Source organism: Jaculus jaculus, chromosome 7 (assembly GCF_020740685.1).
Source record: "Jaculus jaculus isolate mJacJac1 chromosome 7, mJacJac1.mat.Y.cur, whole genome shotgun sequence".
Taxonomy (NCBI): Eukaryota; Metazoa; Chordata; class Mammalia; order Rodentia; family Dipodidae; genus Jaculus; species Jaculus jaculus.
The window spans coordinates 12,952,272-13,096,450 of NC_059108.1; the positions used below are offsets into that span (position 1 = coordinate 12,952,272).

A 144,179-nucleotide genomic window follows, 5' to 3' on the forward strand; every position below is an offset into this window, starting at 1 on the left:
TTCACAGAATTGAAAGATGAGAATTGTTTTAAGCTTTAAAAATTGATCAAGGTTCCATTTCCTTGCCCCCTGACCTGAGTGGGAAGCAGAGAGAAGTAAAGAAATGCATGTTGGATGTATTTTTGGATGCCAACTTTGGGAGATTCAGCTTTGAGTAGGGAAAGACTAAGAATTTTGGAGTCGGATCATGCAGGGTTCAACATCTTGCCTTAGACACTTCAGAGAAGCTTCTTAATATCTCAGAGATTCCGTTTTCTCATTGGAAGGCTGATAATATTTACCTGAGTGGGCCAGGCATGTAAGTAATAGAAGTTGTTATGTTGTCCTTTTTTATATAAGTAGACTAAATTTGGACTCATTAAAAAGGTGTTGTCACACTTATTCCCTGCTGTTATTAAAATAAAAAAGTTACCTCTTAGAATGTCGGTAGTGCAGAAAGTATAAAGGAAACAAGGAGTGCATGCTGTTTTTCAGAGAATCAAGATTTCTTTCCTTTATTAAAAAATTATTATTTTTTTGAGGTAGGGTCTCACTCTAACCCAGGCTGACTTGGAATTCACTATATGGTCTCAGGGTGGCTTCAAACTCATGGTTATACTCCTACCTCTGCCTTCCGAGTGCTGGGATCAAAGGCATGCACCACCACGCCCAGCTGAGAATCAAGATTTCTTATTATCACAAGTACAAAATAAGGATGGAAAACTGTCTTTTTGCATCTCAATGTGAGATTTACTGGTTTTCATCTGGAAAAACAAGGGAGGCTTAGGTCAGATCCTTGGATACGTTTCCAAGCAGCTCATGTTTCTGCTAATGTCTTTTAGGAAATTGAATGAAGTAACATTAAAAGAGATGAGTGACTGGACTTTCCACAGGTTCTTGGTATCCATTTGGAAATGTTCATGGTTTCTTAACTCTTCACTTATTAACTTGGTGCTGTGTCCTCCAGGTCCTCAGGATTTCTCTCATCGTTGAGGTTGAGTCTTTCCACAGGTCAGTGGAAGGAGTTGCTCACATTCTGGAGCAAGGCAGAGGTGAAAGTGGGAGGCTGTCAGCCGTGACCATCGTCCCTCTCTGGTCACTCTAACAGAGCCTTATAAATTCTGGTGCCAGGCTCATTTGTGGGTGTGGGTGTGGTTGTGTCTGAGTGGAGCCTAGGACATCTGGATAGAGTCCACCACTTAGGTCCTTTCTTTGAAAGAAAACAACAGGATAAAGATTTGCAAGTATTTTGCAATATAAGCAGCAGAGTTGTGTAATACTCATAAATCAGACAGGAAGTTTATGGAGAGTCAAAATAACTTAGGGAATGCAAAAGTTTTTAAAAATATCTAATAAATAGCCACTTACTTTAAAAAATATATCTGCAAGGACTGAGAGAGAGAGAAAATGGGTGCACCAAGGCCTCCAGCCACTGCAAACGAACTCCAGATGCATGCGCCACCTTGTGCATCTGGTTTACTTGGGTCTTGGGGAATTGAACCAAAGTCCTTTAGCTTTGCAGGAGATTGCTAAGCCATCTCTCCAGCCTGCACTTACTTTTTAAGTCATAACATTTTTGTTTCCTTTACTTTAATAGGATGAAAAGTCTCATCTGTCCTAGTGTGAAGGTGTAAAGACTCACTTACCTTACCTTTATCCTATACCAGCCTCCTCTGTACTTGAGCAGTAACCCTAGCGGTTTGATCAGTCCTCCAGCATCAGGAAAACTTCCAGCTGAGGATTCTTGATTGCCAAGTCTTGACAGAGATACTCATATCTTTCACATGTGTGTCTCGTTCTTTGCATAGCCTGATGTTATATTTATTGTGTTTTATTTTTCAAGGAAGGGTCTCACTCTAGCTCAGGATGACCTGGAATTCAACTGCTGTTAAATTTGGTCATAATTGCATGGACTGCTATACCAGATACTTTGCATGACATATTTACTCACAATATTTCAAAAAGGGGATTTTTTATTTTCATGGTTTTTTTTTTTTTTTTTTTTTTTTGGAAGTAGGGTTTTGCTCTAGCCCAGGTTGACATAGAATTCATTTTGTGTTTCAGGCTGGCCTTGAAGTCACAATAATCCTTCTGTTTTGGCCTCCCAAGTGCTGGGATTAAAGGTGTGCACCACCATGCTCAGCTATTTTCATTTTTTAGAGAAGATGATGGAGAAAATCAAAGAGACTGTTATATTTTGTTTCATAATCCATTACTGACAGATCATAATCAGTTTATGGGCTTACCAAGTCTAGAGGAGAAAGATTCATTTGCAAAATAAGTGAAATAAATTTCATTTTAAAGCATAAATATTAAGTTGCAAATAGGTGGGAAGAAAAAGAAGGAATATAATTGTGGGAGGTGGAGAAGAACTTTATAATGGACACACCCAGGGCAAAAGTCATAATGGAAAATATTACCTGAGAGTTCTGGGTAAGATGGTGGGCTGTTCCGTGTGACCCAGTGAAGGAAAGAGTCAGAATAAGACAAAAATAGACTCCATTCCAGAGAGAGAGAGGAAGACCTTTAGAAGTTCACAAACTAAATGATGGGAGATTTGAAAAATTCAGACATAAAGACAGATGGCACATAGATAAGAGGTAAGATGCACAGTTTCAGTTGCACAGTTCCCTGGTGGTGATGGGAAGTCATATCCAAAACAGGTTGCTTATTTATTTATTTGTTTTGAGTAGTACTGGAGAGTGAGTCTGAAAAGGGTTGACTGCTCAATGAGAGTGTCCACAAGTAAATCCAGAAGAAATATCCAAACCAGCAGGTGCATGAATTTCAATATAGAGACACAGAAATAGAATAAAAAAAAAGCATGCCAAAAATACCTAGGAAGCAATGTAACTGTGAAGGTGAAAGACCTCAACAATGAAAACTTTAAGATACCAAAGGAAGAAATTAAAGAATACACTGGAAGAAGATGGGGTGACTCTGGCTCATGGACTGCTGGAATAAATACTGTGAAAATGGTGACATTACCAAAAGCAATATACAGGGTCAATACAATTCCCATCAAAAAATAATGCCATTTCTTCACAGAACTTGAGAAAAGCAATTCTAAAATTCATATGTGATGTATGAATCTTATTTTTTCAACTGTATATCTTTTAAACTTGAGAGAGCAAACAAGGCATTGTGAGGGCGGGGTGGGGGGGAGAATGGGCACGCCTGGGTCTCTAGCCATTGCAAATGAACTCCAAACACATGCGTCACCTTGTGCATCTGGCTTTATGTAGGTACTGGGGAATCGAACCTGGGTTGTTAGGTTTTGCAGGCAAGTGTCTTAACCACCAAACTATCTCTCTAGCCCTGCTGTGTGAGTCTTTTCAGGAGAAAAGATGATGTGTGACTGCTCACCTCAGGCAGGGCACTCATGAAAGACTAACAGCTGATTCAACCAGAGTTCAATCTGGTGGACCAATGGGTTTGCTGGGCTTCCCTGTGGAGCAAGGGTGAGGGCTGTCGCATCGAAAGGGTTCACCCAAATATGGATGACAATAACCATCTCGTAGTTGCATTGAGTTCTCAACCCTTGATCTTCTACCTTCTGTATACTTCATCTCCTCCTGAGGCCATGCAATCTCAGGCATTGCTGTATACAGCTGGAGCAAGTGAAGCCCCAAGACCTCAGGTGAGGATCCGACAGTGCTATTTCCCTTCTTCTATGTGGGAATATCAACAGACCCAATTTCAAGAGTCTCTTATGGGTAATTATTCACAGTGAGCTGCTTCTGAAAAAGATGGCAATAGTTATTTTCTTCAGAGGACCATGTCACACAATAATATAGAAGCAGAACATATCTCAAACAATAAGACCAATCTTTAGCAGAAAGAACAATGCTGGACACATTGTAATTCCTGATCTCATGTTACAGAGCCATAGTACCAAAAACAGCACAAAAACTATACATGTTGACCAATGTAATCAAAGAAGGCCTGAAAATAAATCTCTACAGCTATGGCCATTTAATTTTTAACAGGGTGTCAAAAAACCTCCATTGGAAAAAAGACAGCCTCTTTAACAAATTGTACTGGGAAAACTGATTTTCCATATGTAGAAGAAAGAAAATAGATCCATATCTCTCACCTTACAAAAATCAACTCAGAGTGGCTCAAATACCTTAGTGTAAGACCTGAAAGTTAGAAACTGCTTAGAGGAAAACATAAGAAAAGCATTGCATGATACAGACATAGTTGAGGCATTTCTGGAAAAGATTCCAATAGAAGAGGAAATAATCCCATGAATTGATAAGTGGAATAGCATGAAATTTAAAAAGATCCCACACAGCAAAGAAAATAATCACCAGAGGGAAGAGACAGCTATACAATAGGAGAAGTATCTTTGCAAACACCTAGTCTTCAGGCAGGGAATTGATATCAAGAATACATAAAGAACATCAAGACTTACGTCAATAAAGGGTTTAAAGATTTGAATGCACAGTTCTGAAAAGGGAAGACAAAAATGGTCAATAAATACTTGAAAAAGTATTTAGAATTTGTGGTGGTTTGATTCAGGTGTCCCCCATAAACTTAGGTGTTCTGAATGCTAGGTTCCCAGCTCATGGAGATTTGGGAATTATTGCCTCCTGGAGGGAGTGTATTGTTGGGGTGGGCTTCTTGGTGTTATAGCCAGTTTCCCCATGCCAGTGTTTGGCACACTCCCCTGTTGCTGTTGTCCACCTTATGTTGGTCAGGGGTTGATGTCCACCTCTGCTCATGCCATTGTTCCCCCACACACAATCATGGAGCTTCCCCTCGAGTCTGTAAGCCAAAATAAACCTGTTTTTCCCAGAAGCTGCTCTTGGTTTGGTGATTTCTACCAGCAATGTGAACCTGATTGCAACAGCATTCTTTTTAAAAATTTTATCTATTTATTTATATTTGTAAGCAGAGAGAGATAGAAGAGAGACAGAGACAAAGTTTGCACCAGAGCTTCCAGCCACTGCAAACAAACAGCAACTGCATGCATATCTTTGTGCATCTGGCTTTATTGGTCACTGGAGGATTGAACCAGGGTCATTAGGCTTTGCAGGCAAGCAACTTTAACTGCTGAGCCATTTCCTCAGTGCAGTATTCAGCATCAGTGAAATGCAAAACTATTTTAAGATTTCTTCTCATCCAAGTCAGAATGGCTATCAAGACAAACAACAACAGATTCTGATGAGGATGTGGGAAAGAGGAACCCTTATACACTGCAGGTGGGGATGTAAACTGGCATAGGTACAATAGAAATCAGTGTGGAAGTTTCTTAAAACACTAAAAATACAGGCTAGAGAGATGGATTAGTGGTTAAGGTGCTTCCTTACAAGGCCAAAGGACCCCAGGTTCTATTCTCTAGGACCCACATAAGCCAGATGCACACAGGGACACATGCATCTGGAGTTCATTTACAATGGCTGGAGGCCCTGGTGCACCCACTCCCCCTCTCTTTCTGTCTCTGTCTCTGCCTTCCTGCCTATTTCTTTCTCTCTCTTTCTCAAATAAATAAAAGGTGAAAGAACTAAAAATACAACTACCATGTGACCCAGCTAGACCACTCTTTAACAATTAGCTAGACTTGGGAAGGACAGTCACTCCCCATCCAGAAAGTTCTTTGAAGATACCAAAGCATCATGACACACAAAAAAATTAAAAACACACACACACACATATTCTTCTCAAATGAGATTTCAAAAGCATCCAAACCCATTCAAATTTCTGGATTTGTCGATGGCTGTCTCATGTATGAACCAACACTTTAGTTATACAGACTTAAAACTTTCCTCTCTAACATCTTCACGGATCCACCCCTCATGTCCCATCCATCTTTCTTCCCCTCCTCCAGTAGTTCTTGATCACTTGTAGCTAGGGTGACTTCAAAATCCTCGGAGACAGAACAGATCTTACCCATCTTTGTATTTCCTCTGGGCCCTCTCCACGTGCCAGAATGCTGACAGCTACCGCAGCATGCTGACCTACATTGGCCTCAGTGCCCTGCAGTACTGAGTGTTCTACCGGCAATTAGAAACGATGTAACCAAAGTGCGAAAGAACCGATGTCACCAAGATCAGCCTCCTGGCCTGGGCAGACTTGCGCATGAACCCCAGAGGAGTGTTTATTTGGGCCGACAGGAAGCAGTGAACTCAGAGGACGGCAGCGCCAGGGCTGGGTGAGGTAAGCACCGAGGGAAGATGGAGAACTTTCCCTTCCCCTTCAGCCATGACTAAAGCTGTCAGCAATCACTTCAAGTAACTACGAATTTGAGCTTATTTGCATAAAATGTCTTTGCAAATCTGGGCCTTTATTTCTCCATATGTTCCTACTTTAGCTTTCACAAGACTCTGGCAGTTATAATTGCATAAAAATGATCTCAAGCATGTTCGGTATATTTTGTTCATTTATTTAACAAAACCTTCAATAGCTCTTACTTATGCCAGACACCGCTTTAAGGACTTTATACATAACCACGACACAATGCTGCTTAGCATTTATTTATTCACTCATTCAATAAACATAAATTGGATATCTCTTATGAAACCCCATTGTGTTTGGAATAAAAAAAAATGGCACACAATAGAGTTTTTCTCTTAGCAGTTCAGAGGGCAGTACAGAGAAGCAAGGGGCTAATACAAACCTTGTAATGATGGTATGATAAGGAGATGCAGAGCAGATGTTGTTTGTCCTGTAGGCGAAGGAAGGGTGACATCAACTTAACTTTGAGTATATGATGTCTAAATTGTGTTAAAAGGTGAATGCAGGCGTATAAAGGCAGGAGAGGGCCGCACCACATGAGCAGACTGAGGACAGGGTGTTGGAAAGGCAGACCACCGGAAAGCTAAGCCACGTTCTGCAAGCCTTGAGCCGATGGCCTTTGCGTGGGGATCAAGAGGAGTCTCTTCAGCCCCAGGGGCCATCACGCAGTGCCACAGACTGTACAGCTGAACCAACACAAATCCACTTTCCTATGGTTCTGAAGAGCTGGATGTCTGGGATGAAGGTGCCAACTGTCTTCCAGGCGAGGGCAGCCTTTGTGGTGTAAGTTGACTGCCTCTTGCTGAGTCCCCTTAAGACCTTTGCTCCTGCTTCCGGTCCCTCTTGCATCTCTTCTTCCATAGGACGCCGACCCTGTGGGATCAATATCCCACATGAATGATTTCATTCAACCTTTACTAGTTTCCTGAACTACTTCCAAATTCAGTCTCCTGTGGGGGGTGCGGGTGAGGGAGGGGCTTCAGGAGACAAGGCTGGGGAAACACAATTCAGCCATACCCCACGAGGAGGGTGCAAATGAGGGCTGCTGTGGAGGACACTGGAACAGTGAAGGTGAACAAAGACGTAAGGAAACAAGAGGCACCCCAGTCATCTATAGAGGAAAGACTCAGCTGGGGGGTGTGGGGGATGCATGATTGACCAGAGGGCTGGGCAGGACTGAGGTACAATGGCAGCAGGGGAGGGTGGGGACAGATCAGAAGTGAAAGGTCACAACATTGGGGATAGACAGATGGCTTAGTCGTTAAGGCGCTTGCCTGCGAAGCCTGAGGACACAGGTTCGACTCTCCAGATGCCACGTAAGCCAGATGCACAAAGGTGAGGCAAGGGCAAGGTCGCACATGTCCACTAGGTGGCGCAAGTGTCTGGAGTTCAATTGCAGTGGCTGAGGCCCTGGTGAACCACTTGTGTTTCTCTCTTGCAAGCGCTCTAGAAACAAAAAAAAAATAAAAGTAAAAAAGGGTCACAGCATTGGGTGCCTTTGAAGTTCTGGGAGAGGGATGGACACACCTCACAGGAGAATGAGAGCGCATCTGGGGAAGGGAGGCGGATTTCTTGGAGCCGACAGAGGAAATTCACAGGGAGGGAAAGACTGGGCAGACAGTTGAGTTGAAGGGCCAAGAATCTCACAAGAAGCCTGGACTGGACTATGGAAGTCTAGGAGTCGCCAGCCTCATGGCTAATGCTTTGGACAGAGTCATCCAGGAAGAGAGGAGAGCTGGCCACTGACCAACCCCTGGGACTCAGGAAAAAGGAATGGCCTGAGAAAAGGATAGAAAACAAACAAACAGAAAACCCAAGACAGAAGCCAGGAGCTAGGGCTCCTTTGTGAGGATTTGCCACGTGGTTCAGACCTTGCTGGATGCTGTATGTGGACCATCATCTCAGTGTGGGGCCCTTAGGGAGGCTTCTGATGTGGGCAGACGCTGGCATGACTCTCACGATGTGCCTGCTGCTACTCTGAGTGCTTTGAGTAAAACACTCACAGATCCCGCTGTCGACACAGGAGTGATGTGTTCAAGGTCACGGAGATAAGCTGGAGCTTGAGACCAGGTTATGAGTCACCGAAGCCTGAGCTCTTGATTGCATTTCTGTCTCGCCTATTTTATAGTCGGAGGATCAAGGTTTAAAAACTTTGTGAAGGTGCCATGGCTAACAAACATCAGAGCTGCGCCCTGAACCCCAATGCAGTTTCTCTACCGTGCAGCTTGTTCACAAGCTAAGGGAAGGGAGGGTTGCAGGGACGAGGGTGATCTCATGAGATCAAAACAGACAAACGTCTACCAGATTTGACAATATAGGGGTCACCAGCACTTTAAGACAAGTTTCAATGGTGCCACTGGACAGATCAGAATTTTAAAAATATTTTATTTATTTATTTTGCAATCAGAGATATATACAGGGAGAGAAAAAGAGAGAGAGAATGAATATGGGCATGCCAGAGACTCTAGCCGCTAGAAATGAACTCCAGATACATGCAGCATTTTGTGCCTGTGGCTTCCATGGGCACTAGGGAGTCAGACCTGGCTTGTTTTGTTCTGTAGGCAAGGGCCTTAACCACTGAGCAATCTCTCCAGCCTGAGATCAGAGACCTTTCTGGAGAAGGAATTACGACGGACAGCAAGTATTGTAGTCAGCTCCATGTTGCTGGGATGAGCTTCCAAACAGACACAGTTTATGGGGGGAGTAGAATTTATTTCAGGCTTGCAGATCCACCTCGAGTTCCATCAGGGTGGAAGAGGCTGGCCCCCTTTCACACATCCAAGCAGGGAGTAATACGGCCACCAGCCAGCACCACAAGCCAGCACACAGGGGCAGCAAGCAGTAGGGGCTCGGGCAGAGGTCCAAAACCTGTCTGCGTACCTTTAGGCTGCAATCAGATCCAACCCCCAGTGCCACCTCTTCCAGCCAGGCAGCTCGAAATCCAAATTTGAATAAAACACCCGAGTCTATTTGGGGACATACATTCAAACTACCACGACGATTTTAGAGAATCTATTGAGGAAGTTTGACTCTAGGAAAAGTAGCTTGAAAAGGAGATAGGATGGGAAATGGTTTAAAGAACTTTTATTTATTAATTTTTATAATAGAGAAGACTGTAGCTATCAGTGTTCTGACCCAACATCCAGAAATGAAGATAACTGTACTGTGAACTGGGCTTCAGCTTGTATGAATGTGATATATTTGAGCCAGGGTCTATGAAGCTGGCCCACTTTGAACTTTCCCAGCTAATAGGCTGAGTCTGTAACTTGGTGGTGTCACCAGGGCGCTGTCACCCCAGTGGGGGCACACCCCCAGTGGGGGACAGCAAGATCTTCCTGTTGTCCTCCTTTAACTATAAACATAACCACAGGAGCGCTGGTGGGTACTCTGCCATCAATAGAGCTTTCAGTAGCCACAGTTCAGATCCATTATTCGCCTCACTGTAATCCAAGAAACTCAAATGTAAGTACTTACGAGGTATCCTCCCAGCAGGACCAAACCATGAGATTTATTGCTGGCAAGAAGGAAATTTAGCAAAATTCTTTTGGGAAACAGTGGTTCATGTTTCCATAGCTGCGTATATCACCTATCACTTATCCCCAAAATTCCATTTCTGAGAGTTTAGGTACTGAAAATATTTAAGTGCAAAGGTGTTCATGGTGACATTGTTTTGTAGCATGAGTAAAGAAATGCCTAGACAAGCAAGAGTGCATTCACTTGATGGAAAAATAACATAGTGGTTTAAAATATAATTTACAAAGAGAATGCAATTTTGAAAACATGATGTATACTTAACATTACGTGAGAAAAACAATAGAAATTCCATGATATGAGAGCAGCTATGTAAACAAACCACCAATCAAAGAAAAGATTGCAATATCTTTACTAGCAGTGATTATGTTTACCTGGTGGGTAATTTGATAATGACAAGGAAACAAACATAAGGAGATCTCTATAGCTCACCACTGATGAGCAATAACTAACTTTTTATTTCTGTTCACTTACTCCGTGTCTTTCTCTGGCATAAATTATCCATAAAGAAATACAAGCATTTTACTGAAAACTCATCAAACAAAACCTCTGGGTAACACAACAACAAAGAATTTTTAAATAAAATGTCTTTGTTGGGCTGGGGATATAGTTCAATGGAAAAGTGTTTGCCTAATATATGTGAGGCCCTGTGGATTAATGCTTTCACTTGGAAAATGCAGAGAAATTGTACAAATAGTAAGATACAGAAAACAGGTGAATATCTCACTTAATCATGAGATAATAAACATTGATATTTCACTCTAAAAGAAACACATTTTTTTGTTTTTATTTATTTATTTATTTGAGAGCAACAGACAGAGAGAGAAAGAGGTAGCTAGAGGGAGAGAGAATGGGCATGCCAGGGTCACTGCAAAGGAACTCCAGACACATGCACCCCCTTGTGCATCTGGCTAACATGGGTCCTGGGAAATCAAGCCTCGAACCGGGACCCTTAGGCTACACAGGCAAATGCTTCACCACTAAGCCATTTCTCCAGCTCAGAAACACATTTTACGGGGGGAACTTCTATGTTAAATCTTAAATACTGCATATGCATCTGCCATAAACTTCTCATGAACGTTTTGCCCCTAACAATGCCAAGCTGTCTACAGACAGAGCACATTGAAGGGTAATCATCAGTTGTTGAGGTCAGCGTGTGCTGGGGCTTGAGGGGGTCTGTGGTGGGCCTGTTTTCATTGATCTTAACTCAGTTGGAAAACATTTTTTTCTCTTTCATTCATTTAATTTTTTAAAAACATTTTGTTGACAATGTCCGTACGTATAGACCATATATCATGATCATAGTTCCCTCCCACCACCTTCTCTTTCCCTCCTCCTGAGTCCTCCTTCCGCTGAATTCCTTCTTCTTTCCAAGTAGTCTCTATTCTATTTTGATGACATCATTCTTTTTCCTTTTCTCCTGTTATGCAAGGCATCAGCCACTGTGACGTCATGAGTAGCAAGGCCGCTTTGTGCGTGGAAGTGTTCATTGCTGCATTCATCCCCTTCCTTGGGCTCTTACATTCTTTCCACCACCTCTTCTGCACTGGACCCTGAGCCTTGGAAGGTGGGGTGGGGTATCTCAGTGCTGAACACGCCACTGTCACTTCTTCTCAGCCCCTCAGGGTGAGGTTTGAGTCACTCCCGTGGTAGGGGAAATAATTTTTGCGTCTGTTATTGCGAGTTCAGATCACCAGATCAGAGACATGTTAGAAGCAAACTCTGACTAGACTTTGACAATGTGCTTCGGCGTGGAGCCCGAAGACCGTGCTGATCCCTGTGTCCTTGTGTTGCCAAGGATAGGCCTACCTTCTATTCACTCTGTATCTCCAGCAGAGTCGGGGCCCTGGCACGTGGTAGATGCTCAATCAACATGTGGAGGTGAATTGAAGAACCCACCCTGCCATTTACTAGAAAGATGCTCCCTGAGACCCTAAATGTCCAACAAAGGCCATGTGGTCAAAAGCTTGGTCATCAGCCATGGCATTCAAATGGTGATGGAAGCTTTAGGAGGTAGGCCCTAGATGGAGGACGTTCCTTCATTAATGATATGCCTTTAAAGGAGGACATTCAGATCCTGTCTCTTTTCTCTCTCTCTTGCTTTCCTATTGCCATGGAGCAGGCAGGCCGCACCTTCCTCATGTTTCCACCATCACGTATGGTGCTACCAGAGGGCCAAAATAATGGGCCAACCGACTGCTCTGACGCCTCTGAAATCATAAGCCAAAGTCAACTTCTTCCCCCGCCCTTTAAGTAATTTCTCTCAGGTATTTGTTACAGCCATGGAAAGCTAACACTCCTACCCACTTTCTTGGTTTTAACTGCCATCTTTAAGTGAACTACAAATCTCAATCACAAACCATACTTCTCTCACAAAGTTCCCAAGCCAGCTAGCTAGCTCCCTGCTGATCAGTTTTGTTTTTTTTTTTTAACTTGGATGTTCCATAAATAGCTCAAAAACAGTATGACCTCACCTAACTCATCATCTTCTCTTCCCAGGCCTGCTCCATCCCAACTCCAAGCTTCATTAATGCAGACACTGTCTGTCCACAGACCCAAGAGGGAAAGACTAAACGAATTTCTTCTTCCCACTTATTTGCTTAGGAAGCCCTGCTGACTCTAGCTCAAGCATGGCCCAGATTTGTCATCTCCATTCCCACAGATTCTGGAGTTCACCCTCATCATATCTTTTCCGGATTATTGCGTCTGACTTCTAACTAGTCTCCCTTCCTTTGGGTTTTCCTGTTTTAAAAATACATACATGGGTAGCCGGGCGTGGTGGCACACGCCTTTAATCCCAGCACTTGGGAGGCAGAGGTAGGAGGATCGCCATGAGTTCAAGGCTACCCTGAGACTACAGAGTTAGTTCCAGGTCAGCCTGGACCAGAGTGAGACCCTACCTCAAAAAAACAAACAAAAAAAAAATACATACATGGGGGCTGAAGGGATGGCTTAGTGGTTGAGGTGCTTGCCTGTCAAGCCTAAGGACCTAGGTTTGACTCCCATGTACCCATGTAAGCCAGATGCACAAAGTGGTGCATGCTTCTGGAATTTGTTTGCAGTGGCTAGAGTCCCTGGCATGTCCATTCTCTCTGTCTGTCTCTCTTTCTCTCTCTGCTTGCAAATAAATCAATTGATATAAAAAATAAAATATGTACATGGGGGCTGGAGAAATATCTCAGTGACTAAGGCTCTTGCCTACAAAGCCTAAGGACCCAGGTTGGATTCTCCAGTACCCACGTTAGCCAGATGCACAAGAGGGCTCATGTATCTGGAGTTTGTTTGCAGTAGCTGGAGGTCTCAGCATGCCCATTCTCTCTTCTCTCTTTGTCTTTCTGTATTTCTCAAATACATAAAGAAATAGAATATTTAAAAAATATCTACATGACCATAAACAAAGGCATCTGTCTAAACTTGGACAGAATTATATTACTTTTCTCCTCATTGTCTTAACGACCTAGACCATTTTGAGTACCTGTCACAATCTGACCCCGATTTCCCTTCCTGATCTCATCTTATAAAATTCACTAGCCGGGCATGATGATGCACGCTTTTAGTCCTAGCACTTGGGAGGCAGAGATAGGAGGGTCACCAAGAGCTCGAGGCCACCCTGAGACTACATAGTGAATTCCAGGTCAGCCTGAACTAGAATGAGACCCTACCTTCAAAGACAAAACAAAAATAAATAAAGTAAAACAGAATAAAACTCACCCCTGAGTCCTACCTTCCTTCTGCTATTACAGATGGGGCCTTGGTCTACGTCAGCTGCTCAGAATTTCCCACAGGCCTCCAAATAGACCACACCTTCTCTCTTTTTGTACAGACTGGTCCAGCATCTTTCCCTCTCAAACTTCTTGTTGGTGCTATTCCTTCAGCTGGGAGCTCCTACTCCATCCAATACCACACTTTCCATCAGTGTCTGAGTGGCTTCCTGAGGCCTCCAGGGCAGAGCCATGGCTTCTTTGATGCTGCATTCATGGCACCCACTTCTCCATCTCCCGTGGGCCTTATCTCTATGGAGTCCTTGTTAGGGTTTGGTTACGAAATGTCCTCCATGGCTCAGATATCGAATGCTTGGTCCCCAGCTGGTGGTGCTGCTTTGGGAGGCTGCGGAAACTTTTAGGAGTTGGAGGAAGTAGATCCTGGAGCGGGTGTCTTTGAAGGTCTCCAATCCTTCCCTTGCTTCCTGTCAGCCATGTGCTGAGTCGCCTCCTCCTCTTTCGGCTCCCACCGCCATGAGGGCCCTGCTGTGGGCCTGGAGCCATGTGAAGTCTGAAATCCCTGAAATCATGAGTCATGATGAATTTTTTCCTCCCTTAAATTGTTTTTGGAGATGTTTGGTCACAGCAAGCCTAAAGTAGCCAATACAACTCTTATTTGAGTTGCTTTTTAAATTACTCTTAGGTGCGTGTGTGTGTGTGTGTGTGTATGTGTGTGTGTGTGTGTGTGTGTGTGTGATGACCATGCCTGGTAGAGCAGTGACTGTAAATGTTTGGATTGCGAATGGAATGAACTCCCACTTAGGGTGGGAGCTGTGTTAACTCCTGGCTCCACATCCCTTCCCTGGGAAAAGAGCCCAATTTGTGGGTCCGGCCTCCAGGCCCAGTCCAAGGTAGGCCCACCCTGTATGCACTGGGCACCACATTTGGCTTTGTAGAAGTGAGTGTGCTCATTTCACCGGCAGGCTTTACCTCTCTCACCCTGCGTTAAGGCTGGTTCAGCAGGGACCACGGCATCCCACTGGGTGGTGATCAAACACCTGGGCCAATGATGTACCTAGAGAGGCCCAGGGAGGGAGCCGGACCCTGGATAAAGGAGTCACATGTGGAGAAAAGCTAAGGATATGCCCTACTAGAACAGGGGCACTCATTTATATTTTAAAATTTAAACAAAATATGGCCAAAGTGTTCCCCCCCCACCATTGGACTTGATTAAACCAATACAAAGGTCCCCCTTGGAGGCACTCAAAGACAAATTTGATATTCTCCAAATTTTCTTTAAATTTTAAGTTCTACTTTCATGTCCTAAATCGCTGTACTTCAAGAAGTCCCAGACCTAGGCTGGCCTCTCCTCCCCTCTCACACAGGATTACCGGGGCTGAGATCTCTGCCTAGTTCTTGTCCCTCTAAGAGACTGCAAGTCAGGCTGGAGAAGGGGTTGCTTCTACATCCTAGTTTGCTCAGAATCTAGCTTATTCTCTATCTCCTATTAGATGTTCTGGAAATAGCCATTTAATTAAATTGCATGGAATAGGCCTTCTGCCCCTCAGGAGACTCATGAGCACATATTTATAGACTGAATAAATGAACAGATTCTGGGGCTCAGAGCTTCCCGGGGGGGTCAGGGATGCCGGGCTGCGGTTAGAAGCTTCCAGGCCCCATTCACACAGAGCAGAAACAAAAGAAGGAAGGAAGGCAGTGCTTGGGGTATTCAGAAAGACTCTATGGGGGCTGGAGAGGTGGCTTAGCCATTAAGGCACTTGTCTGTGAAGCCTAAGGACCCACCCAGGTTCAATTTCCCAGGACCCAAGTAAGCCAGATGCACATGGGGGTGGAGGGCACATGTCTGGAGCAATTTTTTTTTTTTTTTGCAGTGGCTGGAGGCCCTGGCGCACCCATTCTCTCTCCCTCTCTTTTGTCGATATGTTTTTCTTAATTTTTATCTTATTATTTCTTTGAGAGAGAATATGGGTGCGCCAGGGCCTCTAGCTAGTGCAAAGGAATGCCAGAGGCATGTGCCACCTTGTGTATCTGACTTATGTGGGTACTGGGGAATTGAGCCTGAGTTCTTCGGCTTTGCAAACACCTTGACTGCTATGCCATCTTTCCAGCCCACTCATTCTCTCCCTCCCTCCCTCCCTCCCTCCCTCCCTCCCTCCCTCTCTCTCTCTCTCTCTCCCCCTCTTTCAAATAAATAAGATGAAGTAAAAATAAATTAAAAAGAGAAAGGCCTTAGGGGAAGTGGCCTGGTGAACCTGGGACATTCACGTGGAAGGGAACACAGGGGGAGGAAACAGGGCCTGGAAAGGTCGAGAGAACCCAGTGCAGGCATGGTCTGGGCAGAGATGGAGGAAACTAAAGACTCCAGCCCAGCCTGGTCCTGAGGATGCAGACCGGGGTTGGGAGCTCCAGGGTTACCCCTCTTCCATTGCCAGGGCTCCAAACGCAGAGACGGTGAATGAGGGACCCTTCGTGGCACCCCAACGAGTGCGCAGAACAGGTGGAAGGAAGCCTCTGATCGCCCCCCCCCCACCGCCGTGCAAGCCTGGCAGCCTGGGGAGACCCCTCCTCACTCCCCAGCCAGTGGCTGGGCCGGGGCGGGGCCTGAGAAGCTGACCCGGAGAGTGATGACTAAGCCATCCCTGGGCTCGGGCAGACGCGGCTAGGTGGGAGCGCGCCAAGTTACGCAATGATGATCGCGGGGCCCCTGGAGCTTTCGGGGTCGTGCCTGCGGGCTTGGGAGGGGAGTGGATAAAAGGGGCTGCGCCGCGCGGGGACCGCTTCCTCCGCGCCCTGCCTGCAGCGCTCCTCTCCCGGGGTGGGCAGCAGGGTGACAGGCGGGCTTCGAAGTGACCTCTGCGTCCAGGAGGAGCCCAGGCGCGGACCAGGGCGCCCAGGCTTGATCTCGGGGGCTGGGGGCCAGGGAATCATCAGGTCTAAGTTGAGACGGGTGGAGGGGGTTGAGGGGGAGGGGAAAGGTCCGCGGATTCCCTGCCTGGGCGGGCATGGCGACAGCGACGTGCGAACCGGTGGCCAGGCCCAGCCTGACGTCCATCTCGTCGGGGGAGCTGCGCAGCCTGTGGACGTGTGACTGCGAGCTGGCCCTGCTGCCCCTGGCGCAGCTGCTGCGCCTGCAGCCCGGAGCCTTCCAGCTGCGCGGCGACCAGCTCGTGGTGCCCGGGCCCGGGGAGGCTGCTGCCACCTCCGGGGGGTTCAACGTCTTTGGCGATGGCCTCGTGCGCCTCGACGGGCAGCTCTACCGCCTCAGCAGCTACATCAAGAGGTGGGTCCACCGCCTCATAACTCTGGTCTCCACAGATCTTCCACCAGGTCGCTGTCCCCGGGAGAAATGGCCATCCTTCCCTGCCCTAGTCCTCCTGGGCTCTCTCCCTCTCCCCGTCCCCACCATGCTTCTAGATGTTTTCATTGCTCCTGTCACCTCCAGCCTGCGAGCGCTTCCTGCCCTGACTTTTCTCTGCCTTTTGCAAGCGAGTTGCTGCTGCTGCAGCTCAAAGCAAGGCAGAAAGGCACCACGCCCAGGCCAGCACGTGGGAAGGGCAGCTTAGAAGCCACCGGGGGGGCGTCCCCACCCATCAGGCCTGACTGGTGGCTGCTTTTTCCATCCTGCTCCTTAACTGGGTGGATGAGCTCAGTTGTGGGGTGGGCACACCCTTTAGGGATGTTTATCATGCACACACCCAAATCCTGGCTTTAGATTTTAGGGTGTGGGGATGGGGTGGGTGGGAGGATGCCCAGTGAGGAGACCCGTTGGAGAAGCGCTCACAAAGTTCAGATAAGTTCAGATTCCCAACCAACCACGGCGTAGAAGGACACAGCCGAGAAAGGCAAGCCCAGGCCCATGTGGGCTGTCTGGAGAGCAGATGACCTGAGGGAAAGTAAGTTCAGTAGTGTAGCTCTCTGGAGGAGTCCTGGGCAAAGCGTGGGTCAGATTTGCAGTCTTTATCGAATGGCTCTCAGGATGCTTAACTGTTGGAATTAGAATGATTCAATGACTTTTCTCTTCCCTTCCCTTCCTTTCCTTTCCATCGCTTTCCTTCCCCTCGCTCCCTTTCTTTGTTTCCCTTTCCTTCTCCGTGTGCGTTGTATGTGGTGTCCTTGTATGTGAATGCATGTGCAGGTGCACTCGTGTGGAGGCCAGAGGATGGTGCTGGGTGTTGTCTATTGATCTTCAGCTCTACTCCCTGAACCTCAAACTTGCCATTCCCACCCCCCTCCCCTCCACTTAGACAGGCTGACCTTCCAGGCCCAACAATCCTCCTGTCTCCTCTACTCTCTCAGCGCTGGGGTTACAGGAGAGACATGACTATACCCAGATTTTGTTTTTGTTTTATTTTTCCGAGGTAGGGTTTCACTGTAGCCCAGGCTGACCTGGAATTCACTATGTAGTCTCAGGGTGGCCTCGAACTCACAGCGATCCTCCTACTTCTGCCTTTCGCATGCTGGGGTTAAAGGCGTGCGCCACCACACCCGGACTATGCCCAGACTTTTTTGTGGGTGCAGGGGGTTGACCTCAGGTTCTCATGCTTGCACAGCAAGCGCTCTGACCCACGGAGCTATGTTTTGGCCCCTTGGGCGCTTCTTGGCCGACCCGAAGACGTCCATCCACCAGAAGCAGGCTTTAATATTGATCTTGATGTGGTAGAGGAGGGCAGTCCCTGTGGGATTGGGAATGGGCTTGCTTAGGTTTCCCAGGGTCACCCCAGGGAAAGGGGGCACACAGCTCTCTTATATGTGGGATGAAGGACTGAGCACCCCAGGGCCAAGTGGATCTGCCTGAGCAATGAGGGAGCCTGCCAACTATGAAGATATATTTTTTAATGCTTTTATTCATTTATTTGTGAACGGAGAGACAGAGCGAGAGACAATGGGTCCACCAGGGCCTCTAGCTGCTGCAAAAATCTCCAGATGCAAGCACCACTTTGTGCATCTGGCTTTATGTGGGTAATAGGGAATTGAACCCAGGTCATTAGGCTTTGCAAGCAAGTGCCTTAACTGCTGAGCCATTTCTCCAGCCCCTGAAGATATATTTTTAAATTTTTTATTTATTTCTACCGTGCCTTCTCGCAGCTCCTAGGAAAAAGCCCTTGCTTTCCAGCTCAAGAAAGGCATGGTTTTAAATGCCCCCCCCCAAACCATTCCCCAGCAATATTGCTCTTGTAGCGAAATGAAAGTGCCCATTCATAAGCAGGGAACAGTGAGAAGAGCTGAGTCGGAAATCAGATATTCAAAGATTTAAAGGCAACGTACCTGGTATATCTGAGAAGATGGTATGACAATGTAAATGTCCCCAGTGAACTGAAGCCAGAGGTGAGGCCATTTGACACAGTCAGCTTCCCCGACAAGGCAAACAGTGCTGCAAAGTTTAGGATAATTTTTGAAGTTTGTCATGCAGTCTTTGCTTCGAACTCCTCTGACAAAACGAATTAAGCAGCTGAGGCCTCTGGGCAGTTCATGTGTCACCATAGTGACCAGATGATATAAACTAGGGAGTAAGTGCAAACTACATGCAGCGGGTTCTCCTATGCAAATGTGCAAGGGTTCTAGGAAGACGTCTATGAAAACGACTGGAGGAGTGATGCGCCCCCTGTAGCGGATGTACCATGGGGGGGCATCCTGAGGGGTGGGTAGGATGTGGTCTGAATGGAGAGAACCTTCTAGACAGGGAGGACTGACTTCTGTGCAGCAGCCAGAGGGTTTGCGCTCATGGCCAGGATGTGGGCACATGCGGAACTCAGTATGTGACATTGCTATTGCTCTGATCTGCAAAATCCACCTAGATGGCTTTGACTTTGAGATAGCCTACCCGGCTTCCTCAAAATAGGTACCAGGCTTTGTCTCTCCCTCCTCCTTCCCTTCCCGCCCAGATACTTCAGGGTTGTCAAATAAGGCAGCTCCGCTGTGTGGTTAAGATGAGGCCCCTTCCCAAGCAATCCTCAAAAGGCTAAGGGCGTCCCCTTTGACATTTGCACACGTCACTCACACAGAGAGCGAGATGGTGCCTGGCCTCATGTCTCAGGTCTATTTCCTGGTACTTAAACATTTTTTTTAAAAACACATAACGCCTTCATCACCTATGGAAGCTGGGGGTGTGCTGACGATTTAGCGATGACCACCAAGGCCTTTACAACTTCTCTGAGAACCCGTTCGTAAAATATTTGTCCTATTTTGTGGAGTTTATGACAAAATCTTTGGCATGATTTTTATTTTTCCTTTTTTCAGGACATGATTCTTATCCATGTCACAGCTGAGACCTGCTCAGAACCCTAGATGCATGCAATGTTTGCCCAGTGACCTAAGAGTCCAAATCACCATTAATCATCTCCTACCACACACCATACCACACACACGCACACATACACACACACACACACACAAATACAGGCACACCATACCACACACCCACACACATAAGCACATCATAACACGCCATACCACACATACACACACATACACCATACCACACAGTAACACACACACATATCACTACACACTACACACATACACAGATACACATATACACAAATACAGACACACCATACCACACACACACACACGCACACGCACACACGCACACACTGTCTTTTCCCTAGAATGTAGCTCCTTAGTGACATGTCACGGCAATGTCTGGCAAAGAAGACTTTGAGTTCTTCCTTCGGTGAGTGGCCCCTGGCATGAACGGGGCAGCACGGTCACCGAATGAGGACAACTATAACAGTGGCTGGTAGCATTCACTCAGGTCCCCGGAAGGGTGCATGGCATCTCGGCATCTCACAAGAGCTTACAAAGTCAGCACTGCTGCCATTGCTCTTTTGTTTGTTTAGCAGATGGGAAGCCGAGGATGGTGTAGTTAACCTAAGGAAGGTGCTGGAAGCAGTTGAACGGTTGCTTCTGGCCAGCATTGTTTAACTGTGAGGCCAGTGCTTTCAGCAAACTGCCTTGAATGGGAAGTGTTTTTGCCTCTATATGGCCAGAAGCAGCTTTTTTAAAAAATATTTTATTCATTTTTACTTATTTATTTGAGAGCGACAGAGAGAGAGAAAGAGGCAGAGAGAGAGAGAGAGAGAGAGAGAGAGAGAGAGAGAGAGAGAGAGAATGGGTGCGCCAGGGCCTCCAGCCACTGCAAACGAACTCCAGACACGTGTACCCCCTTGTGCATCTGGCTCACGTGTGTCCTGGGGAGTCGAGCCTCGAACCGGGGTCCTGAGGCTTCACAGGCAAGCGCTCAACCACTAAGCCATCTCTCCAGCCCCAGAAGCAGCTTTTTGAACACGTCCAGAGCCCCCAAATAAATAGCTGGAGTACCACCAGCCTAACACAGAATCCTGAAAATTCAAGGAAGCCTTGAAAAGAACAGATAGAACCCACCCCTGTCCACAGATGTCCAGCTGGCAGATGGGTGACAGCCATGCCCTCCTCCAGGGCACCCCTCCAACCCAGGGCCGAGTGTGGAACTTGGGAGTCACGGATGAAGAAGAGGGGACAGGATGACAGCGGGGACACACTTAGGTCTGTGGTGTACGGGGCTCACCTGCAGCTCCCAGTGGGCTGTGTGCCAGGCCCAGGCCCCGATCATGGCTCCGGGGGCAGCTTGCTGTCCAGGCTTGGGCCCTGTCCTGTGACTTCCCCCTCTGCCCCTCATCTCAGATGTGGAAACTTACCCAGGCAGCAGCCCTTTCGCAAGGCACACCATGACACACATGACCTGACGCTCATAAACACACTGAACAGGGCCTTTTGGCGAGACCCAGAGTAGAGCAAGGGACCCTCTGAGGCATTTTTGTTTGGTGGTGGGGGAGAAGGGTTTATTTTGGTTTACAGTCTCAATGGAAGCTCCATGATGGCAGGGGAAAACGAAGGCATGAGCAGAGGGTGGACATTACCTCCTGGCCAACATAAAGTGGACCATAGCAACAGGAGAGTGTGCCAAACACTGGCATGGGGAAACTGGCTTTAACACCCATAAGCCCGCCCCCAACAATACACTCTCTTCAGAAGGTGCTAATTCCCAAATCTCCATGAGCTGTGAACCTAGCATTCAGGACACCTGAGTTTATGGGGGACACCTAAATCAAGCCCCCACAGTAGCAAATGCCCAAGTGTGTGTACAGTTGCATGCATGTGATACAGAGGCAAGAGAGGACTGTCGGGTGTTCTTTTATTCCTCGTCCTCATACTTCCTTTAGACAAAGTCTCTCCTCAACCTGGAGCTTCTGTCCATCAGCAAGCCCCAGAAATACTCTGATTTATGTGGGACTTTTTTTATAAAAAAAAAAATTGCTGTGTGACTCAGTTTCCTTGGCTGTTCAATGGGAATAATAACCACCCCAACATACAGGGTTGTTGTATAGAATTAAAATTGGTAAGATCCTGAAAGATAGTGATTGGCACATATTGGGAACCTGACAGATGGTAGCTTTAAAAAATTTATTTATTTGGGCTGTAGAGATGGCTTAGTGGTTAAGGTGCTTGCCTGCAAAGCCTAAGGGCCCAGGTTCGATTCCCCAGGACCCACATAAGTCAGACGTACAAGATAGCACATGTGTATGGAGTTCGCTTTCAGTGGCTAGAAGCCTTGGCACACCCATTTTCTCTCCCTCTCACCCTCAAATAAATAAATGAAAATAAAATGTTTAAAAAATGTTAATTTTTAAAAATTTATTTACAAGCAGACAGACAGAGAGAGAGAAAGAAAGAGGGAAAGAGAGAGATAGGATGGGTGTGCCAGGGACTCTAGCCACTGCAAACAAACTCCAGATGCATGAGCCACTTTGTACGTGTGGCCGTACGAGGTAACTGGGGAACTGAACTGCCGTTAGGCTTTTCAGGTAAGTGCCTTAACCGTTGAGCCATCTCTCCAGCCCCAGATGGCAGCTTTGATACTGCAAGTAGGTACCCCTGTAAGTCAGGTGCCTGTACCCCTTGTTTGATTGGTTCGCCATCTCATGGGAAGCGAGCTGGTGTTCCAGTTGGGGAACACAAGAACGAGCAAAGTTAAAGAGGTGTGGGGGTCAGAGTGTGAAATGATGTAAGCTCAGCCTTGCATTCTAAAGCTGCCGCCCCTCTGCCCCTGTCCTCTCCCTTCCTTCCTCGTCACTCTGACTGCCAGCCAAGCTCCGATCCACTCCCTAGCCTCGGCACACCCCTGCTGGGGTGCAGCCCTCAGGCTGGCCGCTGGCTCTTCCCGGGGTCCTTGTTTCCCCAGTGCTCTCTGCGAATCTCTCCGAAGTGTGTCTGGCCTGACAGAAGAATATCAAATCTGACTTGAATCACTTCAATACGTAACTGTAATTCCAGGCCCCTGCCCCCCTTTATTGACATAACCAAGACTTAAACCAATAGAGCTTTGACCTGTGGATGCAGAGAACATGGCATTGCTCTGGAATTTGCATGTTGGAATGAGAAACTAGCTTGCACCCTCCCTCCCTCCCTCCCTCCTTCCCTTCCCTCTTTCTTTCTTTTAAAAAATATTTTTGTTTATTCTTATTTATTTATTTGAGAGCGACAAACAGACAGAGAGAAAGAGGCAGATATATATAGAGACCCAGGTTCAATTCCCAGTACCCACATAAGGCAGATGTACAAGGTGGCCCACGTTTCTGGAGTCATTTGCAGTGGCTGGAGGTCCTGGCACACCCATTCTCATTCATTCTCTCTCTCAAATAAATAAATAGAATAAAGCTTGCTATTTTAACCATCTTTAAGTTCAGTGGTATTATATACTCTTATATAATACAACCATCACTGTCATCCATTTCTGACCTCTTCTATCACCCCAAATTGAATTTTTTTTTTTTTTTTTTTTTTTTTGCTTTTCAATGTAGGGTTTCACTCTAGCTCAGGCTGACCTGGAATTCCCTATGTAGTCTCAGGGTGGCCTCGAACTCATGGCGATCCTCCTACCTCTGCCTCCCGAGTGCTGGGATTAAAGGTGTGCACCACCACTCCCGATACTAAAATTATTTTTTTAAAAATATTTTTATTTATTTATTTGCTTGTGAATTAGATGATTCCAGGTAACTAATTCAAGTATAATACACTGAACTTGTCTTATTGTGACTGCCATATTTCACTCAGTGTAATGCCACCAAGGTCATTCATGTTGCATTCATGAGGTGTTAATATCTCTCCCTCCCTCCCTTCCTTTTTCTTTCCCTTATTCTTTTTTATTTTTTATTTTTTTTGAGATAGAGATTCCGTAGCTCAGACTGGCCTTGAACTTGCTACGTAACTGGGGATGACCTTGAACTGATGAACCTCATGCGTCAGACTTCTGAGTGCTGGGATCGGGAGCACGTGTCACAAAGGCCAGCCGTTTCCTTGCTTTCTAAGCGTGAGTGATGTCCCATTGTGTGTGCACACTGCGGTTTGCTTATCCGTCATCCGCTGATGGCCTTCAAATGGTTTTACCTTTGTCTGTTGTGAATGACGCTGCTGTGAGCACAGGTGTTTGGGTATCTGAGGCCCATTTCCACTTGTTTGTTTAGAATCTATATGTTTGTGAGACACAACGTGATCTTTTCATACATGTGTGTCCACATTTCTAGGGAAACAAAATAACACACACACATACAAACTCAGCCCTGGGGGTAGAGGCCTTGACTTTGAATTCCTATTTGTCTTTGAGCAGTGACTCATTAAAGCCAGGGAAGATGATGCCAGTGAGGACGAGAGACGTGAGAAAGCCTCTGAAGTGGGGCACCTGAGGGCGGCAGTTCTCTCTGCAAATCGTGAGTTGCTACAAGCAAACCATGGTGGACTTTCTTTTAAAAAGTATTTTACTTATTTTCAAGCAGAGAGGGGAAGAGAGAGAGGGCACTCCAGAGCCTCTAGCTGCTGCAAATGAATTCCACATGCATGCGCCACTTTGGGCATCTGGCTTTATGTGTGTACCCGGGATTTGAACCTGTGTCGTCAGGCTTTGTAAGTGAGTGCCATTACCCACTGAGCCATCTCTCCAGCCCCACGGTGCTCTTTCTTGAAGCCACTTTCCACTTGCCGCCTCTTTAAGCTGTTCCCTTTGGACTTTCAAAGTGCAACAGATGAGGAAAGAAGCCGGAACAAGGAAGGAGAAGTGTGCGCATGCGCTTTTAAATACCGTTCTCCTTCCCTGAATACAGCCCTGTTTGGGAGCCACCGAATTTTGCTCCACGGGCCAGCCGGGTTGACCAGCAGTCAAGCTACTCCTAAATGTCCTGAGCAGGTACTATGTGCAAGTTCACATGTAGATCCATGTCACATGTACCGCAGCCCATCATCATGTGAAACACATGCTAGTTAGTGACCGAGAGGAAGAAGCTTTGCAGGCCATGCGCACAGCCCTGAGCTAGGACAGGTCTTGAAATGCGCTCTCTCTGACAGTGTCCTGCCTTCTGATCTTCCAAGGAGGCCAGGCTGTGAAAGCTTCAGCCCAAAGTTATTTTGGGGCCAAGATAAAAGCAATAAAGATATGAGAGTTTAAAAGGAATTCTACGGATTTGTCCCTAATGATAACTTTAGCAAATATAATGAATATTCAGTACATTAAGGTGATATTTGCATTACTAATTCAGAAATAGCCATGATTAAACATCTAATAAGTAGTTCCTACTGTAGTCTACTGAAGACTGGCCTTAAAGTAAAACCAGTGATTAAATGTCAGATGCTCGAATAACTGTGGACCTTGACTACTAGACTAATCCTTTTGTGTTTTAGTGACTTTCATATTAAATTTTTTTAAACTTTATTTTTATTTATTTGAGAGAGGGGGGGGGGCAAAGAGAGAGAGAATGGGCACACCAGGGCCTATAGTCACTGCAAATGAACTCCAGACACATGCACCCCCTTGTGCATCTGGCTTACGTGGGTCCTGGGGAATCGAACCAAGGTTCTTTGGCTTTGCAGGCAAACACCTTCACTGCTAAGCCATCTCTCCAACCCTCATATTAAAATTTTATAATACTGAGTCAAATAAATATTAAAATTTACTTTTTTCACCAGAATTTTGAGGTATTTAACAATTGGACCATAACTAGGAGTTTGGTAATATAGGAATTAATGTGGTATAGTAGTGTTCACATTTTGGGTTTTTTTTAGTTTTGTTTTTTTTAGTTTTGTTTTTTTGAGATAGGGTCTTGCTTGGGCCCAAGCTAACCTGAAATTCACTATGTAGTCTCAGGGTGGCCTCGAACCCATGGTGATCCTCTTACCTCTTCCTCCTCAGTGCTGGGATTAAAGGCATGCACCACCATCCCTGGCTTACATTTTGCTGTTTTTGATTTCAGTTACTTTTGGTTAGTAGCAGTCCAAAATATTATTAAATGAAAAGTCCCCAAAATAAATAAATAAATCATGTGTTCTAAATTGTGCATCTTTCTTCCTTCTCTCTCTCTCTCTCTTTGTTTCTTTTATTTTTTTTTCGAGGTAGGGTCTCACTCTGGCCCAGGCTGACCTGGAATTCACTATGTAGTCTCAGGGTGGCCTTGAACTCACAGGAGTCCTCCTACCTCTGCCTCCCGAGTGCTGGGATTATAGGCGTGCGCCTCCATGCCTGGCACTTCCTTCTCTTTTTTATATTGAGTAGAAACACTGTAAGGACACATATGTTGGTACCATCATTTCCCTCCTTCCTGTCCCCCCCCCCTCCACTGAAGGCCCTCCTTAGTGGGATTGCTAGTATTCACCTTGAGGTTTTGGGTTATGATTTGTGGGAGCAGCAATCAGCCATTTTGTGTGGGGGCAATGTCTCTGGATTGCCTCACCCACCCTGTGGCTCTTACATTCTTTCCACCCCCTCTTCCTCAAAATTCCCTGAGCCTTGGTGCTTTAAGCCAGCTTTAGTGTTGAGCTCTCAACTGCTTCTGGATTTCTGCTTTGGTATGTGTTGAGTGTCCTCAGTGTCTGTCTGCGTCACCCTGGCGCTGGTTGTCAGGCAAGCCATGGGAGCAATATGGCTGCTCATCTTGCCAATTCCTCTGTGGTTTCACCTAGGCAGGAGGTGGGTCATCTCCTGCCAGGGAGTCAGCTATCTGCTCTTGTCTTGTTGATAGATTTTGGTTGCCCTCTGATCTTGCTACTTTAATGGCCCTTCTCCCAACCTCTTCTTCCCTTTCTTTTTTTCGAGGTAGGGTCAGTCTCACTCTAGCCCAGGCTGACCTGGAATTCACTATAGAATCTCAGGGTGGCCTCAAACTCACAGCGATCCTCTTTCCTCTGCCTCCCAAGTGCTCAGATTAAAGGCATGCACCACTACGCCCGGCATTTTTTAAAAAATGTTTTTATTTATTTGCAAACAGAGAGAGAAAAGAGGCATACAGAGAGAATGGGTGCACCAGGGCCTCCAGTGGCTGCAAACAAACTCCGGATGCATGCACCACTTTGTGCACCTGGCTTTACATGGCTACTGGCAAATTGAACATGGGTCATTAGGCTTTGCAGGCAAGCACTTTAACTACTGAGCCATCTCTCCACCCCCTTTCTCTCTTTCGAGTGTACGTGGCACACGTGTTTGGCGTGTGTGCGGTGCAGGCACTTGTATGTGCTGATTCGCTCACTGTCCCACATGCCCACCCACAGTGCCTTTTGTGCTCAAAGGAGAATGTCGATGTCCCCCAACCATCACTCACTCACTTGTTTTTCTTTGAGACAGAGTCACTCTCTCATTTCAGAGCCCGCCGTTCATAAGTCCTGATGAATCACTGGCCTCTGCTTCCCCCGGGGCTAAGGTTGCAGTCATACATGGCCATGCTCAGACATTTATTTAGATTCTGGAGATTTGAACACCAATGACCTCAGGTCCTCAGGCTTGTGCAGGAAGCATATTCACCCCTGGATACAATGTAGCCTCTTGCTGTTCCAACCTGGCATGAGCCTTGTCCCTTTATCACGAGGGTCCAGGCTCTATACACCCATGAGTCCCTTAAGAGCCAGCTGGCTTCCGAAATCCGCTATTGAGGAATCAGAGTGCTGTGTGGAGGGTGTGGCAAAATCCCATGGTTCTGGCCTCCCTGGGTGTCTTAGAACACATCCCAGAGGATAAGACGGAACTACCAGAGTTCATATTTGTGGCCTGGTTAGAGATAAGGGGCTTATTAAATAAAGATATTGCCTCAATCTCTTGCCTGTACATTCTGGTATCAGAACTTTCTTATAAGCTCTGTTTTCACACAGCAGGTTTTATAGCCTATTAAGGTCCTGCAAATACCTCTAAATTGTCACAGGAACATTAAGTTACACTACACCTACTTTTATCACTCAGTTGTTTTATTAAACTCAGATTCCAAAATGGGTAATCATGTCTAGTTTATGCATTGAGCTCAAGATGTGACTACCCATAGCCCTCACCTCTGATTGCACCAAACAACTACATTTTAAGCCTTACATAGCATTCAAAAAAGTCTTCCATGGAGCTGGAGTGATGGCTCAGTGGCTAAAGCCCTAACCCACAAAGCCTTGACCTGGGTTCAGTTTTCCAGTACCTACATAAAACCAGAGGCACAAAATGATGCATGCATCTGGAGTTCATTGGCAGTGGCTGGAGGCCCTGGCGCTGCCATTTGCTCTGTCTGTCTCTCTTCCATCTCTCTCTGCTTGCAAATAACGAATAAATAAAATCTTCCACAGAATCCTGGGGAACTGATTATTCTTCTAAGTCAAGATTATTTCTGAGTTTGTGTTTCTCTTTTTTCATTGGAAGAAAATCTAGTGATATCAAAATTCAATGGTGTCTAGCTGGATGTGGGTAGGGGGAAGTATTGTACTATTGCTGGGTCATTAAAAAACGTACTTGAAATGGCTACTTTTGGGGTCCATTGTACACAGATGACGTTCCTCTAGAGAACCACCATCAGACTATGGACATTGCGAGAATAAGGAACTACCTTGGGGAAGGTAGTGAGATGCTAAATGGGTGGGTGGGGGTGGATCACAGGTGTGTCACACTTTGCCTCGGTCACATACACCTATCTTGCTATTGACACACTCAATGAGCTCTGTTCTCTTCTTCCTCTGTGGCTACAAGGGTGTCCCTTCCTCTTCTGTTCTCTGCTTCCCTGCCCCACTTTGCCATCATAGCGCTCGGCTTCCTGTCTTCGATTTCATCACGGGTCTCTCATGGCTATCTCACGCCCATCAGCAATAGACAGATGGTTAGTGGGGTCGTGGAATAGTGCAGGAGGACCCCTGCCCTGCCCTCTGTAGGCCACACAATGAAATATGGCTGCTGTAATGTCCTACCTGGTTCCAAGCACATTAGCAAGGCTTACTGAAAATGAATGAATGCAGTAGATGATGTGGTTGGTCATTTCCTTTTCCTTGCTTCTTTCCCCTGTGCCTTTTAATTAGTGTGTGTGTGTGTGTATGTGAGAGAGAGAGAGAGAGAGAGAGAATATGTCATGCCAGGATCTCTAGCCACTGCAACTGAACTCAAGATGCATGTGCCACCATGGGCATCTGGCTTATGTGGGGTTCTGGGGAGTCGAATCTGAGTCCTTAGGCTTTGCAGGCAAGTGCCTTAATCACTAAGCCATCTCTCCAGCCTCCTTGCCCCCTGTGCCTTTTGAAAGTTGGGTATTTGGAACAAAGAAAGGCAGGAAGATTCTTTTCCAACACATTAGCAACACAGATGGCCCCGTAGTAACCAGCTTCTGGGTACTGGATGAGCACCCGAACCAGACACAGTTATGGAAGGAAGGGATTTATATCAAGCTTGAAGATCCAGGGGAAGTTCCATCTATGGCAGAGGAAATTGGGTCCCTTTCTGACGCAAGCAGAGAGAAACCCCACTGCCGTCCAGCAAAACCAAAAAGCAGTAAGAATGAGCCCACGGCCAGCAGAGCTCCGATTGGTCTTTTAGACCTTTGGGCTGGAATCAGATTCAGCCCCAAACCCACCTTTGGGTTGGATCCCAGGGTCTACCCCCGGCGACATCTCCTCCAGTTAGGTGGCTAGATACCCAAGCTACAAGTTGAATTTTCAAACCTGAGTCAACGAGGCACATACATTCAAACCACCACACAAGCACCACCACCCCCACCCTCGGTGATTTTTGTTTTTGTTTTCACTACTGGGGATGGAAACTGAGGGCTTGCACATTCTGGGCACGAACTCTACCTTGTGTATCTGGCTTATGTGGGTACTGGGGAACTGAGTCTGGGTCCTTAGGCTTTGCAGGCAAATGCCTTAACCACTAAAGCCATATACCCATCCCTAGGCAAGCACTGTACCGCTGAGCTACATATCCATCCTACCCTCGGTCACTTGGGTTGTCTTTCCCTCATTATCCCTTCCTCACATTCTGCCCAGACAAGGGGTGGCCATGGAACGAGAGAAGAACCATACATGTCTGAATTCTTTTACCCCATTCTGGGGATGCCCCAGGCCTCGCCCCTTGCTCCTCCCTTACTCCCACCATCTCCTCACCCATGCACTGAAACAGCAAGCTCCCACAGACCCTCTCCTGCTCTGGAACACCCCAGCTCCTTGTTCTCCCTAACCCAAGATTGGCCCCAGAACACCAGCGTGCAGAGGCGTTGGGAAGTAGAGACTGCTTTCCAAACCCAGTGAGACAGAAAGCAGGAAGCGGTTCAGAGGCTCCACTAGGGATCATGCTTTAACAGCTCCTCAGATCCTGCCTGCCACTCCAGTGGAAAGATAATGACACAGATTTCTAAGGAGACAAGCTGGGACACAGCCAAGCAGAAGCTGTGTTTTTCTGCCTTGGGGTAGCTGTCTCCCAGTGGACTCTTGACCCACATCTGGGTCACTGTCTCGTACACTGGCCCCTCGGAGGGACTTGTGGGAAGCGGACACTGGGTGGGGTACAGAGAAGAGTGTTCTGCCGCAACCCCCAGCCTGGTAGTGAGGGTGACTTGCCTGTCAGCCCCTGGTGGTATTACTGGAGACAAGAGCCACCTGGAGCTGTCTCCTCACCACTGGAATGAAGAACAGTCATGTGCAGCGTGGCAAACAGAAAGGCAGCTTGTGCTGGCTGCTCCATCCAGATGCCTGCGGATGTCTCAATGGGGAGCCAGCCCCGGCATTTAAGAGGGACTGTGGCTGAGGCATCTTCGTTCGCCACATGCCATTCAGCCTGCCCGCATCCATGGGCAGCACCAGCGCCCTTTTTAGCCAGGAAAGGAGCCATCCTCTTGAAGGAAGTCCATTTTCACTAGCATCATTTTTTTTTTTTCACTAGCAATGTAGATCTAGAAAGGGCAGTGGAAGAAAGCTAGCATGCTAGAGTACTTCACGACCCAGAAAAATCTTTCTAGGCTGGAGTGATGAACCAAAATCAAGGAAGCTAAATTTAATGAGGATGTGGGCGGAAGTCCAATAGCAATTTTCTGTATTTTTTAACTGCACCATCTGAGGATTAAGAAAGTATGAATTCATTCCTATGAATGATAGTATAATCTGTGTGTGTAGGGGGGGTTGTGTTGATTTTGGGATTAGAGAGGGGAAATGAGGAGGGGAAGGGAAAGAAAATTCCAGGTGAGTCAGACAAGATGAGCCCACTGCAACAGAGCAGCCAATTCCACTCTCTAAGTATACCTCATTCTCTACCCAGAGAGACCTGGAGCTCTTATGGCTACAGATGAGTCTCCTGAAGGTGGTGGGCGATAGTGGTCCCCATCTGATAAAGGGTTTCTTGAAAGCCAGGAATTGACAGCAAGCCACCCCAGGGGCAATGCCACCTTTGGGCTGTATGTAGAATCCTAAACTAAGCCAACCAACAATGACCAGAGGAAAGAGATATGTTTACATGGCACAAAATATGGTGACTTCTACTGGGATAGCTTTTGGGGAACTTCCTTAGACGCTGTGGCTGGGGCAGGCATGTGTCCCATAAGTACATCCCTGTTCCTGAGACGGGAAAAGTAGGTTAGGCCTGCCATTGTCTCTGCTTTTTCATAGGTATGTGGAATTGACCAACCACTGTGACTATAAAGACTACAGGGAAACTATACTGAGCAAGCCGATGCTGTTCTTCCTTAACGTGCACACCACAAAGGACCCCTCTAAAGGTAAGCACATGAGTGGTGTTCATTTGGTTCTTGCCTTGCTGAGTGCTGCACTAAGACGTGCTGATAAGGTAGCAGAGGGGCAAGAAAAAAAAAAGCAGCTTGAGACATGTCCAGCAGTGAGGACGCCCTCTGGGGTATATTCTAAAGCTGTCACAACAGACCTCCAAAGACCCCAGGGCAGAAGCCGCCATTCTCTGAGCTGCATACTTCCTGTTCTGGCCGTGTGTGACCTGACATTGTGAGTCATTCGGGGAGTCGACTTCCTGTCCAGACAGTGATGAGATGTCCTGAAACTTTTTCTTTTTTATATTTTATTTATTTATTTGAGAGCGACAGACACAGAGAGAAAGACAGAGGGAGAGAGAGAGAATGGGCACGCCAGGGCTTCCAGCCTCTGCAAACGAACTCCAGACGCGTGTGCCCCCTTGTGCATCTGGCTAACGTGGGTCCTGGGGAACCGAGCCTCGAACCGGGGTCGTTAGGCTTCACAGGCAAGCGCTTAGCCGCTAAGCCATCTCTCCAGCCCAATGTCCTGAAACTTTAAAGGTCCTACTTTATCTAGGCAGGAAGTGACCCGACACTGTGGTCCTTGCAGGGTTGCAGAGATACCAGAATTGATGAGGACGGTGTGTGATTGTATTGGGTAACTTCCCACTGCTGGGACAAAATGCCTGACAAAATCAGGTTGAGGGAGGAAGGGTTTATTTCAGCCTGAGGTTCCAGGCTACAGGCCAGATGTCAGGGAAGGCACAGCAGGAGGGGCCTGAGGCAGCTGGCCGCCTATGGTCTGCAGCAAGGAAGCAGAGAGAGATGAATGCGGCACAGCCAGCTTTCTGTTGTTTTTGTTGTTGTTTAAATTTAAGCCAGGTGTGGTGGTGCACGCCTTTAATACCAGCACTTGGGAGGCAGAGGTAGGAGGATTGAGGAGAGTTCAAGGCCAGCCTGAAACTACATAGTGAATTCCAGGTCCGCCTGAGCTAGTGTGAGACCCTACCTAGGAAAACCAATAATAAGAAATAAAAATTTTTAAAAATTAAATTAATTTATTAGTGACAGAGAAAGGGAGAGAGAATGGGTACACCAGGGTCTCCAGCCAGTGCAAATGAACTCCAGATGCATGCATCCCCTTGTGCATCTGTCTTATGTGGAACTTGGAGAATAGAAAAACCTGGGTCCCTTAGGCTTCACAGGCAAGTGCTTAACCACTAAGCCATCTTTCCAGGCCTTCTCTTTTTTTCATGTAATCCAGGATCCCAGCCCATGGAATGGTGCCAGTTTCACAGACCTGCACAGAGGCTAAAGTAATCTGCATAATTCCTCATAGGTCATTCTAGGTCCTGTCAAGCTGACTATTCATAATAAGCTCTCATGTGTCAAACACTGGGTCTGATGCATGCTTTACTGGAATTTGGGACTTACCTTCCAAATGGAGCAGTACCGAGCATGAATGTCATCATTTAATAGTGGGATAAAGGTATGGATTGGTATCGTGGTAGGATGTAAGGTTATCCTACCAATGAGGTACCTATACAACCCTCATTTTCCAGATGAGAAAACTAAAATAAAAGAAATTAAACAACAGCTGCGGATGCTTAGTGCTTGCATTTCTATGTTATAATTGCATATTTAACAACTTCTCTATGGGTTTTCTTTTTCCCCCAATGAATCAGATTTAAGTCAAATTCCATTCCTCCCCCCTTCCTGCTCAGTGATAATTGGGAAAGTCATGAGCATAAATGTCTATGATAAGGGTGGGATTTCTTTTTTATTTTTTAAAGTATTTTTAAAAATATTGTATTTATTTATTTCAGAGGGAGAGAGAATGGGCATACCAGGGCCTCCAGCCACTATAAACAAATTCCAAATGCATGCACTCCCTTGTGCACCTGGCTTATATGGGTCCTGGAGAATCAAACCGAGGTCCTTTGGCTTTGCAGGCAAAGGCCTTAACCACTAAACCATCTCTCCAGCCCAGGGATTTCTTAAACTTGCTTCTAAATAGCATTCTTAGACTGAGTCCAAACTAATCAGGCATGAGCTGCGCATTTTCGGGGGACTGCCTCAAGCTTTTATTCTCAGTGCATTGCAGGTGTACGGTCTTGCTGCCCATTTCTTAACTCAAGGTCAGGGTGCTGGGTCTGTAGAAGTGGCACGGGCAGAGTACAGTGTGAGCAGCTAACACTCATGGGTGCATCTGAGCCCCGTGTGTGCTTTGGCTTGATGGTGAGCAGGAGGCTACATACTCCCCAGGAATGTAACTCCCAGCCACACTGAGGACACCCTCTGCCTGGCCCTCTTGGGATGAATTTAAGGACAGACTAAGGGTTCAAGAGACATCTCAGCAGTTAAGGCACTTGCCTGCAAAGCCCAAGGACCCAGGGTTTGATTCCCCAGGACCTACATAAAGCCAAATGCACAAAGTGGCTCTTGCTTTTTCCTCAGGCTTTGGTAGTTTTCTATTTTGCTAAGGAAATGTTGGTGAGAACCAAGTCCAGAATTACATAATCCAGCAAGGCAAGGGAGGGTTGGGAAACCAACCCCGAGCCCCAAGGAATCTTCTCGATACATACTTTGGAAGCTAAGTTATCATCGGTGGGGCTTTTGGCATCCAAGGCAGCAGATCTCATAGCCTTCCATCACAGTAGTCAAGAGCTCCCTTCAAACCTGCGAAATGCTGGGGGACATTTCAGGAACGGTGGCTAAGCCCTGCAGTGAGTGTGAGGGAGCAGACAGGGCAGGGCCAGGTGGCTAACTTCTTTAAAGAAATGGAAACCGCCCTTTTGCCCATCTGAAGAAGCACATTCGTGTCACGCATGCCAACTTCTTTTCTGACGTCTGCTTGCTGCTTTCTAGAAAGAACATATGCGTTTCTTGTGAACACAAGGCACCCCAAGATAAGGCGGCAGATAGAGCAGGGGATGGATATGGTCATCTCGTCAGTGATCGGAGAAAGTTACCGGCTTAAGGTAAGCTGGCCCTGAGGGCTGCAGGCCCGCCTCACACGAGAGCTGAGTGTCCCAGGCTCAACCGCAGTGGGCCCCAGGATTTCTCACTACAGATGCCACTGAACCCTATGTCCACACTATGGCTTTTCCTGCACATGTGATGATGGAGTTGAATTGCTAAATCGGGCTAGTTAGACAGTAATAGCCACAGCCAATAATATAATAATGATACACAATAATGTAAGTTACTTAAAACTTATGAATCATTTCTTTCTAGAATTTTCCGTGGGTAACTGGAACTGCAGAATGTGAAACCACACATGACTTGGGGAACTTTTCATAGCCAGACATTTAGTTGTCTACTATGTCGTGAAATGTGGGTAACAAATAAATATAACTTTAGCCAAGCACTTCAAAATTTTGGATGAGATATGATATAAGAGTAGTGGTATATTTTTAGGAAAAGAAAGGCAGCACTTTTAAAAAAATATCTGTTAGGGGCTGGAGAGATGGCTTAGCTGTTAAGGTACTTCCTTGCAAAGTCTAGGGATACAGGTTCAATTCCCCAGTACCCACATAAGTCAGATGCACATGATGGCGCATGTGTCTCAAGTTCATTTGCAGTGGCTAGAGGCCTTGGCATGCCCATTCTCTCTCTAGCTGACTCTTTCTCTCTCTCAAATAAATAAATATTAACAATGTCTGCTAGCATGAGATAGAAAAAGATTGTAGATCTAGACTTTCAGGCTGTAACCCAAGCCACTTGGATGCTGAGAGAGAAGAAACACAAGTTTAAGGGCTGCTTGGGCTGCAGAGTACATTCAAGTACAGCCTGGGAAACTTAGTAAGATTTTGTCTGCAAATAAAAAAGTAAAAAGAGAAGCCAGGCGTGGTGGTGCACACCTTTAATTCCAGCAGTCAGGAGGCAGAGGTAGGAGGATCACCATGAGTTCAAGGCTACCCTGAGGCTACATAGTGAATTCCAGGTCAGTCTGGGCTAGAGTGAGACCCTATTTCAAAAACCAAAAAAAAAAAAAAAAGGAAAAGATTGCTCCTTGGTTAAAAGCTTGAAAGCCTGGATTTGATCCCCCAGTACCCACAAAAGCCAGGTACAGAAAGTGACGCATGTGTCTGGAGTTTGTTGGCAGCTCCGGAGTGCCCATTCTCTCTCTCACTCTCTCTTTCTTTATCTGCCTCTTTCTTTCTCTCTCTCTCTCTCTCTCTCTCTCTCTCAAGTAAATAAATAAATGAGCTCTTAAAAAAAAAAAAGAGGGGCTGGAGAGATGGCTTAGCAGTTAAGCGCTTGCCTGTGAAGCCTAAGGACCCTGGTTCGAGGCTCGGTTCCCCAGGTCCCACGTTAGCCAGATGCACAAGGGGGCGCACGTGTCTAGAGTTCATTTGCAGTGGCTGGAGACCCTGGCGCGCCCATTCTCTCTCTCTCCCTCTATCTGTCTTTCTCTCTGTGTCTGTCGCTCTCAAATAAATAAATAAATAATTAAAAAAAAAAAGAGGGCTGAGAATGTAGTTTGATGGTAGAATGCCTGCACACGGCTCTGGGTTGAATCCCGTTACTGCCCCTGCAGAGTATAGTGTTTGGGATATTTAGGGTATTGTTTATTCTATAATATTTACATGGTCGTCACATTCCTAAAGCCAATTAAACATTTCTCTGTCTTTCAGTTTGATTTCCAGGAGGTAGTGAAGAATTTTTTCCCTCCAGGAACCGAGGTGGTTGGTGGAGAAAATTTGAGCTTCTCATATGAGTTCAAGGCGGACGCCTTGTTTGATTTCTTCTATTGGTTTGGGCTCAGCAATTCCACCGTACCAGTGAAAGGAAAGGTTCTGAATTTGTCCAGTACAAGGCCAGAAAAGAAAGAGACAATCAAGTTATTTCTGGATAAAATGAGTGAACCCTTGATTCGAAGGAGCAGTTTCTCTGACCGGAAATTCAGTGTCACTTCCAGAGGTGTGTTGAAAATTCTCATGAGACATGGGAAAGGGAGTTCGACCAAAGGGTGAGAGGTGCAGAGTAGTGAGGAGATCAAGTAACTGAAAAGATGAGAGGCTTGCCTCCTGGTAAGAAAGAAGCAAGGTCTTCCACAATTCAAAGCATTGAGAAATGTTGGCTACCATAAAGAGAAGATGGCGCAGTGGCATGGACCAGCACCAACTGATTTTTCTCAGGCTGAGGCAGGAGGATCACTTTGAGTCCAGGAGTTTGAGGCTAACCTGGGCAACAGAAGGTGACTGTGTCTCAAAAAAGAAAAAGAAAGAAGGATAAAAAGAGGGAAAGAGAGAGAAGACACAGATAAGAGAAATGTAGTATTTTTTCTTGAAGCTGCCTTCCGTTTTCTGACATAACAATTATATTGTGCAACAAACCCAAAATATAATCTTAAAGATTATTGGGCTAAGGGCCAGAGAGATTGGACAGTGGTTAAGGCACTTGTCTGCAAAGCCTAAGGACCCAAATTTGATTCCCCAGTACCCATGTAGTGCTGGATGTACAAGGTAGCACATGGACCTGGAATTTGTTTGCAGTGGATAGTGGCCCTGGCATGCCCATTCTCTCTCTATTTGCTTCTTTCTCTCTCAAGTAAATAAAATAACAAAAATAATTGAACTGAAGAGATTGTTCAGTGGTTAACAGTACTTACGTGCAGGCTGGAGAGATGACTTAGCAGTTAAGGCATTTGCCTGCAAAGCCTAAGGACCCAGGTTCAATTCTCCAGTACCCAAGTAAGCCAGATGCACAAGGGGGCACATGCATCTGGAGTTTGTTTGCAGTGGCTACAGGTCCTAGCACACCCATTCCCTATCTGCCTCTTTCTCTCTCAAAATAAATAAATATTTTTTAAAAAGGTGTTTACTTGCAGAGCCTGGTGGCCGCAGTTCAGTTCCCCAGTACCCATGTAAAGCCAGATGCACAAAATGGTGCATGCATCTGGAGTTTGTTTTCAGTGGCTGGGGGCCCTGGCGTGCTTATTTCTTCTCTCTGTCTTTCTCTATCTGCTAACAAATAACATATTTGAAAAAATTATTAATTGAAATGAATATTAGTGCTCCCTTCAGCATATTGGCTTTTACATAATTTGAAAGAACGCCTCCTTCCCCGAGTCTACGTGTATGTTCCGGACCACACGATGTTTGCTGAAGCTCTGTGGGAGCGAAGTCACCATGGTCATGGTGGCTGTCGTTAACAGTGTGTGAGATGAAAGCTCTCAGGCTTTGTAAGGATAACTCCATGAAGGTTTCATTTAGCAAACTACACGTGGCATATGGCAGGTTCTTGGTTTTGATATCCACGTGGCTCAAGCAGATGGCACGGATCACGTGTCCTTTGCAGAGCCTTTCTCATTTTTTTTTTTTCTCTCTCTCTCTCTCTCCTTTCTCAGGCTAGCCTGGGCTGGAGAGCAGCTTAATAAATCAGTATTCTGGTGACCAATGGTAGATCCTGTCAGCCTAGGACCTGCAGTGTGTTACTGAGAGTGGCTTTCCTCCTGTGTGTGCAGCAAAAAACTGTGCTTAGCTGTTTCCGATTCAGAAAGTGGTCCCTCGCTCACTCTCCATTTCTTATCTGAATCTCCCTCCATTATCAGTCTCTTGTCTCTGTATCTCCATCTCTGTCCATTCCTTTCTCTCCCTTTCTTTTTTTTTTTTTCCTCTCTCTGTCCTTCCCCCTTGCCTCCTCTGTCAGTCAGTGTCTGTCTTCTCTCCATCTATTTTTTCTGGATCTCTCTCTCTCTCTTTGCTCCATCTCGGTCTCTTGTCTGTTTTACTCCATCTCTCCCTCCTTCTTCCTTCCTCTTCTCCACGGTGCCTTCACTTACTCTGTCTGGAGTTAGTCACAGAGCCACCGGTGCCCTCTCGGCTGCACAGGCCTGGATCAACTAACGCCCCCTGCTGGTAAGGGGGACCACCTCCCCCTGCTGCGGCAGAGTTACTTGCTCTATTTTACCCATGGACCAAGGAAGTTTCCTGCTTCACTGTGGCTCACTTTCTGTCCTTTACTCTGTTTAGGGTGTCCACTGTCAGCTGGAGTCCCTGGGGCATGAGTGAGGGTGGCCACACTTCCTGGAAAGTTTCCCTGAGCCAGGCCTGGGTATCTCCAGCTCTAGTGCAGTGGAGCAGGGCCGTTCCTGGGGTGGGGGTGGATGGGGGCAGAAGGCTCAGCCAAGGCATTCCTCTTGCTCTGGCTGGTGGACTGAGTGTGGCATCTGACCCATGGGCAGATCAGGGGCTCACTAACACCGATAACCCATCTCTGTCCCCTCCAGCATCTCACCTCTAGCTGGGAGTGTAGCTCAGTGGTAGAGTACTTGCCTAGCACGGGTGAGGGCCTGAGTTCAAACCTTGGTGCTGAAAACAAACAATCAGGCTTTGGCCTTGGAACATCTCTTTCCCCACATGTGGGACGTGAGGTGAGAAAGAGCCCAGGGCGCTCCCTGCACACCCCCAGCCTGCAGGAAAGCAAGGTCAGTCATGCCACACATGGATAAGCAAAGAGCAGCCCATTTCCATTTAGCCTTTTGGGTTTTCCTGTGGAAGCCAGGGTTCTCTATTAATTATTGAAATGGCTATGTTGCCTGAGTTTTAAAGGCACCTTTTCTTTCTGCAGTGATGGTAATAATGAACGCCTGGCTTACTGCTATTTATTTATTTATTTTAGGTTCAATTGATGACGTTTTTAACTGCAATCTGTCACCACGCTCATCACTGACAGAGCCTCTTTTGGCAGAATTACCATTTCCAAGTGTCGTGGAATCAGAAGAGTTACCCAGCCAATTCATCTGACGGGACGGAACCATTCTAGCTGTGACTCTTTCACATTGGGCCCGTGGCAGATGGCAGATGGCAGGTTGAGAGGGCATGAGGGGATGGGAGGCAGGCACTTCCACCCCCTTGGCAGCTCCGGCTCCTCCATGGTTCTACGGAAGGCTTCTGTCTTCTACTTCTCTGGGTCTGATGCCCTGGCAGGCCCAGTGTAGCTTCCAAGGTTATGATTACCGGGATGGAAGGGCCTTGGTCCTGCAGCATGACGGTGGAGTGCCCTGTATTTTGAATACTTCTCCAAGGAGATGGACGGAGTCCGGGGGGTGGGGAGGAATCCTGCTACCGTGAACTTGACTCAGTACCCTGGCACCAAGAGGTTTCCTGGTAGCATCTGTGGGAGACTCCTGCCTTAGATGTCAACCTCCTGGTGCTTCATGGGTCACAGTTGGACCCTCTCCTGACATGCTTTCTTGTCCCTAGCCCCAGTAAGCCTGGGATTGACAGCGCTCTTCCCTTGAAAGTGTGCCTGGCAAAGCCCACGCCATCTTCCACTGGGGGACAAGTACGGTTTTCATTCTGGCTGTGTGAAACCTTACAGGGTGCACTTAAGGTACTGTCTGCTATAGGATCCACCAGGCTGCTAGGACAGAGCCTCCTGCTTCCTGAAACGTGAGCCATCCCCCCACCCCCCCGGCTCATGCAGAATGAAGCCAGGTGGTGTGACATCCACTAGTGTTGGGGACAGTAACGTACAGGGCAGTGTGCTCTTCACTGCAGGCATGCGTGTGAGTTGGACATTTAACGTAAGCCTTTAGCAATCGGAACCTGAAATGAAAAACTGAAGGAAGCTGTGTTACTATTACAGTGACAGCTCCCTACGCTTTCCACTTCACAGCTGACTGGGGGAATTTTGCATGGATGTGTGGACGCGGTGCACATATAATCCCAGCATATAAGAGTGGAGACAGAAGAGTCAGGAGTTCAAGGTCATTCTTGCCTATGTGGCAAGTTCAAGGCCATGATGGGATACATGAGATTCCATCTCTAGTCTCTAACCCTCAAATTTGCACAAGTGAATCACTACATATGCCTGTAACAAGGAATATTTATAGAAGCTATCATTTTTCTATCTTTTTTTAAAAAAGTATTCCTGTATTGCACCGTTGGATGACGCTACTAATGGACCCAGGCATTTGTATTTGAAATGTCAGGTAATACATTTGCACAATTAAAACTTTTCTTAGTATGCAACCTAGTATTGAGTAAATTTGTGACCAAGGCTATGTGGGATCAGTCCCTTGTGGTTTGTGGGTGGAATTTGCCTTGTAACTTACTAAAATACAAGAACTGTGGTTTTCACAACCATTTCTTTTTATGGAGAGCCTTCAAAAGAGCCGAGCCATGGAATATTTGGAGAAAAGAAACAAAATTTGACACTGATTTCCCAGGATAAATGCTTCTTAATCATAAGAGGGTGAGCAGGTATTATTAAGTTCAGTAAAAATAATAATAAAGAATACTAACAATCTTTATAGCAGTGTAAACAAACCTTAGGTGGGTACCAAGAATTAAATTCATGGGCCAGAGAGATGGCTTAATGGTTAAGATGCATGCCTACAAAGCCTAAGGACCCAGGTTTGACTCCCCAGAACCCATGTAAGCCAGATGGATATGGTGATGCATGTGTCTGGAATTGAGCTGCCGTGGCTAGAGGCCCAGGAATGCCCATTCTCTTTCACTCTTAAATAAATTAATTAATTAAAATATTTTTAAATAATTAAATTCATCCCAACAAAAATAAAATTTTTATTCGCAAAATTGACAACTTAAAAAAATTATTTTATTTTTTGCAAGGAGAGAGAATATGAGTGCATTAGGGCCTCCAGCCACTGTGAATGAACTCCAGATGCATGCACCACTTTGTGTATCTGGCTTTATGTGGGTACCAGGGAATTGAAACCAGGTCATTTGGCTTTGCAGACATGTGCCTTAACTGCTGAGCCATCTCTTCAGTCCCAACAATTTATCAACTTACTTATTTTTGTAATTGATGTGAGAGCAGCCATCAGTAATTACCCCGGAGATGGGCTAAAGATCTGGGAGATTTCTTTCATCATTGAAACGTCTTTTATTAATAATTCTGAACCAGATGCATTCACTCCTTCAATAATCACAAACAATGCCTTGCCAGCTGCCCGCAGCGAAACAAACACTGTGTTGTAGTTATTTTATCAGCAAATATTTCAAAGAAGTGAGGTGGGAGCCTGTAAGTTGATGGCAAGCTTTAAGGCAGACCTTCCTGGATAGAGGAAGCCTCCACCTGACGTGCAGGCAGCAGCTTAGGAGTAACAGGAATGTGAGTGTGACCACATGATTGGGCTGTGGTTTGTTCCCATCAAAGCTCATGAAGACACTTGGTCCTTAAAAGTCATCTGTGTTTTATTTTCAATATTTTAATTTAATTTAATTCAATTTTATTTGCAAGCAGAGAGAGAGAGAGAGAGAATATGAATAAATGTGCTAGGGCCTCTAACCACTTCAAATGGCCTCCAGACACATGTACCATGTGCATCTGGCTTTATGTAGGTACTGGGGAATTGTTCCCAGGGTTTTAGGCTTTGCTGTCAAATGCCTTAACTGCTGAGCCCCCAAATTCATACGTTACTGGCATTTAGAGGTAGGCTTTTGGGAGTTAAAAAGGATTAGATGGGGTCTTGAGGACAGAAGGCATTGGTGGCTTTATAAGAGGAAGAAGGACACAAGATAGCAAGATAGCAACCTCTCTCTCTCTCTCTCTCTCTCTCTCTCTCTCTCTCTCTCTCTCTCAGTGCAATGCCCTTGTCAACTCAGTCTTCTGCATGACCCCAGCTAGCAGGAATCCCTCACTAGAGCCAAGAAGATGCCAGAACTGTGGTCTTGGACTTCAGTGCCAGTGTAGACCTCTGTCCTTTATGTGGATGGACTGTAAAAACATTTGAAGAGTAGCAAATTGGAAACAGACCTTGGAATTTTATCCTTTTTAAATTGAGATGTCCTAAAAGAGAATATAAAATTTTCTCTCTGAAAATTCCAATACGAGGAGAGCCATCATTCTGGGGCTACATATGGACCAGCCCTCTTTTAAAAAATATTTTTAAATTTTATTTATTTGAAAGAAAGAGAGAGAGAGAGAGAAGGAGAGAGAAAGAGGCAGATAGAGAATGGGCACATCAGGGCCTCCAGCCGTTGCAAACGAACTCCAGATGCATGCACCCCCTTGTGCATCTGGCTTATGTGGGTCCTGGGGAGTTGAACCTGGGTCCTTTGGCTTTGCAGGCAAATGCCTTAACCACTAAGCCATCCCTGCAGCCCTGTGCCAGCCCCCTTTGTGGCAGCTGTGATCTGGAAGTCTGTGATGGCCAGTTTCATGTGTCAGCACTGGCTGGCTAGAGCCCAGCTATTTGATCAAACGTCGTTCTGGATGTTTCTGTGAGGAGTGAGATGACCATTTAAATGAATGAGTTTAGAGAGGAGTCCCCTCTTTAACGTGGCTGGGCCTCAGCCAGTCAGCTGAGGGCTTGAACATCTTTGGTTTCCAGCTACAGCACAGGCTCCAATCCACTCTAAATTTTGGTCTTGCCAGTAACCACGATTGTATGTGATGTGATTCCTCAAAGTAAGGTTCTGGAGCTGGGTGTGGCGGCACATCTGTCCTCCCAACAGCTGGGCAGTAAAGGCAGGAGGAGCAGGAGTTCAAGGTCATCCTTGGCTGCATCCCAAGTTTGAGGCCAGGCTGCGACATTCTCTAGCAGTCATTTTCTCCTTAGAGTGTTTCTCCTTAGAATGTAGAGTGTTTGTTTTGTTTTGTTTTTGTTTTTGTTTTTCTAGACAGAGTCTCATGTAGCCAAGTGTGGTAATTTGAATGGATGGCCCCTAATATATTCAGGATTTTATTAAAGTTTATAATTTATATATGACTTGACTGGAGGAGGTATCACTGTGGGTGATTCCTAGGGTCCAGCCCTAAGGTGTGGGGGTAGATTTGTAACTCCAACCTAAAGATATGCAAAGTCTCCATGTAGACCAGCTGACAGAAAGCTGGAAGAAGCCATTCTACTTGTAGTTCAATGGGAGAAAGAGATACCACCAGTAAAGATACTCAACAGTGGACACTGCAAGCCTTATAATTGGCCAGCCAGCCCAAATGAGCCAACGGGTGCAATAGTGGCACATCTGTCATGGTGGAAACCAACTGCCCTCCAATTGGACTGGAGGCCCGCTCCATGGGGGGGGGGGGACACATCCCTGATATTGAAAACTTAAAACAGGGGTAGTCATGATCCCTAGGGGTGTAACATCTGCTGATGTCTGGAAAAATGTATATACTATGCTTATCAAACTGCCCAGTAAGCACTTCTCTTAATATTTATACCCTTATATTAACACTACTCTCACTTTGGGTAGAGAATCTTCTCTTTTCAGATGGCAGTGATCTTGGGATGACTCAGAAGGTATCATAGTGCTTGAAAGAAGTGACTGGAATACTGAGTAACATCTTGATCACACCTTCCAAGGCTCAGGGTCTAATGTGGAAGAGGTGGTGGAAAGAATGTAAGAGCCTAAGGAAGGGTAGGACTCCTTACAATATGCTCCCTCCAGACTTAAAATGGCCTAGATATCCATGACCTCACAGTGCCTGACACTACCTACACAAGGTCATCATAACAGGAGGAAAATATCATGACATCAAAATAAAAGACAGACTGATTGAGATGGGGAGGGGATATGATGGAGAATGGAGTTTCAAAGGGGAAAGTGGGGGGGGGGAGGGAGGGTATTACCATGGGATATTTTTTATAATCATGGAAAATGTTAATAAAAATTGAGAAAAAAATTAATAAATAAAATAAATTTTAAAAAAGATATGCAAAGTGCTTGAGCTTAGCTTGGACTTCCTGAGGTGTGCTTGTTTGTCTGTGTACCGCTGTTGGTGGCTGTGTGGCTTTTTCCCTCTCTGCTCAAATCTGTGAAGGCAGGCCAGCTCCTTAGGCCATTATGGAGCTTCCCCTGGTTCTGTGAAGCTTCAGTAAGAATCCCTTCCTCCATAGCTGTGTCTGGTCTGGAGGTTCATCCCCGTGACCTGCAGATGACTGCTAGAGAATGTCGCAGCCTGGCCTCAAACTTGGGATGCAGCCACGGATGACCTTGAACTCCTGCTCCACCCTGTGGACTCTTGCATATTTCATAGTCCAGCTCCTTGAAGACTGCCGTCAACTCTTTCCTCCTCCCAGTCAGAAGGCGACCATGCCTTCTGCATTACCAGATGTCATAGTCAGCTTCATGTTGCTTGGAGGCACAGCCCAACCAGACACAGTTTATAGAAGGAAGGGGTTTATTTCAAACATACAGACTCAAGGGAAAATTCCATCAGCAACCAAAGAAGGTGCTTCCAGACGTCCAAGCAGAGAGAGAAACTACAGAAAGCAAGGTACCAGCCCCAGCCCATGTGTGCGCACACACACACACACACACACACACGCACACACATGCACACACACACACACTCGCCAGAGCTCAGACCTCTCTGTATAACTTTGGACTGGAAATTAAATCTGCCCCTGAACACACTGTGGGGCTGGACTCCAGCATCTTCACCCAGGCAGCTGGCATCTCAAGTTACAAGCTTTAATGAAACATCTGAGTCTATGGGGGAACCTACATTCCAACTCCTACGCCAGAGCAGAGCTTGTCAAGTTTGCATGCACTGAGGGATCTTCTGGAGTCTTTCTTGAGGACACATGAAACTCCAGGTAGGGCCGGAGCCACCAAGACTCCCCAGTGAGGCCAAGGCTGCCCTTGCAAGGGTCTAAGTCCATCTGTTTCCATCTGTGTGGATTACATGGTGGAGGAGAAGACAGTTTAGAAACTCAACCCTGCCTGACTTGCTGACTGCAGCAGTTACCTTTTTGCTGCTGGGAGGAAACACCCGACCAGAACAGCTTATGGAAGGAAAGGGTTTATTTTAGGCTAATAATTTTGAGGAGAAATTTCATCATGGTGGAGAATGTATGCCAACTGGCTCACATCTTCATACACCAGCAGAGGAGAGAGACAGAGAGAGACAGAAAGCTAGAGAGGGAGGGAGGGAGGGGGGAGAGAGAGATGCAAGAGCCAGTTGGCAGCTAGATCTGAACATACTGTGGGCGGGACTAATCAACCTTAAGTCCCGCCCTCAGTGGCACCACCTTCACCAAGGCCTCCCAAAGGCTCTACCTGGTGGTGACTAAGTAGGAAGCAATCGAGAAACACTGGAGGGCTGAGGAAATGGTTTAGCAGTTAAGGCATTTGCCTGTGAAGCCTAAGGACCCCGGTTCGATTCCTCAGGACCCACGTAAGCCAGATGCACATGCATCTGGAGTTTATTTGCAGTGGCTGGAGGCCCTGGCGTGCCCATTCTCTCTTTCTATCTGTCTCTTCCCCCACTCAAATAAATAAATAAACAATAAAAATATTAAAAAGGGGGAGATTTCTCAGTGGTTAAAGATGCTTGCTGACAAATCCTGATGGCCTGGGTTCAATTCCAGATGTAAAAAGTGGTATATGTGTCTGAAGTTTATTTGCAGGGGCAGGAGGCCCTGGAACACCCATTCTCTCTATCTGTTTCTTTTCCTCTATAATAAATTAAAAAATTTAAAAAAATAGGGTGGGGGAGATGGCTTAGTGGTTAAGGTGCTTCCCTGAGAAGCCTAAGGACCCAGGTTTGATACCCAAGTACCTATGTAAGCAAGATGCACAAGGTGGCATATGCTTCTGGAGTTTGTTTGCAGTGGTTGGAGGCCCTGGCATTCTCTCTCTCTTAAATAAATAAATAAAATATTTAAAAAGAAAACACTTAAGGTGGGCCAGGGGAGATGGCTCAGTGATTAAAGGTTCTTGCTTGCAAAGCTTGATAGCCTAGGTTCAGATCTTCAGTACCTATATAGAGCCAGAAGCATGGCACATGGATATGGAGTTGATTTGCAGTGGCAGGAGGGAGGCCCTGGCATGTCCATTCCTTCCCTCTCTCTCTGCTTGCAAATGAATAAAAATATTAAAAAGTATATACAAAATGATGGGAGACATTTTTAGATTCAAACCACCACACGGACTCTGTACACATTCTCACCAGTGCCCAGGGGTGGGTGGGTGTTCCCTCAGGCTGGGAGGCAGCTGGCTCTCCAGCACAGCTGTCTGTTCCCACCTAGCCCCCTCTCCTCTTTCCTGCAGCACCCACTCTCCCCCTCCTCCTTACCCTTGACCTAGGAACCTGGCTCCTTTGTCTCTTTAAAATAATGCCGCTGTCTGTCACTACCATACTGTTCAGGAAACAGATGGGCACATTTATGTCTTCCTGTAACATTACTGAATAACAGCAAATTCATAAGCCATGTGGATTTTGTTGTTGTGATAGTCCAAGCAGTCCTCATTCCCCTTGATAGCTGGCCATCGGCAATCACAAGTTCTTTTATTCTGGTCTTATCAAGTCTCACATCACGTGGCAATGTGTATACATGTATATGTACATATTTAGGTTACAGAATGGTTACGAAAGGGTTAACGTGGTGACAGAGTTGCAAGAGGCCTCACTGGAGGCGGAGAGCCAAGGTGGATGCCAGAGACCCCTGCGGGTGATGAGATATTAATGAAGCCAGCTGGAGAGCTGTGGGGGTGGGGGTGCGACACAGAGCCAGAGCATTGTAGGTCCAAGAGAACCCGAGTCTAGCAGAACTGCAGAGGCATAGGAGTGACCAGGGGGGCACTGGGTGGACGATGGCCCTGTCACCCTATAGGGTCCCATGGTGAGCTGAAGTCAGGAGGAGGGCAGGCAGTGGGGAATCTCTGCCTGTAGGGCCTCGATGCACACCCTGAGGGGACAGATGACATTGGTGGGGCCGTGGTCACTGTACTGTTAGCATCCCTCTGTACATGAGCCCTGGTGAAGGTGCTGCATCTGTCATCGGCCTGGTGTATTTGATGAGTTCTCAGGCCTTGTTTCTTCCTGATTTAATGCAGTCAACTGCTCATACATTGTCAAGGTATAGTACCTTCTTGCTTTTAGAAATAAGCTTTATTGGGCTGGAGAGATGGCTTAGCCATTAAGCGCTTGCCTGAGAAGCCTAAGGACCCCAGCTCGAGGCTCGGTTCCCCAGGACCCACGTTAGCCAGGTGCACAAGCGGGCGCACGCGTCTGGAGTTCGTTTGCAGTGGCCGGAGGCCCTGGAGCGCCCATTCTCTCTCTCTCCCTATCTGCCTCTTTCTCTCCCTGTCTGTCGCTCTCAAATAAATAAATAAAAATAAGCAAAAAAAAATTAAAAAAAATAAGCTTTATCAGTCTGCGCTTCATGGTTCATTTGGATGGGTAGGTGGTGGTGTCTTTGTGCACACTTGAAGTGCAGAGTCATTTTTCTTCTGCATTTGCACTTAAACTTGAACAAAATGATACTGGGCACCATGGCGCACACCTTTAATCCCAGCACTTGGGAGGCAGAGGTAGGAGGATCGTTGTGAGTTCAAGGCCATGCTGAGGGGACATAGTGAATTCCAGGTCAGTCTGGGCTAGGGTGAGACCCTACCTGGAAAAAAACAAAAAAGAAAAAAAAATGAACCAAATGTTTGTAAAATGGAGTCTCCTGGGACAAGGCACAACCCAAAAGTCACATCTCGCAAAATAGGTCACAGCATTCATACCAGAACAATCTGGTCTCTACACTGATGCACTCCCTCTCCCATGGCTAGAAGTTTCTCCTCCTCCTCCTCTTCCTTCTCCTCCTTCTTTTTAAAAAAATATTTATTTATTCATTTGCAAACACAGAGAAGAGAAACATAGGGAGAGAATGGGTATACCAGGACCTCCAGCCCTTGCAAACATACTCCAGACACATGTGCCCCTTTGTGCATCTGGATTTACTCGAGTACTAGGGAATTGAGTCCTGGTCATCAGGCTTTGCAGGTAAATGCCTTAACTGCCAAGCCATCTCTCCAGATCTGGAAGTTTATTCTTTTTAAAAAAATATTTTAATTATTTATTTATTTGAAAGAGAGAGAGAGAGAGAAGAGGTAGATAGAAAGAGAGAATGGGCACGCCAGTATCTTCAGCCACTGCCAATTAACTCGAGGCATGCGCTGCCTTGTGCATCTGGCTTATGTGGGTCTTAGGGAATCGAACCAGGGTCCTTAGGCTTTGCAGGCAAATGCCTTAACCACTATGCCATCTCTCCAGATCTGGAAGTTTATTCTCAACAGCCGATATTTGAATGCTCCATTCCTGCTGTGTCTCTCGCTCTTACCACCCATCCATCTACACTGCTCCACACCATGCTCTGTCTGCATGTGCGCAGAGAGAAATTTCTCATAATCACGTTCATTGGAAACAACCAATTGACTTTTAACCCATTCGATATAATTCTCTATTGTTTTGGATCAATGCAAGGCTCTGCAAAAGGCACATTGGTGACACAGCTGCTTTTCCTGAGTGAACATTCTGGCATTATACAATTTTGCTTCTCCTCAGGGTTTAGAGCTCCACCCTGCTCCCCTCCTTACATAGTACAATTCACTCCAGGAACATTCCATGCTCAAGTAAAGCCAAAATAATCACCCCTGGACCACGGGGCTGTTCTTTCCAGCATTTGGACTCTGCTGCCTTCTGCACAAGCCAGGCGTGGTGGCGCACGCCTTTAATCCCAGCGCTTGGGAGGCAGAGGTAGGAGGATCAGTGTGAGTTCGAAGCCACCCTGAAACTACAGAGTGAATGCCAGCTCACAGCAGGGAAGCTCCAATCTCTTGTTCTTCTCATGTCACTTGCTCTTCTTCCTCTACCTCGTTGGCTCCATACATCTGAAGGACTCAGCCCAGGCCATGTCTGTCTTCCCCCAGGAAACTGTCCCCAAACTCCTGTCATACACCTTCACAGGGGCCTAGTCCTCAATATTACATGCACAAGCAGCGTGCATTGAAAGGAGAAAGAAAAACAACAACAATAATTGACAAACCAACCTAGATTTAGTCATTTAGAGAGGCTGCTTTTATCAACCTAACTTCAAAGGCAGGCATAGGGATACACCACTCACCAGCATGTGGACGGGCACTCTAAAAATGCATGCCCACACAGAAGCGTGAACATGTGCAAAAATGAAGCTCTAGACCACCAGTCAGACGACACAGGAATATCTTGGCTTTTTTCGGCTCAGTACTGGCACACAGTTGGGAGGTCTCTGCCTCCCCGTGACCCAGGGGACGGACAGTAGTGACTTATTTTACAGATAGGGAGCCTGGGGCCTCCCGAGGGAAGTAACCAAGGCCTCTTCTGGCTCGTTTGGTGCACACCCCACGTTTCAGCTTCTCTCAGATGAGGCAAACGCAAGACATTAGTAAGAATTCACTTTTAAAATTCTATACACTCGCTGCTCTGTTTTAAAAATATACTTCTTTTAAATTATGCTATGTTAATTAGCCTTACCATTTCCAGACAGTTAATCTGTTATTGGGTGTTACTTTCTTAATTTAGATGCCACTACTAAATCCGAATTTAGACTCATTCCTTTTAATAACACCGACAGAAGCCTGCGCCTCCTAATGTGTTCCGCCATTCATTGCTTTAAAATTTGAGTCTAAAACGTGTTATATTTCTCCACTGTGTGGTTGCAACTCTACCATCAGAAAGTTCTAGTTTCATGCTTCATTTTAAGAAATTGTTCACACACACAGAGAGACACACATGCACACACTCACTAAATTTTGTGTGTGATCATTAATGTTATGATCATTCAGTCTTCTTTGATAAACTCCACCTTGGCCACATACTTCACCATCCATGTAAGGCCCTATATTAGAATAACTCCTTTCTGAATAAGGGACAGTTGTAAATTACTTTCTTTTTGGTTTTTTGAGGCAGCGTTTCGCTCTAGCCCAGGCTGATCTGGAATTCACTATGAAGTCTCAGGGTGGCCTCGAACTCATGGCGATCCTCCTGCCTCTGCCTCCTGAGTGCTGGGATTAAAGACGTGTGCCACCATCCCCAGAGTAAATTACTTTTTAAACATGTGTATTTCCTGTTTCTGCAAGAGTGAGTGATAGCTATGTCTTAGTCTGGAGCCATTTAGTAGTCACTAAGCACCTGTTGTATAGTCCAGTGACTGCGTAGTTCCAAGAATATGAAGTCATTCACCCAGCAAGTACCCAAATAAACAGCTTTTTAAACTGTGGGGTCACAAAACTGAATGTGGGTTTAGAAAAATAATGTAACAGTACTAAGATGTTTCTGAATGTGAACAGTCATCAAAAATGAACTCAAAATCAAATGGATAGCTAATGAATCCAAGATGTTCCTGGCAATGCTCTTACCCATGTCTCACCGGATGACTTCATGGCAACTTGGTTTGGGGCACAACCACAGAATGCTCTGACTCAATGAAATGCCAGTGAACCTGCTGGAACTCCTCAACTCAGACTGGAGACGATTGTATGTCATTAAGTGCAGTGTCTTCACTGTGCACACAAAGGTTTCTGCTCTTATAGAAATGTGATTATGAAATTATGGAAAATAAACGCTCAATATTTTCCTGCCATCATTCATCAGCATGTATGTATCAAACCAGCATTTCTTTGGATTGTATTCTATTTAAGGGCTTGATTTTAAAAATTGGTATTAGCCAGGCATGGTGGCATGTGCCTTTAATCCCAGCACTTGGGAGGAAGTGGTAGTGGGATCATTGTGAGTTCGAGGCCAGCCTGAGACTATATATATTGAATTCCAGGTCAGCTTTGGCAAAGGGAGACCCTACCTCAAAATAAATAGATGAAAGTAAATAAAAATTGCTATTTGTGTTGGTGACTTGAGTTTCATAAAAAAAAATTGTTAAATGATTCTTTTGCTTGGGATTAGGGCTGAATTTCAAAAATGGCCCTAAACTTACTTGTATCATTTTGCATTATTTATTTATACATACATGAAGCAGGCTGTTATCATTGCCAGTTATAAAATAAAAATCAGCTCTGAAAAATATTTAAAATGTTCTGTTTTTCAGCATTAAATATTAAACCAAGATTTAATTATTGTTTAAAATATAATTTATTTGCAAGGAGAGAGGGAGAAAGAGAGAGAGAGAGAATGAGAATGGGTACATCAGGGCCTCTAGCTGTTGCAAACGAGCTCCAGACACATGCACCACCTTGTGCATCTGGCTTATAAGGGCACTTGGGAATCAAACCTGGGTCCTTAGGCTTTGCAGGCAAGCGTCTTAACCATTAAGCTATCTCTCCATCCCAAGATTTAATTATTTATGTACAAAAAGCATATCCATCTCATTAGTATGTGAATTTGCTTTCATCTGTAATGGGTGATAAAATTATATGTACACCAAAGAATGGCTTTAAGATAAAGTTCTTTGTGAGTTATTATTAGCAAATATTTGATCTGCATACCTGTCTTATATACCTATATGCCTGGGATTGCAGAGCTGCGGAAAACCTCTACAAAGCCCTGCTCTAACCGAGAAGGGAAGAGGACGGGCGTGGAAGAAGAATGGATCAAGGCCAGGGGAGGAGAACTGTCACACAGCTGACCTTCCCCTCCCCGTCTCTGTTGGCATTTTTCACTTCCCGGCTTCTTTAAGACTTGAGTTCAGCTCCATGGTTTGGATATGAGCAGGGCTGTCCAAACGCCCTCATGTAAAAGGCTTGGTACCTTTGACAGGATGATGCCATTGGTTCCTGGGTCACTGGAGGCATGCCCCGGAGCAGAGAATCCGGAGCTCTATCTGGTCTCTGCTTCTTGAGGACAAGAGGTCTGAGTATCGGCTGTGCCACCATTTCCTGCCAGGCAATACAGTGGCGTGGTCAGGTGGTGGCCCTCTCTGAGCCTGTCTTACACCCTGGACATTTTGTTTGCTTATTTATTTGTTATTTGAGAGAGAAGTAGAGAAAGAGGCAGGTAGAGAGAGAGAGAGAGTGGGTGCTCCAGGGCCTCCAGCCACTGCAAATAATCTCCAGATGCCTGTGCTGCCTTGTGCATCTGGCTTAAGTGGGTCCTAGAGAATCCAGTCAGGGTCCTTGGGCTTTGGGGGCAAGCGCCTTAACCACTGAGACATCTCTCCAGCCCTTGACATTTTTACTTTATTTTTGAGAGAGAGAGAGAGAGACAGAGAGGGAGAGAGAAAGAGAGAGACAGAAAGAGAGAGAATGGGTGCACCAGGGCCTTTCGGCCACTGTGGATGAACTCCATATGCGTGCACCCCTTGTGCACGTGCGTGACATTGCATGCTTTGGTCACTTTGGCATCTGGCTATGTGGGACCTGGAGAGTCGAACAACTTAAGGCAAGTGTCTGAACCATTGACCATCTCTCCAGCCCATCTTCCTTCCTTCCTTCTTTTCTCCCTCCCTTCCTGCCTTCTTTCCTTTCTTTAATTTTTTTTTCTTTTTTTTTTTGAGGTAGGGTCTCACTCTAGCCCAGGCTGACCTGGAATTCACTCTGGAGTCTCAGGGTGGCCTCGAACTCACAGTGATCCTCCTACCTCTGCCTCCCGAGTGCTGGGATTAAAGCGTGTGCTACCAGGCCCAGCCCCAGTTTTTTTTTTTTTTTAAAGATAAGGCCATCACATAGATCACCCAGGCTGGTCTCATCACATTGTATACTTAAGGATGACCTTGAATTCCTGATTCTCTCCCTTCTACTTCCCAAGTGCTGGGATTACAGGCCAGTACCACCATATACCTAGCCACACCTTTAGACTTGAATCTCCAAACTTGTGAGCCCAAATAAGCCTTTCTTCATTTCACAATAATCCAGCGTCGGGAACGTCCTTGTAGTAACTGAGAGCTGACCAATACCCAGGCTGGCCTGTCTGACGGAAGCATGGGGCTGTCCCGGAAGCCAGAAGCTGTGTCTCATTCACAGTTAGACTAACTCCCTAACACTTGTGATCTTTTTTCCCCAGTCCACAAGGACTTTGCTTGAACTGACAGCTATGAGCAGATGCAAATTTGCAGATGAAAGTCTTGTCTCTCTCTTTCTTTGTCAGGCCAGCCTCAAGAGCTCTCAGCAATCCTCCTGCCTGAGGCTCCGGAGTTCAGGAATCATAGGTGTGCACATTGAGCCCCATACTGTACGCTTTCACTTTCCTCCTGAGTCTGCTATTCAGCAGGACACCAAGGTCACACCTGGGCTCAGTTTTCCCATCTTCCTCCTAGGGCCCTGGTTAAAGCCACCTGCCTGGGGAGGGCGGAGACTTGGGCTTCAGAGAATGCGACCAGTGTCTCCATGGTGACGCGTGCATCACAAAGGAGCAACCCACAGCCCTCTGCACAGGCTACAGGAGTCCTGCTGGTCTCCCCTGGCTGGTGACTGCCTATTGGGATGGCCCAGGCTGGGCCCCAAGCCCCCCACCCCTGTGAGCCCAAGCTCTCATCAAGTAAGACTGTGGATAGACACGACGGGTCTCTGGGGCGTGATATGTGCGTGGGGAAGGGGGTCGGCTGGGGGATGAGAGAGAGAGGTGGGGGTCTTTCTATCTCCTTTGCGGAGCAGGGCACTGACCTGCCAGTGTAAGTATGTGTGTGGTCTCGCTGTCCTTAAGGATGGGTCCAACTGGAGCGGGCAGACAACGAGGGAGAAGGACGAGGTATTCCCAACCTTGCTCCTTGTCTCGCCCTTCACGCTTTCTGCCAAGCGCTCCCTCTCTAAAACTCTCTTTAACAACACTTTATGAGACGCCTGGTTATGTGGGAACGGGATAGAGGGACAGAAAGAAAGGATCTTTCCAAGGACAAAAGGTCCGAAGACAAATTGGGATGAGAGATGAGGAAGCTCGAATGAGAAGATGTTGGGGCTCGGGGTTCATGGTGCCCGGTCAGGGTGAGGAGGGGAGAGGATGCTGCTTACCCCCCCCCCAACACCTGGCTGGGGCAGAGGCTGAGCATCCTTCAGAGATTTCGTGTGTGTGTGACAGATGGGGAGCTTTGGCCCCCTCATTCTGCTTGCACAGGCAGCAGGATTACCAGCTCAGCGTTCTGTGTTTGGGGGGGACAGCCTCTCGTGCTGCCTCGCTGGTGGCACAATTACTGTGTAGTCAGCTGTCATGGCCTTCCTGGGCGATAATGGCCCTTGCTGCTGTCTGGCTGGGTAATTGTGGCTCCACGCTGGCGGCAGGGCTGTGAGGAGCTGTTCAAATGAAAATTCTCTGGAACTGTGCTCCCAGGAGAATGGTGTTTTCATCCCACTTTATTCCTTTGTAAATTAAGAATAGGAAGGGAAAATAATTAGTAGAAAAATATTCAACTTACTCCATTCCTACAGGGTATAGAGTTAGGCAGAGATGGAGGTGGTGGGGGGGGGAGGGTGTACCTCCCCAGGATTCCTGAGGGAACATCTTTTAGTTTTCTTTTCCTGGGCTGCAGAGATGGCTAAACAGTTAAGGAGCTTACTGACAAAGCCAAAGGACCCAGGTTCGGTTCCCCAGTACCCATGTAAGCCAGATACACAAGGTGGTGCACGTGACACCATGCTGGGCTTGTCAGTGCTCTTCACCTGTGGTTACACCATCCGGTCTCTGTCTCACAGGTCATGTGACCTCCCTCTTTCAAGGACACTTGTAATGACAATTATGGTCCATGAGAACAACATTTTATATTGATCAATGCCTTTAATTCCCCAAACAGTGTAAGGCTACAGTTATTAGATTACACCCACACATATACCTTATCAATCAGGTCATTGTGACAAAAAAGAATCATGTGTGTGGGGCTGAAGAGGTGGCTTAGTGGTTAAGGTACTTGCCTGTGAAGCCCAAGGACCCAGGTTTGATTCCCCAATTCTCTTGTAAGCCAGATTGCACAAGGTGGTGCATACTTCTGGAGTTCATCTGCAGTGGCTAGATGCCCTGGTGAACTGATGCTCTCTCTGTTTCTCCCTCTCTCTCTCTCTCTCTCTCTCTCTCTCTCTCTCTCTCTCTCTCACACACACACACACACACACACACACACACATACATATAAATAAGTAAATATACAAAATATTTTTAAAAAACATTTAAAGAAGAATAATGCATGTGGAATACTTTGCAAGGTATCACGCAATACAATGCATTTGTTACTATTTTATAATATTCTCGACACTTTATATTTTCATAGCCACTAACACCACATAGGCCACTAAGTTTACAAAGGTAAGTGAACAAATGAGGCCTTACTCACCCGTCATTAACCATTTCTCCTTTAGGCTTCACACACAGCAGGCCATTTACTGCGTCTCAGACTCCCTTACCTGCTTCACTTCCCATGGAAAAAATGATTTATTTCACATCCTCCTATGTCTCTCTGTCAAACTGCTGTCAAATTAAATCACAGCTGTGTTGATGAGCGCTCTTCTGGGTCTGCCCTTGCTACCCGCTCTTCTCACTGGAGCAGAACCACTTCCTCCTCAGAGTGCCAGGGTCATGAGGACGGATGTCAGCCCCACTGTTAAACCTGTGCTCTTCCACAACTGGCAGGGTGCTGTGCCCCAGTGCCCAGCATGGACTTTGCCCGTGGCAGAGGACCACAGGAACAGAGGATGAGAGAAGGAAGAAACAAGGAAGCAAGAATTTCATGTGAGATGGACAGGGGCTCCAGTGAAAGACCTGGGAGAAGGGATATTACCCACTGTGGTAGTTTGAGTGTATGGCCCCATAGACACAGGTGTTTGAGTAACATTTGGCCTCTAGGGCTGGAGGGATGGCTTAGTGGTTAAGGCGTTTGCCTGCAAAGCCAAAGGACCCAGGTTCTATTCCCCAGGACCCACGTAAGTCAGATGCACAAGGTGGCACAGTGTATGGAGTTTGTTTGCAGTGGCTTGGGGCGTGCCTATTCTCTCTCTCTCTTCCTCTGTCTCATTCTCTCTCTCAAATAAATAAAATAAAGTGAAATATTAAAAAATATTTAGCCCCTGGCAGCCAGATTCTTGCTACAGGGAGCATGACACGGGGATGGATCTTGGAGTCAAGCCTAAGGTGTGTTTGGGGGTGGATCGTAAGCCTATCCCTAAGGTGGGGAGAGCAGTTGGAGCTGCGGTGGTTCATGCTGGCTGGTGTTGGTGTTTTCTGCCTTTTCGATGGCGTTCTAGATCTATGGAAGTAAGCCAACTTCTTCCACCACTGATGGTGTTTCCCTGGAATTTGTAAGCCTGGAATAAACCCTTGCCTCCTATAAGCTGCTTTTGATTCTGTGTTTGTCCCAGTGACTAGAAGCTGACTACAACATCCACCAACAAAAACGGTAGAGAACCCAGTGGTTCACAAAGAACTCACTGGAAATAGGCTTTGAGGAGATTGTCACTGTGGATTTTTATATGAACATTCCTGCTAATGAAGAGGATTAATTCCAGTGCATTTTATTTTCAAGAGCTTTGTCAATGGAGGTCAAAAAGCATACAGAATAGAACTGGCAAAAAAAAGATTATAATAAAAAAATCGTAGGGGATGCTCATCAGTTGGGTTGCAGGTATTCCCCATGGGGTTGTGGTTTATGCATTGTGGGAGCAGTAGTCAGTTATTTTTGTTGTGTGTGTGAGGGGGAAATGTCTCTGGGCATGTTGTTTCAACCTATGGTTCATACAATCTTTCCACCCCCTCTTCTGCAAAATTCTCTGAGCTGTGGTGGGTGAGTTTCAAGTCTACTTCAGTGATGAGCTCTTAAGAGCCTCTGGATCTTGGCTTTGGTAGGTGTTGAGAACAGAATGGGGGCAGAGACGAGGGAAAAGAGGGTACCCACACATGATATATCCACATGAAATATGTTGTTAATAATGATAATAATTTAGAAAGAAAAAAGAAAATACATAAAAGAGATTAATCAGCATAGTATCAAAAGTACATATATATTATATTATATATAAAGGAAATATATACATATATATATAATATATAATGGGAAAAAAAGTCCTAAAAAGTATTTAATGTGAAGTTAAAGGGAGATATACTAGAAATGTGCATTTGAGTGATCTAGTAATAAAACAATAGACAGGAGCCCTTGATCTATGCTTGGGTGACACAGGAAGAGGGGTGCCTTTTAGCTTCAGGTCTTGGAGGCAGCCAAGCATGTTTCCCCTGTCCCTGCAGGCTCCCAGAATTGACATTCAGCAGCCCATGGCTGGCAACTATTCTTGGCAGAGGACAGATCCCTGAACAGGTAGCACAAGCAGTTCATGGTCGCCAGTGTGATTGACTGGGAGATGTGGCCTGGAGAACTTGATTTACTAAGGCATATCTGGGTCTAACAAAAGTGTTGAGCCAGGTGTAGTAGCGCACACCTTTAATCCCAGCACTCAAGAGGCCGAGGCAGGAGAACTGCTGTGAGTTTGAGGCCATCCTGGGACTGCATAGTGAATTCCAGGTCAGCCTGGGCTAGAGTGAGACCCTACCTCGAAAAAACAGCCACAACAAACCTGTTGGACTAGGTTACTTCTGTTTGCCTTGGGAGAAAGAGCGTGGAGAACCCTGGGCATGGTGGCTTGTGCCTGTATTCCCAGCCCTTGGCTACAGCAGGTGGGTCATGAGTTCAAAGCCAGTCTCTGGGCAGAAGATCCCTCCAAAGCCTGATTCAGAGGTTCCACTTGGGTTTAAAAAGGCTGACAGTTAATTAATTTGTTGGTTGATCTTTACTCCGTATGTGTGTTCATGGCTATGGGAGTGGCATGTGGGTCACGGCATGCTTGAGGAGGTCAGAGGACAACTTCCTGGATTGGTGGTCCTACCTTAGCTCCCACCACTGTCTGAAGCCTGGTCTTTCATTGCTACTCATTGCTTCCTGTGACATCTGGAAATTCTCCTGTCTTCACCACCTCCTTTCCTGAAGTAGGCACACTGGGATTACAGAAATGCAACCCAGCTTCCAGCATTTAATAGGGAGTCTGGGGATCTGAACCTGTGTATTCAGAGTTGTACAACAAGCACTTTTGCCATCTTCCCCAGCCCAAAGAAAGCTTTAAGAGCAACTGACCTCACAATGTATTCTCACAATGTCTTCCCACTTACCTGTCCACATTTGGAATTCTTTTCACAAAGAACATGTAATTTTGCTGTTGGAATCAACTGCTTTCAAGTCTGATAGGCATCCCACCAAGGCAGGACTTCAAAGAATGATGCTCTTCCCCTAGCAGAGTGAGATTTGAAAGGATCCATTAGCAGTAAGCAGGGAGCAGAGATTCCCAGTAGGACACACTTCAGTTTTCTGCCTTGGGAGGTTCCTGGGTGAACATGGAACCAGAACCAGTGTGAGGGTTATGAGGAATTGTCACAGACAGGTGGATCTGTCTGCCTGCCTTGACCTGAGGGCTTGTTAAATTAAAAACAGACCTGGCACAGAGAAGTGGGGAGATGAATGCTAAGAAGGTCACAGATGACAGAGACCAGAAATATTTGGTCAGGGCTTTAAGAATATTGAGAAATTGCAAAAGAAGATACTTTATGTTTTTTTTTTTTTTGGTTTTTTTTTTTTTGGTTTTTCAAGGTAGGATCTTGCTCTAGCCCGGGTTGATCTGGAATTCACTATGGAGTCTCAGGGTGGCCTGGAACTCACCACAATCCTCCTACCTCTGCCTCCCAAGTGCTGGGATTAAAGGCATGCACCACCATGCCTGGTTACTTTATGGTAATTTTTTAAAAAACTATTTTTTATTTATTTGAGAGAGAGAGAGGGAGAGAGAGGGAGAGAGCACCAGGGCCTCTAGCTGCTGTAAATGAATTCCAGATGCATCAGCTACCTTATGTACATCTGGCTTATGTGGGTCCTGGGGAATCAAACCTGGGTCCTTTGGCTTTGCAGGCAGGCACCTTCACCACTAAGCCATCTCTCCAGCCCACTTTATAATAATTTTAATGGGACACGTGAGTGTGAAAAGTTCAAGCAATGACATGACTACAGTATCCTAGGGATGAGGGGATAGAAACCAGACAGTACCATTTATTGAAACATTAGAGTCATTCATCCAGATTCTCAGAAAATGTAAAGCAACAAAGAGTAATTGCCCAAAGGTATACAATATGAGAGAATGACTGAAGTTTAACTTTAGAACATATACATATTCAGTAGTGTCCCACTACCTGAAACGGATATGTTCCCAAACCATGGCTAGAACTGACCCTACCCATAAGTTTCTATCATACTGCCAGACATCTACAAGGTGATGACTGAGTAGGTAGTGTATGCTGTGTGACCAAGTGATGGCTCACATCTCAAGCCAGAAGAAGGCACATGGCATGAGATTTTTATCATGGAATTTAAAGTGGCATGCAATTTGAAACTTACAAGTTGCTAATTTCCAGAACTTTTCATTTGATATCTTTTGACTATAGTTGAATATAGGCATATATTGTTGGGTTGAATTTTTATTTATGAAAGAGAGAGAGAGAGAGGGAGGAAGGAAGGGAGGGACAGAATGGGCATACTAGGACCTCTGGCCAATGCAAACAAACTCCAGACGCATGTGCCACCATGTGCATCTGGCTTACGTGGGTTCTGAGGTATCAAACCTGGGTCCTTAGGCTTTTCAGGCAAGCACTTTAACTGCTAAGCTATCTCTCCAGCCCTGGGTAGAACTTTTTATTACCTACACTGTACCAGCCTTGCTGGCAGGGTATTAATCCATAGCAGTAGATACACTTCACTAATCTTATATATGCTGTCTCCATACATCCTCTGCTGCTCTGTTTTTGTTTGAAGCTAACACGTAGGCATCCTTATGCCACATCCTCATGTGGGATCAGCACCTACAACTCTTAACTCCTCTCTGTTTTTTTGATTTTTGTTTTTCGAGGTAGGGTCTCACTTTAGCCCAGGCTGTCCTACAATTCATTATGTAGTCTCAGGATAACCTTTAATTCATGGCAATCATCCTACCTCTGCTTCCTGAGTGTTGGGATTAAAGGCGTGCACCACCGCACCCAGCTGTCTTTGCTCTTTTCTTATAGGGTAAGTTCAATACTCCTTTTCAACAGTAAACTTCTTTAATGATCACTCTTTATAAGCAATACCCATATGTGCTTTAAGTTCTTCAATTAGTTACCTACTACTGGAATTATTTTGACCTATAACCTTGACAGTAAACTTTCCCTGACGGAAGACAAGCTCTCCTTTCATCTGTGTGCATCTCCCGTCAGAGGTCTCCCTGTGAAGTCACTCAGTTACAAACTTTGTCCCAAGATTGTGTTTTTGTGTCCCTGTCCCTTAAGTTATGCCCAGGTAAATGCCAGGAGTTGCCCCTCTTCTTCTACAATCTATCATTGAAATTTCTGATAAGAGCGAGCCACTGTGTTCCTACGAAATCTGGAGGCACTTTGTTGACAATAGGGGATTGGGGCACATAATCATCGTGCGGCTGCTGACTCCCCAGGAGTGTGCCTCAGTGTCTTCCTAGAACCACTTAGCCCCGTTTGCCACAGGAAATTCGTGTCTCCTCTGGGGTCTTTCTTCCTCTGGCTTTCAGACTACCGCATGTTAGTTACTGCTTTTTAGCTCTTCTCTCTGGGTCCTTTTCTGACCTTCGAGCTTAAGCTTTAGCCTTGAGATTTCTGTAACTTCACCCCTCTAACCATCATACCTGCTTTCATAGTTTTCAGTAACATTTAGGCCAAGGATTTTTTTTTTTGCATTTATTACAAAGAATGAATTACTCTGGCCCCCATGTAAATCACCACAGCGTTTCCCCCTAATTTATTGTTAGTGACTGGCGTAAGAAAAGGCTCCTGGCTGGAGAGATGGCTCACCAGTTAAGAGCATTTCCTGTTTCACCATGATGGTCTGAGACTGCCTGAGTTCAAATCTCCAAATCCCGCATAAAACAGCTGGGCATGGCCACGTGTGCCTGTAACCCCAGTCTTGCAGGGGGGCAGAGGACCAAGAACGGATGGAGCCCTGAAAGCTTTGGATCTAGTGAATGGAGACTCCAGGTGAAATAGCAATGGGACGTTTTGCCCAATACTCAACTGCAGCCACAGCAGGCAAGTGACCCCCACTGCAGATGAGACTATGGGGCACTAAAAGGACACATATATGTGAAAATACCACACGCACCACAACATACGCACTACACACTACATACTACACACACACTTTCTCTCTGTCTCAAAGAAAGAAGAGGATAGTTTGTCTAATCGCCCATTTTTTGTAAAACAAAACAGATGAGAACTAAACCCCATGGTGTCTGTGTATTTGTACCTGAACATGTGAATCTGTATGTATACAGAAAAGACAAAAAGAACCAGGAAATGATGGTTAACATGGGATGGGAGGCAGGAGGACTGGGGAGGGTATGATGGTTGGTAGGAGCGGAAGAATCAAGGAATGACATGTCTGATTTGGCCCCTCGTGTGTAAAATCATTTCATGTGTGTGTGGCTGTATGTAATGTGATGCCAGTTGGTAGTTAAAGTATAACAGTGGGTATCTGAAGACAGTATTTCGAATCAAATAGTTTATGGTTTTTGTTGTTGTTGTTTTTAGTAGGGCTTGAGGTTGTTACGGTAGCACATATGAAGTGCTCATAAAAAAGCAAAGGGCCTATTTTTATGGTGAGGTAAACCTAATAATTCAGGTGAATTTCCTTTCCTTTTTCTTTTCCAGACCATAAATTGGCTTCTATGGCTCATTAGACTCTCAGGTAAAATTACTATCCAGAATGTTCTTTTAAATTGAGAACTTTAATATATGAAAATACGGTAATTTGATTGTGGTCCCATTCCTTTAGCTTTTTTTTTTTTTTTTTTTTTGTCTCTTCTACTCCCTCCTCATTCCCCGAGGACCTTCTTCTTTTAAGGTAGTCCTTCCTCTGTTTTGTTATCTTGTGTTTTTTTTAAATATTTTATATATTTATTTGAAAGAGAAAGAGAGAAGCTGAGAGAATGGGTACACCAAGGCCTCCAGCCACTGCAAATGAACTCCAGACACATACACCACCTTGTGCATCTGGCTTTACCTGGGTACTGGGGAATCAAATATGGGTCCTTTGGCTTTGCCAGCAAGCACCTTAACTGCTAAGCCACCTCTCCAGCCCCCTTTTTTTTTTTAAGTCCCCCATCCTTCATGGCAAGATGGGGATGGGCTTTGAACCTTACTGGTCTTGTGAAGATATTGGTGGCCACTGTGGGTCATCAATACACCATGTTTAGGATTACAGTGCCCCACAGTATGCCCACACACCCTATGGCTCTTACATTCTTTCTGCTCCATCTTCTGCAATGTTTCTAAATCTTGGAGAGGAATGTTAAAAGCCTTTCAACAGTCTCTTATTTTCTGCTTTGATGAGTTTTGAGTCTCCTCACTGTCTGTAACCATCTCCATAGAGATGGTTCTCTGGCTAGCTGTGAGAACCGCACTCTGTCCTCTGCACTGTTCTCTGAGCCTTGCTGGATGTGATAGAGATGACTTGTCCAATATTAAGCCCTGAGCCTTCTCTTTTTATAGTTTTGATGAGCCTTGGGTCTCCCTAGTATTTGCTGTCATCTGTAAAACGAAGGTTCTTTAGCCAAGAGTGGTAACTTAACTTAAACACGCACACTTAGAAGGCTGTTTGATGGGCATCTCTGTTTAGCCAAAGAACAGTGGAAACTTCCCTCTGGAGTCAATGTCCTTCCAAGCTAGTTTTTGATTCAATTCCAAGGCATGGATGCCCTCCCACTGAGCAGGGCCTTTTATCCAATCAGAGAGCCTTTGATTACCCCCATGACTTAGGTGCCACTATTGCACCATGGGATACATTCCACCAGGCTGGTTGCTGTGTAGCTTACAGGATCCACTGCTTGTTCAGACTATACATGACTGACTTTTCTTCCCAAGTACCAGAACTATAGAAGCTAGAGCTAGTAGAGTAAAGGCTTCCGTCTAGTTTCATCTTGATTTCTCAGTGTCCTGTGACCACCATCTGTGGTGTCTTTAGCAATAGCGTCTTGTGATCTCATTCTGTTGGTAACCAAGTGCTTTGCCAATGGCCTTCATTATTTTAGGTACTTTATGGGTCTCCCTGACCAACAGATCACTGTGCTTGTGGGGGGGGCAGGAGACCCATCTCTGGCCCTAGAATTCACCTGCAACAGCCCATGACTTCAGTGTAAAGCTTTTTCTACCCCAGAAGAAAACTTCTGTCCAAGTTATTTCTCTTCAACAAACACAGGGCTGGGGAGGTGGCTTAGCAGTTAAGGCACTTGTCTGCAAAGCCAAAGGACTCAGGTTTGATTCCCCAGGACCCACATAAACCAGATGCAGAAGATGGCATATACATCTGGAGTTTGTTTGAAGTGGCTGGAAGCCCTGGCATGCCCATTCTTTCTCTCTGTTTCTCAAATAAGTAAATAAAAATATTAAATTATTTTGAAAAATTTAAGACAACAAATTTTGTCTTTTAACTTAGTTAACAAGGAAGGTTTCTATGGTGCTTATTCATATCTTCTTTAGTTTGAGACTCCTTCCCTTACTCCTACCTCCTTTTCCCCTGCCCCCCACTTTAGACCTTTTCAAGCCCTGTATTCTGAACTAGGACCTGTCTATCAACTCTTCCTGCTTCTCCTCTCTCCAAGCCTCCTGCTGGCTTCCTGTCCTCTAGTTCTGATGTAATCACAACATACAGACATCTAACTAGTCCAGGCTACGACCCATAGATGTGAGAAAGCATCAGCACTTACCTTTCTGCACCTGAGTTGCCTCAGGATGAATTTTTATTTATTTATTTATTTATTTATTTATTTATTTATTTATATATTTATTTGAGAGAGACAGACACAGAGAGAAAGACAGATAGAAGGAGAGAGAGAATGGGCGCGCCAGGGCTTCCAGCCTCTGCAAACGAACTCCAGATGCGTGCGCCCCCTTGTGCATCTGGCTAACGTGGGTCCTGGGGAATCGAGCCTCAACCTGGGGTCCTTAGGCTTCACAGGCAAGCGCCTAACCGCTAAGCCATCTCTCCAGCCCAGGATGAATTTTTTTTGAGGTCCATCCATTTTTTTTTCCTGTAAATTTTATAATTTCATTTTCTCTTACTACTGAACTCTATTGTATATATATACCACAGCTTAGTGATCCAATCATCAGTAGATGAGCGTCTGGGATGGTTCCCTTGCCTAGCTACTATGAATAGAGGGGCAACAAACATGGCTGAGCAAGTGTCCCTGCGGTAAAATGCAGAGGCTTTAGGTATATGCCCAGGAGTGGTATAGCTGGGTCACAAGGCAGATCTAGTTTGAGGTTTCTGAGGGGTCTCCGTGCTGACTTTCATAGAGGCTGTATATTTACATGCAGTCTACGCTCCCACCGAAGTGAACAAGAGTTCCTCTTTCTCAAGCCCTTGTCAGCATTGTTGTCATTTGTTTTTTTTTTTCTTTTTTTAAATTTTTTTATTAATTAGTTTTGTACTGAGCGAATACAGTCCATTTGGTACTATTATTAGGCTCATCCATGACCTACCTCCTCCCCTGGGCCCCTCCTTGTTGAGGTATATGGGTCATCCATTCTGGATAAATGTCTCTGTATATCATGACCCAACAGGTGGCTCTGACATTCTTTCCGCCCCCTCTTCCGCAAAATTTCCCCGAGCCATGTTGGGTTCATTTTTGGTCTGCTTCAGTGATGAGGTGTTGGGGGCCTCTGGGTCTCTGGCTCTCTGATTTGGTAGGAGTTGATTTTTTTCTGTGTTGATCTCCTTCACCCTTGTGCTGGTACCCGGTTCACCAACAAAACAGTGCCCTTGCTTGTTTTGCCAACTGTTCTTAGTTTTAGCCGGGGTCCCTTTTGAGGTATGATGGGGTGGCTCTCCCCTTGGGATCTACATCTATCTGAAAAAGGGAAGCAGATTCTTCAACGGAGAGTAAGTTAGCACCAGACAAATGAGATAATCCTTACTTTTTTATAGAGAATTTAATAGGTGTAGGCCCTCTTGTAGCCCATGATTGGTGATAGCTTGACAATGGAGAACAGGCTTATGTTGGATATGGTTCTGACTTGTTTCCCAGCTCCAGCTGAGTCCCGTACCACTGAGGGGATCAGTTAGCCAAATAAAGAGTTATTATTTTTTTTAAATTTTGCTTGTGTGTTATATGTGCTTGTGTGCAATGTGGCATATGGTGTGTGTGTGTGTGTATGTGTGTGTGTGTGTGTACGCATGTCTATGGGTATGCAGTATATATGCCCTTGAGACATCCCATAAGCTCTCCTACAGTGGGGGTCACTTGGCTGCAGAGGCCAGAATCGAATGTGGGCTGTTCCATGCTGGCCTTCTTCCACCTGGTCTTGTTTGGGAGCCGGGGTCTTTTTTTTTTTTTTTTACTGATTCCATAGATTTCAGAGCTCCATTCATTCTTGGGTCTTTGCTCCCCAGTTGGAATGGAGTTACAGGCATACATGGCTGCTCCTAGCTGTTTTATGTGGGATCTAGAGGTTTAAACTTGGGTGCCCTCAGACTTTCAAACCTGTATAAGAAGTGTGCTTAACTGCTGAGCCATCTCTCCTGCCCTTGTTTGATTTTCTTTTTTCCTGAGGTAGGCTCTCGCTCCAGCCCAGGCTAACCTGGAATTCACTTTGCAGTGTTGGGGCTGGCATTGAGCTCACAGCAATCATCCTACCTCTGCCTGTCGAGTGCTGGAATTGATGTTGTTGATGATAGCCACAGGATTTTTTTTGCAACATTATTTTAATTACCAATAAAAATTATCTGGTAAAATAGTTTGCTCTGCCCTGTTGTCCTTTTCAGCAGGTGACACCAGCTGGGATTCCTACGCCACCACGATGAAGACGGCCTTCACAGCTAAAACAGGGGCGGTACCAGCGTTATTACGGTAAATTCTCGTTTGAGTCACATTGATAGACACACTGTAGTCTGCTCACCTGTCTTACTTCTCAGAGCCCAAAACAAATGAAAGTAACAACTGGAGACACACACATGGGGGGGGGGTTTGCTACCATGCACACTTCATCTCTCAAAGTATCGCCAGGGTGCATCTCTCAAACGTCAGCCAGGCTACATCAGCGCTCTGGTTCAAAGTCACTGTGGACAGTTGCCTATCATAGATCCAGCTTAGAGGTCAATGACCTGAGTCCATTTCCTCCTCGGTGGCAGGCAGACACTGCAATGACAGCTGATGAATGGCTGAGTGCAGAGATGCACGCTTATCAGCATTGCTTTCCCTTGCGCTCAGAGGCCCCAGTTCCCCCCCGAACCCCCCATCCTTACCCCACCCCACCAGTTATTGCAACGCTGGCTTGCAGCAGCTCCTCCAGGCTCACCTGAGCTGAAGGTGTGGGGATTTCTAGCCACTGCCTTTCTGAGCTCAGCAGTGGGTGAGTGATCAGGGGGTGGGGCAACCCTCTCTCTGCCATGGTACGGGGGTATATGTGATATCAGTGTGGCAAGCCTCCCTTTACGGCCCGTGTGTACTCTGAATTACTTCCAGTCAAGAGAATCTCTGGTCCTTAAAGCAGTCGGATGGATTCTTGGCAAGCCCATGGCTAACCCTTCTTACCACGGCTCCTCCAGGGAGAAACATGCCACTTGTGGCTCCGTTTTTGTGTTTGTTTGTGTTTTCGAGGTAGGGTCTCGCTCTAGCCCGGGCTGACCTGGAACTCTGCAGCGCCGGGCTGGCCTCGGTCTCGCAGCGATCCTCCTACCTGAAAGGAACGGTGATTCCTGCCAGATTGAGGAGGTTGGGAGTGTTCTGAGGACACGACGCACTAATAATAGAGTGATGAAGACAGGACGTGACTCAGTTGTTATCATTCATATTGTGAATGAAATATATAGTAGGTTCTCAAAAGGGAAAAGCTGGGCTGGAGAGATGGCTTAGTGGTTAAACGCTTGCCTGTGAAGCCTAAGGACCCCGGTTTGAGGCTCGGTTCCCCAGGTCCCACGTTAGCCAGATGCACAAGGGGGCGCACGCGTCTGGAGTTCGTTTGCAGAGGCTGGAAGCCCTGGCGCACCCATTCTCTCTCTCTCCCTCTATCTGTCTTTCTCTCTGTGTCTGTCGCTCTCAAATAAATAAATAAAAATTTTTTTTAAAAAAAGGGAAAAGCTGCCAACCCCCCTGACTTCTAGATTCTTAGACACCCACTAAGCTACACTGTCTCTTTTAACTGGGAAATTCATCACCACTCACCAATGATGAACAGGCCAGCTTCACAGACAGTAACGGTTGTCTGAAGAAGAAACATTTGGTTATGAAAGCCAAAAACCAGATACTTGAAGATGCTGAAGTCAGTGGTGTCCAAATTTACATACTTAAAAAGTTGCTCTAGAAGTTTTCAATGTAAGTTTAAATAGTTGTAAAAGGTAAAACTCCCAGCCCAGCCTAAACAGTGATATTTTAAGATAAACTTTGAAACTTCTCACGCCTTAGGAATAAACATCATGATCCTCTTCCTAGTCCATTACCTTAACTATCTGGCCACTACTATATGTGATCCTTAAAACTAAACAAATGTCTTTGTTGATTCTTTTCTTTCCATTACTGGGGATGAAACCTAGGGCCATATACATGCTAGGAAAGCACGCTACCATTGAGCTACACCCCCAGACCCTGGGCTTTTTGAGATTTTCTCACTAGGTAGCTTAGGCTGGCCTTGAACTATCTCTATATCCCAGTCTGGCCTTCTCTCTTGGGTTGTATCCTTTCCCCTCTTGAACTTTCATTCCTTCTTCACTTCCTCTACAAAATTTCCCCCCACTGTGGTATGTTTATGCTTGAAAGTAACTTATTGACCACTTTATTATACCTTTTTGCAGCAACTTGAGTAAGTGAAAATATTGTTAAACATGGTCCTGTGAGTTGAACTATCATGGTTTTAAAGAACACTTTTTCCTGATTTATTTTTATTTATTTATTCATTAGAGACAGAGTAGGAGAGAGAGTGGGGGGGGAGGAGAGAGAGAGGGAGAGAGAGAGAGAATGGGTGCACCAGGGCCTCTAGCCACTGTAAACGAACTCCAGACATATGTGCCACCTTGTGCATCTGGCTTACCTGGGTCCTGGAAAATCAAACCTGGGTTCTTAGGCTTCTCAGGCAAGCACCTTAACCTCTAAGCCATCTCTCCAGCCCAATCATGATTATTTTTAGTACAATATTCTCAAAGCAAGAACATATTACAAAGTTAATAATTATAACATTAAAAAGTAATTATGAAGGGGACTATATCTTTTTGCATGTGTGAGGGTGTGTGTGGAGGCCAGAGTCAATGTTGGATGTCTCTAGCTATCACTGTCTACTTTTTCTTTGAGACAGGGTCTTTTGCTGAACCTAGCACCCAGTGACTCTGATTTGGTTAGACAAACTATCTGTGAGCCCCAGGGTTTTCTTGTCTCTTCCTGCTCAGTGCCAGGGGGCATGTGCCTTCACATGTGGCTTTTGTTTGTTTGTTTGTTTTGAGGTAGGGCCTCACTCTAGCCCAGGCTGACCTGGAATTCACTCTGTAGTCTCAGGGTGGCCTCGAACTCACGGCGATCCTCCTACCTCTGCCCTCCCGAGTGCTGGGGTTAAAGGCATGCGCCACCACGCCTGGCACATGTGGCATTTTATTTATGTGGGTCCTGGAGATGCAAATTTAGGCCTTCATGCATGTACAGTCAGCACTTTACTCACTAAGGCATCTTTTCAGTCTGCGGTTGCTTTGTTTTCAATTAGTTTATATATCCATATTTCTGTTGTTTGTTTTTTTTGAATAAGAAAACATGAAGTGTCACTTTTTTCTCCCCTGCTGTGTTTCCCCAGTGTGTAGATTCTGGTGTGAGAAACGTGTCCATACACAAGACTAGGCTGTGAACGAAGGTCCTCAGGGCGCCAGTGCTCTTAGCACGTGGAGTAGATTTGGAGTTGTATGCCGGACCCCCCAAGATGATGATTAATTATGATTCCACAGACAACTGGGGGCAGCACTCCTTCAATTTCACTGAAAGTGTGTAGTGAGATGACTTCTCATCTGCTTATTGAGTTATCTCATCTCCATTTCTAAGAAAGATACCAAAAAGGCCCACCTAATCAAATGACTATTGAAGTCTACCACTTAACGCAAAATAGACTTGGAAAATAGAAACATTAATTTCAATAAATGCCTTCTGATATAATCTTTTTTTGATGAAAGGCTTTTATTATCTCATACTTAAAATATATAATCTTTATCAAAGTCTTGGTCATGAAGATTTAGTTCATGTAGTTGATGGCTTTTTTTTTTTTTTTTGAGGCAGGGTCTCACTCTAGCCCAGGCTGACCTGGAATTCACTATGTAGTCTCAGGGTAGCCTAGAACTCACAGTGATCCTCCTACCTCTGCCTCACGAGTGCTGGGATTAAAGGTGTGTGCCACCACGCCCAGCTAGTTGATGGCATCTTTGGTTGGTAAACTCAGCCCTTGCTTCTAAACAAATAGGCAAAATTATTTGTTTCCTGTCAACATAATATCTATCTATTCTTTCAGTCATATAAATGTTAATGATGTTTTAAAAAATACAGTGCAAATGACCAAAAAGTCACCTGTGGAATGCATATTTGAGGTGGGACTATTAAAAATAGACAAGGGAATTCTAAAGCAATTCAAGTCTGATATCATTAATTATATCCAAGTAACAAAAATAATGCAATAAAATGCATATGCTTTCCATAAACTGAGGATTATGATTGGGGAAAAAAGGTAATGTTCCCTAATTAAACATGTTCTCCTTATACATGGAACTTTGTTCTTGACTTTTGTAAATTAGTAAAAATCTTATTTATGGAAAGATAAGAACAGCCAAGTGCAAGCCTATAATCCCAGCACCAAGGAGGCTGGGGCAGGAAGATGGCCTGGGTGATATAGCAAGAGCCTGTCTCAAAAAATAAAAACTAAAGAAAGAGAGGAGAGAGAGAGAGAGAGAGAAACCATCTCATTGATTTACAATATGAAAGGATTGTCTGTGTTGGAGTAAATATTTCAGAACAGGATTGGATTAAAAATAAGTTTTAGAGAACTTGTTCTATGATGAAAATCAAAATCTGAAAAAAAAAGTCACACGATTTTTATCAACCAGTTTTATCCAGTAATCTTGAAAAATATGGTGACCCAGAAAAGTCTAGTTATATTTAAAGCAATCGTCACCAGCAGCTTGTATAGCTTCCTCTCCTCACACATGCTTCTCTCTCCAGCTAACGACATTTCCCAGGGATCTTTTTTTTAATCTCAAAAATGCATGTCTTTAAATATGTGAGGCAAAGAGCCATTTTTAAGCACTTTCCAGCCTCTCCTGTCTTCCCAGCGGCCTCCCCCTAAAGACAGATGAACATTTTGTAATTGCTGGGACAAGGAAAAGACAGACATCCCTCAGCCACGGTGTTCTGTGACATGGAAACCCACAACATGCTGGCAAGACCCTGGAGGAGACAGGCCCTAGGCAAAAGGGTGGCTTGAGTGACAAGGAGGTGTCCATGATGGCACTCTGACCAGTCGCCCCTTCACCTTCTGGCTTGAAGGCCTGTGACCCCAGAGAACACACTGGAGAAAGCCCACCGAGCAGAAGGGTGGCTTGGGCAAGGACTGTTGCTTCTTCTCAGTGTAGGTTCAGAAATCGAGATGTGGGAATGAATTCCTTTAAAGCTATTTGTGCTCTGGCCCCTGGGGAACATGTCTAGTCCGCATGGAATGACTGTCAGATAGTCAATCATCCAGACTTCCCAGATGTGTGTTTCTTTAGGTCCAACCTACCCAGACTTAAAGCAAGCCATTATGACCTGCCTTACTCATCCACAAAGGAATGTATAGCAATTCCCCGCTGTCACTCCATCTTCAACAACCGACACACAGGGGCAGTTTTTCTCTCCCTTCCAGCCACCAAATCCCACAGGATTATGTCATACAAATTCAAGGCGTTTCATCATTTTGATTCCAAATATTCTATATTTATTAAGATAAGAAGGCTGCTTAAAAATATAATAATACCATCATTCTGACTTTAAACATTAATTCCGTAGCTACAAAATAGCTCGTCAGAAATCTAATTTCCCATATACGTAACCTAGACTGACCTGGAACTTACTCTGTAGCCCAGTCTGGCCTCGAACTCATGATGAGCCTCCTACATCAGCCTCCTCAGTGCTGGGATTAAGGGCATATGCACTACTATACCCAGCCTGTCTTATAACTCTCAAAATTCGTTTGGAGTGGCATTCAAATGAAGAATACATCTTGTGCTTAATTATCATGGTTTTTTTCTCTATCTGATTTCTAGATTTGTCCTCTTTTTAAAAAAATTCTGGGGCTGGAGAGATGGCTTAGCGGTTAAGCGCTTGCCTGTGAAGCCTAAGGACCCTGGTTCAAGGCTTGTTTCCCCAGGTCCCACGTTAGCCAGATGCACAAGGGGGCGCATGCATCTGGAGTTTGTTTGCAGTGGCTGGAAGCCCTGGCGCGCCCATTCTCTCTCTCCCTCCCTCTATCTGTCTTTCTCTCTATGTCTGTCGCTCTCAAATAAATAAATAAAAAAATGAACAAAAATAAATAAATAAAATAAAAAAAATTCTGCCCTGAAGGATTATTGTTCTTGCTTTATATATATATATAAAATATATATAAACTTTATATATATTTATTATATATATTTATATATATATTATATATTTATATATTATATTATATATAAAAATATATGTTATATAAACTTTATATATATTTATTATATATATTTATATATATATTATATATTTATATATTATATTATATATAAAAATATATGTTATATATATTTTATATATATATATATAAATATATATATATAAACTTTTATTTATTTGAGAGAGAGACAGACAGACAGAAAGAATGGGTGTGCCAGGGCATCAAGCCACTGCAAACAAACTTCAGATGCATGTGCCACCTTGTGCATCTGGATTACATGGGTTCCAGGGAATCAAACTTGGGTTCTTTGGCTTTGAAGGCAAACACCTTAAGTGCTAAGCCATCTCTCCAGCCCCAGGATTTATTTTTAAGGGAATTGAGGGTATGTGAAAATTATATATGGCATCAAGTCTTAGACCTTCAAAAAATTTTCAAAACTCTACCTAACAGGTAACATTTGACCAGTGCAGCCTTGTGGGATTTGGAACTTCGCTCCTTACTCTAACTTCTACCGTTTTTGTTTTTTAGTCCAAAAGGAATCCGAAGATTAGGGTATGCATACTCGCTTGGCGACCCTATTCTGAACCAGACACATTACAATGATGAGTATTCTTGGAAATCCCATTCTAAAGAAAACCTCATCAGAAGTGGATCTTCAAGAGTCATAAAAGATCACCAGTTTCATCCCGATCAGGTCAGATAATAACGGCTTACTGCTGAATTTAACACTGTGTTACCGTCCCTAAGAGCCTCCCTCCATCTACAGTGCCGGGACTCAGGCTTCTTCTAGGAATGTTTCTTGACTACTTTCTTACAATTATTTGTAACAACTTCTACCCCCTTGGTTTTAAAGAGTTTACAGGTCCAAGTGAAATGCACGTGACATGTAATGAGTCATCTTAGGGAGATTAATTCAGCAGAGTTTGGGGGGCTCATGTTACGCCACCTCCATCACTATTTTGTTGGGAACATTTTCATTTTCTTGGAAGGCAGCCCCGTGCGTATAAAATACTTCCCACTCCCATATTTCCTTACCCTTGGCAACCACCCAGCTGCTTTCTACACTTAGGGATTATGTCTTCTGGGTATTTTCCATGGGGGATCATGTAATAGGTAACCTTTGTGCTCACCTATTTTGTAGCAAGTGACAGTGCTTCTCAAGTGTACCTGAAACAATTTCTCCCTGCACCCACTGGGAGGCCTCTAGCTCGGTACCCATTTTGGCTGCTGTGAGCAGTGCGGCTCTGAACAGGCATGCGCGAATATTCGTGGTTGGTATGAGGTTCTGTGTGCACTCAGTTTCCCCGCCTCTTATCACTGCCCTTGTCCCGCCCACCGGAGGTGCTCGCTCCTCATGGATCTCTCAGGGCTCAGCTCAGCAGAACCCTCTCCACATCCCTTCCCCCGTGGAGGGAAGTAACGGCCCGCTCTGTGTTTGAACACCAGACACTTTCACCACCTAGTGGGCATATGATCTTGTGCTTCCCTCACCTTTGTGTGTCTGGCTTACGAGGGATCTGGAGAGTAGAACATGGGTCCTTAGGCTTCACAGGCAAGGACCTTAACTGCTAAGCCACCTCTCCATCAAATATTTTATTTATTTATTTGCAAGCAGAGAGAGAGAGAGCTCAGAGGTTAAGACACTCTCCTGAAAAGTCTAGCAACTGGGGTTTGATTCCCCAGTAAAGCCAGATGCACAGTGACTCATGCATCTGGAGTTTGTTTGCAGTGGCTAGGGGCTGTGGTTCCCACCCACCTCTCTCTCTTTTCTCTTTCTCTTCTCTTTTTCTCTCTCTCTCTCTCTCTGCTTGCAAATAAATAAATAAAATATTTGATGGAGAGGTGGCTTAGCGGTTAAGGTCCTTGCCTGTGAAGCCTAAGGACCCATGTTCTACTCTCCAGATCCCTCGTAAGCCAGACACACAAAGGTGAGGGAAGCACAAGATCATATGCCCACTAGGTGGTGAAAGTGTCTGGTGTTCAATTGCAGTGGCTGAGTCCCTGGTGTGCCAATTCTCTCTCTCTCTCTGTCTTGCTCTCTCTAAAAAAGAATATACATATATATATATAATTGAATATATATATTGAATATATATTGAAATATATATATATATAATTTTTAAAACCAACCAACAAATGTCTGTGCCCCATGTAGTAAGGCTTTGCTTACCTGCCTGTCACCCGCGTTGGCCACCTGGAGGCGTTCAGTAGATGACAAGCTGGTAGAATGGATGAGCTCTGCTGACTAAAAGAGGTGAAAGATAAGGAAAAGGGAAGGAAGAAGGGCGCTGGCATCCCTGACCTGCATGTTCTGCCGGTGCTGGGCTCGGAGCTAGTGGAGGACCGGATCTGGCGGTCCTGGAAACAGGAGCTCAGCGGAAGTCACGCTGGCGGGAGGTTTGTTCCGCAGGCTGATGAATGTACGGTTCTGGAGCTTGTGTGAGGGCATGAGGTGGAGGCTTGGGAATCAGAAGCAGCACACACCCCATTTAACTCATGGTGCTCATTCATCATTTGCCTTTTTTTTGTTGTTTATTTTTATTTATTTATTTGAGAGGAACATACAGAGAGAGAAAGAGGGAGGGAGGAAGAGAGAGAGAATGGAGAGAGAGAGAATGGGCATGCCAGGGCCTCCAGCCACTGCAAATGAACTCCAGATGCATGTGCCACATTGTGCATCTGGCTAACGTGGGACCTGGGGAATCGAGCCTCGAACCAGGGTCCTTAGGCCTCACAGGCAAGCACTTGACCGCCAAGCCATCTCTCCAGCCCCATCATTTGCCTCTTAAACATTCTCCTTAAACATTTAAAATGAATGGAGAAGAGTAGATTTCAGTATTTACTCTATCTGGGGAGAGAATGAGAGAGAGAGGGCAAGAAAGAGAAAGAGAGAATTTTCCTTCCTCTATAGTGCTGACCATGAGGGTTATCATTGCAGACTTCTGTGAGCTCCAAACCAATAAGAGCTAGCACGTCAGATGCCTTGTGTTTTCTTAGCCAATAAGAGCCAGTGCAGCAGATTGTTCTTTGTGCTTTCAACCAATGAATGTCGGCCCCAGACTGCAGACACTATCATAATCATGAAGACTCCACAGCGGCTGCCACCATACAGAGAGAAAGAGCACGTTATCTGCCATTCGCCGTCTCGCTAAATACCATTCAAGTTCAAGAGCTCCACCTTAGGTCTCCATCCAGGAGACAGAGACTTGTTAAGCAGCACAATGAACGTGCCATCAATAAAATCTGCCCACGCAAAAGACACCTTCAACACATAATATTCATAATCGGTTTCCTCAGAAAATAAATTGTAAAGGACAAAAAATGGGGAAGGAGGGGTAACTGAAAATAGAACCTGAAGATTAAAAGAAACAATGCACATTTGGAACCACAAGTGTGTGTATTTTTGAGGAAGTCCAGTGCGAGGTGAAACCAAGAATCGTGTTCGTAATTAGAGGGAGACGGAGGATGGAGCCAGGGCTTACTTTGTGAGACTGGAGAGGTAAGGCGAGTTTGGATGTTGATGGCAACCAAGCCCCACGAGAGGGAGAAATTGAAGCTGCCAGACAGAGAAGTGGGAGCTGTCGGAGGGGTGTGCAGGAGCAGACTCCAGGGGACAGGTCTAGTGACCCCTGTGGTAGTTCAACTTCCCCCACACATAGCAAACTCCCACCTCAGCTGATGTGGATGCCAGTGTATGCTGTGGCCGTGGATTAGGGTTTAATGGTCACTTCTGTTTTCTTGGGGAGATGGGGGACATGACTTCTGTGTTGCTATGACAAAACACCTAGAAGAAACAACTTGAGTGAGGAAGGGTTGTGCACTTGGCTCACCATTTCAGAGGATTCGTTTGGTGTTCACTTGGCCACCCTGGCACACAACATCATGGTGGCAGGGAGGGTGCGGAGGAGAAAAGTTGGTTAAATCATGATGGACAGGAAACAGAGATAGATTCTGACAGAGTCTCCTGGCCTTGGGTCTTGGGGAAGTGTGTCACTGGGGTTGGGGCTGGGGCTGTTACAGCCTAGCTCCACTTGCTACAGTGAGTTCACTCTTGTTCCTCCCTGCTCCTGTGGAGATGAGATGCCCATATGTCTGCTCTGGCCATGCTTTCCCTGATCATGACGGAATCCCTTTGGTGTGTAAACTGAAATAAAACCTTTCCTTCCGTAAGCTGCTTCTGGTTGGGTGTTTTGTCCAGCCCAAAGAAGGTAACTGCTGCACTCCTTCAGTTAATTCTCCCTGGGAATACCCTTACAAACACATGGGAAGCATACCTTGCCAGCATCTTTGATCATGCTCAAGCCAGTCAAGTTGACAGTAAGATGAATCATCACACATTGTCATTGGAAGGGGAAGATAGAAAGATTGGGCAGCAGATTCAAGTTGTGTGATAATACCATCTCTTTAGTGAAGACGGACAAGGCTTACCTTCTGCGTTCTTTACAATGATTCTGAAGCCTTTGTCTGGAAGGAAGAGGAGGGCTTTACTATAAGACTCACAATAGGAAAGTAGCCACTCTTTCTGTTCCATGGGAAAATGTAAATCAGTTCACATGGGATTTCTCCTGTTTTGTTTGTTTGTTTGTTTGGCTGGTTTTTCGAGGTGGTGTCTCACTCTAGCTGAGGCTGACCTGGAATTCACTATGTAGTCTCAGGGTAGCCTCGAACTCTTGGCAATCCTCCTACCTCTGCCTCCTGAGTGTTAGGATTAAAGGCATGCATCATCATGCCCAGCTCCTCTGTTTTTAATTAATTAATTAATTAATTAATTAATGAGAAAGAAGCAGAGAGAGACAGAATGGCTTGCCAGGGCCTCTAGCCACTGGAAACGAGTTACACACACGTGCACCACCTTATGCATCTGGCTTATGTGGGTCATAGAAAATTGAACCTGGCTCCTTTGGCTTTGCAAGCAAGTGCCTTAACCACTAAGCCATCTCCCCCACCCCTCTGGTTTTGTCTGTACAAGAATTCTGGTCACAGACTTTGGAGTCTTGTAGAGGTTTAAATGTATGGTTTCCCTGGACTCAGGCTTGAATCTTGAGTCTCCAGTGGGCAGAACTCGACTGGGGGAAGAGGTGTGTCACTGGGGTTGGATCTTGGAGTCCAGCCCTAGGGTGTGTGGAGAGCAGGTTGGGCTGTGGCAGTCTTGCTGGTGTTTACTGGCTTGTTGGTAGCATCTCTCTCTCTGTTTGGATCTATGGAAGTGAGCCAGTTGCTTCCACCACTGATAATGGTCACCTGCACACAAGCCTGAAATAAGCCCTTCCCTCTGACACGCTGTGTCTGGTTAAATGTTTGTCCCCAGCAACTGGAAGCTGACTGCAACCAGTTTATAATCTTCTGTTGTGATCTTCAATATGTGAAAAGTCAAAGATACACGTGGGACCAATGATAATGATGGTTACTCTTCACTGTCAACATGACTGGATTTGAAGTCACCCAGGAAACACACCTCTAGGTGTGTCTAAGTGAATGTTTCCAGAGAAGTTTAACTGAGGAGGGACAGTCTACCCTGGATATAGATGATATCATCCTATGAGGTTGGGTCCAGGACTGAAATAAAGAGGGAAAGAGGAGGAAGCCAGCTAAGCAGAAGCAGTTCTCTCTCTGCTCCCCGATGGCAGATGCAAGGTGACCAGTCACCCACCACCCCATCCCCACTGTGGTGGCTTGAGTGGATGCCCCTCCCCGCCCACAGATCCAGAAGTTTATTAAAGCTTATAACTTGGATTTCTAGCCCTGGCTGGAGGAGTTGTCATTGTGGGCAGGTCCCAGGGTCCAGCCATAAGGTGTGCTTGGGGGTGGATCTGGAATTCCAACCTGAAGGTATGCAGAGTATTTGAGCCCTGCCTGGGGCTCCTGGAATGTGCTGGCTTATGGTGTTTTTCTTTGTGTGGACCTGTGAAAGGGCACAGCCCTTCCCGCCATTGTGGAATTTTCCTTGGATCAGTAACCTTCAAATAAATCCTGTTCCTCCCACAAACTGTGTCTGGTTTCATCCCAGCAATATGAAGCTGACTGTGACTCCCACCATGACAGATTCCGTCTTTCAAACCATGAGACACGGGCTGGGGAAATGGCTTAGCGGATAAGGAATTTGTCTGTGAAGCCTAAGGACCACGGTTCATATCCCCAGGACCCACGTAAGCTAGATGCACAAGGGGGCGTGTGGGTCTGGAGTTGTTCATTTGCAGTGGCTAAACACCCTGGAGTGCCCCCCCCCGCTCAAATAAGTAAATAAATAAATAAAAATACATTACAAAAACCATGAGACAAAATTAATTCTTCCTTAATTTGTTTCGGTTAGGCATTTTAGTTACAGTGATAAGAAAAGTAGATAATGCAGGATCAGTGTTTTATTTTTATTTTTTTATTTTTTGGTCTTTCGAGATAGGGTCTCTCTTTAGCCCAGACTGACTTGGAATGCACTCTGTAGTCTCAGGGTGGCCTCCAACTCATGGTGATCCTCCTATTTCTGCCTCCCAAGTGCTGGGACTAAAGGTGTGAGCCACCACATCCAGCTAGGACCCGGGTCACAGCTTGGTAATGGATGGCAAGCTCTCTGCAGACAGGCAGCTGCAATGTTGTAGCTAGATATAAAAGATTCCAAGGAACATGGACACACATGCACTTTTTATTTATTTATTTATTTATTTATTTATTTATTTATTTATTTATTTACTTGAGAGTGACAGACACAGAAAGACAGATAGAGAGAGAGAGAGAGAATGGGCGCGCCAGGGCTTTCAGCCTCTGCAAACGAACTCCAGACGCGTGCGCCCCCTTGTGCATCTGGCTAACGTGGGACCTGGGGAACCGAGCCTCGAACCGGGGTCCTTAGGCTTCACAGGCAAGCGCTTAACCGCTAAGCCATCTCTCCAGCCCCACACATGCACTTTTATGCATTACTGGTACCAGTAGGTGAACCCATATGAATTCTCTTGAAAATTGTGCTTGCATTGACAGGACTTCTTCCGATGGACACTCCCTAAAAGGCAAACAAGTCACCACCTCCCTTGGAAAATCCCTCTTTCCATGGAAAAAGTTAGGGAGGCAATAGCAAACCAGTTTGTTTCTCAGACAAAGAGAGATTTTGTGGACGTAGCCCAAGGTAAGAACGTTTGCTGCTTTCTCTGGGCACGTGGTGGCGCTGCGGTGGTAGTGGTCAGTAACACAGACGTGGTCTCTCCCCTCCAACAGCTCACATTCTTGTCGGGGAATAAAAAAATTTATGAACAAAGGCAATCAAGAAGGGGCTGGAGAGATGGCTTAGCGGTCAAGGCATTTGCTTGCATAGCCTGGTGGCTTGGGTTTTATTCCTCAGTACCCACGTAAGGCCAGACCCACAAAGTGGCACATGTGTCTGGACCTTGTTTGCAGTGCCAAGAGACCCTGGTGTGCCCTTCTCTTTCTCTCTCTCTGTCTCTCTTTCTCTCCTTGCAAATAAATAAATAAAAATATTAGAAATAACAATCAAAGTATAGAAGCTTATACACTGTAAAAAATTCAGGTGACTACGGCATGGCTTCGCTAGCAAGCACAAGACACCCAGTTTAATCCTCAGCATTGCTGAATAAATAAATATTGCCACGGACCCAGGATAAAACACCAAGCTTAATTGGGGGTGGGCGTAAACAGGAAAGGAGGTATGAAAAGGTTTTCCCTAGCTGGGCATAGTGGTACAGTACTTTGGAAATTGAGGCAGGAAGATCCTGTGGTCAAAGTTAGCCTGAGGTATACAACAAGAGGCAGACCTCAGAACATACATCAGGCAGCCTGGTGTGGTGGCGCATGCCTTTAATCCCAGCGCTCGGGAGGCAGAGGCAGGAGGATCACCATGAGTTCAAGGCCACACTGAGACTACATAGTGAATTCCAGGTCAGCCTGGACTAGAGTGAAACTATACCTTAAAAAACCAAAACCAAGTAGCAGATGCCAGTAAGTTAAAAAGGAGATATAAAGGGAAGATAAAGGAAGGGAGGAGGATACTTAATAGGTTGATATTGTATATATGTAAGTAGAATGATTGAGATGGGGAGGAGATATGATGGAGAATGGAATTTCAAAGGGGAAAGTCGGAGGGGGGGTATTACCATGGGATATTTTTTATAATCATGAAAAATGTTAATAAAAATTGAGAAAATAAATAAGTAAAAACCAAAACCAAACAACAACAACAACAAAATCAGGTGGCATACTTAAAAAAAAAAAAAAAAAACCTAATAAGGGAGTTTTTCCCCCCCAAGACAATGGAGAGCTTTGGTTTGCTGCTCCCAGCCTGTGACCACATGGCAATAGACTAGTAGTATCTCTCCAGCCCTTTGTCTGATATTTTAACAAATGGGCTCCTTTACCAGACCTGATGGAACATTTGATGTCTAAGGACGGGCCTTACTCGCTGGCACCTGACTTAAGTGAGCAGATTATGAGTGATTGTGTTTGAAGAAATCCCTCAATGGCAGTATTTTAAATCCAGAGAGCCAGGCAAATGACTGCTGCCATTATGAGAACAGGATAGGGAAAGAAACGGGCTGGGCTTTTCTTGTTGGTGTCCACGTGTTCAAGAAACATTCCTTTCCCAACCTGACATCTCAATCCTCCATCTTCTGCTATACGTGGTGCCCCTGAGTCCAGAGCTTCTACGATCCAGTTCTGCAGAGAAGAGAACTGTTAGTTAGGGATTGACGAGTTCTGCTTGCTGCTGCTGTAACAGGATACTTCAGGCTGGGATGTTTGGTTGAATATGAAATGTCTCCACTGGCTCACCTGTTGAAAGTTTGGTTTCCAGCTGCCGGCACTATTTTAGGAGCTGGTGGGAAGTTTTAGGAGGCAGGCACCTGTGTGGAAGAAGTAGGTCATGGAGAGGGGTGGCTGGTATTTGATGGGCATATCTTGTCTCTGACCCACTTCTCCCTGGTCACTGTAAGAAGTGTAGCTCTGCTCCACAACCCCTCCCCCCGCTGTGTTTCTCTGCTCCACTACGGTCCAGAAACAACAGAGCCAGCCAATTGTACTCTGAAACCTCTGAAGCCATGAGCCGAAATAGATACTTCTGTAGAGAATTTAGTCGCAGTTATGAAGACTGACTAACGCACTGGGTACTTTACGGACTGTGGTTTGACTCTTGGTGCTGTCAGCCTGCAGTGGGAGTATCAGATGTTGGTCGGGTTGTTTTGTATCAGCAACCACCCCCCGTAGAAATGCCTGAAGGAGCTCCATAATGTGCATCCAGACAACAAAGGCATCTGCTGAGAAAAACTGAGCCTACCTTATGAGACTTTAATTTGTTTATTTTTATTTATTGATTTGAGAGTGACAGACAGAGAGAAGGAGGGAGAGACAGAGAGAGGGAGAGAGAGAATGGGTGTGCCAGGGCTTCCAGCCACTGCCAATGAACTCCAGACGCGTGTGCTCCCCTTGTGTATCTGGCTAACATGGGTCCTGGGGAATCTAGCCTCGAACTGGGGTCCTTAGGCTTCACAGTTAAGCCTTTAACCGCTAAGCCATCTCTTCAGACCCTTATGAGACTTTTAGAGGAGATATTTCACAGAGTTGACCACATTATTATCCACTACTGACAACAATACTCCCTTGCCCTCCATCAGTAAGAAATAAACTTGAACAGTTCTTTCCCAGGTGGTGGAATGACATATGTACCCCATTTATGGTTTCCAGGTTAAACAAATAAAGGTGCAGGCTGCCTAGTCAAATTTGAACGCTGATGTATAAGTGTATAATTACTACTTATGCATACTTACGCTTAAAAATGTTCATTATTTATTTACAATTCAAAGTGGACACTCTGTGTTTCATAGATTTCCCTTGCAATATCCAACATTGCTCACTCTATTCCCTCTCGCAAGGACAAGGCAGACCCTAGTGGAGTCATCAGTGATGTGTGTGCCCATTGGCTCACTGCTAAGGACACTCCTAGTGGACACAAATATGTCATTAAAAGCTACTGATCATACACTTCCTGTCTCTGAGAAAACAGGAAACTATTTCTTGGTTTCAGCATAAGAAGTACCTTGACTATACTTCTAAATACAAAAAGACTGGGTTTAATGTCATCAGTTGCAAGCTTTTGATGGTTAATCTCTAGTTCTCAGCTTGACAGGATTTCAGATTGCCATGGAAATGAATCTCTGCTCACATGTGTGACAGATTTTTCTAGATTAGGGTAGTTGACTTGAGAGGACCCACCCTAACTGTGAGTGGCACCATCTCATGGGCTGGGTTCTGGACTACCTTAAAAGGAGAGGGCCTGGAGAGATGGCTCAGCAGTTAAGGCACTTGCCTGCAAAACCTAACAACCAGGGCTTGATTCCCCAGTACCCATGTTCATTCCAGATGCACAAAGTGGCACATGCATCTGGAGTTTGTTTTCAGCAGCAGGAGGCTCTAGAGCACCCATTCTGTCTGTCTGTCTGTCTCTCTCTCTGTCTCTCTGCTTGCAAATCAATAAATACCTTTTTTAAAAAAGGAGAAAGCTAGCTGAGCACTCAGCATTCATGGCTCCTCTCTGCTGATGGGATGATGTGACACCAGCTTCTTGCTCCTATCATGTTTTCCCCTGCTGTGAGCCTAAATAAACTCTCTCCTTCCCCGAGCATGTTCTGGTCAGGCATTTTGTTACAGCAATGAGAAAGTGACTGTTGAATGCAAAATGAAATTTTTAAAAAAAGCTACTCAGAAACAGCTTACAAGGGGAACTTCCTTCCCTTCCCACTCTAGCTGAAAAGATTAAGGAAAGTTCCCAAAAGTTTCCAGACTGGAAAGAATCTCTGCCCCGACCTCTGGACACAGAATTTCGGACCCATTACCAAGTTCCAGCCAAAATCCCTGAGCTTCAGGACTTCAGTTTCAAGTACGGATGCTATGCAAGCCTGCCAGTTGCCTCCCAGGGCTTAGGTAAGTACACCCGCGATTTTTTTTTAAATTTTTTATTTATTTATTTGAGAGCGACAGACACAGAGAGAAAGACAGATAGAGGGAGAGAGAGAGAATGGGCGCGCCAGGGCTTCCAGCCTCTGCAAACGAACTCCAGACGCGTGCGCCCCCTTGTGCATCTGGCTAACGTGAGACCAGGGGAGCCGAGCCTCGAACCGGGGTCCTTAGGCTTCACAGGCAAGTGCTTAACCACTAAGCCATCTCTCCAGCCCCACACCCGCGATTTTTAAGGCAATGTAGATATGCCTGTTGCTATGTAGCAAGGGGTCATGCTCATGGGCTGGCTTACAGAAGCCAATACTAAGGCACTGATTTTTTTTTTTTTTTTTTTTTGGCAAGGTAGGGTTTCACTCTAGCTCAGGCTGACCTGGAATTCACTATGTAGTCTCAGGGTGGTCTTGAACTCAAATCCTCCTACTTCTGCCTCCCAAGTGCTGGGATTAAAGGCGTGCACCACCATGCCCCACAGGCACTGATGACTTTTGCAAAAAGTAAGAACTTCATTGTAGCGCATGTGACAAGGCCAGGGCTCAGGTCTGACTCTGCCATTGGCTTCTTATACAGAAAACAAAGCACCCCGGTGAGGGAAACACAGAGGCTGAATGGTTCTGTGACCCTTGATGGGACAGTCTGCGTCCTGTGTGTGGGTCCAGCTATAATTTCCTGACTGGGAGTTTCCTGGGTGTTCATATGTTGACCCATCCTGTAGCAGCTGACCTCACCCTGGCTTCTAAGTGAGGTCTGTGAATGTCCGTTCTTCAGGTTCCACCCCTCCTTGCCCCACCCAAGGTCTGTGTGCTGGAACAAGAGTTTGCATAGCACGTTTAGAAGTGGCAGTTACTGGCTGGAGAGATGGATTAGTGGTTAAGGCATTTGCCTGTGAAGCCTAAGGACCCATGTTTGATTCTCCAGATCCCATGTATACCAGACCCACAAAGATGAGGCAAGCGCAAGGCCGCACATGCCCACTAGGTGGCGCAAGCATCTGGAGGTGGATTTTGGTGGCTGAGGCCCTGGTGCGCCAATTCTCAATTTCTCTCTCTCTCTCTCAAAAAAAAAAAAAAAAAAAAAAAAAAGACAGTTGCTACTATGGATTGATTTCATTATCCCTTTGCTTCAAGATTCTTTGTTGTTGAGGTCCCTAATAGCAACTCTGATCATGGCCTGCAGAAAGCCAGTGGGCCTGCCAGGCAGGTGAAACCTTGTGACTGGCTCCCAAGCTCAAGGCCAAGGGTCAGAGCATCTCAAAAGGCTGCCTACTTGAGTTATGAGGTGACCACACTTGGCTTGGCTGGGCCAGTAGCTGGGGTCGGAACGCTTTGTCCTCATAGAGTGAGAAGGAAGGCCGTGGTTGCTGTGGGATGTCAAAGAGATTAGGTGAGAATCCTGCTATACTGGTCAGTTATCTACGCAAAATGTTTTCTTATAGAATCCCCTTCAAACATTTTCACATGTATCATTCATTCTGTTCGAGTGAGCGTCCCTGGATTCCTATTGCTTCCAATAGCAACAGTTTTTTTTTAAAGTTCCATGACCAAGCCGCCTCTAAGCTACTTATTAAGAAGATAATTTGGTGTCAGTCTAAGATGATTCATTGCTAGCATAGAGCTGGAATCAAATAGTACTTGAGTCAGAACAAAAAAAAAAAAATCACAGAATAGAAGCTTAACTCTTTGGGGTGAGTAGGTTGTTCAGAAGTAGTCTAGCCTGGAGCCCCCGGCCATCTGTGAATTGCCTCCACCCCATCCTCCCTGAGAAGTGTCTGTGTCCCTGCGTGTACATTGCATGGCAATGTGCCATGCCCCATGGTCACACCTTCAGTGTTAGACATCCCAACTGTTGAAAGTCCTCAGAGCCAGAAGACTCACCTTTCTAGCCATTGACCCTGTTTCTTCCTGAGGTCAACTAGTAGACATGGTTTATTCTATGCAAACCTTATCTATGTTTCCTCAGCATTCCTTGTTCCTCCTCACCTGAACCATTTCCAGAGCCCACAGTCTTCTCCTGATGGAGCATAAAATCTCCTCCCAGCCGGGTCCTTCCATTTGGCCCCTTTAAAAGGGACTCTTGGAGCTGGAGGTTGTATTCAACGTATTTTTAAGGGTTACCGAGATTGGGTAAGTTGTAGAAACTAGGATTTTACATCATGTCTCCACTTGTAAAACTTTTCCATGAATGCCAGAATCCACATAAAATGAACGGTCATCATACCCAATGGTGACTTGGGGATGCCTGTGACTCCCACGTCACAAGTTTGAGGTGAAACTGAAAGCTGGCTCAAAATGTCATCCATCTTCCAAACTGCTGATCCTCAGGCTCTTGGGTCAGTGGACAAGGGTCCCTTCGTGTGGGAATCAAAGGGCACACAGGACATGTCCTGAAAGAAGAAGTTTACATAAAGTCTGTTAAAGAGGTGGCAAATGTTACCATCCTAACACTATGACCTGTCTCCAAGTGGAGTTCAGGGAGAGCTGGCTCTCTGAAAACCGATGAGCAGACTCAACCTTTTAGCTATGGTTTTCTGTCCCTCCCACTTTGAACAGCGTTAGTCCATGGCTCCCAACAGGTTGGCGTATGACTCCTGCGGCGTCAGTGAGGACGCTAAGCAGGCGTCGTGCTGGGTTCAGGGCTGCCAGGGGCACGGGCCAGCAAGGGAGGGCAGCCTTTCCTTGCAGCTTCTGCCCATGTGTCTCTGCAGTCCCCTCGGTACTGCGCAGCTATATGAAGAATCAGGAGCACACGAAGAAACAGAGCACATACCAACACGACTATGGGAAGGCCTACCTGGACATCCTGATGTTCCTGAACTCCTTCACCCCCTCTCAAATCAACAAGTACCTGCACAGTGTTTCCTACGAAGGTAAGACGAGGCCTTGAGTTATCTGTCATGTCAAATGTCTGCATGTCACAGTCCACTGCTTTATGCTTATTGGCGGTTGTTCCCACTTCTACCCAGCGGAGTTAAATGCCCACAAATGATGGCCAGAGCAGAGGGCGGACATCACCCCCTGGCCAACATAAGGCGGACAATAGCAACAGGAGAGTGTGCCAAACACTGGCCATCATTTTTCCCTGCTATCTATCATGGAGCTTCCCTTTGAGTCTGTAAGCCAAAATAAACCCTTTTCCCCAAAAGCTGCTCTTGGTTGGGTGATTTCTGCCAGCAATTCAAATCAGACTACAACCGTATAGTTGGTACCAAGGGGTGGTGTAATTTGCTGCTAGACACCTGACTCTGTGGCTTTGTCCTTTTGGACCTGATTTTTTTTTTTTTTTTTTTTTGAGGTAGGGTCTCACTCTAGCTCAGGCTGACTTGGAAATTACTCTGTAGTCTTAGGGTGGCCTCAAACTCATGGCGATCCTCCTACCTCTGCCTCCCGAGTGCTGGGATTAAAGGCGTGTGCCACCACGCCCAGCTGGAGCTGATTTTCAAGAGGAATGTGGAGGGATTTGAAATTTTGGCCTAAGAGACACCTCGCAGTGCTGCAAGTACCGCTTGATGGACTCTTCTGGTCAGAGTTGCAAGATATGAATGCAGTAAGAACTATGGACTGTGGGGTTTGGTTTATGAGGGTGAGAAAGAGCTTTGTCTGGATTGGGCTAGCAGTTTGTGTGAGAGGCTTGTTGTTATGCCCATGTCCTGAGAAGTTGTGCAGGGTTTCAGTGCATAGAAACAGACTGGTGTGTGCAGAGGGATATGGCACAGAAAGAAGTCTTTGGGCCCAAACTGCTGCCAATTCAGCTGCAATTATGTGAGAGATTACAACCTTTGAGATTGGGCCAGCTGACCTGCACTGGGGCAACAGGAAGAATGTAGACTGTTTTGCAGGGGCCTGAGTGTTCAAGGAGTGTCCTATTCTTCAAAGTCTGCTTTATTCCCCCCTGGATTAACAAATTCCACACTATCTGGTATGGTGGAATATAAGAAATGCAGGAAAGAGAGGATCATTGAGTTTGCAATGCAGTCTTGTGTTTTGGAAATGGCCATGGGCAGTGTGAAGCAGGTTTGCTGGATGTCTGCATGAAGACCCTATGGAGCCGTGAGGATGGACTGTGGGTTGCAGTGGAGATGCCAGGACCATGCGACGGCTGCTAAGGAGAGCTGCCAGCCCGGATGAAGTTTTTCAGGACTGTGAGTAGCCTAGCTGGAAGGGCGGAATTGGAACTCCAGAGACGTGTTGCTGGTTAGAATGATCAGACCTGGACATTTGTCACTGGCTAGACTTGGAGCTACAAGAGTGTGATGTTTGCCCTGTTTAAATCTTGTGTTGGCTGAATGTTTTTTTGCTATGCCCAATGCCATCTTTTGCAGTTTGAATGTTTATTCTGTGCCATTGTGGGGTTTTGGGGGGAGGATTTTTTGATATTATGGCTCAGTTAAAAGATCTTGGGCTATGGCAATGTTTGAACATATTTGGTATTGATAAAAACTATGGAGATATTTAAAGTTGGACTGAATGCATTGCATTTTACATCATGTATGGTTATCAGTTTATGGGGGCCAAGGGCAGAATGTGGTGGTTTGATTCCGGTGTCCCCCATAAACTCAGGTGTTCTGAATGCCAGGTTCCCAGCTTATGGAGGTCTGGGAATGAACACCTCCTATAGGTGCTGTATTGTTGGGGGCTTATGGGTGTTATAGCCAGTGTCCCCTTGCCAGTGTTTGGCACACTCTATGGTTGCTATTGTCCACCTTATGTTGGCCAGGAGGTGATGTCCACCCTCTGTTCATGCCATCATTTCCCCTACCCTCATGGAGCTTCCCATCAAGTCTGTAAGCCAAAATAAACCCCTTTTTCCCCCCAAAAGCTGCTCTTGGTCAGGTGATTTTTGCCAGCAATATGAACCTGACTGCGGCAGACACATAAGAGATCTTTCCGCACGTGTCTGGTTTCACCTTGCTCGTGGCTGCAGTGCAGGGCGGTGACTTCCCTTCTCACAGCTCACTGAGTCCTCCAGTCAGGAGCTACACCGCCTCACAGTCTTGTTTCTTCTTTAAGTCCTGCTTGGTTATCCTCACTTTATGACACTTGGCTTAAGGCCCATGAGAATCCTTCCCCTGACACCTCACACCTGAAAAGAGATCAAATGTCATTGTCATCATGAGTAATTTATCCCATATGACATGGACATATCCCATTAGGGCTGAGTGACTGGGAAGAATTTGGGGACATCTTGGGGATGCGTGGTTACTCTGGGTCTGAGTTAAATGTCAACTCAGGGAAGAGAAGAGTTTGAGGACTGGAAAGCCCTTTCTGCAGCTGCCACGCAGCACCCTCGGGGATGGATCCCACGCCCCATCACGCCGTAGCGTACCACGTACCGCAGCACAGGTGCATTCGTTCATGAGAAGTGAACTGCTCTTCCACCAAACTGACGAGCCGCGCCCGTCGGAACATGTACAAATTTAACAGAAACACAAAGAGATGGGAGTCAAGGTTCTAATCATCTCTCGTGCCCCTCACTTTCCCCGCTTTGTGCTCAAGACCTTATGGGCCCACCAATTATTTTATTTTATTTGTTTCTTTGAGAGAGAAAATGGGTGTGTCAGGGCCTCTAGCCACCACAAACGAACTCCAGACGCATGCTTCACCTTGTGCATCTGGCTAACATGGGTACTAGGGAATCAAATCTGAGTCCTTAGGCTTCATAGGTAAGCACCTTAATGGCTAAACCATCTCTCCAGCCCAATTTTAAATGTGTGTGTGTGTGTGTGTGTGTGTGTGTGTGTGTATTTGAAGTGGGGGGGGGTAAATGGGCACACTAGGGCCTCTAGCCCTGCAAACGAACTCCGGATACATGTGCCACCTTGTGCATCTGGCTTAAGTACATCCTGGGGAATAGAACCTGGGTCCTGAGGCTTTGTAGGCAAGTGTCCTAACCACTAAGCAATCTCCCCAGCCCTGACCCATCAATTATTTTGTGGCCTATGACCAGGCTAAAACTGAAGAGTTTCCCTGGCTGCTGAGCCATTCTTTGATTGCCCTCTCCTATCCCCAACCACTCCCCTGCATTTGTTTGTTTTTTCTCCTGGGGAATCTCCTGCTCCAAACAAGATGGAAGGGAGGGTATGTGTGTGTGTGTGTGAGAGAGAGAGAGGGGGGGGGCGGGGATTACTCAGCAGTTAAAGCACTTACTTGTATTACATTTCTCAGCACCATGTAAAGCTGGGTATAAAGTGGCACATGTTATCTATGATGGCAATGCACCTGGGACAGTGGGAGGCAGAGCCAGGAGAACTTGAAGCTCTCGGGCCAGGGAGCCTGATGATGGTGTCCCATCTGCCACTTCCTTCCAGAAGCAATAGACTCTGTCTCAGAAAGATAAGGCACAGCCAGGCGTGGTGACACACACCTTTAATTCCAGCCCTGGGAGGCAGAGGTAGGAGGATCACCATGAGATCAAGGCCACCCTGAGATTACATAGTGAATTCCAGGTGTGTGTGTGTGTGTGTGTATTTTCTCATCCTCAAAATTGTTTGAATTCTGGGTTCAGAGAAGTCCAAGGAGCACATGCTTTGCCGCATAGCGAAGCAGAAGGGCGTTGAAAGAGGGAGTCTCATTCCTTTCAACAGACAGGCATTTCTGTCTTTAAAAGGAGCTCTTGGTCCTGGTCCTCCTGAAGACAGAGAGCAGCTCAGCCGCAAGCCCCGGCTGCCTTCCTGCTGTGCCCTGAGTTTTGTTGCAAAATACATGAACTCATCCCCTGTGTTTTACAAAGAGCTCCCTTTACCTCGAGGAACCACATCTGTTGGACCCATAGAAAGAGAATCCCCGTCTCCCAGAACAGCTGCTGCCGTCTGCTCCGAGATGGGCCTTACTGGATGGAGCCACCACTCCGCCTGCTTAGAACTGTGCGGGGTGCCTTGTTTACACCATGGGCGCAATCTGAGCCTTAATGGTGCTCCCTGAGGGTGCTCTGGTAGCTGCTGCTGAACTTGGCGTTCCCATGATACCCTGCAGCAAGCTCGTTTTTTCCGGTCAGCCCAATTTGTCCATCCAGTTGGACTTGTCTTCCCAGAGTCCTAGACACAACCTATTAACAAAGGAGGTAAGTCTGGGGAGGGTCAGGCTTCTGTTTTTCTTTGATGCTTTCCTGTTTTCCTTAGGGCATAACAAGGGGACAAGTAGTGGAAGGTTTGTGTCCAGAGCTGTGCTGCTTTGTGTTGCCTCGGGCTGATGGATGAGCCGACTCTCTCCCAGCTGGAGAAAACCAGAGGTTCCCGTGGCATTAACATGCCCCAAACCTCTTGTCATTTTCTAGTGTTAGGGATGACACAAATGCTTGTCCCCTGTGAACATCTCAGCATCACTCCCAGAGTGGGGCTGAGCAAGCCCTCAGTGAAGAAAAGTCCTGGTGGATGTCTTGGGATGAATCATGATCAGCTCAGTTTAAATCATATGATCATATTATCTTGTGTAGGTAGTAAGGTACTAAGTAAGCCCAAAGAGAGAGGAGAGAGAATGGTGGGGGAGAAAGAGAAAGAAGAAGGAAGAGGAGGGAAGGAGGAAGAAGAAGAAAGAAGGAGCAGAGGATGAAGAAGAAGAAGCAGAAGGAGGAGGGGAAAGGAAAAGAGAGGAGAGAGGAGAGGGGAAGGGAAAGGAAGGGAAGGGAGGGAAAGACAAGGGAGAGGAAGAGAAGGGAAGGGAAAGGAAGAGAGAAGACGGGAAGGGAAAGAAATGAAAGAAAAGGGAAGGGAAGGGAAGGGAGAAAAAGGGAAGGGAAGGGAAGGGAGGGGAGGGGTAGGGAAGGGAGCAAAGGACAGCTTACTCTGTAAGTCATGGCCTGAGTGAGGGAGAAGAAATAGCTGGAAGACTAGCAGGATGAAGAGGGACAGAGAAAACTCCAGGAAGGGGGGCTGGAGAGGTGGCTTAGCAGTTAAGCGCTTGTCTATGAAGCCTAAGGACCCCAGTTCAAGGCTTGGTTCCCCAGGACCCACGTAAGCCAGATGCACAAGGTGGCACGTGCATCTGGAGTTCCTTTGCAGTGGCTGGAGGCCTTAGTGTGCCCATTCTCTCTCTCTCTCTCTCTCTCCCTCTCTCTCTCGCTGCTTCTTTCTCTCTGTCACTCTCAAATAAATAAATAATAATAAACAAAAAGAAAAGAAAGATGGATGGCATTCACAAGAAGCCACATCCAAGGTTGTCCTCAATATGCACATGCGCTTCCACACACATGCACACAAATACACATAGTAAGTGCATTAAACAAAAAATTCCAGGAAAACAAACATGAAGCTGAAGCAGTGGGAAAAACAGCTGAAGGCGATGCCTTGTGTTTTCATTAACCCTTCATCATACAAGTTGAACACCCCTAACCTGAGATCTGAAGCTTGGACACCTCAAGTAGAAAGCTCCACCCTTGACCTCACATGACGTGCCATAGTTAAAACACAAGTACATTAACTTATTGTGTATGATTATTTTCACGGGGCTGGGGTGATGACTCAATAAAATATCCAAGAATGAGGACCTGAGTTCAGATTCCCAGACCCACATAAGTGCTGGCCATCATGGAGACAGGAGGATCCCTCGGGCTTATTGACAAGCTAGTTTAGCCAAATTGGAAAGCTCTGAGTTCCACTAAGAAGACCTTGTATCAAAAAATAAGTTAAAGCCAGACGTGGTGGCGCACGCCTTCAATCTCAGAACTCTGGAGGCAAAGATAGGAGGATCATCGTGAGTTTGAGGCCACCCTGAGGCTACGGAGTGAATTCCAGGTTGGCCTGGCCTAGAGTGAGACCCTATCTCAAAAAGTTAAAATAATAATAATAATAATATGTTGAAAGCCTGGCATGATGGTGCACACCTTTAATCCCAGCACTCGGGAGGCAGAGAGGTAGGAGGATCATCGTGAGTTCGAGGTCACCCTGAGACTACATAGTGAATTACAGGTCAGCAGGAACTAGAGTGAGACCCTACCTCAACCCCCTCAAAAAAGTTGAAGGATGATTAAGACACAGAACATTAACCTCTGGCCTCCCGGGTGTGCATACCTGAACATACACATGCACACATGCATACAAATAGGCATGCAAAATACATGCACTCAAATATCTTCAGACTATACAAGGTATATGTGAAACATACATGAATGAATGATGTGTTCAGACTTGGGCACCACCCAAAAAGATTTCATTATATATATAGACATATTCCAAAATAAAAAAATTGAAATCTGAAATGCTTTTGATTACAAACATTTGGATAAGGGATCCTAATCCTTATTGAGTCTATTTATAACTCAAGAAGATTGAACGAGATGTCTTTAGTGGACAATCTATTTTCAAAATTGTTTTAATCTCTAGGTTTGATTCAGATTACTCAAAAGCTCACACTTTCTGCATCTGTTAGCTTTCGGTAAAGACTGTGTCATCTACCCACTTTCTTCCCACTTGAAGGATAAAATTATCTAAAATCTTGTTTCTTGCATTTTTTGAAGCTATGACTATTCACAAGCATTTCTTCCTAGCTTGTAAGTCAACGTTAAGAATACATGGAGCTGGAGCGCTGGCTCATCAGTTAAGGTGCTTGTCTGTAAAACCTAATGACCCAGGTTTAATTCCCTAGTACCCAAGTAAGACAGATGCACAAGATAGAACATATATCTGGAGCTTGTTTGTAGTGGCTAGAGGCCCTGGTATTCTCTCTCTCTCCTTGAAAATAAATATTTTTTTTAAAAAAATGCATGCATTCTCTCACTAATTGGTTGTCCATCTATAATGCTCACTTGATCCAAAGATAAATAAAAAGTAAATGCACCTTCTCAGGGAACTCCCTGTCCAGTGTGGAAGAAAATGCAATGTGATAATGTATAATTCAAGAAATCTTTGCTTGTCTCGAAGCCTGTGTGGGGTTCTGTTTCTTCAGGTCCACCAGGGATGTGGAAAGGCTCTCAGAGGAGATGTCCTTCCAAACAAAGTGTCACAAAAGAACTCTGCATGACAAGGTGAGCCAAGACCATTGTAGTAGATAGAAGAACATAAGTGCATCCCAGAGGACCTGTTTCTACCTTAGCATTGTATTCTTCAGGGATCTCTGCGGGCGCAGAACCTCTAGAGTGCACGTGCATGTATAATAAAAGGGGGTTGTTAGAGTGGTATTATTACACTGGTAAGCTGGAGGGCCCAACCATGGCTAAGTTGCAGGCATCTGCCCGGTTCAGGAAGCCCAGCAGACCCAACCGGGTGCTGAGTGCCTGCGAGTTCCCTGGAGGGTGGCTAGGGTCGAGTCCACCTTGGAAGGCAAAAGAAGCTGGACTCTGATGTCACCAGAGGATGTCACCAGTGGCTCGGGAGAAGTATCTGCTGGCACCTACTGGATGCCTTTTCCTCAGACTCCTTTTTCATCTGAGGCCTTATGAGGAAGGTGTCATGGAGGGCATGTCTCCTCACCCCAGTTCTGTCTCACACATCATTCCCTTTTGGAAGTGCTACAAACAGGTGCGTTCTGACAATCTTAGACATCTCTGTATCCAGTCAACTTGACAGCCAAGACCAGCCATCACGAATATAATAAGTATAGATAGAATCCAATTTACCACTGGTAGCCTTTCTGAAGAGTTAAGTGTGACATATTAATATTGCAGCAATAAAGGGAACAAATGACCGATGCATGCAGCAAAACATAAAACCGAGAGTGGTGACACGCACCTGTGATCCCGGAGCTCCGGAGATGGAGACAGGATGATCCAAAGTTCAAGCTCTGTGACATTATGAGTTTGAAGCCAACCTGAGCTACATAAGACCCTGTCTCAAAAACAAATATATCAACTTTAACATCATTATTTTTTTAAAAAAATTTATGGCACACACCTTTTTAAAACTTTTTTATTATTATTTTTTTTTATTAACAACTTCCATAATTGTAGACAATAACCTGTGGTCATTCCCTCCCTCCCTCCCTCACTTTCCCCTTTAAAATTCCATTCTCCATCATATCCCCTCTCAATCAGTCTCTCTTTTATTTCAATGTCATGTTCTTTTCCACCTATTATGATGGTCTTGTGTAGGTAGTGTCAGGCACTGTGAGGTCATGGATATCCAGGCCATTTTTGTGTCTGGAGGAGCACGTTGTAAGGAGTCCTACCCTTCCTTTGGCTCTTACATTCTTTCTGCCACCTCTTCTGCAATGGACCCTAGGTCTTGGAAGGTGTGACAGAGATATTTCAGTGCTGAACACTCTTCTATCATTTCTTCTCAGCACCATGGTGCCTTCTGAGTCATCCCAAGGTCACAGCCATCTGAAAAGAGAAGGTTCTCCAACCAAAAGTGAGAGTAGCATTAATATATGGGTATGAACATTAAGAGAAGTGTTCACTGGGTAGTTTGGTGAGCATAGCATATACATTTAGCCAGACACCAGCAGATATTACACCCCTAGGGCTCATGACTATTCATGTCATAGGCTTTTCAGTATCAGGGATGTATTCCCTCCCATTCAGCGGGCCCCCAATACAATTAGAGACCAGTTTGTTTCCCCCATAACAGACGTGCCACTATTACACCCGTTGGCTCATTTGGCCGTGGCTGGCCAAATTAAAGGCTTGTAGAGTCCACTGTTGAGTATCACTGGTGATTTCTCTTTCTCCCATGGAACCACATGCAGCATAGCTTTTCCCAGTTTTCTGTCAGCTGGTCTACATGGAGGAGGTTTTCAGCTCAGCTCCAGCAGGATTTCTCAGTGGCCTTGCAGCCCAAGTATGTGGAGTCTTCAGCAATAGGGTCTTACCATCTATTCCTAATGGGAAACCAAGAGCCTCGGCAATGGCCTGTAATGTTTTGGGAGTATCAGGGCTGGAGGTTCTGGTGTGCCCATTCTCTCTCTTTCTCCCTCCAATAAAACAATGACTGAGCAACAGCGGGAATGATCTCCTGGGGTGGTAGGAATGAGGTGTATCTCTAAGTAGGCACGGCTCACAGGCATGTAGGTGTCAAATGGGCGAACACTGTGGGTGATGTCAGGGCATTTTATTTAATGGGAAGTACATCTCAGTTTTACAATACTGGGGTCAAGACAGGTATGGAGTAGGGTGAGAGTACAAAGTCATATACATGCAAACATGATTACATGGTCATAGAGAAAACAGGCTACATATGCAAACATGTGCATACATGTGCACACACACGCTCTCTCATTCAATCTGACAAGCCTCACCTAACATTATGACATGGATCAAGAAGATAGTATGGACAATTCGTCACTTGTACTCTTCTTTTAAACATTTTTTTTAATTTGCGAGGAGGGACAGAGAGAGAAAATGGGTATGCAGGGCCTCCAGCCACTGCAAATGAATGCCAGATGCATTCACCACTTTGTGCATCTGGTTTTATATGGGTACTGGGGACTCAAAGGTGGATTTTTAGGCTTTGCAGGCAAGGGCCTTAATCACTGAGCCATCTTTCCAGCTGCCCACCCTGTTTAAACATTTTTTTTAATTTTTAAAATTTTAAAATTTTTTTAAAAATTAAATTTTTTTGTTGTTATTTTATTTATTTTAGAGCGACAGACAGAGAGAAAGAGGCAGAGATAGAGAGAGAGAATGGGTGTGCCAGGGCCTCCAGCCGCTGCAAATGAACTCCAGACGCGTGCATCCCCTTGTGCATCTGGCTAACGTGGTCCTGGGGAATCGAGCCTCGAACCAGGGTCCTTAGGCTTCACAGGCAAGCTCTTAACCACTCTCCAGCCATGTTGTTTAAACATTTTTATGGAGAGAGAGATTATGGGCATGCCAGGGCTTCCTGCCATGGCAAAAAAACTGCAGATGCATGCACCACTTTGTGCATCTGGTTTTAGGTGGGTACTGGGAATCAAATCTGGGCCATCAAGCTTTGCAAGCAAGTGCCTTCAACTGCTGAGCCACCTCTCCAGCCCTCCTTTCTTTTTACTCTTGACTATACAGATGTTAATTGCTGGGAGTGAACAAAGTTTTATAGCTCCACTATGTACACAATTTGAAATTAAGATCAAGGAATTAGCCAGACGTGGTGGTGCATGTCTTTAATCCCAGCACTTGGGAGGCAGAGGTAGGAGGATAGCTGTGAGTTCAAGGCCACCCTGAGTCTACATAGTGAATTCCAGGTCAGCCTGCATAAAGTGAAACCCTACCTCAAAAAACAAAACGAAACACAACAACAAAAGATTAAGGAATTATAGGTGTTCAGAGCCACATAGGGCGTCATTTCACAGATGAGGAACTGCAGGCCATGGAGTTGAAGGGCTTCCTTGGATCAAACACTTCTGGCTCATGGAGGACAAAGCCTGGCGGAGGTTTGAATAGTAGTCTTAGCTTCAATGGAGCATTTGGACCAGGTGTCCGTCCATTATCGTTACTGTCACCACTGTACACCAGGGACACACAGATACGGCTACTAGTCATTGGTGACTCTGATGGGCCAGGCACACCACACACAGGGCCCTCGGTCCACTCCACAGCGCACAGTCCCTACCAAGACCTGCATTCAGAGATGACAGACTGAAGAAGTGGAGAGGTCACAGCGGCTCATTCTTGCCGGAACCGAACTCTATGTGGGACTGTCTTGCTCTCAAACCTATATTCTTCCCGGAAAGCCTGCTGATTCCTTCGACACTACGCTCTGTTTAATGATTATCCAAGCAAGTGAGCCTCTTTCCATATCAAACATGACATCCCTGAATTCTTTCGATTTTGTATCAAATTTTTGGCTATTTTACACAATGTACCCTGTGGTGGTTTGAATCGGGTGTCCCCCATAAACTTAGGTGTTCTGAACACCAGGTTCCCAGCTGATGGAAATTTGGGAATTAACGCCTCTTGGAGGTAGCGTATTTTTTTTTGGGGGGGGGCGCTTATGGGTGTGATAGCCAATTTCCCCTTGCCAGTGTTTGGCACTCTCTCCTGTTGCTGCTGTCCACCTGATGTTGGCCAGGGGATGATGAATACCTCTGCTCATGCCATCGTTTTCCCTGCCATCATAGAGCTTCTCCCTTGAGCCTACAAGCCAAAATAAACCTTTTTTTCCCCCCCACAAGCTGCTCTTGGTTGGGAGATTTCTACCAGCAATGAGAACCTGACTGCAACATGCCCCTGCCTAGAATTTTGCTATTGCATATTAAAGAACATGTATATTGCATAGAAACTTACCTCCTGTTTTTTCCTTCATCTTTAGACAGAAGAATTCTGGATCGTTTCATTCGTTCTCATTGTGATATTGATGGGGAAAGAAGTGAAAATGGGAAAAGAGGTCAGATGAAGAGAATCTGAAATCAGTGGATCTACTGGGGTCTGCCTAATTGGTGATTTTCTTAATAATCAAGCCAAATAAGGCAGAAATTCTCTTCAAATAAATTGTAGTAGTCATAAGTTTGAATGTTTTGTTTTTGTTTTTCAGATCATTTCAGGCTACAAAGCCTTTCCTGCACATAGCATTAGCCATAGCTGATAGGTTTTGATGTAATGTATTTTCCTTTTTAGATGCCTAATTTTCATTTCCTCTGTAAACTAAGAATTTCTTGGAATTTAATTATTTTTTTTAAAAAAGCTTTTATTTATTATTCAAAAGGAGAGAGAGAGCGAGTAAGTAAGCATGGGTGCACCAGAGCCTCAGCCACTGCAAACAAACTCCAGACACACGCACCACTTTGTGCACCTGGCTTTATGTGGTTACTGGGGAGATCAAATCCAAGTCATCAGGTTTTGCAAGCAAGAGCCTTTAAATAAATGCTGAGACATCTCTCTAGCCCAAAAGATAATTCTTAATTTCCCAGTAATGAGAAAGTTTGAAAATAAATTTATTATTGACCTTTCTTGAGTGAAATAAAAACCTTGCCCCTCTGAGAAATTTATCCAATTTTTATTTGATGCTATGAGTCAAATACATAATTTCTTACACAAATGAGAGAAATTACCTTATTGCTAATTAATACAAATACTTTATCTCTATACCAAATGTATTCCGGAGCTGCTGTTTTGAAAGCAAAATATTAAAAACACCAGACAAAAAATAGGTTTTTGTCAGTTTCTCCGTGGGTTTCTGGATCCCCTTTTTGCTGTATTCTGTTAAGCTTTATGTCTTACACAAAGTTTCTCTGCTGATTAACTTTCCCCTCTACGTCTTTTTTTTTTTTTTTGACCCAGTGGGTGCCTTTAGTGTAACTGCATTTACACTGCTACTTATGATGCGTCTGTGTTATTTCTTCTTTGCATCTGCTTAGCCATTCCCCTGCGTGGGCATCCTGTCTCTTCCGAAGCGTTATCCCAGTGCTTTCCTAGACGGGCTTTATGCCATGCTTAGCAGAACTGTGACTTTTGATAGAATTTGTCAGTCCATGAGAGACTGGCGTTTGACAGACTTGGTTTTAGTTTTTCTATAATATTACTATTGCCACTTGTTGCTCTTTGTTCTTTTATTGTCCTGATTTTCTTTTTCCATCTCTAGTTTGTTTATGGGGCAGGGGGAAGGGTAGGATCAATCATTTTATTTGTGTATTTACTTATCAGGGTATATGGGCACACAAGGCCTCTTGCTGCTGCAAACGGACTGCAGAGGCATGCATCACTTTGTGTATCTGGCTTTGTATGGTATGAAGAACGGAACCCAGGCCGGGAGTGTATGCAAGCAAGTGCCTTTAGCTACTGTTCCATGCCCCTGGCCCTTCCTCTCTGGGTGTAACTCGGGTCCCTATGTTTGAGTAGCTGCATCTGTCCAGCCTTATCACTTGTTTTTTTTTTCCCCCCAAATGTTTTATTTATTTATTTATTTATTTGTGAGAAAGACAGAAAGGTGCAGGCAGAGAGCAAGAGATAGATAGGTAGATAGATAGATAGATAGATAGATAGATAGATAGATAGATAGATAGATAGATAGAGATAGAGAGAGAGACAGAGAGAGAGAGAGAGAGAGAAAGAGTGGGCCAGGGCTTCCTGTCACTGCAAACTAACCCCAGACACATGCATCGCTTTGTGCATCGGGTTTTATGTGGGTACCGGGGAATCAATTCCTGGCCACCAGGCTTTGCAAGCAAGTGCTTTTAACTGCTGAGCCATCTCTCCAGCCCCTCCTGTGTTTCTATTCATACGTTTGCTGTATATGTTCCTATCTGTGTTATTTTCTCTCCTGAACTCTTACTTGCAGCGGGAGCTCTTAGAAGCTCTCTCCTCTTTGTTGACTGATCCCATGTGTGGATATTTTTGGTGTCCACTGAATGAGATCTGTTCCTCTCGCTCCCTCAGAACATAGTTTGGTCCTTGGCAGTGGTCATTCTGTTCACCGTATCTGTCAATTCAAGTATCATGTTGTCCTTTAGCTTAAGCTCCAGAAAGCTTTCTTTTGTTCTCAAAACAAAATCGAGGGTCATTTCTCGTTTTTGAAAAGACACTCTTCACTTTCTCCTTGGACTCAGCCTTCCTCAGCGCCACTTTTTACAGTAGAGGATTCTTGCCTCCTCCCTCACCTCATGGAGTGGCCGAAATGGGCCACACAGGCTGCTTTTCGAGTCTGCTGCAATGTCTTTGATCAGAGAAAAGGAATCCCTCGGAGAGCACGCCTGGACTGTGCTTGGTGGCTGAGCACGGAGCAGCAGAGCGACAGGAGCTCACTTACTCTCTGACATTGGCGTCAGCGTTCCATCCGCCTCTGGCCTCTTCCAAGTTCCCCACAGACTGCTGCTGCTCAGCTGTGCACCGGGAATGTTCCTTGCTCCCTTTCACAACCCCCATGCCAGGTTTTCCAGAATCACCGCTCATAGGCAGGTCTGCAAGAGCTCGGCAGTGGCCCTGCTGGGAGAGGTCTTCCCACGTAGGCCCATTAGATCATCAGGGGAACTTCAAGTCCGAGTTCATAGCCTAGGGCCTGGGGGAGACCCTGCTCCCAGCAGCACCTCAAGGCTCAAGGACGGCAGAGTTTTGTGTGTACTCTGGGTCTCTGGGGTCCTTGCAGCTTTAGATCCACCCCCGTAACCCGTCTTCATCTGCTTTCTGTTGCCATGAAGCAGACCTGAGACTAGGCAAAGCTCAGATCGAAGTGGATTTCTCATAGACCTGGAGGATGGGAAGTCCAAGGCCAAGGCTTTACCTGCCCTCTCGCTGTGCCCTGCCGTGGCCGAGAGTACCAGGGGAGAAAGCGAGGGGCATGATGTTTGGGTCCCTCCTACTTTTCAAAAATAGTTTTTCAAACATTTCATTTATTTTGTAGAAAGAGAGTGAGAGAGAATGGGTGCGCAAGCGCCTTAACTGCTAAGCCATGTCTCTAGCCCTGAAGACATGTTTAGACACACACAGTGTGAGAGAGGAGCTTGAAGCCCTTGGTGCTCCTAGGAAAGCTCCAGCAACAATTATCCTCCAACGCACCCCAGCTTCTAGGTTAAGATTAATTACCTCCCTAAGAGTCAGTAAGAGAAACAGCAGAAATGCTAAATAAAACTTTTTAGAATAAAAGTATATGATATCAGACAGAAACTCAGACTGACATGGAAATGGAGAAGACTAAAAATATAATAAAGTTGTTATAAAAATTTAATTATTCTAACAGGTAACTATATAAAATTCATAGAAATGTATGTTTATGGCACATGTAAAAATAAAAGATACATTGACAATAGCAAAAGGGCAAGTATATAGACACACTTAAAATACATGTAAAATGTTATTTGGTGAGAAATCTGATTTATTCAAAAATGTATAGTAGAAAAACTGGACACATAAAAAGTGGACAAGTAAGTCGACAGTGGTGATAAAAATGGCATAATAAAAAACACTGATTAACCAAAGAGAATGTAAAGAAGGAAATATCTCAAACATTTATTAAAATAAAAATATATCAAACTATATAACCACATATTAAATGTAAATAGACAAAGTATACCACTTAAAAGCCAGAGGTTGTTAAATGGTGGGAAACAAATCTAAATCTAAATATGGGTTATTGAAATCCACTTTGGGGGGCTGGAGAGATGGCTCAGCAGATAAAGGCCCTGGTGCCCCCATTCTCTCTCTCAATTTGTGTGTATATATACATATATATATATATATATATATATATATATATATATATATATATATATACCTCTGTCTCTCACTATGTGTGTGTGTTTATCTCTCTCTGCACCATGAAGGGTGTTTTCGCCCAAGGTTCACCAGTTCCTCTTGTGACCCTGCTTAGGACCACGGAGGAAGCCTGCAAGCAGCGGCCGACTCCACCCATACCTGCAGCCCCCCTGGGCTGTCCACACAGTCTTGGTAGCTGACAAACATATAGATCGGGAACAAGGTAGCCTTCTTCTGACCCACAGAGAAACATGGGTGACAGCTCTAACAAGACTGGAACTCATGCCTGACTCAGTCACACCCGAGCTGGTGACAACATCAACCCCGGCGCCAGCTCCCTGCTTCTTCCCTCACTTTTCACAGGCTTGGATTCTGCGGGGTGTGTTAGTCAGTGTTCCCCACCAACCAATCAGGTCCCCCTTTTCACACTTCAGCCTGATGATGAGGCTCATTCTAATTGGATGTCTGATTCATATGAACAGGCCATAAAGCATGGGTGTCAGCCCCTTACCTGCCTCGGCCTCTCCTTCCTTATACGAGAGGGTTTTCCTAGTCTCCCCTTCCCAGCCTGGCCAGGAAACACAAGCATTTCTTTTGGCTTGGGCTTTCCTCCTTGACTTTCCTTCTCTTTTTTAAAATTATTTGTTTATTTATGAGAGAGGCAGATATATATAGAGAGAAAGAGAATGAGAGTATGAATGGGCACACCAGAGCCTCTAACCACTGCAAATGAACTCCAGATGCATGCACCACTTTGTGCACCTGGCTGCTTCTCTTTCTGGTTCTTTTGAGGTAGGGTCTCTCTCACACTCTAGCCCAGACTGACCTGGAATTCACTACGAAGTCTCAGGGTGGCCTCGAACTCACAGCGTTCCTCCTACCTCTGCCTCCCAAGTGCTGGGATTAAAGGTGTGCACCACCACACCCGGCTTCACCTGACTTCTTTCTATAGGTACTGGGGAATCCTACCTGGGTCCTTTGGCTTCACAGACAATCATATCAGCTGCTAAGCCATCTCTCCAGCCCCTAACTGTCTTTCCTAATCCTAACTTAAAATTCCTGAAAATTTTGTCCCGCCTCTGACACTGTGTTCTCAATTCTTTGTTGATGTGGACAAGAACCGGAGACTTGAGAGTCTCTGGAGTGGTAGCTACGATCCCACAGACCTCTCATTCCTGAATGACTGCAAATGACTGTGTTCTTGTTACCCATAGTCTGCCTGGGTGACCAAGCAGAAAATCTACCCTTCCCTCAGCTTGTGTACGTTTGGCCCGAAGTCTCTCTCTCCAGGTAGGCAGAACAAAACTGGCTGGATGTCAGATGGTTTTCAGAGTAAACTCAGCTGCTGTGGTTACTTTTGGGTTGCTGGGACAAAACGCCTGGCCAAACACAGTTGATGAGAGGAAAGGGTTTATTCTGGTTTATAATCTCAGGGGGACACTTCATGATGGTAGGGAAAGCATGGCATAACCAAATAGCAGGAGAGTGAGCCAAGTTCTAGCAAGGGGGAGCTGGCTAGAACACCCCACATCTCACCCCCAGTAACACACACCTCCTTTCTCAAATTGTCACCAGCTGGGGACCAAGCCTTCGAAACACACAAGTTTATGGGAGACATCTGATTCAAACCTCCGCACCCGACAATCTCTAATCTCATTATAATCCTATTTCCTTGCTAAATGACACGCACCCCGGTGGCATGACAGTTGCCAGTTGCCATGGAAACAACCGGAAAGAACCATGCAAGGAACAAAAATATAAAGCAGCAACTGCATTCTCACAAACTCTCTTCCAGTTCCCAGAGCAGAGAGGGCCGTTTCTCCCCCCTGTTAGCCAATCCCTTCTCCTTACTCAGTCACTCCACATCTGTAAGCCCCTGGCCCCAAGGATTAAGAAGCTGCTCTTCAAATTTATCTCCCACTTCTATTCTTAGCCAAGAAGAAAAGTCTCTCTCCTTGCTCGGCTGATGCTCAATCTTGTTAGTGGTTCCACATTTCTGAGGCAGGAAAAGAACCCAGATTGGGGCCAAACGTAGTAACCTCCTTTCATGGTTCCCTCTGGTGTCCAGGAGTGCTGCAGCCAGCTTCTTTCTCACTGGCGGACAAACACTCAAACAGAAACAGCTGATGGAAGGAGAGGGCTTATTTCAGGGTTACAAATTCCAGGGGGACACTATCAATAAATAGGGAAGAAGCTGGCTCGCTCCCATGGATTCAAAGCAAACACAAACAGCCAGAGCTCAACTGCTTTCCACACAACTTAAGACTAGACTCAGGATCCACCTCCAGTGACACCCCGCCCCTCCCCGCCCCCTGACGCCTATAGCAGGGATCTGCCTGCTAGGAGCTGAAGTTGCAAGCTCAATTTTAATAAAACACCCAAGTCTATGGGGCCACACATTCAAACTGTCACCACGAGCTTCTCTCTCAGGTCAGCAAATGAGTGCACTATAGATGCCTTTTGTGTCTCCGTAGGTTGGGCTGCCCGGGGTCTTCAGCTCTTTGGGGGGGCTCCAAAGAGTAGTTTTGACACCTGTCCACTTTGTTGTGCTTGTAAATGTGGACATTGTATCCTTTCCAGCTTTCTAAATTCCTGAACAGGAACCGAAAGTCCCAAGACAGAGGATTTAAAGTAAGAAAGTGCCAACATAGGTCTTTACTTTAAATCCTCTGTCTTTAACAGCTTCCCAGCAACACATACCTTTTACAAGGTGTAATTCTAGGGCTGGAGAGATGGCTTAGAAGTTAAGCGCTTGCCTGTGACGCCTAAGGACCCCAGTTCGAGGCTTGAATTCCCCAGGACCCACGTTAGCCAGATGCACAAGGTGGCACATGCATCTGGAGTTCCTTTGCAGTGGCTGGAGGCCCTGGTGCACCCATTCTCTCTCTACCTATCTGCTTCTTTCCCTGTTTGTCATTCTCAAATAAATAAATAAAAATAAACAAAAAATTGTTTTAATGCGTAATTTTAAGCACATCTTGGAGATGAAATGGCCCATGGTTGTCCCTTTGTGACCTGTGTTCTCAGAGAGTTGCCGTGCATCTACAAGGGCCCACTGGGTCTTAGGTAATTCTATAGATGCATGGAGCCAAATTTCCAGCCTAGCTGTTGTGACAGGTGTGACTTTTCAAAATTGACAAAAATAATTGGTTTCTCAGCAGTCAATTATGAAGTGATTTTTATTATTTTTCAGTTTTTATTTAATTTCCACTATTTTCCTAGTAATTATATGCCCGCAATAAAATACTTCGGAAATGTATTGGGCCCACATAAGGAAAGATCCATGAAACTCACTAAGGGTCATGAAGCCACTTCAGTCTTACACAGGGAGATTGGATATGTGACACACCAGTTCTCTCTAAACTGTCCTAAAAAATAATGTCAATTTCAATTGAATTTCCAATAATAGTTTGTTCATGAGTGTTGCATGCAGGTGTATATGTAACTTGACAAAAACATTTTTTTTTCTTTTTTGGTTTTTCAAGGTAGGGTTTATCCCAGGCTGTCCTGGAATTCACTATGAACTCACAGCAATCCCTACTTCTGTCTCCTGAATGCTGGGATTAAAGGCATATGCCACCACACCTGGCTGACAAAAATAACTTTAAAACTCACTAGAAAAGAATAAATATCTGGAATACCCAGAAAATATTTGATGAAAATATGAATAGTGAGTGTTTCCATATAAATAATAAAATGTATTATAAAGTTATGCTGGACTACATTACAACTGCAAGAAGAGATGAGCAGATTAATGGAACCAAAAAGTGGGCCCCAGGGGGAAAACATATTTACACACATACATACTTATTCTTATGAAGTATTCTATACCAATAAAACCTGCAAAGCAATTGGCTTATTGAATAAATGTTACTGAAGTTTACCCCCTGGGAGAAGAAGATATATCTATATATTACTTTTCAATAAAAATAAATGTCAAATGAATTAGATAAATATAATTTAAAAATATTTTTATTTAGTTATTTGCAAGTTGAGAGAGATAGAAGATAGACAGAGAGAAAGAAAGAGAGATGAGAGATGTGTGCGCCACTGTATCTGGCTTTACATGGGTAGTGGAGAATTGAACTCGGGTTGTTAGGCTTTGAAGAAAAGCACCTTAACTGCTAATCCATCTCTCCAGCCAAACTAAGTATGATTTTTAAAGGAAAGAAAGAAAAAAATCATTTAACTGCTAGGAGAATTCCTGCCTTTTAAAAAATTCCGTGGCTAGATGTGTCATTTTTTTTTTAAGCATGTGGCAAAACCCAGAAGTTTATATAGATTGCTAAATTTGTCTACCTAAAAATTAAAAACTTTCACTATGGCCAAAACAATACCTCCTCTTTACCATAAGAATGTTTAGAAGAATAATAAACTACTTGCATCATATATAATAAAGTAATAGTCTAGCATATTCAAATATTTCCTAACCAAAAAAAAAAAAATAAGCAACACATTCATAGAAAAAAAAAAGTGCAAAGCTTTGTCATATTGGCAGAGACGAAGCAAACAGTGTGGGAAGGGCATCTTGGGCACGATTGGAGTTTGTCACCCAGGGCTGCTGTAACCAAGTACCACCAAGCAAGTGACTTAAAACAAAACAGAGAAGCATGTTGTCTCCTAGTTCTGAGGACTGGAAACTGGAGATCCAGGTGTTGGCCAGACATGACCCGCTGAAGTTTGTTGGACAGGATCTGTCCCTGCTTCATGTAGCTTCTGGTTATCTAGGGTCCATCCTTATAATCTCTACCTGCTTGTCACATGTGAACCCCTGTGTTCTGTGTCTCCCCATGGCCATCTTTCTGTTGTGTCTGTCTATATACTGCGATCCACATTGGATGAGGACCCACTAACCCAGGGTACAATCCCGAGTGACCTCATCTTTGTAGCACATCTACAAAGACTCTCTTTCCCCACGCATGAAGGACAGGAGCCAACTCATAACAGAGTGGTAAGTTGGGGACAGTCTTTCTACGAGACAGTTTGGCAAGATGTTCAGGGTAGTACTTTTACAAATTTATACAAAATTGAAACATTATATAACAAATGTATTGGCTTTGTTAATCCAGACACCACATGGAATCAAAGAAAGCTGTCAATAAGTTCTATGTGTATTGAATAGGGAGTGTTAGTAAATTCAGAATAAAAAAAGTTATGTGCATATTGGGTCTATATTGATATGGGAAAAGTCTACATATCTTGCTGAGTGGGGGGAAAAAGTAGGTTAGGAAATGGTGTGATCCCATTTATATAAAAAAATTTAGTTGACTAATTAAATGTGGTCCTGAGGACTATGGAGAAGAAAGAGGCAGAGTCATCACCACCACTGTTAATTAATTTGTCAAACATTCTTTACAAACGGGCTCTCACCATCTTCTAACCTACTTTCTTTTACTTAGCAGTTTGACAATATATTCAGGATGCCACTTTTACAAATTTATCTAATGAGCTCTTAAAACAAATGGAAAAACAATGCAACCCATTTGCTGCTGTTGTTCATCAAAGCACTCTATAAAACCACAGAAAAATGTCGATGAACATCATGTTCTATCTAACTGGAATGGAATAGGCTCTAGGCAGAGCAGTATTGCTACAAGCCAGAGGGGTCAAACCAAACCAAAGCTACACAGGTATTCACTGCAGTGAACTTTACCTTTACATCAGAGTTCTACACTGGATAATATCTCACGTGTAATATATAAGATTATAGCATCTCCACCCTTTTTTATTTTGAATGGGAGAGAGAGAATTGGTGTACCAGGGCCTTTAGCCACTGCAGTTGAACTCCAGCTGCATGCACCCCCTTGTGTGCATGTGTGACCCTAGGGGCTTGCATCACTGTGAGTCTGGCTTACATGGGACCTGGAGAGTGGAATGTGAGTTCTTTGGCTTTGCAGGCAAGTGCCTTAACCACTAAGCCAGCTCTACAACCCTCCACCAGTTTTATAGAAGTTTAGGAGAGGCCATAAGTGTCACACAGCTGAGGTGTAGGCAAGGGGGCCCATATTTAGGACAGAGCTGAGCTGCTCATGGGGACATAGAAACAGCCCTATCACCATGGACTGTGAAACTGAGAAGAGACACTCCCCATAGATGTCAGCTTCTTGCTTTCTCTGTAACCAGGATCACAACACTTCAGGATTAGTCTCAGGGCTTATCAGTAACTTGGATGGATTTTGCATCTGTGATGGGGCCAAGTTCACAGTGAGACGTGTAGCCCAGGGTTCAGTCCTGAATAGAGTGGGGAACCCCATGTAAATGATGTGTTTCAGTGACATGATGTGACTGATTTCACTAGCAGTTTCTTTCCTCGTTTTTCACCCCTTCACACTTCCTCCCTTCCCCCAACTTCACATGATCACTAGTAACTGTCACCTAGGAGGGGATTAAGGCACCTGGGGAGGAGGATGGGGAGAGGAGGAACCTACCCTGGTACTCCAGTTACAAATATTGGCACAGGCAGTGGAAGGCGAGCCTCTGCCGCGGGTAGACCTCTTCAATGCTGGCGGCTCCCAGCAAGAAAACATGCAGCCTTCTCCTTGAGACAGCGCTCTGATCTTTAGTACTTGTCCCAAGGGACTAAGTGGATACTATTTTAACCAGTCAAGGAGTTCCTGGGAAGTTTCGCTGCCTGCTACCCTGAACTACAGAGGGAGAAAAACAAGTTCTGCTTTGGGAAGGTTACAAACATCTCAGGTTAGCAGGTAAGAAAAAGTTGTCTTTATTTCAACAACAACAAAAACAAAAATTCTCCTGGAATTTCCTAGAATTCTCTTAGCTTCAGGTCTAGCATAGAGCAGTTATTGACTGTAAAAATGGATAGTAAGTGAGAGAGGAAAGCTGGAGGGAGGTTGGTGGCATTCACTATGGTTCCTGGCCACAAACCCCTCTAACCAGCAGAAAAACCAGGTAGAGCCATGCTTCTGCCTCCCTGAGCTTGACACTGTTGCTTTGAAAATTTTTTCTTGTAATCAGACCCTCTGCCTTGATAACTTAATTGCACTAAAAAAAGGAAAAGAAAAAAGAAAGCCTTGGATGTGAGTAAATCCTGAGCATATCATGAGGACTTTTGATAAATGTAAAATTACAGCTCTTTCAAAAGCATTAATTGAATAAAGGGAAGATAATCCTAAATTGTAAGGATGGCCCTGAGCCACTTGGAGACACAGACTATAAAGTCATTATCGCATCATCTAAGAATCTGATTAATTAAGGAACGGATGTCACTGTGAACATTTTGACTTGGAGCTTTCTGGGTCAGTCTCCAATCTTCTTGTCCTTACCATAAGGTGTCTAATCTTTTTTTCTATTACATCGTCTCTTCTTTTCCACAACCATGGCAAATAAGCTCAAGAATTTACAGCTCAGTCTTCTAGCCAATCCTTTCTTGCCAAGTGTGATGAAATGCGGATATCGTGGGTCTAATTAAGCACATCGAGTGATGGTACACATCCATGCCTGCAACACTCAGGAGGCTGAAACGGTAGATTCACAAATGAGGCAAAAAATAAATAAACAAAAGTGATGCATTTCTTCCAAGATGACATACATAGTGTAGAAAATATATATATATATTTGACTATTTTAAAGACACAAGTTGCAGGGGTTGGGGGGAGATGGTTCCGTGGGTAAGAGCACTTAGGATACAAGCATGAGGGCCTGAGTTTTGTCCCTAGTATTCACATAGAAAGACGGGGTGCCTGTAACCTAGAGCTGATGGGTGCGGTGATTGGAGGGTCACTGAGGATCCCTGGTCAGCCAGTCTAACAAAACAATGGAGCAAGCTCCAGGTTCAGTGAGAAACTCCGTCTCGGGAAAATACGGCGGCAGAATGATAGAGATGGACACCTGACCTTGTCCTCTGACTTCCACACACCTGTGCGTGGACTCATGCATCTGGACACACATGCGCACATACCGCACACACACACACACACACACCACCACCACCACTGCCACACAATGTTTACACAATTTCCTGAGAGGGATCGTGCCTTTCTCCTCCGACTCAAGCATACTCCCACCTGTTTTTTTTAATGCATGTGTCTGTGTATTCGCATGTTTATATGTACGCAGGTACATGAGTGTATGAGAGCGTGTGTATTCATATATTTATGCGAGACTGTGTGTTCATATATGTGTGTGTGTGTGTGTGTGTGTGTGTGTGTGTGTGTGTGTGTGCATGGATGCACGTGTGTGTGTGGAGGCCAGAGGTCAGTGTTTGGTGCTGTCCTCGGTCACCCTACTGCTTACTCTCTGAGACAGGGTTTCTTGCTGGACCTAGAGCTCACCGATTTGGCTCCACTAGCTTGCCAGTGAGTGCCAGGGATCTTCCTGCCCCCACCTCGCCAGCACTAAGATTACAGACCCACATCACCACTTCGGCATTTTACAGAGAAACTAGAGGTCCAAATTCCAGCAAGCACCTGGCTCACCCTGTGCCCTTCCTGTCTTTCCACGGAGCTCGAATGAGGCCAGAACTGAGTAGAATCGCAGAATTTGCTTTCGGATCTTCTCGGCTGCATGGCCTCCTCAGTGCTTTATAGGTGGCAATGCTGTGTCCCCTAGCCCAGGGCAAAGAGAACACCCAGTGTGAATTGAAAAGACAATGTCTGGGAAAGTTGGTTTGGCTCACAACAGTGTTCCAGGGTTCACATCCAAACAGCCTAGTTTAGGTTCACCAAGTCCCACCCTTTGGCCTCATCACGGCGGGATCTAAATGGCAGTTCAGGAATACATGCAGTACCCATCTCACCTCAAACCAGGAGCAGAGAGAGCAAGTGGGGACAGGCTTGGTCCTTTGTCAGCAGTGCTCCCTGGAGACCTCAGAAGGACACATGGGAGCGATCTCAGGTCTCTGATGATCTAAGGACCTTCACTCCCACACCCCTACGGTTCCATAGGACCTTCAATGTCAGTGGACTCAAGCCTTACCATTGACTGCCATGACATTGGACAGATGGAGAGCAGCTTGTCAGCTATTGCTGCCCAGCAAGCACCGTGAGTCCCAGGTAGCATGCAGCAGTGAACATTAACCCACATGGACCTGCGGCTGGCCTGGAGTGGCTGGGGTTCTCCAACTTGTCATCCAGCCGCTGAGTTTGGTGGGGATAACTGCCCGACAGCTATTCCTCTGGGCCTCCGCTGGAGAGGTAGCAAGTACTTAAGGCAGGCTCTTCTCACAGGATGACCGGAGTGCAGGAACACACATCTTGACACCTTCTAGCTTTATTTGTTTATGAGAAAGAGAATGGGCACACCAAGGCCTCCAGCCACTGCTAACGAACTCTAGGTGCATGCGTCACCATGTACATCTGGCTTACGTGGGTCCTGGGGAATCAAACCTGGATGCTTAGGCTTCACACACAAACCACTTAACCACAAAGCCATCTCTCCAGCCCCTCTTGAAGACTTTGAAACTTCAGGCTCAGAACTGGTACACTGCCACTTGATCAAATTAGCCAAAGCCAGCTGCAAGACCACGGCCAAGGGCAAGGGCAAGACAGCATGCCATTTGTGGGACGATCACCGAGTTATGGGGCAAAGGGCATATGGACAGAAGAAGGGCGAGGCCCTGGGGGAATACTTCAACCTGCCCAGGCTAGAAGATAAGGCCCAGGCTAGTGGTGAACCTAACACACGGAGGGCAGAGCTGGCTGACTCTCAGTGCAATTCAAACTACACCCTAAGGTCCCTTTGGAATAAATTATTGGATGCACGCTCCATCCCTCCCCAGTCCATTTGCTATTTATTCAGTAATGCTGGCCTGCTTTCTAGGCGGGTGCCTGGGGTGTTGATTCCTCTAGCGTGGTTGTTATGGGAAACATTTCATTTCACATCTGCTGACACAATTTGCCGTCTCTAAACTGAAAAAGAAAAAAAAAAAGAAGAACAAGAATAAAAAAAAAAAAAAGAGAGAGAACCAAGAGATTCATACACTGCCACCTAGAAAGAATAATGAGTAATTTATTCAGAGCTATACACAAATCAGACTATCGTCTTTCCGACAGAATCAATAATACAATTTGAAGCCCACACACATTTACAAATGCTAGCACTCAAACGCAGCTGGGTTGCCATGGGCAACCGGGGCATGCCAGCCCCTGATCTGAAGCCTGCCGCCGTCTCCCAGCCCCGTGAGCACGTTCTGCAGCGGGACTCCAGCGAGCCCAGGGCTCCAGCGTTGGCTCTGATCTGGCCGCCGTACAAATGCACCCCTGTGATGGTTTGGATTGGTTCTCCTCTGAACTGCTTAGCTTTCTTTAAACCCCTGCCTGCACAGGCTCTCTTCCATATCTCTTCTGTGTCTGTCTTTAAGCAGGCTGGGGATGCAGAGGGCATATGAAGGAAGGAGCTGAGGGAGGAGGGAGCCTGGCGGTCAGAGCCAAGGGCAGAGCTCAGCCAGGCAGCCTGGCCGGTAACCGGAAAGCTGGGCCCAGTGGGCTTTCCAATAAGTTGGCTTGACGGAGTGTTAGCTGCTGACATATGCTGGCTGGGCAAAACTAAAGGAAAACATGGGAAGGCGGGGGGAGGAAGAGGGGAGGGTGTCATGGGAGCAGAGGCAGGGGTAAGGGCAGGCAGGTCCTATTAAAGGCGTTGGGAAGAGCAGCGGGTGCACACGGATGAGCTGTGGTCATCCGGGTCAGATGTGTCAATACCAACTTAAATGCATTATCAAAGGAGCCTGAAGTGTGTCATTTCCTGGAGTGGGAACCACTGATGTGCACAAGAAAATATGCAATAAAGAACTACTGGATTTAAAAATATATATATTTTATTTATTCATTTGAGAAAGAGAGAGAAAGAGTGTGTGTTTGTGTGTGAGAGAGAGAGAGAGAGAGAATGGGCGTGCCAGGGCCTCCAGCCACTGCAAATGAACTCCCGATGCCTGTACCTGCTTGTGCATCTGGATTACATGGGTCCTGGAGAGTCGAACCAGGGTCCTTAGGCTTTGCAGGCAAACGCCTTGACTGTTAAGCCATCTCTCCAGCCCAAGTGGATTTCTTAAAAATGCTGTATTGTCGCTCTCAAATAAATAAATAAAAAATGAACAAAAAAAATATTAAAAAAAAATCGCGGGTGTGGGCTGGAGAGATGGCGTAGCGGTTAAACGCTTGCCTGTGAAGCCCAAGGACCCCGGTTCGAGGCTTGGTTCCCCAGGTCCCACGTTAGCCAGATGCACAAGGGGGTGCACACATCTGGAGTTCGTTTGCAGAGGCTGGAAGCCCTGGCACGCCCATTCTCTCTCTCTCCCTCTATCTGTCTTTCTCTCTGTGTCTGTCGCTCTCAAATAAATAAATAAATAAATAATTTTTTTTAAAAAATGCTGTATTGATGTGACCCCATGACCTGTCCCACTCACGCAGGACCTAACCCTGGCAAGGTGCAGAGGGGCGGACTAAGACGGAAACCCAGTCCCCACTGCCCACCTTGCCCCTTCAGCCCAGCCCCGTCCTCTAACTGAAGCCTTTATCTTGGTTCTCATAGCAGCTGTTCAGAGGAGGACCTCAGGTAGGATCTGTCTGAGGAGACAGCTCAGGTGAGAGGATGCTGGTATAGAGGCTGTGCGTGGCCACCAGGGACCTGTGAAGACAACCTTCAAAGCGGAGCAGGGAAATTGTAGAAGGACATCTCGAGATCGCCTGGTTCAACCACTTCGTTTTATAATCAAACTAATGAAGTTCACAGATGTTAAGTGTTATGCCCAGGGTCTGACAGCTAGTGGTGCGGGAAGAGCTGAGGACTGAATGACTTAGAGACTGACTGTGGCAATAAGGGGAACTGAGGATGAGCCCCTCGCGACCGCAGACGACAAGGCAGCAGGTCGAATGGCAGGTCACTTTTCAGGGGGATGAAAGGAGAAAGAGAAAAACAGTGACTGTGTTTGCAGGCCGAGCAGATCTTTGTGTGGAGGTGACTCAAGGCTAGCCAGCCAAGGGGAGAAACTTCCGCAGCCATGGAAACTCTCCTGGCTCTTCAGGACCCTGGACCCTCACGCTCACTACTGAAGCTAGGGTGAGCTCTGATGTCTCGCTTCAGGGTTGGCCCCTTACTTTTCTTAAAATTATTTATTTGCAAGCAGGGGGACAGGGAGAGAATGGGCATGCCAGGGCCCCTTGCCACAGCAAATAAGCTCCAGATATATGCACCACTCTGTGCGTCTGCCTTTGCTGGGCACTGGAGAAGCAGACCTGTCAGGCTTTGCAAGCACTCAGCACTGAGCTATCCCCCCAGGCTATCCTTGTGCTCTTAACGCCTCTGGCTTCATGGTTCCCGCGCTCTGCTCCCGAACTCAGGCCCTTGTCTTTCACCCGTGTGCATAGTCTCCTGTACAGTGGCAAGCGGACCATCACCGCCAGGTGCTTGAGTCCGTGGGCACATCACTCCAGTGACGCCACCGACGTGTGTGAGAACAACGTGGACCCTGGCAGGCCTGTCCTGGGGATCCTTAGAAAAACAACTGAAAGGAAGGAATCTCATGGCCTCCTCTGCATTGTTCCCTGAGCCCTGGCAGGGGTGATAGAGATGTCCCACCTCAGGTAGAGCTCTCAACCATCACTTCTTCTCGGCACCTTGACGACTCTTGCTTCTACCCAGTCATCACCTTTATCTACATAAAGAAGCTTCTAGGCAAAAGTCAGAGCAGCACCAATCTATGGGCACCCACATAAATATTTAAAGGGCATTTTGGTAGGCACAACAGATCCATTTAGTCAAACAACGGTAGTAGTTTTCCCCCAGGGCCTATGAGCTTCAGAACCATAGGCTTGGATTATGAGTCTACATTCTTCCTGTTTGCCCCAGTGCAGGTCAGCTGGCCCAATCTCAAAGGTTGTAATCTTTCAAACAATTTGCAGGTGAACGGGCAAGAGTTTAGGCCCAACAATTTCATTTTTTCTGTGCCATATCCCTCTGCTCACACCAGTCCATTTCTACACAATGCAACCCTGCACAGCTTCTCGGGACACGGCCATAACAGCAAGCCTCTCAAACTGCTTCTAGCCCAGTCCAAGCAAAGATCTTTCTCACCCTCATAAGCCAAACCTCACAGTCCATAGTTCTTACTGCATTCAGGTAATCAAGCTGTACTTACAGTACTGCAAGGCGTCTCTTAGGTTTCAAATCCTTCCACATTCCTCTTGAAAATCAGCTCCAAAAGGCCAAAGCCACACAGTCACGTGTCCAGTAGCAATCCCATTCCTCAGAACCACTTTACTATAGCATTCAGATTTGCATTGCTGGTAAAAATCACCAAGAGAAGCTTGTGGGAAAAAAAGAGGTTTATTTTGGCTTAAAGACTCAAGAGGGGAAACTCCACAATGGCAGGAAAAACGATGGCATGACCAGAGGAGGGACATCACCCCCTGGCCAACATAAGGGGGACCATAGCAACAGGAGAGTGTGCCAAACACTGCCAAGAGGAAGCTGGTTATAACATCCATAAGCCCCAACAATACAGAGCCTCCTTGATGTGTTAATTCCCAAATCTCCATCAGCTGGGAACCTAGCACTCAGAACACCCAAGGCTACAGGGGACACCTGAATCAAACCACCACACCGGTCTCGGTTCAGACCCTCTATGAGTGGTCTCTGCCCCATCCAGTCTCTCCACCATGCTACAGAGAGAATAGTCTGTTTACGATATTTTCCTGAGACAGTTCTTCATCTCCTTAAGGATGAAATCCAACCTCTTTAATGTGACACGCTCTCTCTTTTACATACTCTTCTATGAATTTGTTGGCTCATCTCTTTTCCTTCCCTGACTGGCACCAGAATTCACCCATGTGTGTTCCTGGCATCTCTGAGACTCAATCCCGAATCCAGCTCAACCTTGACTATGCACTGTTATGCTCACTGCATCTCTGCCCGGGAGCTAACGCTTACCTTCCCAAAGGCTTCTGGACCTTGCCGGAGTTGATACGGACCTGTCACAACACTCACCACAGTGCTCAGGCTACTGGCCCACTTGTCTCCCCTGCTTTGTGCTCATCACCTCGGCCATGAGTGCTGTGTCTCATACAGGCTATGCACTTAGTGGATGTTGGTCCAAAAGGATGAATGAATGAGCAGTAGGGGAAAGGTTTTGGCGATGTCTGTTGCTATGCCAACTTCTACTTATAGGGTCTGCTTCTAATGTAGAATGGAGTCTGGCTGGAGAGATGGCTTAGCAGTGAAGGTGCTTACCTGTGAAGCCTAAGGACCCATGTTGGACTCTCCAGATCCCACATAAGCCAGATGCACAAAGGTGAGGCAAGTGCAATGTCACATATGCCCACTAGGTGACACAAGCATCTGGAGTTTGACTGCAGTGGCTGAGGCCCTGGCATGCCAATTCTCTCTCTCTCTTTCTCGTTCTCTCTAATTTTTTTTGTTGTTGTTCATTTTTTATTTATTTATTTGAGAGCGACAGACACAGGGAGAAAGACAGATAGAGGGAGAGAGAGAGAATGGGTGCGCCAGGGCTTCCAGCCACTGCAAATGAACTCCAGACGCGTGCACCCCCTTGTGCATCTGACCAACATGGGACCTGGGGAACCAAGCTTCGAACCAGGGTCCTTAGGCTTCACAGGCAAGCGCTTAACCGCTAAGCCATCTCTCCAGCCCTTTTTCTTTTCTAATTTTTTTTTTGTTCATTTTTTATTTTCGTTCTCTCTAAAATAAAATAAAAAGTAAAAACCTGCAGGTAGGGCCGGGCATGGTGGCGCACACCTTTAATCCCAGCACTCTGGAGGCAGAGGTAGGAGGATCGCTGTGAGTTCGAGGCCACCTTGAGACTACAGAGTGAATTCCAGGTCAGCCTGAACTGGAGTGAAACCCTACCTCTCAAAAAACCAAAAAATTAAAAAAACAAAACAAAAAACAAATCTACATGTACTGGCTATAGGCTCAGCAGAATGATATCTGGGTTCAGAGCCAGGATGAGGGTTACAGATTCCTTAATCCACCTCTTCACTTGTGATCAAAGCTCAAGGGATGAGGCACTATGGTCAAGGTCACGTGCTAGCTAAGGAGAAATCCTGTAGAACTTAAATCTGACCTTGGGCACATTGGTTAAGATGCAAGTGGGTAGTTTTAGAGTATATAGCCATTATCTGGCTATAAAATAAGTAATCACAAAAAGAACTATAAACTACTGTCATTGCAGAAAATCCAGAATATGAGAGTCGAAGAGTAGAAAACAGGAACTATCCTTAGACTATTCCAAGAAAATTAGCTCCTTTAATTTGGCTTTCTGGGTTGCAAGGAAGAGAGGCCCCTGTGAGGTGCCTTAAGCCAAGGACTAGTGCAGGGGATTCAAGGATAGGGTAACGGAATCTTGTGATAATCTTAGAACAGGGTGCTGTCTTGGCCTTTAGTGAGCCTGGAGAGGTGACTGGCTTCGGAGTCAAAGGATGTCGAGGATAAGTAGCTGTGTTGGCCTTCCACCATGATGACAAAATGCCTGAGACAAGTGTGTGAAAGAAAGGAAGGTTTACTTTGGCTCACAGTTTCCGAGGGTCCAGTCCCTGGCCAGCTGGGCTCCGCGGTGTGCTTGTCTGTGATATGGGAGAACATTAAGGCAGGTGATGGGGCCAAGCTAATCACCCTGCGGTAGCCAAGAAACACAAAGAGGAATGGAAGGAGGGAGAGAAAGAGAGAGAGAGAACAGAAGAGGAAGAAGGAGCAAACTGAGATTTCGGAGTACACCTTCAATGGCCTAACTTCCTCCCACGAGGTCCCATTTCTCATAGTCTCCCTCTCTCAAGGACACATGGGCTAGTGAACAAATCTTCGCCTTCTGGGCCTTTGGGAAGAAGGACATTTCGAATCACAACCGTAACAACAGCTGACACTCACAGAGCACCTCCTGAGCGCCTCGTGCTGCTCTGAACATCGGACACACTGTGACAGCAGGTCACCATTTCACAGCCGGGAACACTAAACAGTGTCAGCCACAGAACTTTTCCTCCTCTGCTATACTGCCCAAGGGCAAAGGGAGGCACACTTCGAATCTTCTCGTTTCTATGCTCTGCCAGTCAGCTCCTTCCTGCAGGACCCGATTGCTCTCCTTTGGGGCTGTCCGAGGTGATCTCCATTTAAATGCTTCATCCTCTGAAACCGTCTCTCTCCCTCCTTTCCCCAACTCACCCAAATCCTGCTTTGCTGGACACATAACCCGCTCTCCATGTAACATTCAGGTGGGACCCAGAGACTGCCAACCTTCTCCCCATGCAGATGCTCTCAATCACCCAATAACTGTGACCCCTGAAGATGGTGGGGCTCCTCCCTGACTCACCAGAAACTACAGCCTTAGAGTTAAGCGTCTTCAGTTGAGCCCCACAGTGGAACAACTGCTGTATATCCGTTGCTTCATCCCCCCCACCCCCGAGCCAAATTTAAAGGCAAAGAGAAATGAGATGACAAGCTTCTTCTTGCGCCTTACTTGGCATCTGTTTTTCAAAAACTATCTAGCAAGCAATAGCTTTAAATCCAGGAATTTTAAGCAAGGGATTTTAGCAGGTGCCACTCTGGGCCCTGCTACTAAAGGGCTCTGCGCTGAAGAAAAGAAGATTAAAACCTTTGCTGCCTGTTTCCTAAACACTCACGTGAAGAGGCAGCATTTCAGCCACCACCTGAGACCTTCCCGGGTAGCCCCCATAACACTGAGGCGAAGTGAATAGCAATTAGGTTTATTGCTTAAACAACCTGCCATTTATATCTAATTACTGTGTACTACAATAAAAAAATTATCATGAAATACATGTCAGATTCTCTTTGTTGCAGACTCTAATTACAACCCTTCATGTCTATGAATTTTGCCTTGATACTTTAATGCTTACTGGTTACATTTTTCTGAAACCATTTAAGGGGACCCTGGTATAGAGGTCTGGTGCTCTCTCTCTCTCTCTCTCTCTCTCTCTCTCTCTCTCCTTCCCTTTCTCCCTTCTCCTACCTCCTCCTCCTTCTTGCTGTCTCTCTCTCTCTCTCTCTCCACACACACACACACACACACACACACACACACACCAGAATGAGAAGGGTTCAGCTTGATGTTTCTTATCCTGGTCAAATAGGGTGGAGTTTCTCCCTCCAAACTTTCAAAAGCCTTTCCTGCCCTCTGGAGCTTCAACCAAACAGACAGCTGTGCAGGCTAATCGGAGGGGATGAGCGTTACCAGCTGGGATAGTGTTCTTCCATTGACCCCCTAATGTGACTCTCTTTGGGTGGGGTCCATGCAGCCTCCTGAATCCAGAGGTGACCCTGGGAGATCATGTGATGCTCTGAGCTCAGACTTGCCGGGCCAGGCGCGGGCTCTCAGAGGAGCGGGGACTGTCAGTGCTGAGGCCCCGGGCTGGCTGCTGCGGACCTGCCTCAGCAGACAGAGGATGCGCAGTCACTCGGCCAGCACAGAGGAGCTGCCCTGTGGGACGACGCTGCGGCCGCACCATGCGGACCCGACGAGGAGCCTGCGGGCGGAAAAGGTAAGAGAGTAGATGGCACATTTGTGCCCAGGGCAGTCTCTCGTGCCCAGCCCTTGGGCTGGGCTGAGCTCTTCTAGGTGTCAAAGGGGGACAGCTGCTGCCAATGTCACTGGTCAAGTCCACAGCCAGGCCCCGCTGCCCATAACCACCTCCTCCATAACCACCCCTTACCACTGGCAGCCCTCCAGGGAATCCCTGGGCTCTACGCCTTCCTTCTCTGTCCATCAGATGCCCATCAGCAGTCCAGGTCTACTGACTTTGCAGTTCCATTCTTTTCTTCCCAAGGTGACAGTCACCTCTTGGGATAAATTACAGTCAGGCTGGTTGGTTGTAGGTAGAAGTAAATTCCACGGATCCATTTCGCCTGATGTCAATTCCATGAACGTTTATGAAGCAGTGCTGTCGCTGAGCCTGAGAATAATCAAACTTGACAGCGTCTGTCCCCTCAAGACTTCATCCTGCTACAAGAGCTCTTCCTCAAAGATGGCCTTAGGTGGTAGTCTGGTGAGATCTAAAAGAGGAGTGGAGTGTGGGATGTAGTTCAGAGGCAGAACACTTGTCTAGAGAGCACAGGCCCCAGGATTTTACCCAGCACTGAAAGGAAGTTTTTTAAGTGTATTTTTGTTAATGTCCACTTGGAATATAATACAATATCAAATGTAAAATTTCATGCTGCTTTAGAATAAGACTAAGGAAGGTAGCGTGTAAAACAAGCAAGGCTACTTAAAGAAAAAATTTGGAAATTAGAAATGGAAACATCAGTGCAGATGATGGGCTCCTGGCTGAGTTGTAGGAAGCAGGAAGCCATGTATTTTAAAGATACATGCTTGTGGGCTGGAGAGATGGCTTAGCGGTTAAGCGCTTGCCTGTGAAGCCTAAGGACCCCGGTTCGAGGCTCAGTTCCCCAGGTCCCACGTTAGCCAGATGCACAAGGGGGCGCACGCGTCTGGAGTTCGTTTGCAGAGGCTGGAAGCCCTGGCGCGCCCATTCTCTCTCTCTCCCTCTATCTGTCTTTCTCTCTGTGTCTGTCGCTTTCAAATAAATAAATAAAAAATGAACAAAAAATATTTATAAAAAAAAGACACATGCTTGTGAAGAGAGACAGGGAAGCAGCAGGAGTGACTGAAGTAAACAGGGTCTGAAGAGCAGAAGTGACACCTATGTGGAACAGTGAGGTTGGGAGGGGGACAAGGTAAAAATTAGGGTTTGTTCATTTTTCAAAAATATTTTGTTTATTTATTTGCAAGGAGAGAGAGAGAGAGAGAGAGAGAGAGAATGAGAATGGGTGCACCAGGGCCTCCAGCCACTGCAAACGAACTCCAGATGCATGTGTGGCTTTGTGCATCTGGCTTTACGTGAATACTGGGGAATCGAACCAGGATCATTAGGCTTTGCAAGCAAGCACGTTAATCCGAGCCATCTCTCCAGCCTGGGTTTGTTCATTTTGATCTAGTGATCTGGGCGGGTAATATGTCAAGAAAGGCTTTCTGGAGGGCCAGGAGGGTGGGTAGTCATCATACCATGGGTGAGATAAATAGATCAGGAAATTGATTTCCTGGGATATGATTGACATCAAAAGTTATTTCAGGGACTGGAGAGATGGCTTAGTGGTTAAGGTGATGGTTTGCAAAGGCAAAGGACCCAGGTTTGATTCCTCAGGACCCACATAAACCAGATGCACATGGTGGTGCATGCATCTGGAGTTCGTTTGTGTGCCCATTCCCTCTCTAAATCTCTCTCTCTGCCTTCCCCACCTCTTAAATAAATGAAATAAATAACTCATTTCAGACAACAGTTAACATTGAAACACATCTTCCAATGTGAATATAAGCAGCATTATCATGGTACACTTGCTTTCTTTCTTTCTTTCTTTCTTTCTTTTTTTTAGGTTTTTTGAGGTAGAGTCTCGCTCTAGCTCAGGCTGACCTGGAAATCACTATGTAGGCTCACTAAGTGGCCTTGAACTTATGGAAATCCTTCTACCTCTGCCTCCTGAGTGCTGGGATTAAAGGCGTGCCCCACCACGCCCGGCTGGCACATTTGCTTTCTGAGTGTTGAGTCATGTTGTGAAATGGTCACCAGGAAAAAAAAAAAAAAAGTGTGGGACCAGTTGTCTCATGATGAGACCTCCAGTAACTATCAGTTACTTTCTTGTTGCTTGGGATAAAATAACCAACCAGAAACAATTTGTGTGCGCGGGGGGGGGGGGGGTGCTTAATTCAGCTTACAGGTGCAGAGGGTAGAATTCTTCATGGCCAGGAAAGCCTGGGGGAGCAGAAGGCAAGAATCACAACCTCACAGGAGCAAGGAGGAAGCAAGCAGAGGAAGTGATCAGCAAGTGGGATCAGTCTGGAAAACCTCAAGGCCTGCCCCCAGTGACACATACTCTCCAGCCACGCCCCACCTCATGAGGGCTCCGCAGCCTTCCCAACCTGCACCACCAACTGGGGATGAAGCATTCAAGCACAAGTCTATGGGAGAAATTTTACATTCAAGCCACCGCATGGAGCCTATGGGAACCTACTCGTGCTCACCTCTCCAATCAGCATGCAGAGCTGTCATTCACGTGGGTTCAGCTCAATCCTTCCTTTGCCACTCAACTCACCCCATCATTTTCTAGGGTGATGCATTACTTGTCAGTGACCTGCAGTCCAAGCGTGCGGTGTCTTAAGCAATAAGGTCTTACCACCTAGTTCTTGCGGGCAACCAAGAGCCTTGGCACTAGCCTGTAAGGTTTCGGAAGCATCCAGGGTTTCTCTGACAACAACTCATTTGAAACTATCCCACCTCTGGCACTGAAACATATTTTTTCTTTTTCATTTTTAAACAATATTTATTTATTTGACAGAGAGAAAGAGGGATACAGAGAGGGAGAAAGAGAGAGAATGGGCATGACAGGGCTCCAGCCACAGCAAACGAACTCCAGACATGTGCATCCCCTTGTGCATTTGGCTTACGTGGGTCCTGAGGAATCAAACCTGGGTCCTTTGTCTTTGCAGATAAACACGCTTTAACTGCTAAGCCATCCCTCCAGCCCTGAAACATTTTTCTGACAGCAATTTTTCTGATAAAATTTATGGCTTTGAGGTACATCATTCACCACCACCAGATACTTCTGACCAAACTCTCTGTCTCTCTCTCTCTCTATTTTAACATATCTATCATTGAGCTAGCAAAGACACAGTTTTACTCATGGCTTACTCATAACATCTTTGCTTTTGATTGGCCCTCCCCCCACCCACTCTCTCCTCCATCCCCTCCCCTGACCCCAGTTAGACCATGTCACCCCCAGTTTTCTGTCATCTTCACGTCAGCATAACTGATACACCATCAGCTGCACACATCTAATACACACAATGCTATAATTTTTTAATTTAATGAATGTGCCTGAAATTATGAAACTATCACCTTATGTCCTACGTTTGTGTGGGGGGGGTTAAGAATACTTAGTAGCAGGTCCACATTATATGCTTTCTCTGGTATATGTATGCATGGTACGTGTGTATGTGAGTGTGTGTGTTCTTATGTGTGAATGAGGGCATGCATGCCATCATGCACATGTGAAAGTCAGAGGGCAACTTCAAGTGTTGGCCTTCACTTCCACCTTGAGAGAGGTCCTCTCATTGTTCACTGAAGAATTTGCCAAGCCATCTGGCTCAAGAGCTTCTGAGCAATTCCTCTGTCTCTGCCTCCCTTCTCATCACAAGCATGCTGGCATTACAGAGCCCAACACAACATCGGACCTTTAAGTGAGTTCTAGGCATCTGAACTCAGGTTCAACACTTAGATAGCGATCATTTTATTCACTGAGCCATCTCCTAGACCCCCTTTTAAAAACATTTCATTTATCTATTTTATTTATTTATTTGAGAGAGAGAGAATGGGCACACCAGGGCCTCCAGCCACTGCAAATGAACTCCAGATGCATGCACCACCATGTGCATCTGTCTTACGTGGGACCTAGAGAATTGAACCTGGGTCCTTAGGCTTTGCAAGCATGCGCCTTAACTGCTAAGCCATCTCTCCAGCCCTCCAGCCCACCCCCTCCTTTTTTGAGACAAGGTCTGATGTATCCCAGACAGACTTCAAAACTCACTGTGTAGCCAAAAATGATCCTGAACTCTTGATCCTCCTTCATGCTGAGATTACAGGCGTGTGCCACCATGCCCGTTTTATGGTGTGCTGGGGATGGAACCCAGGGCTTTGTGCATGCTAGGCAAGTGCTCTACCACCTGAGCCAGCTCCCCAGCTTGAGACTTACCTGAATGATGCATTTTTAAGTGCACGGTCCAGTATGGTTGACCCTAGGCATCATGCTTATTACACAGAAGATCTCTCTAGAACTAAATCATCTTGCGCAACTGAGGGTCTATGAAGGTTTCTCAAACAGCCAAACCTGGAACTACCATAGGATCCAACGATTCTTCTCCTAGATTTGCACCCAGAAGAGTTGGAGTCTAGATCTTGAAAAGGTAGCTGCATCCCTGTATTCACAGCACCGCATCACCACAGCCAAGAGATGAAAATGACCCAGCTTGCATCTTGAGCACCTGCTAGTTGGATTAACCAGTCTTGGGACCATACTTCCCAGGCCATATTGTTCATGACTGGGTTGGGTTTGGCAGTGTGCCTCTGAGGCTGGAGGCTCCTCCTGATGGCCATCTAAGAGCTACAATAAAATCCGAACCTCTTCCCAGCATGAGGGTGTGGGGACCAGCAGAGTCCAGGCTATGGGGAGGATGTGCCATGATGGCATTTCAAAGCAACAGAGATGGCCTAACGGCGGCATATATTTCAACTTGCTGAGGGGAAATATGCACACAGCAGCTATTTTCACTTGTGTTATAACATACAAAGGGCAGGATTGGGACTGGGAAGATTGCTCAGTGGTTAAGGTGTTGCCTGCCAAGCTTAACAACCCGGATTCAATTCCCCGGTACCCACATGAAGCCAGATGCACAGTGGTGTACACATCTGGAGTTTGTTTGAAGGCATTCTCCCTCTCTCTCTCTCTCTCCAAATAAAATAAGGCGGGCTTGCTCAGAGAGAAGAATCCTGGCTTTGAATGTCAGTCAGAGATGAAGACAGCCTCAGCTTAACCACTCACGTCTTTGCTGACAGATGGTGGGAAGAAGCCCACAGAAGGAAGTAGATTGACTGCATGACGGGGCCATGGACGAGCTGGTACAAGTTTACCGCCGGAAGTCTCTAGGTTTCTTTCGTCCCTGAGGACTCCAAACGTGTCCCCACCATCTTAGCATAGCTCCTTCATACAGTACAGGTCTATCCCACCAAGCCCTGTCCCTAAGAAACTTCTGGAAGTTTCTTTCTCAGTTCTTTGCAGGCACTGGCTTATTTCAACAAGGCTGAGTATCACATAAGGAACCAGGAGTCCAGCAGGAGCTGGCCCATCTGGCACAGTCAGTGCGGAAATCTATGAGCATGGAGTCATTCTTAGCACAGTTCAAAAATACAGCATATGGTAGGTGGCTAATCCACCGTTTTAGGCTGCTTGCATGGCTATAACAAAATTCCTGATGCTGGGGAAAAGATAACGAAAAAGAGGTTTATTTGGCTTATGGTTCTAGTGCCTGGAGAAACCCAAACACCATAACCCTGTATCTATGTGGTGAGGGCCCAGCTGGCTATCTCATAACGTGGTGGAGGGGCAGAGAGGGGCAGCGGTAAGGGGAAGAGGCTGGGAACTGTGCAGCCGGCCTGTGCTGTGACAATTCTCTGTCTCTCAGCCTCATCCAATCCCATGAGCCCCAATTCACTCTTACAACAAAGAATTGACTGGAGAGATGGCTTAGCGGTTAAGTGCTTGCCTGAGAAGCCTAAGGACCCCGGTTCAAGGCTCAATTCCCCAGGACCCACATTAGCCAGATGCACAAGAGGGCACATGCATCTGGAGTTCGTTTGCAGTGGCTAGAAGCCCTGGTGTGCCCACTCTCCTCTCTCTCTCTCTCTCTCTCTCTCTCTCTCTCTCTCTCTCTCTCTGCCTCTTTCTCTCTCTGTCTGTTGCTCTCAAATAAATAAATAAATAAAAATAAACAAAAAAATATTAAACAACAAGAAGGTGGAGTCCTCATAGCCTGTCTACTTTCCACTGCACCCCAGGTCCCCCCATCTTCCACTGCCACTGTGGGGACCAGAATTCCAGCACACGAACATGTGACACACAGATCATATCCAAATCATGGCAATTATGAATGTAGTCAGTTAGATTTGAGTGGTGATACTCAGAGGGTTTTTTTTTAAAAATATTTTTATTTATTTGCAAGCAGAGAAAGACAAACAGAGACAGAAAGAATGGGCACACCAGGGCCTCTAGCCACTATAATGAACTCCAGGTGTCTGAGCCCCTTTGTGCGTCTGGCCTTATGTGGGTACTGGGATATTGTACCCAGGTTGTTAACTTTTGCAGGCAAAGTGCCTTAACCATGGAGAAATCTCTCCAGCCCAATGCTTAGAGTTTTAAAGCCGGAAGGAATCTGATCAAATTTCCTTCCCAGAGAGATTAAAAGCCAGAAACATGAAGCCACTTCAGTCCGGTTCAGCCAATCTTTTTCTTTTTTATACTGCTTTGTACCCACAGCACAGCAGACCCCACGCCTGATGCAAGGGACAGTGTGAATGCCGTCGGGCCAGGCCTCCTTCCGGTCATCTTGCGTGGCCAGACTGGACAGATTCAGAACATTCTTGTTTCTGAGGGTCTGGTCTGTAGCCCAGTGTGGGCAGACATCCCCTTGTGTTTACAAAAAATTCGTCCATTAGTTGAAACCCTGAACAGTGGCTCCTTAATCGCTCCCTGAAGGATACATTCATTGTCGTGTCCCTAAAATCTTGGTAGATGAGGTCAGATCCCAGAGGTGAACTCAGGAAGCTTGTTGCAGATGCAAGCTTCTCGTCACTTCAGCTAAAATCAACAAACATTTGTAGAGTGTCAGTTAATACCCATTACTTGAGTGCCAAGAGCTCAAGAACAGATGTGTCCCAGCTGCCAATATAAGTCTTCTGACAGAGCAGGCTGGGATTTTCAACTGCAGGTCCTGGCCCACCAGTGACTTATGAAATCAGTGTACTCAGCAGTTAAGGCATTTGCCTACAAAGTCTAAGCACCTGAGTTCAGTTCCCCAGTACCCATGTAAGGCCAAAAGCACAAAGTTGCGCATCCATCTGGAGTTTGTTTGCAGTGGCTAGTAGCTCTGGTGCACCTATTCTCTCTCTCTCTGTCTGTCTAGTAAATAAATAAAATAAAATATATTGGGCTGGAGAGATGGTTTAGCGGTTAAGCGCTTGCCTGTGAAGCCTAAGGACCCTGGTTCAAGGCTCGATTCCCCAGGACCCACGTTAGCCAGATGCACAAGGGGACGCACACATCTGGAGTTCATTAGCAGTGGCTGGAGGCCCTGGTGCACCCATTCTCTCTCTCTCTCTATCTCTCTCTGTCTCTTTCTCTCTCTGTCACACTCAAATAAATAAATAAAAATGAACAAAAAAATTTTAAAAAAATACATTTTAAAAATCAGTTTGGTAGATAAACCCATTTTAGTGGAAAGGAAAAAACAAAGGGCAGAGTAGAATTGAATAGAATGGGTAAAAATATCACAGTATCTTGCACACATAAAAGGTAAATAGTGTTACCCAAAATGTGTCAAATGTGTATGTGCATATGTATATATAAAATCTGTAACATACATAAATATACAGGTATATTTATATACTCCATACCATGTATTTGTGCATATATGTCTATAAAACGGTCTCTTACTGAAAACTGTGGTATAAACAGGAAGTTTCAATGTATATATCCTTGGAAAAGGCTCATGTGCCTGTGACAGAGCCCAGCAGGAAACACGAGTTAATAGCGTTGTTATGTATGGCCAGGGTAATGCTGCGTAAGAACCAGAAAATCTCAGTGGCACCCATGGGGAAGCACTGGTTTCTCATATGAGTAAGAGCCGGCTGGCAGGCTCTGTTTGCTGTGCTTGGCTGGCTCACACATCTGGACACCAGCAAGCTATCTGAGATGAACTTGGCTCAAATGAATGGGGCAATTTGGCCTGCTCTGTGTATCATTCATCTTCTGGAAGACTCACTTTAGCATGCTCTTGCAGTGATGCCATGAGCCAGAGACCACGGTCAACCGTGCTAAGAATTTTTAAACCTAGTTCCATCACATTTTACAATTTTCTAGAGACCAAAGTCACACAGCCAAGCCCAGTCAGGATGAGAGGATGCTATAAATTATGTGGCAAAGCGTTTGGGCCATTAACAGTCCACTGCAATTAACAATAAGACTGGGGAAAGGCTGGAGAGATGGCCTAGCGGTTAAGCGCTTGCCTGTGAAGCCTAAGGACCCCAGTTCGAGGCTCGATTCCCCAGGATCCATATTAGCCAGATGCACAAGGGGGCACACGTGTCTGGAGTTCGTTTGCAGTGGCTGGAAGCCCTGATGTGCCCATTCTCTGTCTCTCTTTCTCTCTCTCTCCCTCTTTCTCTCTCTCCCTGTCACTCTCAAATAAATAAATAAAAATTTTTTAAAAAATTTAAAAAGACTGGGGTAGCTTTGGTTATTACTGTTCCCTGCTCTGAGCCCTCCTCTGATCTTGGATTCAATATCTGTACCCAGCACTCCAGAGGACATGGCTGTAGCCTTTTGACCCTTGCAGCCTAACTGATGGGGAAGAAAGAAAAAAAAAAGCTACAAATAATGAACTCAAAGATAGATCTCTTCGAAAGACGGAGCATAAAAAGGACAGGGCACCAGGGTAAACACCTGGCATTTTCTGGCAGGGCAGGGCTGGGGTGCATAGCAATTAAGAGAGAAGGTACGTGAGCACGTACGGGAGGGCCCGGATGACAACTGGGAAGGCCTGTTCTTCACAGTGCTGCACCTGGTCTGGGAACAAGACCTTAATCTCATTTCTAATGCAGAAAGGAGCAAGGCTTCTAGTCTTTCTGCCACTCATCAATGGGATGAGCAGTCTCTGATCCTCTCTGAGCCTCAGTTGTCCCACAAAGAGGAAGACGGATGACTATAAGTTGATCTGTCTCTTTCCCATTGCTTTGTCCTGGTTCAGATGTACCACCATGGTCCCTGCTCCCCCTAGAGTGATTATGACAGACAGGCCGACACATTCTGGAATTTTCCCTGTCTCGTATGACTATCACCTCAACCTTCTTCACAACTCTGCGGCTAAGGTTGATCGGTATACATATACGACATTAGCCTCATCATATTTGTTGGCAAGGCTGGAGGAAAGCCATTCACTCTTCTTAAGCCACCGAGAGATCACTGAGTGCACAGCAGCAGAAAAGTAGTAGAGAACATTTGCCTCCTGTTAATCTAGAGAAACAAGCTGAAAAGTATTTGAGTGGTTCATTGCAAAAAAAAAAAAAAAATCAAGAAATAAAGGCTGGAAAGATGGACCATTGGTTAAGGCTCTTGCTTGAGAAGCCAAAGGACCCAGGTTTGGTTCCCCAGGACCCACGTAAGCCAGAGGCACAAGGTGGCACATGCGTCTGGAGTTTATTTGCAGTGGCTGAAGACCATGGTGTGTCCATTCTTTCTATCTGCCTCTTTCTCTCTCTCAAACAAATAAAATAATATAAAAAGGTTTGACAAAAAAAAATCTAGAGAAGTGAGCTGAGAAGTACTTGGATAGTCCCTTGCAAAAAACCAAATTCAAGGCTGGAGAGATGGCTCAATGGTTAAGGTACTTGCCTGCAAAACCTAAGGTCCCACGTTCAATTCCTCAGGACCCACCTAAGCCAGCCGGATGCACAAAGTGGCACATGCATCTGGCATGTCCATTCTCTCTCTCTCTCTCTCTAAATAAGTAAATCAATAAAATATTTTTAAAATTAAAAAAATCAGGATTCCCAGGAAGTTTCCAGAGCAGATAGGCTGTGCCCTTGTCATGTTTACTTCAGGCAGGGTGCGACATGACTTCCTAAATCACTCTTGCTTATAACCATTTTAAAAGGATAACAAGCAACCTCCAAGCCAAGAGGAACTTGAGGTCCACTTTTAGGGGCACAACGACATCAGTGGGAAGCAGTCCTCTCGTTTCAGATGTCCACCTGGAATAAGCCTGAGTCCTAGGGGACAGCTCTGAGGCCCAGAGGTCCACAGCCCTCCCCCACTGCTCATCTGCCCCTGGGAGCCGCGCAGCACCTCAGAGAGAGGCTGGAGGCAGGAAGGAGAGCGGGGCACCCTGGTTCCGGCATTTGTTAGCTGTGGGAAGCTGGACAAGTTCATTGGCATCCCTGTGATTCAGCTGATGATCTCTGAAATCGGTACAATGGCAGTATCTTTTTTCATAGAACTGCCGTGAGCATACAAAATACCACCTAGCACTGAAGGAAATCCATAATGCCTGGACGCTGCCGGTGGGGCTGCCTAAGCCAATGTGAATTATTTTAAAATTGAAGTTACTTTACTGATCTTATGACCTCTAAAAAGAGAAAGTTTTTGGTTGGTTTTTCTTGTGTTTAGGGTTTATTATCATTATTATTTTGAGACCAGAGGCTCACTATGTAGTCCAGTCTGACCTTGAAGCTTGGTTTTGTTTGTTTGTGTCTTCGTTTTTTTTTTTTGTTTGTTTTTTGAGGTGGGGTCTTAGTCTAGCCCAGGCTGACCTGGAATTCACTTTGTAGTCTCAGGGTGGCCTCGAACTCACGGCAATCCTCCTACCTCTGCCTCCCAAGTGCTGGGATTAAAGGCGTGCACCACCCTGCCCAGCTGACCTTAAAGTTTTGACCCTCCAGTATCAGCCTCTCCAAAGCAAGGTCATCTTTTGAAAAGGCCAGAGAGCATTGTGATTGCCAAAGGTTCTGACACAGTCATTGGGCTATTACTTTATTTCAGCCTTCTCCCCAGTCGACTTAAAAGAAAAGTTTATAGTGGCTCACAGTTCCACGGGTTTCAGTCCATGGCCTGTTGCTTTAGGTATGTGGCAGTACTGGAGGTCCATCACGGAGGAAAGAGAGGGAGCGTGTGGCGGAGGAGACTTGACCGCCTCATGTCAGCTGGGAAGGAGGGGCTGGAGAGATGTCTCAGTGATTAAGGTGCTTGCCTGCAGGGCCGAATGACTGGGTTTGATTCCCCAGTACCCTCACAAAGCCAGATGCACAAGGTAGTACGTGTGTCTGGCATTTGCAGTGGCTAGAGGCTCTGGCACACCCATTCTGTCTTCTGTCTCCTTCTCACTCTCTCTCTTTCTTCTCTGCCCCATGCAAATAAATTAATTAATTAATAAAGTATTTTAAAAATAAAATGGGAAGGGGACAGGGCCTTAATATCTTTTTTAGGGGGAGGGGATTGAGGTAGGGTCTCACTCTAGCCCAGGTTGACCTGGAATTCACTCTGTATTCTCAGGCTGGCCTTGAACTCACAGCGATCCTCCTACCTCTGCCTGAGTGCTGGGATTAAAGACATGTGTGCCACCATGTCTAGCTTCTAATATCTACTTTTTTAAAAGAATTTTTTGAGAGAGAATTGGCATGCCAGGGCCTTGGTCACTGAAATTGAACTCCAGATGCTTCCACCATGTAGTGGGCATGTGAAACCTTGCATTTGCCTTACCTTGTGCGTCTAGCTTATGTGTGATCTGGATAGTTGAACATGGGTCCTTAGGCTTCATAGGCAAGTGCCTTAACCACTAAGCCATCTCTCCAGCATCTAATATCCCTTTTAAGAATATGCTCCCCAGGCTGGAGAGATGGCTTAGTGGTTAAGCGCTTGCCTGTGAAGCCTAAGGACCCCGGTTCGAGGCTCGATTCCCCAGGTCCCACGTTATCCAGATGCACAAGGGGGCGCACGCGTCTGGAGTCCGTTTGCAGAGGCTGGAAGCCCTGGCGCACCCATTCTCTCTCTCTCCCTCTACCTGTCTTTCTCTCTGTGTCTGTCGCTCTCAAATAAATAAATAAATAATTTAAAATATATATATATATATATATATATATATATATATATATATATATAGAATATGCTCCTAATGGTCTAACTTCCTCCCACTATGTCCCACTTCCTGAAGGTGCCACATCGCCCAAGAGAGTCACAAGTTGTGGAGGTCTTTAATACACGGGCCTTTGTGGGCAGGGGAGGGGACACTTCAGATCCAAATTATAGGAACAACTGAAGTTCCTTAAAGCCGGACCTCAGGAGCTTCCTTTTCCTCTCCTTCTAGAAAGCTTCCCTCCCCCCCGCCCTCCCCCCACCCCACCGCCCCCTCAGGCCTCTGGAATCCCTCTCTTGAAATCTAAAGACTACTGCATTGTATCTGGTTTCTGAAGGTATAGAGATTATCATTCAAGAAATAGGTTTCCTGGGGCTAGAGAGATGGTTTAGCAGTTCAGGCACTTTCCTGTCAAAGCCTAAGGACCCAGGTTCAATTCCGCATGACCCACGTCAAGTCAGTTGCATGAAGTGGTCCGTGCATCTGGAGTGCCCATTCTCTCTTGCTCACTCTCTCTCTCTCTCTGTCTCTCCTTTGCAAATAAATAATTTTTTATTAAAAAGAAATACATCTCCTTCTTAGCTCCCTCCATTCTTCCCTTCCTTTCTTCCTTCCTCCCTCCCTTCCTTTTTTCTTAAAGAATATTTAATTTTCTGGAGGGGAAGAGTTCTGAGTCAGAGGCAGGGATGGGGTGAGCAGGCCCCCAATACAAAGAAATAGACTTTCAAAGGGACACTTTATTCGATTAATTAGTCAATTCCCTTGTTGTAAAGGAGAAATTATCTGTAAACCAACCCGACAGAGTAGTCTTATAGCAAGAAGCAAGAGATAGTGGGCTGTAACAATAGGAGAGCTAATTTGCAATGCAAATGAGCAACCAGCAGGCAAATGAACCCTTATGGGAAAACCACTCTAATCATAAACCGGCTTGCTGTGGGGAGACTGCAGTGTAAGGGCAAGCAGAATCATAGCTCCGTGAATCCCCTCTAATAGAGCATATTAGGGAATTATCCAGGTAGTTTTCTATGAAATTGCATTTGAATGAAACAAAATGCATTGCTTGGCAGTAGATAGTACCTTTAAAAATCAAATCTAGAATTGCAGTCTGCATTATTTAAGATTGTCATCATATAGCTATGATAGTTTGGATATAAAGCAGTCGGGCTTTTCCCTCTGTTTTTATTTGTAGGAAAACAAGTCATTCAGGCTTCTTAGTGATACAATGTGACTTGCTGTCGATGGCATTTACGAATTTTCAAGCCCTGCCAAGCACAGGCTACCCAGAAGGGACATATGTTTTCTCTGCTTTGTGTTCCAAATTTGCCTTAAAAAACATGCAATTATGTGAAAGCCTGATTTATATTTTCAAGGAAAAGCACAATAATGGCCCTGTTTAGTAGCAGTGTTTTTCCAAAACGTATTTATATTGCTGCCTTTTCAAACAAACTTGGCTAATGATCATTGGGTTTTCGCTTTCCACATGACATATGAAAATTTGATGAGGTCTGTGAGATTTAAGAACTGTTTTTTTGTTTTTAAGTGTGATGGAAATTTAACGAACATGACTGTGGACTTGGAGCCTGACGAATCTCTGTAGTCACCTCTAATCTGTTTCCTTTTTTTTTTTTTTTTTTTTTTTTGTGGTGGGTGGAAGAAGGGGGAAGCTTGTAGCCAGGAGGCAAAGAAGAAAAGAAAAACCAGGAGTGCAAAGCTCAAACCCTGCCTGGCACCAAAAGTCTGTGCTTGTGTGGTGCTTGGATATTGAAGGTGGGCCGGGGAGGGCTGGCTTAAGGGAGGAGAAGCTGTGGAAGGAGAAAGTGAGCTCCTCATGGTCGCATTTTATGCTTTCATGAAAATTAGTGTAGAGCCCCTTATAAATGATATAATCACACTGGCTTCAGATTTCTTGGTGTTCATTACTATTATTAATGAGGGCTTCCCCTCCACTCTCTCTGCAGCATTTCCAGTGAATTTATTGAGCAAAAAGGAATATGACTCTTTCTGGATTGGGGAGCCCTCTCCTGGGAAGCAGGGTGATGTTTTGTTGTGTCTAATTGTGCTTTTATTCAGGAATGGAGCTAGAGAAATGTGGCAGACTAATTCCACAAAATAAGGAGTTAGTGAACAAGTAGTTATTATAATATAAAGTTTCAAGAAATATTAAAACAGAGAAAAAGATACCTTGGGGTGGTGAAAAGATGGAAGTTTCTGAAAAGGAAGATATGCAGTAGGATTTTCATTCTCTTTTTTTAAATTTCTGAGACAGGGTCTTACCGTGTTGCTGAAGCTGGTCTTGAACTCGTGGCCTCAAGTGATCCTCCTACCTCAGCTTTTTAAGTAACTGGGACTACAGGCATGCAGCACCATGCCAGGCTAGTGTAATATTTTTACTGCTTTGTGCAAATCCACTGTTTAGGAATAAAGATAAATGATATAATGTATGGGCTAGTAAAGTATTTGCTTTTTATATTTAAAATTGTAAAGACACAGAAAAGTGCGATGTGAAAATCTGAAATAATAAAATGATCTCCCTGTATGTTTTCAGTTTCAGAGGAATTAACTTTCAAATACTAAAGATTGTTTCACCTACTGTAATTCACACTAGGCTGCAGGAGGACACATTACATGAGCTCCCCTGAAGGTCTCCTTCAGAGAACTCGGCTCTGGCCTGAGTCCTCATTTGTGTGATGTGTGAGCCTAGGAAGCCCACTTCAGCTTTTGTGGATGCTGGAGGTTTGATGGAGGAAACCCTGGAGGTTCAATAGCAAATGCCATTTGTCTGATAAAAGAAATGGTCCCTCAGTTTGAAGGAATCATCTATTTTAAATAATGTTGCATGCTTTTCTCCAGACAGCTGATGACAATTAGCTTTCGGGTTCTGACCTTGCCAGAAGAGCCCTACAGGAGTATTTTCTAAATAGACTTCAGGCTGTTTCCATTTGAGGGTTGGGTTTCCTACTTTGGTTTCTCAAAGAAAGTAGTCACGGATCATTCAAGACAGAACTCGAAAGGTTGTTTCCATCTTATTAAAATGATGTTTCTTCCAATAGCTTTGGGGTCAGCCTGAACTTTACGAAAGAGGCCACCACCACCATGGAAGCTGATACGCAGACTTCGGAAGATGAGCTTTGATGGAAGCTTGCTTCCCCTTTGGCTGGCTGCTACAGGCCTAGGGAGTTGTTGTCAGAACACTGCCATTTACCTGGCTGGACCCGCTGGGAGCAGTCATCCATCCTAAGCTAGAAATCTGGAGATGTTGACAGAGGAGAGCCTCAAATCTTGATGCACTAGTTGAGAGACTGAAGATTCGAAGCTATCCTCTGTGACACGTGTTCCTGGGCCAAGGATGAAAGAGAGCCTTGTCACCGAGAGTAACAAGAGCCTCTAGCCACATCTCCAGAAAGCTTAGCCTAGGAAGAGAAATGAAGGCTCAGTTCTCTCCAGTTGTCCTCTGGTTCAGCCAGAAAAAGATAGGATGGGAACAGACGATATTTGGATACACAGGGACCCCCGGTCCAGGGTCTCGTCTCCAAAGAATCTTTGAAATACGATGTGATGAAACATTTTCAGTCTCCCTTTCTCATTTCAGTCCAGCTCCCAATTTTTTTTCCCTTCCTCGATTTTCTCCCAAATCAATGCCTACCCTTATCCTTTCTCATCTGCCGCTTTCTCTCTGTTCCCCTTCCTTCCATTTCAGACCACTGGACCTGATGCCAGAATTTGGGGCCTGGGTATCAAATGAAGCAGAGACTCAGAACAATGGGGTCGCAACACCTTAGATTTTACAGGAAGACAAATTATTGGGGTCCAAAAATTGCATTTTATGAGCAGTACTATTTGCACTATTGATTTGAATTTATTTTCTTTTTTCTCATGAGCTTGAACACCAAGTGACCCTGGAAGAGCTACAGAACTTAAATGCACTCTTTCAGGTAGGATTCGGCCAGATAAACTTTTAATACTCATTGGGCAATTTGGTTCTCTTTTTGATGGTTGAGTTTTCAGTGCAAAGTACAATATCTTTTTAAATTTCTATAAAATAGTAATGAGGAACAATTCTTTTGATTGTCACTTCCTAATGGAACTGGAAACAAATTGCGAGTGCATCACAGAAATGAACAAAAGGAAAACATGTAAGGAGCTGGCAGTCTAATTAGACATTCAATTCTTTGAACTCTTGCTCCTTGACTAAACAAAATACAATGGGTATCTGTGTTCCTAGATAATGATTCTTTCTATCTCTTTCTTTCTCCCTCACCCCCCACCACCCAGGAGCATGAAAAGAGAGGAAGACACCTGCTGGATATGGAAACTTTCAAATGCATAATGGAGCAGAGCATGAGATCACAAAATAAAGTAAGCGAGTTTTACAAACACCGGATCGCTGAGACCACAGTTAATGCTTTAGGCACGTGAACCAGTTAGTTCTGGTCACCTGTCTGCAAGATCACTCTCCTCGCAAAGCTGTGATTTCTACTAAGACCTATCAGATTTACTGGACAGCTTATGTGGGAAGTCTTTGTAAATTACTTAGTAAACTAGAATAATGAGATTTTAGAGAGATTTGAGAAGAGGTAAAAGGGACTCATTTATTTGTCTACATGTATTTATTCAAAGACATCCTTTTTGATTTCTATTAAATCCCCCCCCCCCCATACACACACATTGCCTTCTGGAATTGAATACTGTATCATTCTCTGCTATGTTGCTTAGGCCAGAGCACAAAATCATAATGAATATATTTTATTCATATCATAAGACAAATCACATTCGAGACATTTAAGCTCTATTTGCCAAGGTTTCATAAACATGTCTTGTTATAGAAAAAAAAACAAACTTATAAATTACCCAGGCGTGGGGATGCATTTGAGAGGCAGGGAATTGAGTGAGTTTGAGGTCAGCCTGGGACTACAGAGTGAGAACCAAGTCGCCCTGGGCTAGACTGAGACCCTACCTCGGGGTGGGTGGGGGGGGAAATCTATGCATGCTTCTGTTCCTGAAATTTGAACAAAACAGGCCCCATTCAGTTATAATCCAGAGAGAACGTGACCTTCCCCTTTGAAGTGCAAAGCCTCCAGATCGGATGACCACACGTGTGGTTTGTGTCACCCGCTGTGGGAAAGGGATGTTGCATCACGTCCATTTACAAAGTCTTAGTCTATCTGGGCTGCAATAATAAAACACCCTGGACTAGGCAGCTTATCAACAATAAACCTTTTCCCCAGCTCACAATGCGGGAAGTTCAAAGTTAAGGCACTCATTAACAGATAGATGTATTGTGTGTTGGGATCCCCTTCTGGTTGAGGCCAGATGTAGTAGGGGGTGACACGTGTCTCTGGGGCTCCATTTATTTATAAGGGTCCTATTTATTTCTATTTATTCATTTATTTATAAGGGTCCTATTCATAACCCCCTGACCTTCCAAAGGCTCACCTTCAAATACCATCACATTAGGGACTAAGACTTTAGAACAGGAATCTGGGCTTGGGGCATTCAGCTCAGGACACCCCCATTTAGTTAAGCCAAATAAAGAGCTTCCATTGGAAAGAGAGAAGAATATTTTCAATGGAAGCTGATTTGGGGGTTTTGACAGTATCCCAGCTCTGTTAAACCCAAACAATCTAATTACACTGACACTTTAGTTAGAGCGCTTGTCAGCCAGTCAAGTACTTATTCATCCATTCATTCAGTAAGTATTTAGCAGGCAGGTTTTGTCTCAGCCCCTGTGGTATGAGTGACAGGATTCCTCCCTGAGAGCTACGATGTCTAACCAGATCAGAAGTCTGGCAGGCTTCCAGCAGTCTGACCCATGTGCTCAGTTCTGAGGGCTGCAGAGACTCGCTCCACAAGGCGGGTGTTGCAGTCAGTTCCATGTAGGTGGGATGAACATCCGAAGCAGGCACAGTTCGGAGGAGGAAAGGATTTGTTTCAAGCTTATGAATCCAGGGGAAGTTCCCTCATCAAATGGTGGACAAAGCTAGCTCCCATTCATAAATCCAAGCAGAGAGACGCCACCAAGAAGCCAGCACCACAAGCAAGGACAAAATTGGCAGCAAAATAGCAGTGACCCAGGACGGGCTCAAAAGCCTCCCTGAATACCTTTAGGCTGGAATTCTGATCTGCCCCTAGTAACACATTGGGATTGGACCCCAGGATCCACACCTCCTCCAGCCAGGTGGCAGGCAGGAGACAAGCTTTAACAAAACACCTGAGTCGATGGGGGGACATACATTCAAACGACCACAGAGGGAAAAGAAGCAAGGCTTTCTAGGTGGTGGCAATGGCATTTACAGCAACCTGGAGGCAACAGCCAACATGGTGCCTTGTACACATATCGGGGAAATGTGGTTAAATCATGTTAGGTAAAAAGCAAAGACAGACATTGCATTATCTGTGGTCATTTGTACTAAGTAAAATTTGACCCTGTGCATCACGGGGGAGCCGTGAAGCCAGGTCTTTCATCACTTATTTAACAGTTCTGACTGTCTGCCGAGCTGTTTCAGGGTCTCTGCATGTTTTGCTCCAGAGCAGCAGTGTCCCCATCCAGAAAGCACTTCATTCCAGCTTCATGTTGAAAGAGCAAGAGGTTCAGAGATGCTGAGGAACTCCCCCGAAGCTCCTTAGGAACTGAGGAGTAGATTTGAGGTTCAAGTTCAACCTCAGCTCATTATATCCACCGGGATGGGGTTTAGCTGTAGTGACAGAAAACCCTCAACTGCCGAGGCCTGAGTAACGTGAAGTCTTTGCTCTTTCATGTAGAAAGTTGGAGGTCAGATGGCTTCATGAACTTGATGGGGGCTGACTCTGACTCTTGGCTGCTCTGCCAACAGGGCTTCCTCTAAAGAGTGCTTAAACTCCAGCCAATGTGTTCTCATTCTAGTCAATAGGAAAGGTGGATGGTCAAGGACAGAGCCCCACCTGTTCTTTAAGGACAACTCGCAGAACTTGCCCATGACGCTGAATTTTCAACTTTTTTTTTGTGAGAAATGAACCGTACGTCATGTCTAATTACAAAAGAGGCAGCCAGTTGTAGTCTTTATTCTGAGAAACCATGACTCTATTTATTTATTTATTTATGAAATAGAGAGAGACAGAGAAAGAGGGGGGGAGAGAGAGAGAATGGGTGCTCCAGGGCCTTCAGCCACTGAAAATTCCAGACACATGCACCACCTTGTACATCTGGCTTACGTGGGTCCTATGGAGTCGAACCTGAGTCTGTTGGCTTTGCAGGCAAATGAGTTAATAGCTAAGCCACCTCTCCAGCCCTCCCCTTTTTTAAGTAAGCAAGAATGGCTATGGGAAAGTAATACTGAGTCCTTTTCACTCACTGTTCGAGAGTTCTAGACTCCAATACCTGCTGAAACCCAGGGGATATCTCCTTTGCTCTTTCTACAAAATGTTTAGTCAGAATTCATTGTCAAAAAGGGGACATTAAAGGGTATAGTCGGGAAGTATGTAATGTCTAAGGTGAGTGTTTCAGATACAGGCAGATTCTAGAAGGCCAGCGTTCTCAGCTTGGGGACATGCCGAGACCTTGGGTCTTGGGAAGCACAAGTTGTCTTTAGTTACCTAGAAATAACTCTGAAGCTCTTCATTATAAAATCCTGGCAGGGCCTGCAGTCACTGTGGCATGAAGTTTCTCTCTTTGCATTCCATACAAGTTCTCTGTGGCCTTACTTGACAACCAGCGTCACAAAAATAGCTGTCAGCTCTGACGCCTCACCATCTCCCAGTGTTTGCTGTTGGTGCTAATCACTGACTCCCGAATGTGTGGAGGCTCAGGACCCTCAGTGGCCCACAGGATCAGGCCCATTGGTGTAGCAACACATATCACTCGCCAGCTCTGGGCAGTTGGAGGGAGCTGGTCACTTTGGACATAAGCGCAGGGCAGCAGGACCAGAGAGTCCTTCTGTTGGCCCACATCCTCAGAACTGCGTGGTCCTTGCTGCTGTCCCCTTGTCCAGAGCTCAAGGGTGTCCAAATGTACCCAACGTCTCCTGAGCCCTGCTTTGTGATCCTAGGTGGTCCGGCCAGGCGGCCTGAGCCCAGATGGTAATGGCTGTCATCCAAAGATGGCTTTTTTTCCCTCTTTCATCTCTCATCCCAGGCTTTTCTTGAGACCATACCTCTATGTGATTGGGTTTACTGGGTCACCCATTCCAAAAATACTTACTAAACAAGCGTTCATGGTATTCTTTGAATCCCGGCACTGTCTGCCACATCCAAGAGTCCACGTCCATTGGCGTAAGGCTCAGAGGGAGCCGGCGCTGACCTTGGTTCCAGAGCCAGAGCCTTTTTTTTTCCATGGCCCATACACTAGCTCTGGGTGTGCTCTTGCCTATCGTTGCTGCTGAAAAGCAGACAGATGCCCCTCCCCCCACGCCACAGCCCCGGATCCTACAGAAAAACTAGCATCTCAATACCCCTACCACAGACCCATTGGCCGAGCATCTCTGCCAAAGTCATCGTTTGAAAGGACCTTGGAGCACTCTTAATCCATAACCCCTTTGGGTGTGTCTCACTGATGCAGTTGGTGGTATGGCCCTGTGATGGTTAAGTTGTCAACTTGATCCGTCTAGCAATCCACAGACATTCCTTTTGGGTGGGTCTCAGGTTGCTGGATTGGGACTGCTGAGGCATTCAGCCTCGTGGACTGAGCAGCTATCGGGTTCCTTGACTCTCGGGCCTGTGACTACCGTTGTCAGACTGCCATATACTAATCCAGTAAATTCCCTTTTAATACAATTATTCTATCAGATCTGTTCCTCTAGAGAACCCTGACTAATACAGCCCCTAATATATAACTCTTTCGGAAGTTGATTTTTCTTTTCTGCTAAACCTGGAGCCAGCATATACTTTCAGCTAAAGAGAACTTAGTACCTTGTAAGGAAACCCATTTCAAATTTGGAAAGCTCTGACCTTAGGAATGTTTTCCCTTTATCAGCTAAAATTGGCATTGATTAACTAACATCCTATCATTGGCCTAATTCCTATGATTCCTGTGGATTTTTGTTTGGTTGGTTGGTTGGTTTTTTGAGGTAGGGTCTTGCTCTAGGCCAGGCTGACCTGGAAATCAACTATGCAATCTCAGGCTGGACTTGAACTCACAACAATTCTCCTACCCCCACTTCCTGAGTTCTGGGATTAAAGGCATGTGCCAGCATGCTGGCTTAATTCCTATGTTTTGAGCTACTGTATTATTTGTCTGTTGCTCTGTTGTGTATAACAAGGTATCAAAAACTTATGAAATTGGGCTGAAGGACGGCTTAGCAGTTAAGGCGCTTGCCAGTGAAGCCTAAGAACTCATGTTCAAATCTCCAAGTCCCACATAAGCCAGACACACAGGGACACAAGCACACAATGTCTCACATGCACACAAGGGGCTGCGTGTGTCTGGAGTTTGTTCGCAGCAGCTGAAGGCCCTGGCGTGCCCATTCTTTCTCTCTCTCTCTGCCTCTTTCTCTCAAAATAAATTTAAAAAAAAAACAACTTATGAACTTAAAAGTGATACACAATCATTGTGCCCCCTTTTTTTTTAAAATTAGAAATCCTAGGGCTGGGAAGATGGCTCAGCAGTTAAAGGCAAGCCTTACTTGCAAAGCCTGCCCACCAGTGTTCGATTCCCTAGTACCCACATAGAGCCAGATGCACGGAGTGGTGCATGTGCCCGGAGTCCGATTGCAACACCAAGAGGCCCCGGCACACCCTCTCTGTCTCAAAGAAATAAATAAAAATAGCCAAGTGCAGGTGGGGAATTTTTTTTTTTTTTTAAGAGAAATCCAGGAACAGTCTCAGTGGCTCCTTAAAGGCTACCCTCAGTGCCTTACTGTCCAGGCCTCTCTGCAGGGCAGTTCATGGCCACTGACTGGCTTCACGAAAGCCTGGAAGCGAGGCGGAAGTTACAAGCTCGCGTGATGAATCACAGAAGTGAGGGGATGTGCCTATGAGCAAGTTATACGAGAGAAGGAAATGACATAGGCCTCTCACGCCAGGAGACAGAGATGATTGCCATGTATGTAGACATGTCCCCCGCCACACACACACACACACACACACACACACACACTGTCTCTCACACAAATCATGCTTCTAATACTTGAACACACTTCTTGCAATTTGTGCAACGTTTTGTCTTGAGCCACCCACAAGTAAGGGCCCTCACCTTGCTCGTCTTTTGGACTTGTTTTGCTGATTTCTCGTTCTACATTCAGCCTATTCCTTGGGCAGAAGGGGCTTCTGAAAGCACAGCTCGTGCATGCACAGAGCCTCCTGCTTTGTAGAGCTGGAAGCAGAGTTCTAGAAGTCCAAGTCACTCACGGTGGGCGAGCGGGGGGGGGGGGCACTTTTTGGTGTGGTGAGCCGAATTCTGATGCTCATCAGAATGTCCTGTAATGTTTTGGAACAAACGCCCAGAAATTCTTGAACACGAGACTTGTTTGAATGTGAAATTCATAAACAGAAAAATGAAAAAGTTTCCTCCTTCCGTACCTCTTTTCCCCAATAATCCAGTGATGTTTACAAACATGCCTATTGTTTTCCTCTCTAGAGCGTTGGACAAATTGAACAACTCTTCATGAAAATAGACTATGAAGCGGTAGGGAAAATCCAGTGGGTAAGTTATATCTTGTAAATCCAATTTAAAGCCGGTAAGGAATGTGTATAACATTTTATTTGGAGCCTCATTATTTCTAGAGTACCCTGTGCCCCTCGGGACCTCTGAGCACTTGAAGCTCTTTAAAGGAGAATACTTGTTTTCAATTTTCAAATTACCGAATGGAAGTGTTTAACTGGGAACTCTCAGGAGTTGAGCTGAATTCCAAAAAGGGTATCATAAAACCAAGGGTTGAAAGACAAACCCACCACTTTACCTAAAAGCCAAAGAGAGTACCAGTGAGCGAGACATCCCTTGGCAGCAATGGCTGGTTGATACCCAGCACCCACTGGCATGAGAAAAGGGCTTAGACCCAGGCCTCTCACAAGGTAAATTCTCAATGAATATCACGATCATCATTATTAATATTACCCAGTTCGGGTTGTGTAGGAATGAAGAGATGAGACGTCTGCTTTTAGCATTCCTGGCCATTGCGCCTGTCTGTGTCCTTCCATTGTTCCGAGATGAATTAAGTTCTAAAATGACAAATTGAGCGGCAAACGGCCTCTATTCAGATCTTTGCCCAATTCCCCAACCAAATCAGATGTAAGTGCTCTCTTTGTCTTCAGTTTGACAAGGAGCATTCAGGATCACGGGGCACAGAAAGGAAGCCCTGAGAGAAGTGAAGAGGAACCTCCTTCCCGACCCTGATTTCTCAGGTTCAAGGATCCCCGCCCCCTTCCTCTTTGACCGTGGAGTCCTTTTCCTTGGGCGACATCTGAACAGATGTGTAGGAACGGGGAGGTCAGGTGGATGGGGCTGCCAGTCTCTGTCCAGCGAGCCTGTTGTTTGCTCTTAAACAAGCCATTGAACTTGGTCTAAGCTCGAGTTCTTGAATTTATCAAGTGCCGGGAGCTGGTTCCCACATTTGTGGTGAGAACGGAGTTGGCGGGCCATGTTGCATGGGACAGCAATGATGACCACCATTGCTATGACTACCCCCTACCTCCCCCGCCACACACACACACACACACACACACACACACACACACACACACACACACACACTTACTCTTGGAGAAAGAGGGAAGTCATGGGGAAGGACTCTCACTGCTGGACAGCAGTCATCCGGGCCCAGCTGAAGGTACCTTACAGGTGTTACTCCCCAAGTTGACAACCAAGTTCGTGTGCTAACAATTGCATCAAGTCCAGGAAAAAGATTTATCCATTCCCGGGTAGAAAAGAGGATTTTTTAAATTTAACTTTTTTTTGTTTATTTTTATTTATTTATTTAAGAGAGACAGACAGAGAGAGAAAGAGGGAGAGAGAATGGGTGCACCAGGGCCTCCAGCCACTGCAAATGAACTCCAGATACATGCTCCCCCTTGTGCATCTGGCTTACATGGGTACTGGGGAATCCAGCCTCAAACTGGCATCCTTAGGCTTTACAGACAAGCATTTAACCACTAAGCCATCTCTCCAGCCCTTAACTTTATTTTTTAATGTTTTATACTTTTTTATTTATTTGAGAGGGAGAGGAAAAGAGGCAGAGAGAGAGGAAGAGAGAATGGGCATGCCAGGGCCTCCATCCACTGCAAACAAATTCCAGGTGCACATGCCACCTTGGGCATATGACTTACATGGGTCTTGGGGATTCAAACCTGGGGTCCTTAGATTTCACAGGCAAGCATCTTAGCTGTCAAGCTTTTTCCCCAGCCAAGAAAGTGAATTTTTGAAAGCTAGAAAGACAATGTCCACTCAGAGACTTGTCCTTCATGTTCCAGGATGGCTTCTGCACGTATCTGCAGCTTGAGTACTCGGAACAGGCCAAAGCTGCCGCTCGACAGAAAGAGGCGTCCTTCCTGCTGCCTGCGAGGCTACGGAGACTGTCGCCCGGGAGGCCTGTGCTGCGCATCTTTGCTGAGCCCGACACCTTAATCATGATCCGGGAAGACGGAGCCATTTGTTTCTGGTCCCTGCAGCTGAAGTTGAGGAGAAGAAAACGGGCCTTTGTATGTGATCTGCATTCGATAAGGACACTGAGTCACTACAGTTTGATTTTATTTGCTATTTTAAACTGCTCCTTAAGTGGCAGGATTATATAAATGGTGCCATTGAATATAATATATTCACACTGGATCATGCTCTAGTCTATAGAATGCAAATAAAATATGAGCTGTGCATGCAGTGTAAGAGAATGCCTCACTTTGCTTCTAACATCAGATGGAGTGAGGATGACGCCCAGTTCTGTCATGTTGCTTATCATGTCTTTATGAATGACAGATGAACTGGAATGCCCCCCCACCCTGCCCCAATTCATGGTTTAATCAGTTAAACAGTTACTCAAGGGTTTCTCTTCAGAGAACCTACAGAATCACCGATCCGAAATTCAGAAAGCAAGCTGCAGAGATGGCTCAGCGGGTGAGGCGCTTGCCTGCAAAGCCAAAAGACCCAGGTTCGATTCCCCAGGACCCGCAGAAGGCAGATGCACAAGGGGGTGCACGTGTTTGGAGTTTGTTTGCAGTGGCTGGATGCCCTGGTGCACCCATTCTCTCTCTTTCTCTCTCTCTTTCTCTCTTTCTTTCTCTCTCTCCCTATCTCTCAAATAAATAGATAAAAATAAAAATAGCATTAAAAAATTTCAGAAAGCAAAAAGCATTTGGGAAGTACCTTTAGGAATAACAAAGCTCAGCCTGTGTCAGAATATGCCCCATCTTGAGAAGCATTCTTTGGTTTTCTCATTCAAAAAACATATCTGAAGCCCTTGTGATGATCCAAGCTCTGTGCGAAATGCTAGGGCTACAGAGCCCAGGTTCCTCCCCCAGGAAACTTAGTCACACACTGGAAGTTACAGCTAGCTCTCAGGAGTGGGCAGCAAGTTGACTCTTCAAATCTATATAAAAAGTTCCTTTCCCTTGAAGGAGAACATCAAAGAAGCACGTGGATAAAAATGGCTTGAGATTCTGAAATTGCCTACTCATCATAAAGGACCATAGGGGCTAGAGAGATGGTTCAGCAGTTAAAGGCACAGCCTGGGTTTGATTCCCTGGCACCTAGGTAAAGTCAGATGCACAAAATGACACATGTATCTGGAGTTCCTTCACAGTGGCAGGAAGCCCTGGCATGCCCATACTCACTCTGTGTATGTGTGTGTGTGTCTGTGTCTCTCTCTCTCTCAAATAAACAAATATATTAGGACTATAGGTTTGTTCATGTCCAACTTTCAATCCCACAGGGAAAGGCCATCAATCGGAAGCCCAGGCGCGTGACTGATGTGGTCAACATGACACCGTACAACAAACTGATCATCGGGACTGAGTAAGTGATGGAAGTTCATCAACCACAAGTGAGCAGTAGTTGTGTGATAAAGTCCATTTCTGTGT

General features: G+C 45.7%; 2 protein-coding genes across 4 annotated transcripts; both read left to right on the forward strand.

Moving 5' to 3' along the window:
• The first annotated feature begins 16,474 nt into the window (after positions 1 to 16,474).
• Medag (mesenteric estrogen dependent adipogenesis) lies at positions 16,475 to 40,458 on the forward strand. 2 transcript variants are annotated; one of them, XM_004659988.2, is made up of 5 exons: positions 16,475 to 16,752; positions 31,380 to 31,489; positions 34,343 to 34,455; positions 36,115 to 36,400; positions 39,104 to 40,458. In XM_004659988.2, exons 1-5 carry the CDS (start codon positions 16,475 to 16,477, stop codon positions 39,226 to 39,228), a joined length of 912 nt encoding a protein of 303 aa, XP_004660045.1. In that variant the 3' UTR covers positions 39,229 to 40,458. The 2 variants fall into 2 exon arrangements, with proteins under 2 accessions (XP_004660045.1, XP_045010591.1); XM_045154656.1 differs by lacking the exon at positions 16,475 to 16,752 and adding an exon at positions 17,292 to 17,365.
• A 13,038-nt stretch (positions 40,459 to 53,496) lies between these two features.
• Positions 53,497 to 97,100, forward strand: Tex26 (testis expressed 26). Of its 2 annotated transcripts, XM_045155378.1 has the most exons (8): positions 53,497 to 53,635; positions 65,931 to 66,015; positions 72,332 to 72,497; positions 78,773 to 78,917; positions 82,541 to 82,717; positions 85,455 to 85,616; positions 92,626 to 92,704; positions 96,903 to 97,100. In XM_045155378.1, exons 1-8 carry the CDS (start codon positions 53,581 to 53,583, stop codon positions 96,940 to 96,942), a joined length of 909 nt encoding a protein of 302 aa, XP_045011313.1. In that variant the 5' UTR covers positions 53,497 to 53,580; the 3' UTR covers positions 96,943 to 97,100. The 2 variants fall into 2 exon arrangements, with proteins under 2 accessions (XP_045011313.1, XP_045011314.1); XM_045155379.1 differs by lacking the exon at positions 92,626 to 92,704.
• The last annotated feature ends 47,079 nt before the right edge of the window (positions 97,101 to 144,179 follow it).

Coding starts and splice junctions, on each gene's coding strand:
- Medag (XM_004659988.2), top strand. CDS start 16,475: ATGGCGACAGCGACGTGCGAACCGGTGGCCAGGCCCAGCCTGACGTCC. Junction 31,490..34,342: donor CACAAAGGACCCCTCTAAAG/GTAAGCACATGA, acceptor GCTGCTTTCTAG/AAAGAACATATGCGTTTCTT. Junction 36,401..39,103: donor ATTCAGTGTCACTTCCAGAG/GTGTGTTGAAAA, acceptor TATTTATTTTAG/GTTCAATTGATGACGTTTTT.
- Tex26 (XM_045155378.1), top strand. CDS start 53,581: ATGGCCCAGGCTGGGCCCCAAGCCCCCCACCCCTGTGAGCCCAAGCTC. Junction 53,636..65,930: donor TGAGCCCAAGCTCTCATCAA/GTAAGACTGTGG, acceptor TGTCCTTTTCAG/CAGGTGACACCAGCTGGGAT. Junction 92,705..96,902: donor AAAGAACTCTGCATGACAAG/GTGAGCCAAGAC, acceptor CTTCATCTTTAG/ACAGAAGAATTCTGGATCGT.